The sequence below is a fragment of the Oncorhynchus masou genome, chromosome 15, assembly GCF_036934945.1.
Source record: "Oncorhynchus masou masou isolate Uvic2021 chromosome 15, UVic_Omas_1.1, whole genome shotgun sequence".
In the NCBI taxonomy this organism is placed as follows: domain Eukaryota; kingdom Metazoa; phylum Chordata; class Actinopteri; order Salmoniformes; family Salmonidae; genus Oncorhynchus; species Oncorhynchus masou.
This window is the reverse complement of record NC_088226.1, coordinates 43,923,525-44,067,703: the sequence shown is the minus strand read 5'-3', so window position 1 is coordinate 44,067,703 and position 144,179 is coordinate 43,923,525. Positions and strand designations below refer to the sequence as shown.

General features: G+C 41.6%; 1 protein-coding gene across 1 annotated transcript; it reads right to left on the bottom strand.

The window, feature by feature from the left end:
- Positions 1 to 33,388: 33,388 nt before the first annotated feature.
- On the bottom strand, positions 33,389 to 142,567 carry LOC135556280 (BMP/retinoic acid-inducible neural-specific protein 3-like). Its single transcript, XM_064989354.1, has 8 exons — positions 142,021 to 142,567; positions 141,261 to 141,592; positions 86,556 to 86,746; positions 86,172 to 86,356; positions 74,588 to 74,693; positions 73,966 to 74,202; positions 62,959 to 63,181; positions 33,389 to 35,236 (listed from the first exon to the last, which is right to left on the bottom strand). The coding sequence occupies exons 2-8, from the start codon at positions 141,536 to 141,538 to the stop codon at positions 34,120 to 34,122; spliced, it is 2,337 nt and encodes a 778-aa protein (XP_064845426.1). The 5' UTR covers positions 141,539 to 141,592; positions 142,021 to 142,567; the 3' UTR covers positions 33,389 to 34,119.
- Between the last annotated feature and the right edge of the window lie 1,612 nt (positions 142,568 to 144,179).

The window sequence follows — 144,179 nt, the reverse complement described above, 5'->3', positions numbered from 1 at the left end:
CTAGCTAATATTTATAATAAGAAAATGTTTTGTTTGGCTATAGTTATGCTAACCTGTTTTGAATCTCTTTAGCTTTGCTTGCTAGCTTGCTGGCTGGCTACAGCGGTTAGCTGGCTAGTTAGCCCCAGTAGTTAACTTTTCATATCAAGTTGTTGATGTGATATAATATTTTGCCTATTCCACCATTTGCAAAATGAATACTGCATTTGAATATAGTGCGGGAAAAGGAAATCCGGACACGAGGTGGACAAGGTGGACACATTTAAATGCAATTGTAGACGCATGACATGTTCCATGTACAGAACTCCATGATCAGAATTCAAATACTGCATTAAACTGTCAAGTCTAGACATGGCCTCTCTCCCAGGCAAAGATAGTCATCTGGGATTCCTGTGTCGACGGGATCATTCACACCTCCATTTCAGTGACCCATTCCCAAGCGCAGCCAGCATCAAGAAAAATAGGACAGATGATTGCATGAGATTGCAGCCCGCCTTCCTTAAATGGTTTGGAAGAAATGGCTCCCAACAATTTCAATTTTTCATTGACAGCCAAGTTCACGTCATCCCCGGCGGCAATACAGAGAAAGCAGTCCGTGATAGAAAGAGAGGTTTTAGAAAGGGAGATTTTTTTGTCTCAGTGCTCTGTGAGTGTTTTGAGTCATTTATCGAGTGGATGCCTCAGTATGTCGTTCACATTTATAATTGATCACTGATCAAGGACAAACCAAAAAACGAAAATGTGGATACCGAAGGCATATTCCACTGTTACGGAATGTTTGCTTTTCCAAGTATAAACAACTCAGACTGTGAAATGAATAATATCTGGATACAAAACACCAATTCAGCTGCACGTACATTCAAATTCAACATTCAATATGGTTTGCATTCCATTGCGAATTTTCCTCATGGGCACATAACTAACTGCCTTTGAAATGCTCAGTGTTTCACCAGCATATTTTATACCATTCATTTTATGTTTCTCATTCTGGTCAAACATTATTACAAGTCATTCGCCCTGGCATTATATAATGGCAGTAGAAATGAATGACATTTATACAGCATGCTATGAGGAGCATTTATAGCAACCTCTTGATGGTAGTCCTGTACTGTGATGTTTGATAGAGGGTATACCAGAGACCTGTGGTACAATACTTTGAGCAAGACAAATTTAAATTAATAAGATGAATTTAGTAACCTCACAGAAGTGAACTTTGCCAGACTGACGTTAACTTATTAACAAAACAACAAACAATTGTAGGCATACAGTAGTAGAAAGGGGGGGAAAAGGGGAGGATGAAGAATAAGCATTGTTGTTTTATATCTCAAACACATTACCATAAACATGTAATTATTAAAATAGAGACACTGAAGGCAATTTACCATTCCAACTATCATTTGCATTGTGTCAAATTATTATAAATCACTAAATGCTTACTGCTATGACACAAGAGGCACTAGATATAGTCCTATGGGATCCAATTACTATACAGATGTAGCATCTTCATTTGAGCAAGTATGCTATAGCAGGAAAATAATACTGCAGCAACAGGAAATATTAATTATTATGTGGATTAATTAATGGAAAGTTTGGTAGGGTTTGATACATTGTACATTAGAGAAAATAAAGTCTAACATTTCATTGTAGAAATTACAAACTCCAGAAGCCTTTTAAAACATCAAATACACTATGTTTCACGTTTCCAAATTAAGAACCTACACCTGTATACAAAATATAATGAAACATGTCATTTTACTCCCCTTCGTTAAGCAATGCTTTGAGAACTACATCCTCAGGAAGACCATAGTATATCACAGATGTTTTCACTGTGATTAAGATTCATAAATATTACAGAATCTCTATGGTAACCAGCACATTTCCTTCATGATGAGCCACCTGATCAATGGGATCCCATTTACTAGGACAACAACTAGACTACTAAACAACTTACTCACGGTACATGTGCTGGCTGCAGTGAATGTGTTTGTGTGTATGTCATTGAGTGTCAAATTGCTGTCAGCGCTATTTTTTCCAGTTCCTAAGGTCGAGCTGGCATGAAAATAGTTATTTTTTATAAAGTGTATGACCAGCAATCACTCAGTGACCCATCTGGGACAGGAAGAGACCTTACTGGAAGTATTTATTGTTTGGAAGATGGATGGGGTGTCTCTCTAAATGTATGGGAGCTCACGAGCATGGGAGGAAAAATCATATAATATAATGTGTTTATCCTCAGGCAATCCTGACAAATCATATATATTGCCATCCTGACAATAGGTTGATTTATTTACACATAACCATCATCTACTGTACATGCAGTTTAGCCTGGTGATATAGCTTTCTGAGATAATTTACTAATGGTAGTAGTCAGAGGTGGGACCAAGTCATTGTTTTACAAGTCACAACTAAGTCCCAGGTCAAGACAGGCAAGTCCGTGTCAAGTCCTAACTTTGATTTTCGAGTCCTAAACAAGTCATAATGTGCTCTTCACTAAATGTAATACCATTTCATATTTTTTAACAATAGTAATAGTTCATATATTACATTTACTCAAATCATGAATGAATTTAAAAATGTATTTATTACTTTCCAAATAAAGTTTATATTGCCATGGAAATACATGGGTAGCCATAAGAAAGACCCCGATTGGGGCGCAATCGGGCGATGTATGCCTGTACACAATCTCCCAACTTTCACACACACACACACACACACACACACACACACACACACACACACACACACACACACACACACACACACACACACACACACACACACACACACACTGTGTGTGTGTGGTTACAGTAGGCTAACATATGACAAATGCTTTAGGAACAGCAGTAACATCAGGCAGGATTTAGGCCACCAATAGCCTAACCAGTTGTAGCTCAATCTTGGGTGCAATGATCACGTTCCTTCACTGACTGACTGTGTGGAGGCTCATTGATTTAATGTTACATTAGCCAACATGCTACACTAGCAAAGTTGTGAATGATATAGCTGTCGGCTATATTAGCCACAACTTACCATTCTTTGTGCAGCTACAAATGGCGAACAAAGCTGGAAGTTGTTGCGCCTCCGTCTGTCATTTTCTTCCCGCATGTTTTGCAAGTTGCAATTGTTTTTTTGTTAATACAGTGTAGTCTTTATATCCAAAAATAATACTTTTGGGTATCATCTTTCCAAGCGCTCCATCTGAATTCACCAGCCGACCTTCTCTCTGCACTGCCATGCACAACTTTTTCTCAGCTGGCACATTTTGATTGGCTGCTGTCCGATTCAAACTGTAATCCGTTAAATGAAGAGTTGATGTGCTGCACACTTTTTTTAATAGCATCACTTTTAATATTTGGGTTTGAGTCAAAAGGTTAAAGTCAAAGTCGAGTTGCAAGTCATCATATTTGTGACTCGAGTCCAAGTCACGTGTCTCGAGTCCACACCTCTGGTAGTAGTTGGTCTAAATCAGTTTACCAAGGTAAGGAAGAGTGTGACTTATCAACTGCACTGACTTCATATCCCTGGCAACTAAAACAACAAAAGCCCGGAGACATATTTGTCAAATAAACATTAACAGACATTTAAATTCACCCCAACATCCTCTAAATTACCAACAATAATGAATTGCCCTGATTCCTCCTGAGATCTCAGACAAGTAAAAAAAAATATGATCTGTTTACATCTCTGTTGTTTGTGTTTGCTCTGCTCATTATATACATGCTAGAACTAAATAGTTTTATTTGGTACATATTCCCATGAATGTGAATTGTATCAGTACCCCATAATGACAAAGCAAAACATATTGCACATGTATAAATAAATAAAACACTGAAATATCACATTTACATAAGTATTCAGACACTTTGGCAGCAATAACAGCCTCAAGTCTTCTTGGGTATGATGCTACAACCTTGGCACACCCCTATTTGGGGAGTTTCTCCCATTTTTCTCTGTAGATCCTCTCAAGTTCTGTCAGGTTGGATGGGAAGCGTTGCTGCACAGCTATTTTCAGGTGTCTCCAGAGATGTTTGATCGAGGTCAACTCAGGGCTCTGGCTGGGCCACTCAAGGACATTCTGCGACTTTGCCCGAAGCCACTCCTGCGTTGTCTTGGCTGTGTGCTTACGGTTGTTGTCCTTTTGGAAGATGAACCTTCGCCCCAGTCTGAGGTTGTGAGCGTTATGGGGCACGTTTTAATCAAGAATCTCTATGTACTCTATTCATCTTTCCCTCGATCCTGACGAGTTGCCCAGTCCCTGCCGCTGTAACCCATCCCCAGCATGATGCTGCCAACTCCATTCTTCACTGTAGGGGTGGTGCCAGGTTTCCTCCAGATGTGATACTTGGCATTCAGGCAATAGAGTTCAATCTTGGTTTCATCAGACTAGCTATTCTTGTTTCTCATGGTCTGCAAGTCCTTTAGGTGCCTTTTGGCAAACTCCCAGCAGGCTGTCACTTGCCTTTTAATGAGAAATAGCTTCCATCTGGCCAATCTACCATTAAGGCCTGATTGGTGAAGTGCTGCAGACATGGTTGTCTTTCTGGAAGGCTTTCCTATCTACACAGAGGAACTATGGATCTCTGTCAGAGCGACTATTGGGTTCTTGGTCACCTTCCTGACAAAGGGCCTTCACCCTCAATTGCTCAGTTTGGCCGGGCAGCCAGCTCTAGGAAGAGTCTTGGTGGTTCCAAACTTCTTCCATTCAAGAATACCACTGTGTTCTTGGGGATCTTCAATTCTGCAGACATTTTTTGGTACCCTTCTCCAGATCTGTACCTCGACACAATCCTGTAATGGTGCTCTACAGAGAATTATTTCGACCTCAAGGCTTGGTTTTTGCTATGACATGCACTGTCATCTGTGGGACCTTATATAGGCAGGTGTGTGTCTTTCCAAATCATGTGCAATCAATTGAATTTATCACAGGTGTACTCCAATCAAGTTGTAGAAACATCTCAAGGATGATGGAAACAGGATGCAATGGAAACAGGATGCACCTGAACTCAATTTTGAGTCTCAAAGCAAAGGCATTTCTGTTTTTTATTTTTAATAAATGTCCCTACATTTCTAAAAACCTGTTTTCACTTTGTCATTATGAGGTATTATGTGTAAGGACCGACGCAGGGAGATGAGAAGCAACTACCGGGAGTGAACATTTAATGTATAATAGACAAGAAACAAACAAGTACAGCATCCTGACACGAGGAACAAACTGAGGAGCAGACCGATATAGAGGGGCAATGAACAAAGTAATGGTGTCCAGGTGAGTCCAGTATTGCGCAGATGCCCGTAATGATGGGCCCCTTGGCGCCCTCGAGCACCAGAGAGGGGGAATAGGAGCAGGTGTGACAATTCTGTGTAGATTGATAAGGAACAACAATATTCAATCAATTTTAGAATAAGGCTGTAATGTAACAAAATGTGGAAAAGGGGAAGGGGTCTGAATACTTTCCGAATGCATATGTATATAATGTTTCCCAGCATGCTCTATTTCAGGCAGATTTTCAGAATTGTTTGTTTTACTGTAAGAACTGTGTTTTTGCAAGTACATTGATTAGTTGCTTAATTTTATGGTACACAAAGATAAATAACAGTTTTGGAAACTATTCCAATATGTTGGATTTATTTCACCCATTACTGAGATGGTTGTTCCAGTTTAGATGATTGATGTAGTCTCAGTATTCAATCTCCCTACCCTGGCAGTCATACTGAAAGCAGGTTTGGGGGGAAGAATAATTCCACATCACTTCATAAACCAGCATAATTTGCAGCCCTGATGTGGCCTGTAAACCAGGAGATACCTAACACCACTGTGTTAGTGTATAATTAGACCCTCAAAGAAAGACCTTACGATATATTTAATGTATTGCGATTACATTTTAACTACTAATAAGGTTGGTGGAACCATTCATATAGGGTTCTAGAAAGTGGTAAACATGGTTGAAGTGTATAATTGTAATACATACGGTACATGCAGACACAGCATCATTCAAATAATGGCGTTTGATATGACTGAAAAAATAATGTCTCAGAGATTCGTACCTGCACCGCATCTTTATTTGCCAAGGAAGAGTACATGATCAGCGAATGTATTCAATGTACAGGCTACAATGTGGGAATCTCATGTGTGGTATTAACTACAGTACATGTATATAGGACTTGCATTCCTTGGCACAATAAAGTTATTACATTCTACTCTATCCATATGAAACAGTGTACCTTACGCCCCTCTCTTCGCCCCTACCTGGGCTTGAACCAGGGACCCTCTGCACACATTGACAACAGCCACCCTCGAAGCATTGCTACACATCGCTCAAAAGCCTTGGCTTTTACAGAGCAAGGGGAACAACTACTTCAAGATCTCAGAGCGAGTTACGTCACCAATATAAACGCTAACACGTACCCGTTAGCACGTACCCCGCTAACTAGCTATTTCACAACGGTTACACATAGGCTTCATTAATGTCACTCAGACTTGAAGTTGATACAACAACTATGATAGCTGAGGTTCATAGAGAGGTTCTGAACTAATATTCATACCAACAGTTTTAGGGTCCATACACAAATCGGCTACATACTGTAGCTAGCTACATACACATCCATAGGCATACAGTTATTTTTATCCTCCACTACACAATAAGCAAGTAAATATTTAGCTATATTACTACCGCTGCATTGCAAGGCAAGCTTACACAATTGTAAATGCTTTAGCTAGCTAGATTCTTTACATCCACTGTTTCACAAGACGACAGCCTGGTTTGCAGGTTTTCTCTAGAGTCCATAAAACATGAAACAACATGAATTACAAATTCATTCTCCCAACACTAGCTAGCTGGCTAATGTTAGCTAGTCAGATAACTTGCTAAAAAGCGATTTTTTGTATATTAACTTTATGATGAAAAAATATGCACAAACGTTTGTCTCTACATTAACTAACATATTCCTCTCAATTGTACATTTTGTCAGCCATCTTCACCCAGGGACGGGTGGCTCGCGTCACTATTGATCATATAAAAACATTGGGACCCAAATGCATAATGAATGCTCTAACTCCCCCTTGTTGTGGTCTGAAGCAATGAAGCCGTGACGCTGGGTACCTCTAAGTCCCGCGATGCAAGCTTGCAACTTTTAAAAGGAGGAACCACTGTACAGTGCAGTAAAACTGCATAAATGATGCTCTCCACTTTCTTCTGGACCGAGTTTTGAAATCAGTGGAATTCGAGTATGAGAGCTAAGGAGATGGAGAAAACACCTGTCTCCGGATTACATCTTCAAACTAAGGGCAACCATGGCATCCGACAGGAGCCATGTCCATCCATGCTACATTTTCAGATATTACACGTTTCTAATTTTGAAAGAATGTGGCTTTATTTCAAGTTAATGTGTATTGTTACTGTGGTTTGTCCTTTAAAAGTTGCAGCATACTGTGGCGCAGCTTGCATGTTGCCTCAGAATTCTATGGCACGTTATTTAAGTGTGAACCACTGGTACCATTAACTTTGGGCTGCAATCCCGTTAGCGGGATGATATGACAACAGCCAGTGAAAGTACAGGTCACCAAATTCAAAACAACACAAATCTCATAATTACCATTCCTCAAACATACATGTATCTTATACCGTTTTAAATGTAGTCTTGTTGTTAATCCCACCACAGTATCCAATTTCAAATAGGATTTACGGCGAAAGGACCACAAACGATTATGTTAGGTCACCACCAAGCCACAGAAAAAGACACATTTTCCCAGCCAAAGAGAGGAGTCACAAAAAGCACAAATATAGATAAAAGGAATCACTAACCTTTGATGATCTTCATCAAATGACACTCAGGACTTCATGTTACACAATACATGTATTTTTTGTTTGATAAAGTTCATATTTATATAAAACAATCAGCGTTTACATTGGCACATTTACTAGTTCTAAAAACATCCAGTGATTTTGCATAGCCACATCAATTCAACAGAAATACTCATTTTAAATGTAGATGATAATACAAGTTATACACACTGAATTATAGATATACCTATCCTTAATGCAACCGCTGTGTCAGATTTTAAAAAAACTTTGTGGAAAATGCAAACTATACAATAATCTGAGACGGCGCTCAGAACAATCAAGTCAAAATAGCGGCCATGTTGTAGTCAACATAAACCATAAATGACATGCTAAATATTCCCTTACCTTTGATGATCTTCATCAGAATGCACTCCAAGGAATCCCAGGTCCATAATAAATGCTTGATTTGTTTGATAATGTCCTTTATTTATGTCCAATTAGCTACTTTTGTTAGCGCGTTTGGTATACATATCCAAACGCTCGTTCTGGTCAGCGTTACGTCGGACAAAAAAAATTAAAAAGTTATATTACAGGTCGAAGAATCATTTCAAACTAAGTACAGAATCAATCATTAGGTTGTTTTTTTATCATTAATCTTCAATAAAGTTCCAACCGGAGTATTCCTTTGTGTCTTCAGGAGCCATGGAACGCAGGTCGCTATCATGTGAAATGCGCATGACCAGAAAATGGATGACTGCCAGACACCTGAATCATTCTGCTATCATTCAGTCCCACAACTCAGTAGAAGCCTCATTCAAATTTCTATAGACGGTTGACATCTAGTGGAAGCCCTAGGAAGTGCAACATCATTAATATCTCAAGGGGATTTCAATGGGAACTGAGTTGAGTACATGCCAACCTCAGATTTCTCACTTCCTGTTTTGATTTCTCCTCAGGTTTTTGCCTGCCATATGAGTTATGTTCTACTCACAGACATCATTCAAACAGTTTTAGAAACTTCAGAGTGTTTTCTATCCAATACTAATACTAATATGCATATATTATATATATTTGCAGCTGAGACTGAGGAGCAGGCTGTTTACTTTGGGCACCTTATTCATCCAAGCTACTCAATACTGCCCCTCAGCCATAAGAAGTTAATGCTAGTTAGTGCTAGTCTGACCACCGGAGGGCATCTTTGAGAAGCATTTGATAGCCTTCAATAGTGACTGTACTAGAGAATGCCACCACTCTCTAACTGGTTTACCAAGATGGCGTAGCAGTCAGACGTCTTGTCGTGTCCCTTTGTATATATTGTTTTGTTTTTTCAAAACATATTTTTCTTCGCATATCTTTTAAAACATTTTGCTAAACATTTTGCTAAACCGCAACTTCTAAATACTCTCCTGCAACCCGCCTCACCCAATGTAGCGTGGATCGGCTTTTTTTCTAAAGTATTTATATTTACTTCGGATCCGGAACCCCTCAACCGAAGCTAGCCAGCTAACTACCAGCTATCAGTCAGCAAACCATTGCTAGCGGTCTTCAGCTAACCGGTTATCAGCTAACCTTTAGCGCGGAAAGCTCTCGCCAGTTCGAACAACGCGACTCTAACCAGAGCATAACGGACCTATTATTAATTTTTATTTTATTTTATCCCCGGATTCCCACCGCAAACGGAACATTTTCAGCTGGATCTTCACAACTAGCTAACTAGCTAACTGCAACCCCGGATGATTACTCCTGGCTAGCGTTTCCATCCATTTAGCTTGAAGCTAGCCCGGCCAGAGCTCCTGTGCTACCACCGAAGCATACTCCTGGGCTACAATATCCACGACCGGTCTATCGATGTCACCGCATGAAGAGGCATAAACAGACTCAACCTATTGCGACGTCCCCCAAAGGCTAACTTTCTAGCCCTTGCTATCTCCTTGCTTGCTAATTCGGCCTGCAAACTGCTAGCTTGTTTAGCCCCGGTCCACTAACTGCTATCTTGTTCAGCCCCGGCCTACTAACTGTTAGCTTGTTAGCACAGGCCTGCTAACCTTCTGAATCGCCGCGTCCCAACCACTCACCGGACCCATATTCACTTTCAATCACTTTTCGATTTTTAATTTGATTATACCTTCCGGTAACCTGCCTCACCCAATGTGATGCGTAATCGCAATTATTTTTAATTTTTAGAACACATTCAAGAACCTCCAGAAGCGAACCAGCTAACTAGCTACAAGCTATTTAGTCATTGTTAGCCACCGCTAACGGCCTTTACCTTCTGCGCAGCCAGCCAGTTTTCTTAACCTGGATAATACTCGCCAGTCTAGCTTCCCTGCTCCACCCACCCCTGGACACTGATCACTTGGCTACATAGCTGATGTACGCTGGACTGTCCATTAATCACGGTGCTCCATTCTGCTTGTTTATGTTTTATCTGTCGGCCCCAACCGCACTCAGGCTCTGTGTGTAGTTAATCCGACCCTCCCTGCCTGGTCAACGCCATTTTACCTGTTGTTGTCTCACCTACTGTTTTAGCTACTGTTTTAACTAGCTCTCCCAATTCAACACCTGTGATTACTGTATGCCTCGCTGTATGTCTCTCTCAAATGTCAATATGCCGTGTATGCTGTTGTTCAGGTTAGTTATCATTGTTTTAGTTTATGGAGCCCCTAGTTCCACTCTTCATACCCCTGATACCTCCTTTGTCCCACCTCCCACACATGCGGTGACCTCACCCATTACAACCAGCATGTCCAGAGATACAACCTCTCTCATCATCACCCAGTGCCTGGGCTTACCTCCGCTGTACCCGCACCCCACCATACCCCTGTCTGCGCATTATGCCCTGAATATATTCTACCATGCCCAGAAATCTGCTCCTTTTATTCTCTGTCCCCAACGCTCTAGGCGACCAGTTTTGATAGCCTTTAGCCGCACCCTCATACTACTACTCCTCTGTTCCTCTGTGGAGGTAAACCCAGGCCCTGCATGTCCCCAGGCACCCTCATTTGTTGACTTCTGTGATCGAAAAAGCCTTGGATTCATGCACGTCAACATCAGAAGCCTCCTTCCCAAGTTTGTTTTACTCACTGCTTTAGCACACTCTGCTAACCCTGATGTCCTTGCCGTGTCTGAATCCTGGCTCAGGAAGGCCACCAAAAATTTGGAGATTTCCATACCCAACTATAACATTTTCCGTCAAGATAGAACTGCCAAAGGGGGAGGAGTTGCAGTCTACTGCAGAGATAGCCTGCAAAGTAATGTCATACTTTCCAGGTCCATACCCAAACAGTTCGAACTACTAATTTTGAAAATTACTCTCTCCAGAAATAAGTCTCTCACTGTTGCCGCCTGCTACTGACCCCCCTCAGCTCCCAGCTGTGCCCTGGACACCATTTGTGAATTGATCGCCCCCCATCTAGCTTCAGAGTTTGTTCTGTTAGGTGACCTAAACTGGGATATGCTTAACACCCCGGCAGTCCTACAATCTAAGCTAGGTGCCCTCAATCTCACACAAATCATCAAGGAACCCACCAGGTACAACCCTAAATCTGTAAACAAGGGCACCCTCATAGACATCATCCTGACCAACTGGCCCTCCAAATACACCTCCGCTGTCTTCAACCAGGATCTCAGCGATCACTGCCTCATTGCCTGTATCCGCTACGGAGCCGCAGTCAAACGACCACCCCTCATCACTGTCAATTCCAAAAAGTTATGTGACACTGTGAAGTCCATGGAGAACAAAAGCACCTCCTCCCAGCTGCCCACTGCACTGAGGCTAGGTAACACGGTCACCACCGATAAATCCATGATTATCGAAAACTTCAACAAGCATTTTTCAACGGCTGGCCATGCCTTCCGCCTGGCTACTCCAACCTCAGCCAACAGCTCCGCCCCCCCGCAGCTACTCGCCCAAGCCTCTCCAGGTTCTCCTTTACCCAAATCCAGATAGCAGATGTTCTGAAAGAGCTGCAAAACCTGGACCCGTACAAATCACCTGGGATTGACAATCTGGACCCTCTATTTCTGAAACTATCCGCCGCCATTGACGCAACCCCTATTACCAGCCTGTTCAACCTCTCTTTCATATCGTCTGAGATCCCCAAGGATTGGAAAGCTGCCGCAGTCATCCCCCTGTTCAAAGTGGGAGACACCCTGGACCCAAATTGCTACAGACCGATATCCATCCTGCCCTGCCTATCTAAGGTCTTTGAAAGCCAAGTCAACAAGCAGGTCACTGACCATCTCGAATCCCACCGTACCTTCTCCGCTGTGCAATCTGGTTTCCGAGCCGGTCACGGGTGCACCTCAGCCACGCTCAAGGTATTAAACGATATCATAACCGCCATCGATAAAAGACAGTACTGTGCAGTCGTCTTCATCGACCTTGCCAAGGCTTTCGACTCTGTCAATCACCATATTCTTGTCGGCAGACTCAGTAGCCTCGGTTTTTCTGATGACTGCCTTGCCTGGTTCACCAACTACTTTGCAGACAGAGTTCAGTGTGTCAAATCGGAGGGCATGCTGTCCGGTCCTCTGGCAGTCTCTATGGGAGTGCCACAGGGTTCAATTCTTGGGCCGACTGTTTTCTCTGTAAATATCAATGATGTTGCTCTTGCTGCGGGCGATTCCCTGATCCACCTCTATGCAGACGACACCATTCTATATACTTCCGGCCCGTCCTTGGACACTGTGCTATCTAACCTCCAAACAAGCTTCAATGCCATACAACACTCCTTCCGTGGCCTCCAACTGCTCTTAAACGCTAGTAAAACCAAATGCATGCTTTTCAACCGTTCGCTGCCTGCACCCGACCTTCGTTGCCTGGTTCCGACCTTGAATATGTGGACATCTATAAGTACCTAGGTGTCTGGCTAGTCTGTAAACTCTCTTTCCAGACTCATATCAAACATCTCCAATCGAAAATCAAATCTAGAGTCGGCTTCCTATTCCGCAACAAAGCCTCCTTCACTCACGCTGCCAAACTTACCCTAGTAAAACTGACTATCCTACCGATCCTCGACTTCGGCGATGTCATCTACAAAATTGCTTCCAACACTCTACTCAGCAAACTGGATGCAGTTTATCACAGTGCCATCCGTTTTGTCACTAAAGCACCTTATACCACCCACCACTGCGACCTGTATGCTCTAGTCGGCTGGCCCTCGCTACATATTCGTCGCCAGACCCACTGGCTCCAGGTCATCTACAAGTCCATGCTAGGTAAAGCTCTGCCTTATCTCAGTTCATTGGTCACGATGGCAACACCCACCCTTGGCACGCGCTCCAGCAGGTGTATCTCACTGATCATCCCTAAAGCCAACACCTCATTTGGCCGCCTTTCGTTCCAGTTCTCTGCTGCCTGTGACTGGAACGAATTGCAAAAATCGCTGAAGTTGGAGACTTTTATCTCCCTCACCAAATTCAAACATCTGCTATCTGAGCAGCTAACCGATCGCTGCAGCTGTACATAGCCTATCGGTAAATAGCCCACCCAATTTTACCTACCTCATCCCCATACTGTTTTTATTTATTTACTTTTCTGATCTTTTGCACACCAATATCTCTACCTGTACATGACGATCTGATCATTTATCACTCCAGTGTTAATCTGCAAAATTGTAAATATACGCCTACCTCCTCATGCCTTTTGCACACAATGTATATAGACTCCCTTTTTTTCTACTGTGTTATTGACTTGTTAATTGTTTACTCCATGTGTAACTCTGTGTTGTCTGTTTACACTGCTATGCTTTATCTTGGCCAGGTCGCAGTTGCAAATGAGAACTTGTTCTCAACTAGCCTACCTGGTTAAAAAAAGGTGAAATAAAATAAAAAATAAATAAAAATGCAGGCACACGGGAGACCGGGTTCAATTCCCCGACGGGGAGGAAGGAGTAGGCTGTCCTTGTAAATAATAATTTGTTCTTAACTGATTCCATGTGTGTTATTTCATAGTTGTGATGTCTTCACGATTATTCAACAAAGAGAAACCCTGGAATGAGTAGGTGTATCCAAACGTTTGACTGATACTTGCTTAATTCATTTGATTAATATTATGGTGTTTCTGTTCCCCCCAAAAATGAAAAACCTGGGTTTCTGTTAGGATGGAACAGAAAATATGGAGCTGTCCAACATCACGGTCGGGAGTACAGTACTGGGCTATTTAACTACGCCTACAGTAGACCAAATATGACGTAACTCTTAACTCTCAATAATTACATTTTGAGGATTGGAGGATTCTAAATTAAAACCACCTCATGGAATCAGTACAGTTTTGGAAACTTTAGAGTGTTTTCTATCCTAAGCTGTCAATTATATGCATATTCTATTTTCTGGTCCTGAAAAATATCCAGTTTCCTTTGGGAACGTTATTTCTCCCCCAAAAAAATGACCCCAAGATTCAACACGTTAACTTCTTATGAATGCAGGGGCAGTATTGAGTAGCCTGGATGACAGGTGCCCATATCAAACGGCCTGCTCCTCAGTCATAGTTGCTAATATTTGCATATTATTATTAGTATTGGATAGACACTCTGAAGTTTATAAAACTGTTTGTATGATGTCTGTGAGTATAACAGAACTCATATTGGGAGGCAAAATCCTGAATTGAAATCAAAACTTGTATGTATTCACCAGAGTCCAATGGAATCCCTTTGAGATATGAAATGTTGCACTGCCTAGGGGTTCCACTAGATGTCAACCATCAATTGAAGTAATAATGAGGCGTCTATGTTGTTGTGGGAGTGAATGAGAGCAGAATATATCAGATGTCCATCAAGCAGCCATTTTGTGATCCCACTTTTTCCTCATGGTAGTCACTTGCGTTCCATTGCTCACGAAGACAAGAAGGAGTACTCCGGGTTGGAACTCTATTGAAGCTATATGTTTAAAATGTCCTAATGATTGATTCTGTACTTAGTTTGAAATGTTTCCTCGACCGGTAATATCACTTTTTAAAGTTTTTGTCCGATATAATGCTGACCAGAATTAACGTTTGGATATGTTTTCCAAACGCTCTAACAAAAGAAGGTATTTGGACATAAATAACGGACATTTTCGAACAAAACAGACATTTATTGTGGACCTGGGATTCCTGGAGTGCTTTCTGATGTAGGAATATTTATCATGTAATTTCTTGTTTATGTTGACGCCATCTTTGCGGCTGTGGTGTTTTTAAAATGAGGTCTGTTTCAGATTATTGCATGCATTTCTTTTTCCGTAAAGTTTTTTTGAAATCTGACACAGCGGATGCATTAATGAGAGGTATCACTTGATGTTTTTCGAACTGGTGAATCTAACGTGCCAGTGTAAACTCAGATTTTTTAAATATGAATATGAACTTTATCAAACAAAACATGCATAACATAATCGTTTGTAGTGCTTTCGCTGAAAAGCCTATTTGAAATCAGATACTTTGGTGGGATTAACAACAAAAAAAGATTTGAAATGATCTAAGACACATGTATGTTTTAGGAATTGTAATTATGAGATTTCTGTGGGTTGAATTTTGGCGCCCTCTATTTCCACTGGTAGTTGTCATACCAATCCCGGTATCGGGATTGCAGCCATAACAGGTTTTAACACAGTGTCCAAAGAAGGGCCAGAAGTATACAGAATGGTTTCATCTGCGTAGAGGTGGATCACAGACTCACCAGCAGCAAGAGCGACATCATTGATGTATACAGAGAAGAGAGTCGGTCCAAGAATTGAACCCTGTGGCATCCCAATAGAGACTGCCAGAGGTCCGGACAGCAGACCCTCCGATTTGACACACTGAACTCTATCAGAGGAGTAGTTGGTGAACCAGGCGAGGCAATTATTTGAGAAACCAAGGCTGTCGAGTCTGCCGATGAGGATGTGGTGATTGACAGAGTCGAAAGCCTTGGCCAGATCAATGAATACGGCTGCACAGTAATGTTTCTTATCGATGGCGGTTAAGATATCGTTTAGGACCTTGGATGATAGGCATGCATAGGAACAGAGAGGTTTCAAAAGAAGAGGAATTTCCTGATTGGATTTTCCTCAGGTTTTCGCCTGCAATAATAGTTCTGTTATACTCACAGACAATCTTTTGACAGTTTTGGAAACATTAGAGCGTTTTCTATCTTAATCTGACAATTATATGCATATTCTAGTTTCTGGGGCTGAGAAATAGGCAGTTTCAAATGGGTATGTTATTTAGCCAAATCCTGCCCCCTACACGCAAAATGTTAAATAAATAAGACCTACACCACTTTTAACAGCACATTACTCAACACTAGTGAGACTCATGTCACATATGGTAGGCCTACAGTATATCGAAAAATTTGACGTGACTCTCCTCCAATAATTACATTTAGAGGATTGGAGGATATTTCTGTAATTCAGTAATATTTATTACCATAGTAATTCGTTATGTATCCATAACTAAATAAACATTGGCATTTTGAAAGAGTATTTTATCATTATTTCAGCATAGATGCCATTATAGTTACGTTGTTTAAGTTTGAACGTGCAGACTGGCACTAAGAACAGAACAGCGGGAACGTTTCCTTAGTCAGCTCCATTATTAGTGGAATGCCCCTTAAAGTGTTGCCAGTGTGTGTCCCGTGCTCCCTGCACTCGTGCCTTGAACCTTGCTTGCTTTCAGTGGATACAGCTGGACTGCAAGGCAATCCCACTGTGCGCCACTCGGGAGCCATATCGTCCTGCTAATAACAGGGTTAATAATATATCTGTGAGAATATCCAACAGGCTTTTATATAATTCTAAATGAGTAATAATAATAATAATAATTGTTTTCAAATAACATAAAATGAGCAGGAAAAAGGCTATTCTTGAACATGGGGTGAGACATTGTTACTAATTTGTAAATAAAGCCAGTTTGTTATTTAGAATGACTTATTTCTTTTTTTAGAGGGAGAGTAACCAAAAACCGTCAATCATTTCATGGATCCCCCAGTCGAGGGCAGCTTGGGTATTGAACCAGCATCTGTAGCAACACAACTTGCACTGCTATGCAGTGTTTTAGACCATCCCGTGACCGGTCGGGAGTGGTCTACAGTATTACAGTAAGAGTAAAATAAAATAAATAAATAAAATAATAAAAACCTTAGTGTAACAACAGTTTTAGTAAACTGAAGTCATGCACAATTATCAGTTTCTATTTAGGTTTATGTCACCCATTCATTGTCATTAGAGACACAGTAGGACCCAAAAGCATAATCAGTGCTCTAACTCCGCCTTGCGCTGGACTGGAGCAAAGAAGTGGTAACGCAGGGTATCGTACTAAACCACAAATTACCTCTATGTCCCGCAGCATAATCACAAAACTTTTAGTGGAGCAACCACTGTAGCTAGCTAGCTAACGTTAGCTGGCTGGCTCGCTAGCTAATGTTACAAGTATAATTTTACTATTCACAAGCTAGCCAATGTTAGCCAGTTAGTTTGGGTGCTGGACTGCCGTTATGAGTTCAAAACATTCGGATCAACCCTACTCATCTGCCAGAGTGTCCAGTGTGCACTCTTCATGCTCTGAGAGCAAAATCTCTGAATTTCCAAACAGACAATCGGACAGCACAGTTGCAGTCACCAACACTCTGGATAACATAACAGCCTAACCAGCTCTTCTAGGGTGAGTAATGTTCAGTGAGCTATTCTCCTTTGTGTCTGGAAGTAGCTAGAAAGTTGCTTGGGTGCTTGACTGCTGTTAGTACAGAAGGCTCGGATCAACCCTTAAATAGATGGGTGGGGCTAAAGCTTAAGAGGGTGTGAACTATGGTGAATGGATGTAGACAAAGATGGGCTCTCGATTGGTAGTACCAACACATTCAAAGGCAAGTTTACAAGTTTATCCACATTTAAAGCAGAATTAGTTCCTCAACTGTAGTGTATGATTGTAAGGGTTTTCCTCTGTTGAAGGAGAAGCCGACCAAAATGCAGCGTGGTGGTTATTCATGTTCTTTAATAAAGGAACTCGACATGAAATAACTAACAAAACAATAAATGCGCGAACAAAAACCGAAAACAGCCCTATCTGGTGCAAAACACAGAGACAGGAACAATCACCCACACACACACACAGTGAAACCCAGGCTACCTAAATATGGTTCCCAATCAGAGACAATGACTAACACCTGCCTCTGATTGAGAACCATATCAGGCCAGAAATAGAAATAGACAAACAAGACATCCAACATAGAATGCCCACTCAGATCACACCCTGACCAACCAAAACATAGAAACATACAAAGCAAACTATGGTCAGGGTGTGACAATGATATACAATGTTATAGCTCTCAGTCTCTACTTTTATCCAATGTAAAAAACACAATATCAAATTTTGTAGTGTATGATAAGACCGATTTGAGCTGTTCGGTCACAATTCGCAAGAAGCTGAATGTACGTATCTCACCCGAGCGAACAAAACAGCGCCTGTCTCTACATATCTCTCTAGATGCAGCTCCTGCTTTCTTTGCAAGTTGCGGTAAATCTTTGTATTTCTAAGTCAATAGTTGTTTAGTGGTCAGAAAATGTCGGAAACATTAACTTGCCTGACCATGCTGTAGGTCATGTAACAGTCTGTTACATGTAATATGCTTTGTGCATTAAACTGGACAGAGGTTGCTATCCGGTTTTGTGATAAAACAAAGATCTGGTTGAATTTATTCTGCCACTGTGTCTAATTGTCTAAAGCATATGAATTAACAGATCACAAGGCATATGAATTAACAGGTTATAGAGCAAACTATGCAATTATCACAACACATAGGTTGTAATATGGCTTTTTTGGAGGGGGAGGGGGTGTCACACCCTGACCATAGTTTACTTTGTATGTTTCTATGTTTTGGTTGGTCAGGGTGTGATCTGAGTGGGCATTCTATGTTGGATGTCTTGTTTGTCTATTTCTATGTCTAGCCTGATATGGTTCTCAATCAGAGGCAGGTGTTAGTCATTGTCTCTGATTGGGAACCCTATTTAGATAGCCTGGGTTTCACTGTGTGTTTGTGGGTGATTGTTCCTGTCTCTGTGTTTTGCATTAGATAGGGCTGTTTTCACACGTTTGTTATTTTATCGTGTATAGTTTCTTTATTAAAATAAAATGATTAACAACCACGCTGCATTTTGGTCCACTCCTCCTTCCCACAACGAAAAGCCGTGACGGGGCTTGGCTTCCCAAGTGATTTTACCCACGCATCGCTACGGTCCTCCCTGTAAACCTGTGCTTCTTCTCATCCCCTTCTACCTACTCCTTCTCTCTAACTAACGCCTTACACTCCTTCTCCACTTGTTCACCTCTAACTACTTTCCTCCAACCTTCCCTTCATCCCCTTTATCTCCATTTTCTTACTACCTCCTCCCCCTCCACCCCTCTCTCCCTCTTCCAGCCTTGTTAAACAGAGAACCACATTAGTCTAACTGGGGCCCCCTCTGGGGATAGCAGTCCTGTCAGCCCCAAGGTTTAGTTAATCACTCAGCCAACCTCCACGTCCTACGTACAGCTCGGCTCGCTGCTATGTCCCCCGACGCTAATAGAGAGACAACCGTAGGGAGGAGAGGGGGGAAGAGGGGGAGTGTTTGTTAGGAATGCAGGTATTTCATTAAATGGTCCATTTCAAATCAAAGGATAATTTGTCTCTGTCTTGAAGGCTGGGATTCTGAGAGGATGGATAGGCCTAGGTTATTGGACTGCAGATTTGCAGTGGCTCAGCAATGCTAAAAGGGTGGAATGTTGACTTTTTACATTTGTGATGTGATAAATACTGTTTTTAGACACCAAAATAGGTTTGGATTTAGTCATTTTGAAATGGATTTCGCTGACTCAATACAGTTAAAATTTCACCTCCATTTTATATTTGTTGTTTATGCTGTTAAGTTCCAGAGTTGATCAACACGTTTCAACACTGACCCCAAAAGCTACTAAAACAAAAAGAGTTGGATGCGTTCTCATCACAATATATCTATATTTTTTATGACTATACAGGTTTCCTAACTTGACATCTTTTATTCTTCAGTACCTCTCTAATTAAGGCTCTACAGTACAAATGTGTTCTTTATCAATTAATAAAAACATGGGACAGGATCAACTAATGCCGTCTTTGTTGCCGTTCCCTCTGGCAGAAACCTCCATAGGTGTCTCCAGTTCTGACCGAGCCAACCTGTCCCCAGTGTTTATCCCACTGTATCATTAGGCAGCGACTCAGCTCCCTGTTCTAAAATGTCATATATCCACAGTAATGAACAGCTTGGGAGACTAGAGTAGACACTATTCCCAAATTTCACTGCTGTACTACTCCCATTAATCTAAACGCTCCAACTTTGCTGCTCCAGTCCCTCTCCTCATTAGCCGTGGCAGGTATCAGGATGCACATAATGAGGATGTGCCCTAAATCAGGTGGTTGAGGGAGAGAAAGAAAGAGGGAAAGAGATCCATGAGTGAAAACCTATCCTAAATGAGGAAACACCCTGGAGAAACACCCTGGAGAAAGAGGGCTAGGGGTTAGATACTACAGGGGTGCAAGTGACAAGCATCCAGATTTTTATTCTGTTTGGCAAACCGTAGCAACCCCTTCCAGCGCACCGTGCCAATCACACAGAAATACAGGAGTCCCTGAAAAAAATGACAATTTTGAGTGGGGACAAATGAGAGGGTGTTTGTGAATGCCAATAACTCTCAGAAGCTCTGCGAGGCACCCGCTCTACCCACTTCTCTAATTTTTACCTCGCTGAGAAGCATTGTTATACAAAATAAACAATTATTTCTCCTTTATGTTGAGCTTCCTTTCCAGTGCCTCAGTGAGGGAGAGTGAGTTTCTACTCTCAAACTATTATTCCACTGCTGCTCATTGAATTAGAGTATGTCCTGTGGTTAATATTACAGAACACCTCTCCTCCCGGTCTTTGTCACAATTAAGGCAATCTCATCCCAGCTCCTCATGTGTCTGAGCACTTCATACACTTCACAGCGAGGGATTTCTGAGAGCCCGGCCTACGGAAATGCTTTCACAAATAGATGCACAAACAAGTCATAACACTGTTATGGTAGCTCAGTCTCTACATGTTGCCCCTGCATTAGTTTTCCATGTTAAGTTGAACTGGGGTGTCTGCCTTAATTGCATCTTGCCCTGAAGTGGCGTTTGAGTTGATTTACTAGAACTACGAGTTAAAATTAGAGTAAAAAATGTATTGGAGTTTACAGTGACATGTTGGTGCTGGGTTATTAAGTTTGGGCTATGGATATTTGACCCAGCCAGGGGGTTAATTCTTCCGCCATTAGCCCGTTAAGTCCACCAGAATATTCAAGTATTCAAGTTCTAGCTAGTGCGACTGAGAGACTGACGAGTGGGAAAAAGCAAATGTTATTTCGACAGACTAAGGGTGTTTTGGCAGGCGTAACTAGGTTGGGCAAGAGGGTGCACTGTGATGTTGAGAAAAAGGTGGACAAGGGAGAGGGAAAGAAAAGGAAGCACATGTCTGGAGAAAAAACAGAGATCATGTTTTTGTCTCACCCATAGTGTTTCCTGGAGTAATGTAATGTATTTCACCTTCCTGTTTTCACTGTCCCATTTAAATACTGCTCCAGCCATGCAACTACTACTAAGATTTGACACCACTTTGAAATTTGTACTGAGGGGAAAGCAACACAGTATTCACGACACCATGGTACAGGTGGGCCCTGGCATGGGTTCATCACTGTAACAAACAGTAGTAGAGCTTTTCACAAGGAAATAACACACAATAGCAATTACCCCATAAAAAATAAAATAATTGTGTTTTAACAGTAACTTTAGAACCAAACAACATTGATAGAAGTAGTGCCTGGACCTGGATGTTCTTACTACTTAACACACATATTATGGACATGATTTTTTTTATCTTTCAAGAAAAGGCACCAATCAATGTTAGTAATTGGAGAGCTAATGGAAAGTAGATTCCTTTGAAATGCCACTCCTAAACGATGTCAAACGAGTGTCAAATGAGGTAAGGAACATAAATCAGAATTCCCCTCATCTCTGCTTCATTATCAAATGCATCTCATGTATTTCAGAGCTATACACATCTGACAATTTGGAGAAAAGCCTTGCCTTTTCTAATCCAGTGGAAATGTTGATTGATTGAACGTTGGATGAGTTGCAGAGTTGAGCCAAGTGAAAGTTCAATTTGCATTTGGCAGACCAATTTTTATGGGCTCCCTTTTCACAATTGCACCCTTAGGATGTTAATGTAACTTTCAGACAGAATTACCCCTTTATGTGTTCTGATCCCTGCACTCCATTAATTTAGTTGTATTGCCAGTAAATTAGTTTCACTTAGCCCCCCTGGCAGAGAAACCTAAAGAGTATAAATATAATTTATGCACCTAAACATTTGTACTCAAAATATCCCCTTCCCGAAAAGACATGCTTCTGGCAAACACTTGTGGCAAACCTTTGGCCAATTTGCCACACATTTGCATCAAGCTCATATTTTTAAATGCAAACAATTCTGGGAAACCTGTGGCAAACATTCTGTTTGTTCCAAACTTAGTATGAATATGCAAATTAGATCAGGTTTTGGGCTACTGTGTGTTAAACCAAATTTAAATGTATCTACATAAACCAAATCGCATAACTTTAAATGAACTTACTTCACAGAGAAAAAAATGTGTCACGCCCTGGTTGTAATATATTGTGTTTGTCTTCATTTATTTGGTCAGGCCAGGGTGTGACATGGGTTTATTGTGGTGTGTTTTGTCTTGGGGTTTTGTGGGGTGTTGGGTGTGTGGCTTAGTGGGGTTATCTAGCAAAGTCTATGGCTGTCTGGAGTGGTTCTCAATCAGAGGCAGGTGTTTATCGTTGTCTCTGATTGGGAACCATATTTAGGCAGCCATATTCTTTGAGTATTTCATGGGTGATTGTTCATGTCTCTGTGTAGTTTCACCAGATAGGCTCGGTCAATTTGGATTTTCTTTTTTCTTGTTTTGGAAGAGAAGAGAACGAGCGCCATTCTCCTTGCGGAGATGGTGCTAAATACATCAACAAGGTCGGTCACTGGGATTGGGCTGGCCAACACGATTCGTTTTGCTTGGAAGGAAAAGGAGTTGGAGCCTTTAGGACGGGAATCTTTTGGAAGTATAATATTGATGGGGATTCTAAAGCTGACGGTGAAGGACGTGTTTTGTTTCCAAGGCAACTCGTTGGAGGGAGCATACGACGTGGAGCTATATACAGAAGAAAAACACGATGATATCCTGAGAAGGGCAAGAGCAGTGGGAGGTGAGAGGCCGATGTGCCACTACGAAATAACAAGCCTGGCGAAGAATAACTTTAGGGTTGCAACTGTCAACATTTACAACCCTTACGTTAAGGACGAAGAGGTGAGGGCTTTTCTGGGGAGATACATGGATAACGTCTCCTCAGCTAGGCACCTCAAAGACTCCCTTGGGTTTTGGAATGGGAGGAGAGGCTTCCAGGCCCTCCTCAGGGAGGACCCAAAGGGACATGGTGGCTACCTCCATCCTCCTGCTATGTTCTCCCTTGGGGCTGACAGGGGGACGTTGTTTTATGCACGTCAGCCCCCATTTTGCAGGCGCTGTATGGCCTACTGACACATTTTCACCTCGTGCAGCATGAGAAAATGCAGATTTTGTGGATCTGAGGATCACGAGGCGAGGGATTGTGACAAGGCTAAGACATGCCATGGGTGTGGCTCGTCAGCACACCTGTGGCGGGGGTGCCCGGCCCGTCAGAGGTCATATGCGTCTGCAGCTGGGGGGGGGGGGCAGGAGTGGGGGATGGGGGAAGAAGAGGAGGTGTGTGGGCACAGGGAGGTAAAAGTGGAAGATTCTTTTGTGATAATGCAGGGGAGGGTTATAGGGGCGGATGTCACGATAAGGGATTGTAAATTTAGATTAGTGGTGGTGTATGGGCCACAGGTGGTGGCAGACAGGAGGGAGATGGTGGACTGTCTGACGCCCCTGTGTGTCACAAATAGGAAATTAGTGATAGGGGGGGATTTTAATACAGATTTAGGAAGAGGGGGATAGCAGTGCAGGCGCCATTGCCAGGCTAATGGCTTGCCATGGTCTGGTAGATGGTGGTCTGCACACTACTCCGAAAATGGACGGTCCTACATGACGTAACTCCAGGGGGGTTGAGCGGAGGCTCGACTATGTTTTTGTACCCTGGGTAATTTGTCTGGGCGGCTGTTGTCTGTTTTCTTTTCGGATCACGACGGGGTGCTCCTGCAGGTGGGGTCGCCAGTCTGCCTCTTTGGTAGGGGGTACTGGAAGCTAGATCGGGATGTGCTGGAGGAGCAGGCTTTTGTTGACGGGTTTTATGGTTTCTTTTGGAGGCTTGAGGGCCTCAGGTCCATGTGCGAGGGGGTGTTAGAGTGGTGGGAATTAGTTAAGGTGAGGATTAGGGCTTTTATAATAGGGTATTGCAAGAGGAAAAAAAGGGAGGAGAGGAGGGAGGTGGATCGTATCCAAAGGTTAATTGAACTTGAATACGAGGCAGGCAACCTCGGCGGGTCGTTTGACTGGGAGAGATCCGCAACCCTAAAGGCGCAGTTCAGGGAGTTGCAGGAGCGGAAGGCTCGAGCTTTCCTGGAGCGTGCGCATAGTGGCTTTCTAGAACATAATGAAACTTGTTCTGCTATGTTCTTTAAGTTGGTTAGGGCCAGACAGAGTAGGAAGGTAATGCATAGCGTTAGGGAAGAAAATGGTAGTATAGTTAGAGAACCAGAGGATATGGTCAGGGTGACAACTGATCATTTCCAAGGTTTATTTAAGGAAAGGGAAATAGATGTAGAGCAGGGAAATGTGTTTTTAGAACACTTGTCCAGGCGGCTGCCGGAGGACATTAGAGAAGTGATGGAGGCCCAGATCTCACTAGAAGAGGTTGAGAGCGCTCTTAGGAGGATGGGAAAAGGGAAGGTGCCTGGGATGGATGGGCTGCCAGCTGAGTTTTATCTCAAGTTTTGGGGTATACTTGGACCAGTGGTCCTCGAAGTCTTGAAGGCCATCCTTGAGACGGGGGTCCCGGGGGGATCAATGGCTGTTGGTGTGCTGTCACTTTTATATAAGAAGGGGGAAGTAACAGACCTTGGCAACTGGCGGCCGTTGACCATGCTGTGTGTAGATTACAAGCTACTTGCAAAGGTTTTAGCAGACCGGTTGCGCACAACCCTTCCCTACGTCGTTCATGAGGATCAGACGTGCGGGTAGAGGGCCGCTCTATTAGATGGAACCTACAGTTAATCAGGGACTCCATCGCTTGGGTTGAAGATAGAGGACTGCCTTTTATGGTAGCAGCGCTAGATCAGGCGAAAGCCTTCGATCGCGTGAATAGATCCTTTTTATTCAGTGTTAGGTCGATTAGGATTTGGGGGGAAGTTTATAGGATGGATTCGTACATTATATGTCGGAACGGGGTGCCGAGTTAGTGTAAATAGTCACTTGGGTGACGTTTTTGACCTCTCGTCTGGGGTCAGGCAGGGGTGTCCACTCTCGGCTCTTCTCTTCGTTCTGTACATGGAGCCTCTGGGGGCTGCCATTAGGGCAGACACAGGGGTGGAAGGTTTGCTGATCCCTGGAAGTGGTGGGCTGCGTGTTAAGATGACACTTCCTTGCAGTTGTGCAAGGACTCGTGCCTGACAAGGTCCCTTGCCATCTTTGGGGATTTCACCCGAGCGTCGGGAGCAGTTCTGAACCATGCAAAGTCTTCCGTCAAGTTTTTCGGAAGATGACGCGGTAGAACGGATGTGCCTGGGGGGTTATCTCTCTGTGAGGGGGCCCTGAGGATTCTCGGGGTCCATTTTGAGACCTCCGGCTCAGCGACGCTAAACTGGAACATGCGTATCGCAGTGGTACAGAGGAAGCTAGCAATGTGGAAAGCTAGGAATTTGTCTTTTATGGGCAAAGTCCTGGTCCTAAAGGTGGATGTGTTGCCGTCTCTTTTGTATTTGGCATACATCTACCCATTGCCGGCTTGTCTGAGGAGGCCTCTAGTGAGGCTTGTGTTTCAGTTGTGTGGAGTGGCAGGTGCGAGTGGGTCGCCAGGGCACGCATGATCTGTCCCATCGGGGAGGGAGGTAGGGGGGTACCACATTTCCCCCTCAAGCTGGACACAATTTTTGTTTCTTTCTTGTTAACGGAGCTTGCTCAGCCGGTGATACACCCGTCCGGTTACCTCCTGCGGGTATTTTTCTCGTATCAGGCGAGAAGCATAATGGTGTGGTCTAACACGGGTCCTCGGGCGGAGCAGCTGCCGTGGCACTTTGGTCATGCGGCAAAGTGGCTGCGTGCGCACCCTGAAGTTGAAGTTGCCCGAGTAGGTTTAGATCATAGACACCTGTACGAGGAGGTCAGAAAGGCAGGGAGTCCGGCGCCTGTAGTGGGCATCTCGGAAGTGGTCTGGGAGGGAGTGCAGGTGCGGGGTCTGGACAACAGGCTCAAGGACCTGAATTGGTTGAGCCTTCATAAGTGTTTGCCGGTACGTTCCATCTTGTACCGGTATAGTTTGGTGCAATCCCCCACCTGTCCAAGATCCTCTTGTGGCAGGGAGGAGACTGTGCGCCATGTCTTTTGGGACTGTGCCTTTGCCGGAGTAGTATGGGGTAGGGCACGGGTGTTGTTAGGTTTGGTAAAGGGGAATTTTGTATTGACGTGGGCCAGGTTAGAGAGGGGTGTAGGGAGAGCGAGAGGGACGGATAGGGACAGGTTTCTGCTCTGGCTTCTCATGAGTCTCTTTAAACGGGGGCTGTGTGAAGCAAGGCAGAACATGGTGAAGACAGGGAGAGATTGGGGGGTGGAAGGGATAGTGAGGAGAGTGGAAGGAGATTTGAGGGGGAGGATGAAGAGGGAGGAGAGGAAGTGGGGGCAGCATGCTGCTCGGGAGAGGTGGAAGGGGGGTTTAGGGCTGGGTGTCATTTAGATTTGTAAGAGGATAGATTAGGGACGGGGAGATAGGGAAAGGTATTTTGTAGGGTGACGGGGAGGGAAGATGCTCCCCTAAGGTTTTGTTTGGGGTTTATGTTTAGTTTAATTAGTTTAATTAAAAATACCATTATTTGAGTATGTATGTAATTTATGAGTTGTAAAGAATGAATGGTATTGAAGGTAATAAATTATTTTTTATAAAAAAGTATAGGTTTTCACGGTCCGTTTGTTGTTTTTGTATTGTTTCTTCGTTCTTCGTCATTTAAACATGTATCAAAGATACCACGCTGCATTTTGGTCCGACTCTCCTTCACCAGACGAGAACCGTTACAAAATGAAGTATACTAAATGTAGAAATATATTGTGTTCAATGTTTAATAGATAAACATAGATGCAATACAACATCTGCAAAGACCGGAAATTTCCCAAATTGTTTATTTAATATTTTCTTGTAGCTAAAACATTTACAAGAGAGAAATCTGAATACTATGGGGATGTTGACCTTAGAATGTTTAATGGAACAACTACAGAATTATTTACATAAACTAAGTGATAACTGAGCAAAGCCTTTTATCTGCAAAAAGTCTGTTTGCTGGAAACATCTATGGTGGGATATTGTTTTATGCAGATTTTAGAATTTTCACTTGAAAATCTGTCATGAATTGGATGGAAATCTTGCTAATCTCTTGGAGTGTGCAGTCATGCGTAACAGATTTTGGAATGCTGTTCCATTCATTCAAGGTTTACAAAATACCATTATCTCCCTATGCCTATCCACTATTTAAACTCACAGGCTGTAAGTATTTGAAGGACTTTCTTTTCTCATTGAAGCTGGTTTGGAATGTCTTCCTGCCGATATTGTAGACTGGTGATGGGAGGACCACTGGCAGAAGTATTAAAGTGATGTCACCTTCTGTGTCTAGAGAGAATAATCCTTAGTGAATAACATGATTGTTTCAGGCAAAAAATACATTATCATCTGAGGCACCACCAGCAGGGTCATATCAAACTATACCTGCACTTCAAAGAGAAGATATTGGGACTGTTTCTCTCTGGGCTGGCGAAGCAAAGTTTTTTGTTCTTGAAGACCGCGATCCAGTTATTAGTTTCAGCAGTCCGGGTTTAAAATGTAGAAGTCTTGTGCAATCTGTAGTTAAGCAGACAATTATTATTTATTTACATTTTATTTTACTTTGTTTTTTTAACAAACAAAAAAATACATTGACCTAAATAGACAACTTAACATTTACATACATATCACACTTGCTCAGATCCACGTTCCCACCGTAATCACACCCAATGCTGTTTCTAATGCTTGCGAGACTACAAATTGTGTTATGTTGTAGACAGAGAAACAATTACCTTTCCATTGCAGTTAAAGCTGACTAACACCTAACTCTTGAAGTCCTCCTGATTTTAGAGTCTGTAATGTCTCTTTTTATATTGTCAGCACAATGCGTCAATAATGAAGGGGGCTGTGCTTTTACTGGTTGGCACTCCTCTGAGTCTTTCTCACTCTCACACCCACAGCCCCTGAGCGCCGCCCCTCTTCTATTACAATGGTTAGATTTTCAAATCCAAACAATGAGAGGTCTCAACCCCGAGGAAAAATCAAACACTTGAGAGAACCAATCAAAACCCGTTGCACAATTTATTTGCAAATATTGCTTTAACAAACAGTCTCCTTGCCAAACCAGTGTATTCACAGTTCTCCCTGCTCTGTGGGTCACGTCAGCCAGTCTTGTGAATCACAGCAAATAGAATCATATTCAAGTCTAATGTTTTTGTGAAATATGTAACTCACAACACCTGGAGTATCCAGCAGATGTGCATAACAAATAACAATCTCTTTTTTTTAAATACACAACAAATCTTTCAACATGTACCTGGCTACGTCACTCCTGCTCAAGCTTGGGGTGTCCCTTGGTGTGTCCCTTGGTGTGTCCACAATCCTGTGTGTTACGAGGACCTCCCCCCATGTATAAAAAAAGTGGCATTTACAGAACAATGACTGCGTGTAAGGCTTTTATGTTCTTCTTTAACTTCAGGCTATAGTCGAGTTGTCCAAAAGCAACAGCGTTTCCTGGTCCATCTCTTCCCCTTCAAAAGAAAGGGTAAAATTGAGTACCTAATCAGTTGCACAACTTCCGCATTTAACCCAAACGATCTCAATCAGAGAGGTGTGGAGGGCTGACTTAATCGACACCACGTCTTTGACACATCGGGGAGCAGTTGTTTTTGGGGGTTATCTGCCTTGCTTAAGGGCAGAATGGCAGATTTTCCCACCTTGTTGGCTTGGGGATTCGAACCAGTGACCTATCAGTTTTTGGCCCAACGCTCTTAACCGCTAGGCTTAACCGCTAGGGGGGAGATTTTAAGGGATAGTTTCACCCACATTTCTAAATTAAATACTTTGAAGGAAGGGTTGATAAGCCAGATCATATGGTTGAACAAAGGCAAGGGACTGAGGGAAGAGCAAAATGAATAGAGGCGGCAGTAGCTTCAAGGTTAGAAAGGCATGCCGATATTCTAACCCCTGAGCAGCTTGCTGGAAAATCTGCAGGACGTGAGCCAGTGGGTTACCAGCTACAATATGTCTATAAACTACCTACTGCTGTTGTGCCCTTGAGCAAGGCACTTTACCCCTAAGTGCACATGAGCTGCCTGTGATGTGTATGTTGTGTGTCAGGTTGGTGACTGTGACAGAATATTTGTACAAATGAACAATATAGCAAGCAACCCGCAAAACACCAGTCTCAACGTCAACAGTGAAGAGGTGACTGAGATTCTGGCCTTCTAGGCAGAGTTCCTCTGTCCAGTGTCTGTTCTTTTGCCAATCTTAATATTGTATTTTTATTGGCCAGTCTGAGATATGTCTTTTTCTCTGCAACTCTGCCTAGGAGGCCAGCATCCCGGAGTCACCTCTTCACTGATGATGTTGAGATTGGTGTTTTGGGGGTACTATTTAATGAAGCTGCCAGTTGAGGACTTGTGAGGCGTCTGTTTCTCAAACTAGACACTCTAATGTACTTGTCCTCTTGCTCATTGGCCTTGACCTAGGCATTTAAGTACAGAAATAAAGTAATGTTAGAAACTAACTTGGCTACATCAAACATAAGGTCAAGTCTAACGTTAGCTAGCTTACAGAATTTGCATCTATCCTCCACAACCTATCAAGTCTGACTAAAGCTGCCACTGTCAAAAAACATTTAAAACCAGTACAGTAATGCTGCCGAACTCAATGAATCCCCATGCAAGTTGAGATTAGCCTGCTACATAGCTTGGTTAAATGAACCCAGATGGAGAATAAGTAAAATCTAGATATGGTAACGTAGCAAGCTAACCAGTTAATTTAGCTAACGAGTGAAACAGTGTCCGATACAGTCCAGAAGAAGTGTCAGACTAAACTAGCTAAGTTAGCTAGCTACCATTACAGACACTGACATAGTTAGCTAGCCAAATGTCAACAAAAAAACATACAATTAGCTAGTTAGATTCCTTGTAAACATTTCAGTAAGCTAGCGTCACGAGCATGGTCATGCATTTACTTACCCTATCAATCTTGAAGATGATATAATGTAAACTCACCCATTCCGTACAAATGTGCGTGACCGCGACATTCAAACGAGGCTACAAAGAAAACTAATGGGACTGTAGTGACTGTGTTGACTTCAAAATCGGGGGTGTGAACTAGGTTTCTATTCAAGCGTTGATCGACATGGTAATGGCTCTATAGTATTGGAGAAAAGTTGAAAAAACTGACTCTCCGTTACATCTTGACGTGTCATGTCGTAACGTACAGCACGCATAAAGCAACTATTTCCGTCTTACAATCTCTCTCCACCATGTGTAGCACTTCTCTCATTGTTTAAAAACAAGAAATGGACAGTGACGGGGGTAAGGGGGGATACCTAGTCATTTGTTTTTGTCATCATTGCATGCAATCATCATTCTCAAAGCCGCTGTTTACTTCTAAGGTCACTTTAGCACCGCCCTAAAAACTTGATTCAAATTCGACACAAACCTTCAAATAGGTATGTAATGACACATTATATAAACTCTTTCTATTGTTTTATTTACATTTTAGAGGCGATAAGGTGGACAGATCGAGTGAAAAAGCAATTTTCCCCCATGACATCTGTCCTTCTCACTATCATGCATTAGTTTCTCTTCCCCATCCGCCATTTTTTTAAAGACCTGACGGGGCTCATTGCCTGCTTGAATTATGCAGAAACGGGCAGTGTTTAGGTCACGTAATTTAATTTGTCGGAAAGGGGTGAAATTGTGCTTTACAATGGTATTGACATTACAGTTGATCTGGAAGTATTACATTTTTGGGGCGCTAAAATAAGGGCAATTGGACCAAGGCGATGTACGAGTTTACATTACTCATTTATCACTCAAAAAAGTGTTATGAGTGAGTGCACCACAAACATATTTTCAGGGTGTTGATGCATCATCCTCCCAATACAGCCTCTTCAACATCACGGGTAGGGAAAGGGTATCCATCTGCAAAAGGGAAGTTTTGCTCTGATGTCAAATCAACTCATATTGTTGCTAGCTACCTGCATCAACCTACCTTAGCTGTTGTGCTAACTAACATGCTACTGAACCGTGACACTAGCATATTTGTATTAAAAGACAGCAACATATTCACATAAAAATTGTGTTTAGGCAAATCATTAGTTAGATAGCAGAAATATGATAGCTAATGTTAGCTAACTAAGCACTAGCCAGTCAGTCAGTGGAGCTGACAGATTGAAACTGGTATCAACAAAATGTGTTTCACGCTATCCCATAAAACATGACATTGCTAACTAGGCATAATTTAGCTAATACAATTTAAACGTTTATTTGGAAGTTTAATTCATAAATTAGACACTCACCGGACAACTTTGGTAGGTAGCTAGGTTTCCATTTTCGAACAGATGTTTCCAATTGCCTTGATTGATCATCAATGGTTACTGGCCTTAAAACTTGTTGCCACAAATTTAAATTGAATCATGAGAGAATTGTCTGCAAGAAAAAAACTCTGGCAAACTGTTTTCCCACTAGTGTCAATGCATATTATTGCTGCCAAGTGTTTGCTGCAGATTCAACACTAGTGGCAAACTTTTGGTTATCTTTTGTGGCACACTATTTATTTTGCAGCAACAAATTTATTTTTGTAAAAGGAGTCAGATGTGTTAAAGCATTACAGTAGCTCTTCGGCAGGAGGTTTGGCCACCCTGGTTTTCTATTTATTATTTCCCTCCGTATTATTCCTTGCATGTGTCTGAGCTACTGCTGTAGAATGTGTGTCTCATTGCCTACAGTTGTCATTCTGAGTGATGGAGCAAGAGCTCAGCTAGGGTTGGTAGATTTAAACCAGGATATAAACACTTGACTCCCATCAGGCCCGCTGTTGGGATAACCAAAAGCTTTCTCTCTCTGAGGCCTCTCAGCTGAATACCTTTATTCCAGGACCCAGAGTAAAACATACAAGTCTACAGATTACAAGAGACGACCAGCTAGTGAGAAAAACACCTGAGATAATGAGCTTTGATACGCTGCCTGTCTCTCTTCCTCCAGCCGCCATCCATCAATGGAAATGGAAGAGACAGAGAGAAGGCCAAAGCTGGGTTATTTTCAGTTTGCCACTGGAAACTAGATTTCACAGACCTGGCTGACCTTTGGTGAAGCAATTTTCTGCGCAGGGTAGCCTGCTGCTGCCCTGCCAACTATGCAAACCACTGGAATGAGTGATGGGATTTATTTAGGGATAGCCATGTCTCACTAATAGCCAAACATAACATATACCTGCACCCACCTACATGTAATTGAAACAAACACAATTAATAGTCATTCAACTCACATTTCAAGTGTATCCATGCCACTTTTGTTTTACTGTTATCTCATCAGACATTCCAATTAAGCTCAGTGTTTTCTTTTTCTGAACTGGATTTGCACCTAACATTCCTTAGATTCATACCTCGTGCTCCCCATCATTCTGAAAAGGTACTAAATATTGACAGCCAGAATGAAGAGAATAAAGTATATCAATAACTAATAAATTGCCCCCACTCTGGCCATCATAACTTATAGAAAACTTTTCAAGCTGCCTGTCTTAGTATTTTACACTTTTTTCTCACACAATGCATTGGCTGGATTGTTTTCAAGGATATCCAAGGGTTAAAGTCATTAGTCTAAGAACAAGTCACCTGGTGTTTAATGGCAAACACTGGAGCAAGTGGTGCTCTAGGGTTTGTTGTGACTTTAATGTATTATACTTTTGTCTGGCAATGTAGCCTTGTCTAAATCTTTTACACAGATTAATTGTAAAGATTCACATAAGGCAACATTTCATGGAATATCTGTCCTGGTCCTAAAATATGGGATAAGAAATCCTCTCGATGCACTAAATGAATGAATGGAACATCTTAATGATATTTTCTGTGGTTTGCATGAAGCTTGTCCTCCTTAGAGAGGAGATTAAGATTTAAATATAATCTTAACTGACACACTTCCATTTAACACTGTCATTTAGTGAATTGGTACTAATTGATAGGATCTGGGACGAACTAACAGTACTAGTATGTCTAATTTTGTTCGATTTGCATCAAATATGATATCATCTAGATTAATGAACTAAAGATCAAATATGAGATGGATTTAAGTAATATATTATGTCTGAGAAAATTAGACACGAGATGGAGTATCTACACTATTTACAGACAGGACATAAAAATGACTTTTATTTAGTGAATTAACAAATTCAGAATGTTATACAGCATATGGACATTGCTTAGTAACTGTTCACAAACAACTGCATTATAAAAAATAAAATTACATGTAACATGACATACGAGCCATTGCATTTCTGGTGTTTTATTTCTGTACGACTGAAGTACTGTTCTAACTCCAATTTGTGGGAATTTAAACACATGAAAAAAAACAGTTGATTTCCATATTGACTCATGAAGCTCTGAACGTGGGGTGGGGTAGGATTAAACTGAAGAGTGAGAGTATAAAAACATGGGTTGTGTTTAATAACAAAGTGAAGGACCTAAAGCCATGCTGGTGTCAAACCAAACACACTGTCGAGATAACACTTCATCATCAGCAAAAGCATCACATTGTAAGTGATTGAGATCTGTGCATTTTAAGGATGTCAGGACATGGGCAACATATCAGTGATGATACATCTTTTGATATCGATAATGGTCAGTAAGTCAGAGTTTTATTGTTATTATGTAAAAAGGCAAAGTGAACAAGGTGAAGCCCCCTTATGTGTCTATGACACAACACATTTCCAGAAAGTTATAATTTTACATGAATCCAAATGCATATCTCTTGAGATCATAACCAAAATGTCCCTCAGTGCCTTCCAAAATTGCTCTTAACTGTAATCAGGTCAGTGTGATAGCAGCACACGCATCTGCATATCTGGACACTGGCACCTTATTAACTACATAATTTGGTTGTTTCGTATTCCATGGAGTTAGGCTGTTTGGCAGAGAAAGCCTGCAACGCTGTCTGTATTCGGACAACATCTGTGGTAGATAATTTGAGGCGGTGGCGCAGGAGACAGGAGAACAGGTCCAGGAGCTGAGGTCCGGGAGGGGACAGTCTGTTGACCCGGTCCCTGATCTCCAGCAGCTGCAGCAGGGCGGAGTCCTGCGATCCCTGAGTGTACGGGTAGTCCAGCTGCAGAATCAGGTCCTGGATCGCTTCCGGGTCAAAATGCATACTATAGCCGAACACCTGGATGCTATTTATTTTCATGTAGCCCAGGTTCTTACCGGGCTCCAGAAACTCGAAAGGTTCGTAGTACACCGAGCCGTTCCCTTGGGGCAATGGAGCCCTGATCCTGCTCCGCAGGTAGAAGTGAACAGTCTCAAAAAATGTTTTCCACTTGTTACCCAAAGTCAATGTCCAGTTGTAACAGTCCAGGGGAATGTTTAGTTTAGTCCTCTCCCAATCAGGATAGCTGTTCTGGTCTATGGGCATGCTCCAGCTCTCAGAGTGACTTCCCCCGAAGGGGTTGATGTAGACAGACAGCACTGGTTCCAGGGAGCTGTTCCTAGTTAGGCAGATCTGCAGGGTCATCCCCAGGAGCATGTGGACGTGGTTGGACTTGTACTTGTTGCTCTTCAATGTCAACAGCATCCTCTTCCTCCACGACGGGTCAAACCAGTTGTTGAGTCGGACGTCGTTGCTGACGAAGATCCCATGGATGCTAATACGGCTGTCTTTCTTCTGCAGCAGGTATCTCAGCTCCAGGTCCTGCAGGTCTGTCTCGAAGCTGATGTAGTGGTCTGTGGAGTCTGGGACCTCATTGCGGCAGACCCCTTGGCTGAGCATGTACCCGGGGTTGCAGCTGGCACAGCGGGAGCGGTTGTCATAGGAGCAGGAGGCGCAGAAAGAGCCATCGCCCACAGTGCAAGGGATGACACCCTGGCAGGACGGATGGTCATAGGGGCAAGAGCAGCTCCTTGTCTCCTCCAGGTAGGAACCTATGTAGTTGTTCTCACTGCAGTACATGATGGACAGGATGTAGTTCAGCCAGTAGCTGAAGGACCTGCAAAACACACTCAAACACAAATACAGATCACCTTCCAGACAGTATATTATTATTTTATTTTTAGGGAAATGCACTTAGTATGGCCATACACTCTATAGTGCACTTTGCAGTTCTGGAAATACTATCTGCACTATGATATCAGGTTTACTAGAATAACCACATATTCCCCAATAAATAGTTTTAATCTCCCATAGGTTCATGTCATCCTATAGCTGTATTTTCCTGAAGAAAAATACATTTCTAGATTGTAGAAAATAGGATGTATGCAATAGTCATGCCCCTTTAAAAAATGCAGGATTAAGGGCAGAGAAAACCCTTGGTTTACTGAGGAACTTAGTAAAACCATAAGGGAATGAAATGCAATGTGGGCTAAAGCAAGAGGGTCTGGTTCGGCGAATGATTGGATGGCTTTTCAGCGTCTTCAAAATATGGGTGTGACTATGATCCAAAAATTGAAAGCAGATCACTACCTGAAATCTACTTCGGATAATTTCAATAATCCATCCAAATTTTGGCAAGTAGTGAAAGGTTTGTAGTGCAAAAAGATACAAAGCTTCCCAAATAATTGTTGGTAGACACACAGATTGTAACTGAGAGAACCTCTATTCTGAAAACCTTAAATCAACATTTTCTAGAAAAGGTCAATGGTATAACTGAGCCACGTATGAATTTACCTGACACCCCTGTGCACTCCTTCACCAGGTTCTCCTTTTCATCCTTCTCTGTTTCAGAAGTGTGTAAAGCCCCACAAGAAATTGATAGAAAAAAAATTCCCTGGCCCTGATGATCTCGACCCCCGTTTCCTACACCTAGCTGCAGACATCATTTTTCCCCCTTAACATGTATCTTTAACCTTACACTTGATATTAAGGAAATCCCCAAGTTATGGCATCTGCTTTTGTACTGCCTCTCCTGAAAGGTGGAGATCCTTCGTAATTTACCATATCGAAATTGTCAGCACTGTCAAAGGTACTGGAGTTCTTAGTTAGTAGGCAGCGGAAAACAACATCTTAAATGGAATGCAATCAGGTCTGGCAACAGCACTGTTTCAGCAACATTGAATGTTTTAAATGACATCCACTGTGCTCTTGACAAGAAGTTACATTGTGTGTCTGTCTTTATTGATTGTCAAAGGCATTTGACACCGTGGACCATCTTGTGTTAGTGCAAAGGATAAAATGTTGTGGAATTACAGGTTATGTTCTAGATTGGCTTATAAATTACCAATTATAAATTATAAATTATTATCAAATCGTACACAATGTGTAATGGTGGATGGTTGAAAATCTGAGTACATAGTGGTGTGCTTGGGTGTTATGCAAGGTTCTATTTTGGGCCCAATGTTATTCATTTTGTATATCAACAACATTGGGGATCATATTGAAACAGCAGATTTTCAATTTTATGCAGATGATACTGTTGTTTATTCAAGTAGTAGGAGTTTATTTTTAGCTTTTGAAAATGCCCAAAGAGCATTTAACATCATACAACAGAATGTATGATTTGAAGCTGGTTCTGAATTTGGGTAAAACAAAATGCATGGTATTTTCAAATGCCGGGCATGTTACTAATCATGTCATTGCTACATTGGCTGGACATACTATAGAGCAAGTCAAAGTGTAAAAATAATTAGGTGTGTGGGTTGATGACAAGCTGAGCTTCATTGTTTATGTGGAGAACTTGATAAGGAAGCTCAAGCTGAGAATAGGTTTTTATTATTGGCATGAGGCTTGTTTTTTTGGAGGCCAGGAAGGAGCTGGTACGATGTACATTACTACTGGCGGTATCAGATTTTAGTGATGTTATTTATACAGTTCAAGCCGGAAGTTTACATACACCTTAGCTAACTACATTTAAACTCAGTTTTCACAATTTCTGACATTTCATCCAAGTAAAAATTTGCTGTTTTAGGTCAGTTACGATCACCACTTTATTTTAAGAATGTGAAATGTCAGAAAAATACCAGAGAGAATTCTTTATTTCAGCTTTTATTCCTTTCATCACATTCCCAGTGGGTCAGAAGTTTACATACACAGAATTAGTATTTGGTAGCATTGCCTTTAAATTGTTTAACCTGTTGAGTGTAGGGGGCAGTATTTAGATTTTTTTGGGATGAAAAACGTACCCATTTGAAACTGCCTATTTCTCAGGCCCAGAAACTAGAATATGCATATACTTGTCAGATTGCGATAGAAAACACTCTAAAGTTTCTAAAACTGTCAAAATATTGTCTGTGAGTATAACAGAACTGATATTGTAGACGAAAACCTGAGTAAAATCAAACCAGGAAGTGCTGCTTTTCCTGATAGCTCTCTGTTCCATTGGATGCCTTGCCTCCATTTAAAGGGATATCAACCCGATTCCTTTTCCTATGGCTTCCTCAAGGTGTCAACAGTCTTTAGACATAGTTTTAGGCTTTTATTTTGAAAAATGAGCGAGAAAGATACATTGCGTCAGTGGATAGCTGGGTGTTCGCATGAGTTTTGCATGCGCAACAGAGTGGTGCAGCCATTGTCTCTCCCTCTCCTATTGAAAAAGCGATTGTCCCGGTTGATATATTATCGATTATATATTTTAAAAACAACCTGAGGATTGATTATAAAACACTTTTGACATGTTTCTGTGGACATTACGGATACTATTTGGAATTTTCATCTGCGATGTCGTGACCGGTCGAGCCTGTGGATTTCTAAACATATAACGCACCAAACAAATGGAGGTATTTTGGGTATAAAAATAATCGTTATGGAACAAAAGGAACATTTATTGTGTAACTTGGAGTCTCGTGAGTGAAAACATCCGAAGATCATGAAAGGTAAGCAATTCATGTTATTGCTTTTCTGATTTTCGTGACCAAGCTACTTTGATGCTAGGTGTTCATAATGTTTTGTCTAGTGATTGATAAACTCACACAAACGCTTGGATTGCTTTCGCTGTAAAGCATATTTTCACAATCTGACACGACAGGTGGATTAACAAAGAGTTATGCTGTGTTATGCTATATTGCATTTGTGATTTCATGAAAATTAAAAATGTTTAGTAATTTTATTTGAATTTGGCGCACTACAATTCAGCGGGTGTTGATGTAAATGATCCCGCTAATGGGATGGGGTACGTCAGGAAGTTAACATGGGTCAAATGTTTCAGGTAGCCTTCCACAAGCTTCCTAAAATAAGTTAGGTGAATTGTTACCCATTCCTCCTGACAGAGCTGGTGTACGGGTATTCCTGAGTAAGGTTTGTAGGCCTCCTTGCTCGCACACGCATTTTCAGTTCCACCCACAAATTGTCAATATGATTGAGGTCTGGGTTTTGTGAAGGCCACTCCAATACCTTGACTTTGTTGTCCTAGAACCATTTTGCCACAACTTTGTAAGTATGCTTTGGGTCATTGTCCATTTGGAAACCCATTTGCGACCAAGCTTTAACTTCCTGACTGATGTCTTGAGATGTTGATTCAATATATCCACAGAATTTTCCAGCCTCATGATGCCATCTATTTTGTGAAGTGCACAAGTCCCTCCTGCAGCAAACCACCCCACAACATGATGCTGCCACCCCTGTGCTTCACTGTTGGGATGGTGTTCTTCGGCTGGCAATCCTCTCCCTCCAAACATGACGATGGTCATTATGGCCAAACAGTTCGATTTTTGTTTCCTCAGACCAGAGGACATTTCTCCAAAAAGTACGATCTTTGTCCCATTGTGCAGTTGCTTACCGTAGTCTGGCTTATTTATGGCGGTGTTGGAGCAGTGGCTTCTTCCTTGCTGAGTGACCTTTCAGCTTATGTCGATATAGGTCTCGTTTTACTGTGGATATAGATACTTTTGTACCTGTTTCCTCCAGCATCTACACATTTGCTGTTGTTCTAGGATTGATTTGTACTTTTCGCATCAAAGTATGTTCATCTCTAGGAGACAGAACGCATCTCCTTCCTGAGCGGTTTGATAGCTTCGTGGTCCCATGAGGTTTATACTAGCATACTATTGTTTGTACAGATGAACGTGGTACCTTCAGGCATTTGGAAAGTGCTCCCAAGGATATTGGCTGATTTCTTTTGATTTTCCCATGATGTCAAGCAAAGAAGCACTGAGTTTGAAGGTAGGCCTTGAAATACATCCACAGGTACACCTCCAATTGACTCAAATCATGTCAATTAGCCTATCAGAAACTCCTAAAACCATGACGTAATTTTCTGGAATTTTCCAAGATGTTTAAAGGCACAGTCAACTAAGTGTATGTAAACTTCTGACACACTGGAATTGTGATTCAGTGAATTATAAGTGAAATAATAAGTCTGTAAACAATTGTTGGAAATATTACTTGTGTCATGCATAAGTAGATGTCCTAACCGACTTTTCAAAACTATAGTTTGTTAATTAACAAGAAATTTGTGGAGTTTTCATGACTCCAACCTTAGTGCATGTAAACGTCCGACTTCAACTGTAATTGTAATTGGTTTACTGTATTTGTGTCTGTAGTTTTGTTTAAAGTGGCATTAGTGTATGTAAGTTGTTTTGTCTGAAACGTTGTTCCCACTGCTGCTCCTGTCTCTCTTGAAAAATAGATGTTCTCAATGACAAAAACCTGTATTAATAAAGGTTAAATAAACATTTTTTTTTTATAGAAATCCAAATGATGAAATAGCACATATATACAGTGGCTTGTGAAAGTATTCACCTCCCTTGGCATTATTTTCTATTTTGTTGTCTTACAACCTGGAATTAACTTTTTATGGCTGCAGGGGCAGTATTGAGTCACTTGGATGAAAAGGTGCCCATTGAAAACAGCCAGCTCCTCAGTCCCAGATACTAACATATGCATATTATTATTAGTAGTATTGGATAGAAAACACTCTGACGTTTCTAAAACGGTTTGAATTATGTCTGTGAGTATAAAAGATATCATATTGCATGCAAAAACCTGAGAAATTCCACTTCCTGTTTGTATTTTTTCTGGGGGTGGCAGATTTTCAACCAAGCTCTCCTTGAAATTACAGCAAGATATGGATGAGTTTTCACTTCCTACGCCTTACACTAGATGTCAACAGTCAATAAAACTTTGTCTGATGACTCTAATGTGAAGGGGGGCCGAATGAGACAGGAAATAGTCACCACTGCCACGAGTTGACCATGCTTTCACTATGCGCGTTCACAGGGGAAGGGTTGCTTTTTCCGTAAACTTTTTTTAAAGTCTGACACAGCGGTTGCATTAAGGAGAGGTATATCTATAATTCCATGTGTATAACTTGTATTATCATCTACATGTATGATGAGTATTTCTGTTGAAACGATGTGGCTATGCAAAATCACTTTAATGTTTTTGGAACTAGTGAATCTAATAGGCCAATGTAAACTCAGATTTTTTATATAAATATGAACTTTATCAAACAAAACATGCATGTATTGTGTAACATGAAGTCCTATGAGTGTCATCAGATGAAGATAGTTCCAGGTTAGTGATTAATTTTCTCTATTTCTGCTTTTTGTGAAATCTATATTTCGCTGGAAAATGGCTGTGCTTATTGTGGTTTGGTGGAGAACTAACATAATCGTTTGTAGTGCTTTTGCTGAAAAGCATACTTGAAATTGGACACTTTGGTGGGATTAACAACTAGAATAGCTTTAAAATGGTATGAGACACATGTATGTTTGAGGAATGTTAATTATGAGATTGTTGATGTTTTGAAAATGACGCGCTACACTTTGACTGGCTGTTGTCAAATCGCTCCCGTTAACGGGATTGCAGCCATAAGAAGTTAAAGTAGATTTTTGGGGCCACCTTTTGCAGCAACTACAGCTGCAGGTCTCTTGCGGTATGTCTCTATAAGCTTGGCACATCTAGCCACTGGGATTTTTGCCCATTCTTCAGGGCAAAACTGCTCCAGTTCATTCAAGTTGGATGGGTTCTGCTGGTGTACAGCAATCTTTAAGTCATACTACAGATTCTCAATTGGATTGAGGTCTGGGCTTTGACTAGGTCATTCAATACGTTTAAATGTTTTCCCTTAAACCACTCAAGTATGGCTTTAGCAGCATGATTAGGGTTAGTGTCCTGCTGGAAGGTGAACCTCGGTTCCAGTCTCAAATCTCTGCAAGACAAACAGGTTTCCCTCAATAATTTTCCTGTATTTAGCGCCATCCATCATTCCTTCAATTCTGACCAAGAAAAACATCCCCATAGCATGATTCTGCCACCACCATGCTTCACTGTGGGGATGGTGTTCAAGGTGATGGGCTTGTGCCAGACATAGCATTTTCCTTGATTATCAAAATGCTAAATTTCAGTCTCATCTGACCAGAGTACCTTCTTCCATATGTTTGGGGAGTCCCACATGCCTTTTTGCGAACACCAAACGTGTTTGCTTATTTTCTTCTTTAAGCAATGTTTTTTTTCTGGTTACTCTTCTGTAAAGCCCAGCTCTGTGGAGTGTACAGCTTAAAGTCCTATGGACAGATACTCCCATCTCCGCTGTGGAGCTTTGCAGCTCCTTCCGGTTTATCTTTGTTGCCGCTCTGATAAATGACCTCCTTGCCTGGTCCATGAGTTTTGGTGGACAGCCCTCTCTTGGAAGGTTTGTTGTGGAGCCATATTCTTTACATTTTTTTATATTGGAATTAATGGGAGTCTCTGTGGGATGTTCAAAGTTTCTGATATTTCTTTATAACCCAATCCTGTTCTGTACTTCTCCACAACTTTTACCCTGACCTGTTTGGAGAGCTCCTTGGTCTTCATGGTGCCACTTGCTTGGTGATGGCCCTTGTTTAGTGGTGTTGCTGACTCTGGGGCCTTTCAGAACTGGTGTACTGTATATATACTGAGATCATACGACAGATCATGTGACACTTAAATTGCATCCAGGTGAACTAATTATGTGACTTCTGAAGGTAATTGGTTGCACCAGATCTTATTTTGGGGCTTCATAGCAAAGGGGGTGAATACATATGCACACACCACTTTTCAGTTTTACATTCTTTAGACATTTTTGAAATAAGGTGATTTTTTAAAATTTCACTTCACCAATTTTAACTTTTTTCTGTATGTCCATTACATGAAATAAAAATAAAAATAAATTTAAATTACAAGTTGTAATGCAACAAAATAAGAAAATGCAAAGGGGGATGAATACTTTTGCAAGACACTGTAGTTATGTAGTAACCAAAAAAGTGTTAAACAAATCAAAATATATATTTTATATTTGAGATTCTTCAAAGTAGCCACCCTTCAGCTTGATGACAGCTTTGCACACTCTTGGCATTCTTTCAACCAGCTTCATGTGGTGGTCACCTGGAATGCATTTAAATTATTAACAGGTGTACCTTTTGTTAAAATTTAATTTGTGGAATTTCTTTCTTTCTAAATGCATTTGAGCCAGTCAGTTGTGTTGTGACAAAGTAGGGGTGGTATACAGAAGCTAGCCCTATTTTGTAAAATACCAAGTCCATATTATGGCAAGAACAGCTCAAATAAGCAAAGAGAATCAACAGTCCATCATTACTTTGAAAGTTTTGATGTCTTCACTATTATTTTGACAATGTAGAAAATAGTAAAAATAAAGAAAAACCCTTGAATGAGTAGGTGTGTCCAAACTTTTTACTGGTACTGCATATGTGCACACAGCAACAGAGTATGATGAATTGAGGACAACTCATGAAAATATGTTAGAGTGGAAAAGTAGAAAATAAAAAAAAATATTTTAAAGTTCAGCTTCATATAGCCCCATTGAGACCGTGTTTGTGCCTCAACCTAGGTTGGGCAAAACTAAACATGGCGGTGATCGCTTTAGCAATCTCATTAGAATAAAGACCTCCTCCACTCCTGCCATTATTGAAAGAGATTGTGATGCCTCACATCTCAAAGTAGGGCTACTTAATAATGTGTTAAAGTTAAATATTTCTAAAGAATATTTTTTGAATTTCCCGCGCCACCTTTTCAGCTGAATGGGAGGGGGTGTCCCCTTTGGGGGACTCCTAGCCATAATTAATGTTAGATCCCTCACTTCCAAGGCAGTTATAGTCAATGAACTAATAATCACTGATCATAATCTTGATGTGAATAGCCTGACTGAAACATGGCTTAAGCCTGATGAATGTATTATGTTAAATGAGGCCTCACCTCCTGGTTACACTAGTGACCATATCCCCCACGTATCCCGCAAAGGTGGAGGTGTTGCTAACATTTACGATAGCAAATTTCAATTTACAAAACAAAACAACGTGTTCGTCTTTTGAGCTTCTAGTCATGAAATCTATGCAGCCTATCAATCACTTTATATAGCTACTGTTTACAGGCCTCCTGGGCCATATACAGCGTTCCTCATTGAGTTCCCTGAATTCCTTTCGGACCCTGTCCTATTCATAGCAGATAATATTCTAATTTTTGGTGACTTTAATATTCACATGGAAAGTCCACAGACCCACTGCCAAAGGCTTTCGGAGCCATCATCGACTCAGTGGATTTTGTCCAACATGTCTAAGGACCTACTCACTGCCAAGGTCATACTCTGGACCTAGTTTTGTCCCATGGAATAAATGTTGTGGATCTTAATGTTTTTCCTCGTAATCCTGGACTATCGGACCACCATTTTATTACGTTTGCAATCGCAACAAATAATCTGCCCAGACCCCAACCAAGGAACATCGAAAGTCGTGCTATAAATTCTCAGACAACCCAAAGATTCCTCGATGCCCTTCCAGACTCCCTCTGCCTACCCAAGGATGTCAGAGGACAAAAATCAGTTAACCACCTACCCGAGGAACTCAATTTAACCTTGCGCAATACCCTAGATGCAGTTGCACCCCTAAAAACTAAAAACATTTGTCATCAGAAACTAGCTCCCTGGTATACAGAAAATAAAACATTTTTCTTCGCTAAAAATGTTTTGGTACTGGGCCTGGTGTTGTCACCCACATGGGTAGTGTTGCCAAGAGAGATGAGGTGAGAGAGGAGGTGGGTGGCAACTGAAGAGGTGTTACATGTAGCTGTCGGTCTGTCAGCGCTTTACACAAACACCTAATGCCAGAGACCGGAAATGTTACTTTGTCTCTGCTCTGTCACACAATTCTCTGTGACTAACTGGATTTACTTTATAAATTGCCTCCATGAAACAATATGGGGGAAAACAACAATAGGTTGAGAAAAAAACCTAGAATGGGAATGGAAGGGGCAGGAAGCAGCTTGTATTGTTATACTGAAACCCATTCAGACAAATCTGTCAGACTTGAACAAGATCACTTCTGTGTTACAGCCACAATAGCAGTAGTACTAGGAGACCTAGTTTTCTGTGACAGTATTTTCACAGCTTATGAGAATCAAATGGCCATGCCACAACCCTTTTATTTATTTATAGAGTATCAATCTAACTACCGTTTTCACTTCATGTATGAAGAAAATACATTCTCCATAAACTAGGACAAGTAAACAGGACACACCATTAAAATAAAGGCTTTCGCAGTATATCTAATATATGAAATAGTTTCCTATTTATTAATCAGTTCTCTATGATTGTTAACAAAGAAATACGTGCTGATTTTGCCAAGTGAAACCATTTCTAAAACACATTTAGAAGAAAATGAAGAGAAAAAATTACAAGCACAGCAGTTTTACCCGACAATCGGGTTGGTGAAATTGGAGCAGCTATCCAATGTTCTGATTGATTGCCTTTGAACTATTTTGAACATAAGAAACAGAAAACACCAGTGCAGAACTGTCAAAGCAATATGCAGAGTACTGTACATAATTGATCTCCCCTCACCTATTAACAGTGTGTAGGTCTGAACATGAACATGGGGACATGAGGCAGCCATTTTCGACTGGGACATTCACAAAACACCAGAGTGTATTCAGGCACAAAGGGGATACTCAAGTGGATTTCTTAGATAGCCTGGATGTTTTACTTTCAGGTCACTTAGCATACAATCTTATCCAGGGCAACTTTCAGGAGCAATTAGGCTTATGTACCTTGCTCAAGGGCACATCAACAGATTTTTCACAAGTTGAACAATTGTCCATTTCTTTTAATTACAAATAATACACACCTCTAAGTGGGATGAACTTAAATTAATCTTGGTCCTTCGCGATTTCATATTTTTCCCCCAGTTAAAATCCTTGTATTATTGCACTTCTTGTAAATATAGAAAATAATTAATAAATAAAAAACAGATAATACTAATAGCTAGCATAGACTAATGGATTTAGAACCATAAAATACAATACCTGAGGTCCCACTGCAGACAATACATAATATACAACTAGTCATACATATTATACATGATACAGTATATACACATTCATACTTTTTTGTTCATATCCTCAAACTCACAAATAACTATGTAGAGAGTTTTTTTTATGTTATTCACTCATAGTTTTTGTGTAGTCCTACACCTGTAGGTGCCTGACCTTGAATATCTACAGTCACTCAATAGCCAAAGATGTGGAGCTCATTACATGTGATGTGAAAGGCTGCCATATCTTTTACTTTTTTCAGTAGTGCCTTGGGTGGTGAACATAATTTCCTCTAATTTAAGGATAGAGAAAACGTCTCTCACCCATCGTGAATGGGAGGTTGGGGAAGCAGATTTCTATTAAAAAGGATGAGTCTAACAGAGGCTAACAGAGATGTGAATGTGAACACTATCATGTCTGATAGATTATTTGTGACATTGTTCCCTGGGGTTAGTCCAAATATGACGGTGTATGGGTTGTGGTCAATTGGTCGAACGCAGATGCTGCATAAAGTGTTGAAAATGGGCAACAGAAAAGGGGATAAAGATGGACAATCCCCAAACATATGATGTCATAGCGGGAGCCCAATAGCACTTAATAAAAAAAAGACACGTTAGACATGATTACGTAGACATACTGACCAGCTCAAATAGACAAAAGCATGCTATATGGCAGACCAATCCAAGCTCATCTTGGATTGGTCATTTCTGCCCAAAAAACTATTCTGATTTTAAAAAGTTAACGTTCAAGCGGCTCTCCTGTGAAGTAGTGACCCATGACATATGCCTAGTTTCCTGAATCGGGTCACATATGGAATCATGTGATAACCCAAAAAGTGTTAAATGACAATATATTTGAGATTCTTCAAAGTAGCCACCATTTTCTTTAATGACAGCTTTGCCACACTTGGCATCCTCTCAACCAGCTTCACCTGGAATGTTTTTCCAACAGTCATGAAGGAGTTCCCACATATGCTGAGCACTTGGCCGCTTTTCCTTCACTCTGTGGTCCAAATCATCCCAAACCATCTCAACTGGGTAAGCCTCATCTAATAATTTTAAAATATTTTTTTATCTTAAATTTGTCTTTCAGCATCAAATATGCAAAGAGGAAGAACAGTCCATCATTACATGAAGGTCAGTCAATCTAGAAAATTTCAAGAACTTTTAAAGTTTCTTCAAGTGCAGTCGCAGAAACCATCAAGCGCTATGATGAAACTGACTCTTATGAGGGCCGCCACAGAAAAGGAAGAGTTACCTCTGCTGCAGAGGATAAGTTACCAGCCTCGGAAATTGCAGCCCAAATATAAGTAACAGATACGTCTCAACATCAACTTTTCAGAGGAGACTGTGTGAATCAGGCCTTCATAGTCAAATTGCTGCAAAGAAACCACCAATAATAAGAAGAGACTTGCTAGGGCCAAGAAACACAAGCAATGGACATTAGACTGGTGAAAATCTGTCCTTTGATGAGTCGAAATTTGAGATTTGAAGACACCCTGGAAAAAATGTATTGGGGCTGAGATACCAGAAGACATGTGGCAATATTTCAGGATTTAGGATGGAAAAATGAACCCAGAATTGGACCGTATTTTTATGTATTGTGTATTAAAACTGCATATGTCCACTTTCTGGAGGACTGAGTTTTGAAATCAGTGGAATTCGAGTCTGATAGCTAAGGAGATGGAGAAAACACCTTTCTTACATCTTCAAACTAAGGGCAACCATGGCACCGACAGGAGACGCGTCCTACCATGAATGATGTATGTGGGTAAGATAGTCTAGCGAGATACATTTTCAGATATGACATGTTTCTAATTTTGAAAGAGCCATTTGCTTGGCTAGCTATAGCCTAATGTTAGCTAGCTAACATTAAACCTGGTTGGTTAGCTTCCTGCAGATTCATGCACAGTAGTAACATCATGAGTTGTGATTATGGTTCATTGTTTACCTAGCTAGCTAGCTAGCTAATGTTAGCTGACTGGCTCGCTAGCTAATGTTACATGTATGACATTATTCATATCTCAGAACCATTTGCTTAGCAAGCTATAGCTTAATGTTAGCTAGCTCACATTGAACCTGGTTGGATAGCTACCTGCAGATTCTTGCAGGGTAGTAAAGTCATAAATGGGGTTTATGCTTCAATGTTTAGCTAGCTAGCTACATGTCTTAAAAAAGACTCCACTATGCAAATGTTTGTAAATTCAGTCTGGCCATCTACCCCGATTTCAGAGCACTCTTATCTGAGTGTGCCAGAGAGCGCAGAATAACTGATGAATTTAAGAACGCTCAACACCCGTTGAATATGGCCGGTGTCAGTAAACATATATTAAATTGTTGCCAGCAGCACAGTGTGGCAACCCTCCCACTCTGTCTGCCGAATTCTTTCTCTTTGCTCTTCTTTTCCTTAAAATACATTTTGGCATATAGCACTTTGTTGCATTATGAAGGACTAATATTAGTGTCGTTGAGCTTACTAGTATGTGTTTGGAGGAAAATGTGGAGTTAATGTTTGAGAACTGTAGGTGTAGGTGCTTTGTTTATAACTTTTGTTACAGCTTTTGAGTTGTAATATTTGGTAGGCCCAGTGTTGGTTGCCTTTGTTTATTTGGTAAACTTGCCACTGCGGTGGATAGATTGTGTGCTGCGTTGGAGATGGAACATTGGTTAGTTTCCAGGCCCCTGCCCAGCCTGGAAACTCTTGCTCTACTCACTGTTGGGACATTGGTCTGAGGTGAGTACAATTGGCTGTGTACCTCAGTGGGAGATTTTTGTAGGGTAGTGACACTTGCTACCCGGAGCTATAGCCTTTCTATTTTCCCTGTTCGGCGTAGTGACATGTTTCACTTTGAAATACGTTGGGCATGGTTATTTTGTTTGTTATTTTTGTGTGGTGTCCGTGGCAGTTGTCTCGGGGGCACATCCATGACTTGGGGGTATCTGCCAGCGTGCTGGTTTTTGTTTTTATTGTCAGCGGGCTACAGTGTGTAACTATCCACCGCGGAAGGGTAGCCTAGTGGTTACAGCGTTGGACTAGTAACCGAAAGGTTGCAAGTTCGAATCCCCGAGCTGACAAGGTACAAATCACCCTTTCTGACCCTGAACAGGCAGTTAACCCACTGTTCCTAGGCCGTCATTAAAAATAAGAATTTGTTCTTAACTGACTTGCCTAGTAAAATAACGGTAAAATAAATAAAAAATTAAAATACGCACAAAGACTAGGGTTGAGTTATTGTAAGTTTAGGGAAGCTCCATATATGTAACTCCTCTCTTCTGTGGTGCCCAGTGTGATTGTCATTTCTCTTGTGGTCTGGTGCTCTCCGCAGAGGGCAAGTGCAAGATTTTTTTGGTATTTCTTGTGACTATGGCATCTTATGTAGACGAGTTCATTCGCTTTCAATCAGAGGAACTGTTAGACTTATGTACTAAAGAACAGCTGTTGAATATTGCGGAACACTACTAGGTTGAAATTAGTGATAAATGGCAAAAAAAATTATATTAGGTTGATATTGAAGGCCAATCTGATGGAGTGGTATTCTTGAAGTTATCACTGGGGCAGCCTCTGCTGAGGACTCGCCGTCTCACCATTTCATTACAATGGCTGCTCCATCTGTAAGCCCTAGTAGTCTTCTTTTTGAACAGCAGTAAGAAGCTGCTTCTGTTACAGCTAGAGCATGATTGTGAGAAGCTAGAGCATGATAGGGTAAAGTATGAAAAGGAAATGGAATTTAAACAGGATTGAAGTGTGCTAAAATCAAGCTGCAACAAGAGCGGTCAGAGTTGGTTAGGGAAGGAACAATCTCAGGGTGAGAGTTTGCTCTGGGAAGGTGACAAATTTACTTAGGGGTCGCTCCTCTTTCGGTCGTGCTCCGGTAACATTTGATATTGTTGGAAACTTACGGTTGTTGCCTAAATTTACATTATTTTCGTTGTTTGAGCCGGTTGCTGATGCTAGGAGTTGGCCTGATTCTGACCACAATTTAAATGTTGCAGTGTGTTGCTGCTAAAGCGCAGGAAGGATATTCAGCTCTAGGTGTAGCCGACAGTGTCAGCTATGATAAGGTTAAAATTGCTGTGTTACAGATTTACGAATTGGTTCCTGAGGCTTACCGCCAACAATTTACAACTTAAAAAAGGATGATCTTCACAGTTTAATCGCTGGTGTTCCGCCTCTGCAGTTATGACTTCCAAGGGCTGTGTGATTGGATTATGCTAGAGCAATTTAAGGACAAAATCACTGATCATGTAGCCACATACATTAACGAACAAAAAGTAAAGACTGTTGCTGATGCTGCGGTTTTGGCAGACGAGTATGTTTTGACTCAAGTGTCTTTGCAGAGCCCAGTATTCGGAGTGAGTGGAGGTGTTTAGAGAGATTTGGGCCTGGCTCACCGAGACACTCTGGTTCACGGACAAAGTTTCATTCAACTCGGGTTGAGCCTGACTTCCGTGGTAAAGCTGACTTTGGTCAAGAGTGTCACTGTCAAGGTTCAGGTCATTGGGGAAAATGAATGTCTGGTTCTCAGCGCTAGGGGTAAATGCAGTACTTGCGCTTATGTTTAATCTAAGCCTACGGTGTTAGTAGCACCTGTTCCACATCAGTTTACTCCTGACACATTGTCTCGTGCCGAGGGGCATGTGAAGGTCCATATTGATCCAGACTATTTACCTTTCATTACGGATGGTTTGTGTCTATGTTAGGGAGTAAGGACCTAGTGCCAGTGAAGATCCTGAGAGACACAGGTGCCTCTGAATCATTTGAGTCTGTTACCCTTCTTTGCTGAGCCTGATTCGGGGAGTAGTGTTCTAATTAAGGGAATAGGTTTGAATACTGTCAGTTCCATTGCATAAACTGATGTTGGATTGTGGACTGGTGACAGGTGAGGTTGTTGTAGGGGTGCGTTCATCGTTGCCTATTGAGGGTATCGACGTTATCCTTGGGAGTAACTTGGCTGGTGAGCCTGTCTGCCTGTCGTGTTCCCATCTCTAGGGGTGTCCGCTAAGCCGTCATTTGTAGGGATTCCTGATGAGAGTGGCACAGTTTTCTCAGATGTGATCTCTGCGTGTGCAGTGACGCATTCTGAGCCATGGCAACCTAGTCACTACGGCGGCTAACGAGAATGGCAAAGAAATCTGTCACTACCTTCCCTGTTATCCCATTATCTGTACCCCAGAGCAATGGGCTGACCCCACATTAGACGAGTTGCGTGACATAATTGTGCCTGTGGAACAGTTGGGAGATGTCGCCCATGGCTATTTTCTCTAAGTGGATGTCCTGATGAGGAAGACAGTGTCTCATGGTAATTGCTTTGTGGGGGAGGCTATTAGTCAGGTTGTTGTACCAGTTAAGCTTTGTGAGTTGGTGTTGACAACTTCCCACAACAACGTTGCTGGACATATGGGTGGGAGGAAGCCTGACAATGGCATATTAAGACATTTCTGTTGGCCTAGGTTAAAGAGGGACATTTCTGAGTTCATTAACTGGTCACACCTTTCAATTATTTGGTAAACCTAATCAAGCTATTAAGTCGGTACCACTGTTTCCTTTTCCTGTACTCAGCCAACCTTTGAGTATCTGATTATTGACTGTGTTGGTTCTCTGCCTCGTTCTACAAAGGGTATTAGTTACCTGTTCTCTGTGATGTGTTAGACCACTAGGTTTCCTTCTGCCTATCCTTTCCGGTCTATCACCACTAAGTATGTGCTAAAAGTTTTGACTCAGTTGATCTCACTGTTTGGAATCCCTATGGTCATTCAGAGTGATCAAGAATCTAATTTCACCTCATCTGTTTGGCCAGGTTCTTCAACAGCTCCATATTAAAAACAATTTGTCTAGCGCCTATCAAGCGCTAGACAAATCTGTTCTCCAGGATGACTGGAAGTCTCCGGAGCCACCTCAGTCCCTGTTATCTTATGTGTGTGATTTCCGGTGACGCCTGTACGCCATTGGTGAAATGGCTAAAGAGAAGATATCTTCACAGGAAAGGATGAAGGGCATATTTGATTGGCGAACTGAGCCTCGTCACTTTAGTCCAGGTGACCAGGTTCTTGCTCTGCTGTCAATTGTTGGTTCTCCTTTTCAAGCAAAGTTTCAAGGTCCATATACGGTTGTGTGCACTAAGCAAAACTATCTAGTTGCCACTCCAGAACGGAGAAAAGCACACCATCTGTGCCATGTAAATCTGTTAAAACCATATTATGCACGTTCCTGAGGCCGAACAGTGGGAGTCTACAGAGGATGGTAAAACCTGTTCTTTTGGCCGATACCGTTATTTCGCAGGGTTCTTGTCATGCCAGGTCCGTGCATGGGGAGGAATATGTTCCTGGTCCCGATGATTGCATACTGCAGAGTAGATTGAAAAATTCAGAGACGCTGGATATTTTAGACAGCCTTCTCGCTTATCTACCTGTTGATGGGCGGGAAGAGATGGTCGGTCTGATTCTGAGATTTCCTCATTTGTTTGCTGATACACCTACATGTACAAACTTAATAGAACACGATATTGACGTTGGAGATGCTGAGCCCATTTGGTTCTATATAGTTTCTTCAGAGAAACTGAGTTGTCTGTATGTTGAGGCCAGGTACATGCTGAAGAGTGATATACCAGAGCCTCCTTTCTCCAGTTGGGCTCCTCCATGTATCTTGGTCAGTAAACCGGATGGGACTGATAATGTTGTTGCTGACGCGCTCTCGTGCGCCCTGTTCCTGAATGTCCATGTGACTGACCAGTTATTTTGTTTGGTATTGTCCTGTTCTATCACTTCTGTCTGTTCCCTTCTGGTCTCATTTTCTTCTTTCCTCTTAAAGGTTGCTTCCTGTGTGCAAAGGTTGCTGAGGTCTGGGGAGGATGAGGTTGGCTGGGGAAAGTGGATGTGTGAACACGTACCCCCCCCCTCGTGGATTTAGGATGCAGGCTGGGTCATTTGGGATGCAGGGGGGGTCTTCTATTAGGATACAGGGTAGTATTTTGTTAGTGTGACTGGTATGGTGTTCCGGGGTCCTTGTTGGTCCCTGGTTTTATGGGGGGATGATGACCCTCCCACTCTGTCTGCTGACTTTCTCTTTGCTCTTGTTTTCCTTAATAGGATGTCAGTGGGCGGAGCCGGGAGGGTCGTCAGCGAATTGGGACACACTTGGACTCGGGTGTGTCCCGGGATAAATACACCGCTTCCCCATTCGGGAGACTCTCTCAATGCAGACACGGATAGATTTTGGTTGTGGCACTTTTGTGGCCGTTTTGGTTGATTACTTTGGCACCTTTCAACACCCCTCATTATCACATTTATGCACGCATACACTCACTTACTCTACGAATTACTGACTACACACATCATTGTTAATTGTATTTAATAGTTTACTTTAGTTAACAAATATATTTTATTCCTTATCTCTACGCTGTCACCCTTTTGTTACGAACTTCGAGCCAGTTCGTGACAAGAGTTAGTCACCAACGATAACATGAAAACAGCATAACCAGTTCTGCTAGGGCGAGTGGGGTGTTTTCTCATTGTGTCTTCAAGTAGCTAGCAAGCTATCCAACATTAGCCAGTTAGCTTGGGTGCTTGACTGCCGTTGTGATGTCAGACAGTGCGGCTCAACCCTACTCATCTGCCAGGACGTCCGGTGTTCGCTCTGAACACGAAACGCTCTGAATTTACGAATGGACAATCTGATAGCACAGTTGCAGTCACCAATGCTCTGGAAAATATAACAGCCTAACCAGCTCTGCTACGGCGAGTAATGTTCATTGAGCTGTTCTCCCTCACTTAGATGTCTGGAAGTAGCTAGCTTGGGTGCTTGACTGCTATTGTTAGTACATTCAAAAGTGAGTTTACAAGTTTATCAACTTCTAAAGCAAGATATTTTTCCCATACAATTGCAGTGTATGATATACCATTGTGTAGCTCTGAGTCTCTACTTTTATCCAATGTAAAAAACTAAATTTCTAATTTTGCTACAGAAGACCGATTTGAGCAGGTCGGTCACATATGTATTTTGATGTCTTCACTATTCTACAATGTAGAAAATAGTAAAACAAAGAAAAACCCCTGAATTAGTACATTGGTTCTTTCTGTTGTTACGAGCTTATGCCACAACCGTTAGTGGTAGATGGTGGCATTCTGTCATTGCACCACACTACTCACGATGCTGTTCTATCGGTATTCTAATCTGTGGCATTTAATGGAGACGTTATGAGTCAGTCTCTCCTCTGGCACCAGAGTCCTGCATCAGGCAACAACAAAAACTGTTGGTGGTCATGGAGTTGAGCAAACTTGGGTAAATACAATGAGGCAATGTCACTTGACATGTGGACTGAAGATTTTTGAAATAGGCACGGTGGGCTTTTGGTTTCTCTCCCTCTAAAAACAGAAATAAATAATTCTAAATAACAAACTGGCTTTATTGAAAATGATTTATTTATTTAAAATGTTCAATAGCCTTTTTCCCTTTATTAATATCTCCAATATTACTTTTTAAACAAGCCATACAAAGTTGGTTTCAGAAAAAAGGAACTTGTCTGTCGGCCCTGCATTAAAATACATTTTTTTAAGTGAATTGTGATAAATAACAATATAGCAGCTTCATTTAAGAAACAAAACATTGACATCTGTGCCATATAGATTGCAACATAGTTGGGAAGAGCTTTTCGATGTACCGATTCCATGGCACAGGCTTTATGAATTGACACGCAATTTTCCACTTATTATAACCTACTGCAGGCTTAAAACCTATGGGTTTAACCCTCCTGTTGGGTTCGTTTCATGTTAATTAATTCTGTGTTCCCAGTCCTAAATGACCGCTCCATTATAGCTGATTATAAATCCATAATACATATCACCTAATGTTGTTTTAGAAATGTTTATCAACTGAAGTTCTTGTGTACGTTACAAGTTTTGAACTTGTATTTGGTATTTATGGGCTGCAGGCCTCATTGACTTGAGCTCATATAACTCGTTTTGAGTAAAAAAAGCACAATTTATGGAATATGACAAATAGTCAGATTAAACATATTGTGCTCTTTATCAGACTACTTTGTGTCAAAGTTTAACAAGGACTTTTGTTTTGAAACCATTTCATAAAAAAAAAATATATATATATATATTGACTAGATATTGTCATCAACCCGGGATATGGTGTATCTCGTTGGCCCTGGGGTCAGTCACCCTGATCACATTTTCAGCCGACATCTGACCTCTTCTCTCAGGTAGGGATGAAGACCAGGACCAATTCCCATTCTTTGACTGGAATGTAACAACCTCAGCAGGGCCCTCTTCCTCATCACTGGATTGTTCCACATTGGTTGTCTCTTGGTCTGGATCATATTCTGTGTTGTCTTCAACTTCTGACACTTCCTCCTCTAATGCATCTTCACTGTCAGTTTCCTGGCCTTTCTCCTCATCACCAAATATATGATCAAGAGCCTCACATACAGTATATCGTTTGGTTATTGTGCTGCCATAGAATGAATTGTGAGCAAGGCCTCAAAAAAGCTTTATATACCAGAGCTGTGACAAAAGTTCTATATATTATTGAAACAATGTTGTGATTGTTTGTGAGAATGCCAACAAGTGTGGTTCCTGTGGGGGAAAGATTATATTGGGGAAAGGTTCCTGTGGGAGTTGCCATGGAAGCCAAGAAGGGGAGTGAGGTGTGAATGTATGTGCTCAAACACACATGCATGTGATGATCTGGGAGGGGATGCCAACAGGTGTGGTTCCCGTGGGGGAAAGGTTCTATTGGGGAAAGGTTCCCGTGGGGGTTGCCATGGAAGCCAAGAAGGGGAGTGAAGTGTGTGTGTGTTTGCTCAAACATGCATGTGAGGGTCTGGGAGAGGAAGTGTGTCCTTCCGATGAATGGACATGTGCCTGAACAAAATTTTATACACCAATTGTAGTCTCACCCATCCATTTCTAATGACCGGTCATTTTTGACCGGGAACACCACAGGTGTATAAAAGTTAAATAAAACACCCCAAATTTTATGAAAATCATCAAAATGTATTTTGTGTGTTCAGATGCCCTATGTGGACAAAGTCATGGAACATTATGACAATCCGATTAAATGGACTACATTTTTCAGAGAGAACTTGTAAATCGGCCAATTCGACCGGAACACAGCAGGAGGGTTAACCTTCTGAATGAATTATTATATTGAAGATAGAAGCCGCCTCTTAATGAGATCCCGAGAGCCGATCTGTTATCCAACGATTATTATTGTTATACTGTAATTAACCATGCATTATTATTTAAAAGCCCCTTAGATATTCTCACATACCAGATTTGCCGTTACAAAAAATGCTCCTGTTGTGTGTTCAGTTATTTGTAACCATAAAGAATGTAAACAAGCATTATGTGCATTTTTTTTTAGATGCTGTGTTTTTATTTACAGTAATGATGGACACCTGGAGGCATTTTGAAAACATGTTACAAACAGTTTTTTTCCCACGAGTGTACTGTAGCAGGTGTGGCACAATGTTTACATGATGGGCTATTAGCAGGACAATAGACTCTTTATACATTGATTTATTTACAGAATTATAATTCAATAGCCCGGTGTGATATTCCCTCAAACGTGCAATGTATATGTATATTTCAACTACCAATTAGTTGCACTTCCCCCCAGCTCAATGACCACGGTAAAACCTTGCGGAGATGATCAATGTATTTGTTGCATTATTGTATCGTCAATTTCTCAAGTTAAAACATCTTGATGGCCATCACCAGTTCATCTTTGCTTGTAGGCTTGGCAGAGTTACAGATTAATGTTTTCAGTTGATGCCAAACAAGTTTGATCGGGTTTAAAATCAGGAGACCTACATGTAGAGATTAAAAAATAATTTTAGATATACTGTAGGTCTACCGTAGGCGAAATGAGTCGCACTAGTGTTGAGACTAGTCAGTTTACCCTAACATTTCCGTTGCTCTTCTGACAGCAGAACTTAATGAACTGCTCACCAGGCACAGCAAAGGCTGTCTAGACATTTATGCTGTTCCGCTATTCCAAGGATGTGTAACCAAAGAGATATACGAGAGGACACAGAATACCAACTAGGATGGATCCAGAAGCAACTGTGGCTTACCAGTGAACCTTTGGGTGTTCATCATTAATACTGTGTCTCAGAAGTTTCTGTCCATGACTGATGCAACCCGAAAAAGCATTAAAGACCAAGTTAATGAGTTATTGAGGTCAATGAGAAAGTCTGGCCTGCTCTCCCTTAGGTAAAGAATTAGGCACTTTCCCATGTTTACTACAGTATTTACTGTAGGCTATGTGTACTTGTCAGACTGCACAGTAGCCTAATAAACACATACATTTTGAAATATTTTTTTTTACCATGGTAGATGCTGTGTTTTTGGTTGATGGCCAACATTAAAAACTGTCAAATGCTTTTGTGAATTCAACCGCTTTATTTTTTAATTATTTAAGGCTCCTTTCTCTTCTCTGTGCTGGAGTGAAAGCAACAAATGAAAGCAACAAATTGTTGCTTACTGGAACACCCAAAGTCATTCAATTGTTATAATAGGATTTGAAGCAATAGCCTACCTGCGTATTTCAGCACAGTTTCATGCTGCTTATCAAGACCAACGGGACTGTTCTTGATAAATCAATGTTAGGATTATTCTGCTCTTCAATCTCAGTCACTTAGTAGCCTACTCCGGACCGGTCACGTTGTACAGAACCAACTTTTGAAAGCCAGTCACCGCTTCCCCCCACCATAACAAAACTTGTCTCTTTCTTATGTCAACAGTGAAGAGGCGACTCCGGGATGCTGGCCTTCTAGGCAGAGTTGCAAAGGAAAAGCCATATCAAACTGGCCAATAAAAAGAAAAGATTAAGATGGTCAAAAGAACACAGACGCAGATGAACTCTGCTTAGAAGGCCAGTATCCCGGAGTTGCCTCCTCACTCTAATAGACACTCTAATATACTTGTTTTCTTGATCAGTTGTGTACTGGGGCCTCCCACTCTTTCTATTCTGGTTAGAGACAGTTTTGCGCTGTTCTGTGAAGGGAGTAGTACACAGCGTTGTATGAGATCTTCAGTTTCTTGGCAATTTCTCGCATGGAATAGCCTTCATTTCTCAGAACAAGAGTAGACTGACAAGTTTCAGAATAAAGTTATTTGTTTTGAGCCTGTAATTAAACCCACAAATGCTGATGCTCCAGATACACAACTAGTCTAAATGCCAGTTTTATTGCTTCTTTAAAATCAGAACAACGGTTTTCAGCTGTGCTAACATAATTGTAAAAGTTTTTTTAATGAACAATTAGCATTTTAAAATGATAAACTTGGATTAGCTAACACAACGTGCCATTGTAACTCAGGAGTGATGGTTGCTGAAAATGGGCCTCTGTACGCCTATGTAGATATTCTATTACAAATCAGACGTTTCTAGCTCCAATAGTCATTTACAACATTAACAATGTCTACACTGTACTTCTCATCAATTTGATGTTATTTTAATGGACCAAAAATGAGCTCTTATTTCAAAAACAAGGACATTTCTAAATGACCCCAAACTTTTGAACAGTAGTGTATACCGAATATTTATTTGAAAATACTGTCTTTAAAATATTTCCAACGATATGTATTTGAAGTAATTGTAAACACATGCCAATACTTTACAAATTGTATTTTGAAAAACATTCCAATATTCAACTACTTTTCTTTCAAATTAAGCTCATCTTAATACTTGTTTTCAAATGTATTGAAAAGTAATTGAAATATCTGAAATAGTATTTGAACCCAGGTCGTTGTGTGTGTATATGTATCTGTCAGCCACCTCATTGAGTGCTGGGGAAATGTGAACATGAACAATGAGGAATCAGCAACAGAAGAATATATTTCCATTTTCAGATCAGGAAGAAAGATCCTTTTGCTTGCAAAGACATCAAAGGTTTGGACAAATACTCATTCAAGGGCTTTTCTTTACTTTACTATTTTCTACATTTTAGAATAATAGTGAAGACATCAAAACTATGAAATAACACATATGGAAACATGTAGTAACCAAAAGTATTTTGCCTTGACACCTTTCACACTCTTGTTATTCTCTCAACCAGCTTCACCTGGAATACTTTTCCAACAGTCTTGAAGGAGTTCCCACATATGCTGGGCACTTGTTGGCCTCTTTTCCTATACTCCGCAGTCCAACTCATCCCAAACCATCTCAATTGGGTTGAGGCCAGGCCATCTGATGCAGCACTCCATTACTCTCCTTCTTGGTCAAATAGCCCTTACACAGCCTGGGTGTGTGTTGGGTCATTGTCCTGTTGGAAAACAAATGATAGTCCCACTAAGTGCAAACCAGATGGGATGGCGTATCGCTGCAGAATGCTGTGGTAGCCATTCTGGTTAACCTTAACTTGAATTCTAAATATATCACCAACAGTGTCACAAGCAAAGCACCACCACATCATCACACCTCATGAACCATGCATCACGGTGGGAACCACACATACAGAGATAATCAGTTCACCTGCTCTGCATTTCACAAAGACATGGCGGTTGGAACCAAAAATCTCACATTTGGACTCAGACCAAAGGACAGATTTCAGTCTAATTCAAATCAAAGGAAAAAGGAAACTGCACACTGCTCTTGATAGTATCAAGAGCAGTGCACGGTTTCCTTTTTCCTTCATCTTGTTCATCTGTTGCCATGCACCTGCAAAAATGATTGCTCAGATGTGCAAGTGCCTTTTTGAATTTTGAAGTTTAAATCAAATCAAATTGTATTAGTCACATGCCCCGAATACAACTGCTGTAGACCGTACAGTAAAATGCTTACTTACTAGCCCCTAACCAACCATGCAGTTTAAAACCCCCCAGCTAAGAATTAGAAATACAAGTAACAAGTATTTAAAGAGCAGCATTAAAATAACAATAGCGAGACTATATAAAAGGGGTAGCGGTATGGAGTCAATGTGCGGGGGTACTGGCTAGTTGAGGTAATATGTACATGTAGGTAGAGTGACTACGCATAGATGGTAACAGAGTAGCAGTGGTGTAAAAGAGAGGAGGGGCAATAGGTTTTGTCGTGCCCTCTTCACAACTGTCTTGTGTGCTTGGATCATGTTAGTTTGTTGGTGATATGGACACCAAGAAACTTGAAGCTCTCAACCTGCTCCAATGCAGCCGTCAATGAGAATGGGAGTGTGCTTGGTCCTGTTTTTTTCCTGTAGTCCACAATCACCTTTGTCTTGATCACGTTGAGGGAGAAGTTGTTATCCTGGCACCACATGGCCAGTTCTCTGACCTATAGGCTGTCTCGTTGTTGTCGGTGATCAGGCTGTTGTGACACTGTTGCCCAACTGAGGGGCCACTGTGTTGAGGATCAGCGTGGCGGATGTGTTGTTACCTACCCTTACCACCTGGGGGCGGCCCATCAGGAAGTCCAGGATCCAGTTGCGGAGGGAGGTGTTTAGTCCAAGGGTCTTTAGCTTATTGATGAGCTTTGAGGGTACTATGGTGTTGAACGCTGAGCTGTAGTCAATGAATAGCATTCTCACATAGGTGTTCCTTTTGTCCAGGTGGGAAAGGGCAGTGTGGAGTGCAATAGAGATTGTATCATCTGTGGATCTAATGTATATTGCTTGTGTCTGTTGGCCCTAGCAAGTCCATTATTATTTTTTGTGTCCTTTAGTAGTGGTTTCTTTGCAGCAATCGACCATGAATGCCTGATTCACGCAGTCTCCTCTGAACAGTTGATGTTGAGATGTGTCTGTTACTTGAACTCTGTGAAGCATTCATTTGGGCTGCAATCTGAGGTGCAGTTAATTCTAATGAATTTATCCTCTGCAGCAGAGGTAACTCTGCGACTTCCTTTCCTGTGGTGGTCCTCATGAGAGCTAGTTTCATCATAATGTTTGATGGTTTTTGTGACTGCACTGTCAGAATAAATCAAATGTATTCATAAAGTCCTTCTAACATCCGCTGATGTCACAAAGTGCTGTACAGAATCCCAGCCTAAAACCCTAAACAGTAAGCAATGCAGGTGTAGAACCTTTCAAAGTTCTTGAAATGTTCCGTATGTTTCATATCGTAAAGTAATGATGGATTGTCGTTTCTCTTTGCTTATTTGAACTGTTCCTTCCTTAATATGGACTTGGTATTTTACAAAATAAGGGTATCTTACCTTGTCACAACACAACTGGCTCAAAGGCATTAAGGGAAGAAATTTCACAAATTAACTTTTAACAAGGTCCACCTGTTAATTTAAATGCATTCCAGATGACCACCTCATGAAGCTGGTTGAGAGAACGCCAAGAGTGTGCAAAGCTGTCATCAAGGCAAAGGGTTGCTACTTTGAAGAAACTCAAATATAAAATATATTTGGATTTGTTTAACAATTTTTTGGTTACTACATGATAACAAATGTGTTATTTCATAGTTATGATGTCTTCACTATTCACTATAAACCCTGGAGTGAGTAGGTGTCAACTTTTTGACTGGTACTGTATAATTTAGCTACTCTACCTGCTACATTCATGATGAGAAAACTAACTAGCTAGATAGCCAAGTTGCTAGTTAGCTAACTAACTCGCTAGATAGCCAAGTTGCTAGTTAGCTAACTAACTCGCTAGATAGCCAAGTTGCTAGTTAGCTAACTAACTAGCTAGATAGCCAAGTTGCTAGTTAGCTAACTAGCAAGATAGCTAGCCAAGTTGCTAGTTAGCTAACTAACTAGCTAGCTAGCTAGCATGTTGCTAGTTAGCTAACTAACTAGCTAGATAGCCAAGTTGCTAGTTAGCTAACTAACTAGCTAGCTAGCCAAGTTGCTAGTTAGATAGCTAAGCTAGTTAGCTAGCTAAGTTAGTTAGCTAGACAGCTTATATTAACCAGTAATACAAAATATGCCTAAACATTTTAAAACTTTAGCTGTCACCTTGAGGCTTGATAGGGGGTAAAATATAATCTCTAATTCTTTACTAGCTAGATGACCAATTAGCTTTTATTCCTCTATGAATCTTGCTAGCCCTACTGACTGCCGGCTAAACCAACATTCTTGATTCTAGTTACTAAGATAAATAAAACAACTCAAATTAGCTACTCAATTTAGCATTAACTTCTTTGAAGTATTTTCTGAACAGCTTCTCAAGTCTGTGTTTCTCCAGTTGTCAACCATACATCATTTACACACTCATTTGTGGCACCCAGATTCAAAAATTACAGTTGGGAACTCTGAAAATAAGTGATTGTTGTTGCTAGGCTACCAGTTGCAGCGCTTTTAAGCTTGCGAATTGCAGGTGCCTTTAAAAGTATAGCTTGTGTCTGAAAGAATTATATGGATTTAATATTTGTCAAATTATTGAGCATATTCTCAAAACTCAAATAAGCATCAGAAATTGTCCTAATTGAGCATATCAAAATGTATATCAAGATCCGGATATGGACCTCAGTGAAGAGCCTATGCATTGTATGTGCTGAGAAAATATACTATGTAGGCCTACAGTCAGTATATACAGAAATCCAGAAGGAATTCAAAAGTGATTTGTGCATTAAAGAAAAATATGGGTTTAATATTTGTCAAATTATTGAGTATGTGGTGAAAACTCAGTAATGCCTCTGAAATCCTCTTTATTTTCAGCATATCAACATTTGCATATGGACAGCCAAGGGAAGCATATTTCGAATCAATATAGTTTAATATCTTGAATGTGCTGAGAAAACACAGATATGCAATGTATACCGTCAGTATTTGTCAACATGAGAGAAAATAGGTTGTCACATATTTCAGGATATTGAATGAGTCCATATCCAGCCATAGGAAATGTCCATGTGTGATATTCAGAGTAATCCCAATAGCATACATGTCTAAAAGGCACATCTGGATTCTGAAATTCTCAGGACATAGTGCATATCCAAAAATATGCATTGGAAATGGTCTGTATTCTTTAGAATATCAAAAATGTGCCATGTAAAGATATCCCCTGATTATGGACCCTTTTTGCCCAGTGCTTGTGTCTCCCCTGTTTGGTTTGCTCCATGTTTGTTTTTACACCATACCGTAAGTTTGTGGGGTTTTTATTTTCCTTTAATTTGTCTATTAATTAAGGGAATCTAGTGGGCATCCATGATGGGTGTTAAGACGCTTCTCGATTTCGCTTGGCCAGCACCCCCATGGTTCCCTTTCAGAACCCCTTTTAAAACCTCACCTGTTTCCTTTTGGTTGTCAGTGGCTCATTTGTTAGTTCCATTTTTCTGTTGGGTGACTATTTTTTGTTTCTTGTTGGGGAATGTAACACCCAGTACACCACCATTTTACTATTTCCTTTTGCAATACATCCTATTTTACTATGATGTCTTACGACGGCCTTGAAACTCCATTTGTCACATTTCTACTGATTGCACTAAAAATAAATACTTTCCCAATGATAGATTGTATTTTTTTCAGATCTCCTTACAGTACTTTCTGTATGTCCATCTGAACAGACATTATGACTGAACATTCACTCCTCACAGGGACTGTTTACCATTTATCATAACATGTTCTCACCTCTTTCTCAGCACAATGACTGTCAGCTGTGTCCGACACCTCTTGCTGAGGGTGAAGAGTTTGTCAACGATCCGTCTGGATTTGGCGATAAGCTGTCTGCTGCTGAGATCTAGCTGTCTGTAGCGCTGATGGACGGCAGGCTCCGTTTTCCAGAAGTACTGGATGGCAGATGTGTTGAGGGCGTAGAATGTCGGTAGTCTCCGTACAAAGTTCTGGAACTCCTCTGCAAGGCAGACAGGTGTGAAGAGGTTTAATGCTCCATTGCAGTTCTGCTCCGCTTAGTACTTTATATGATTCTGTTAATTTTTGGCTCATAGTCAAACGGATCACTTTAGGGAGATGGCACATGGGAATTGGTTTGCTGGGCCACCGTGGGGGAAACTGGAAGAGATACTATTTGACACATATGATAAATGGGGAGAGGCTGAACTAAATGTGGGTTTGTGTATGAAATGTCCTAGCAGATCAAGCTCATCTCTGTGTGTGGAGGCCAAACAGAAACTGAAAATGTTACCTTGCTTCAGGGTATCCGGTTTAATGAGTGAATAGGGGCAAAACTGGAATTAACCAAAATATTTTCAGAGCTATCAATAGCCATTGAATAAATCCAACCTAATCTAATAAGTGACTGTGATATTTACAATTAACAGTGGTGTGTATTTCTATCTGATTACAATAGGCATTTGTTCTCAGATTAGCCATTTTGTAATACACTACATGGCCATAAGTATGTGGACTCTCCTTGTTGAAAATTTCATTCCAAAATCATGGGCATTAATATGGAGTTGGTCCCCCTTTTGCTGCAGCCTCTACTCTTCAGGGAAGCCTTCCACTAGATATTGGAACATTGCTATGGGATCTTGCTTTATTTTAGCCACAAGAGCATTAGTGAGGTAGGGCACTGATGTTGGGTGATTAGGCCTGGCTCGTAGTCGGCATTCCAATTTATCCCAAAGGTGTTCGATGGGGTTAAGGTCAGGCCAGTCAAGTTCTTCCACACCGATATTGACAAACCATTTATGTATGGACCTCGCTTTGTCTTGGAAACAGGAAAGGGCTTTACCCAAACTGTTGCGACAAAGTTGGAAGCACAGAATCATCTAGAATGTCATTGCATGCTGTAGAGTTAAGATTTCCCTTTACTGGAACTAAAAGGCACAGCCCCTACTGCTCAGCCATGGAAACCCCTTTCATGAAACTCCTGACAAACAGTTATTGTGCAAAACGCTTCATATGGGGATGGTTTCTGTTTTTTGAAAGTTACATATCTTGAAAACTTGATTGTTGACAAGGAAAACCTTTCAGGACCATGTCAAAATTGGACGAATGAAACAAATACGAAAATATTGTTTTGGGGTGGAATTTTCCTTTAAAGTTGTTGTACTAGTCCACTTGTAGTCCTGATTGTTGCAAAATTTGTTAAAGATATGTGAATCGTTTCAGGAAACTAGGCGTATGTTGCACGTCACTATTTCACAGGAGAGGCATTTGAACGTAAACATATCATTTTTTCAAAATGCATTTTTGGGGTGAAATGCCTTCTGGAACATGTGAACATTCATGTGCCTTAATAACAATAAATGGTTAAATTACAAGCCTAGTAGGTTGGAATAAGGATGAATAAGGTGCCCAGAGTAAACTAGAGTAAACTACCTGCTACTCAGGCCCAAAAGCTAGAACATGCATATATTTGGTTAGAAAACACTGACGTTTCTAAAACTGTTTGATTGATGTCTGTGAGTATAACAGAACTCATAAGGCAGGCAAAAACCTGAGAAAAAAATCCAACCAGGAAGTGGGAAATCTGAGGTTTGTAGTTTTTTAAATCATTGCCTATCCAATATACAGGGTCTATGGGGTCATTTTGCACTTCCCAAGGCTTCCACTAGATGTCAACAGTCTTTAGAACCTTGTTTCAGGCTTCTACTGTGAAAGGGGAGAGAATAAGAACTGTTTGAGTCAGGTGTCTGGCAGAATGCCATGAGCTCAGTCAGGCGCACGACCGTGAGAGCTAGCTGCGTTCCTTTTCACTTCTAAAGACAAAGGAATTGTCCGGTTGAAACATTATTGAAAACATCCTCAAGATTGATTCTATACATGTTTCTACGAACTGTAAATATTACTTTTTGACTTTGTCTTAACTAAGTGATTGCGCATTGAGCATTTGGATTACTGGGCTAAACGCGAGAAACAAAAAGGGGGTATTTGGACATAAAATATGGACTTTTTCGAACAAAACAAACATTTATTGTGGAACTGGGATTCCGGGGAGTGCATTCCGATGAAGATCAAAGGTAAGTGAATATTTATAACGCTATTTCTAGTTTTGTGACACCTCTCCTTCTTTGGAAAATGGCTGTATGTTTTTCTGGGAGATCTTTGTGGGCTATACTCAGCCTTGTTTCAGGATGGTAAGTTGGTGGTTGAAGACATCCCTCTAGTGATGTGGGGGCTGTGCTTTGGTAAAGTGGGTGGGGTTATATCCTTCCTGTTTGGCCCTGTCTGGGGGTGTCCTCGGATGGGGCCACAGTGTCTCCTGACCCCTCCTGTCTCAGCCTCCAGTATTTATGCTGCAGTAGTTTATATGTCGGGGGGCTAGGCTCAGTTTGTTATATCTGGAGTTCTTCTCCTGTCCTATTCGGTGTCCTGTGTGAATCTAAGTGTGCGTTCTCCAATTCTCTCCTTCTCTCTTTCTTTCTCTCTCTCGGGGGACCTGAGCCCTAGGACCATGCCCCAGGACTACCTGACATGATGACTCCTTGCTGTCCCCAGTCCACCTGGCCGTGCTGCTGCTCCAGTTTCAACTGTTCTGCCTTATTATTATTCGACCATGCTGGTAATTTATGAACATTTGAACATCTTGGCCATGTTCTTTTATAATCTCCACCCGGCACAGCCAGAAGAGAACTGGCCACCCCACATAGCCTGGTTCCTCCTTAGGTTTCTTCCTAGGTTTTGGCCTTTCTAGGGAGTTTTTCCTAGCCACCATGCTTCTACACCTGCATTGCTTGCTGTTTGGGGTTTTAGGCTGGGTTTCTGTACAGCACTTTGAGATATCAGCTGATGTACGAAGGGCTATATAAATAAATTTGTTTTGATTTGATAATCGCAAGGTGTGCTTTCGCCGTAAATCCTTTTTGAAATCTGACACAGTGGTTGCGTTAGGAGAAGTTTATCTATAATTCCATGCATAACACTTGTATCTTATCAATGTTTATTATGACTATTTCTGTAATTTGATGTGGCTCTCTGCACTTTCACCGGATGTTTGAGATAATGCATTTCTGAACATAAGACCAATTTCAAATGAGGTTTTTGGACATAAAGATGAACTTTATCGAACAAAACACACTTATTGTCTAAAATGGAGTCCTGTGAGTGCCATCCAGTGAACATCAAAGGTTAGTGATTAATTTTAACGCTATTTCGGAGTTTTGTGACACCTCTCCTTCTTTGGAAAATGTCTCTCTGTTTCTCTGTGACTTGGCGCTGACCTAACATAATCGCAAGGTGTGCTTTCGTCGTAAAGCCTTTTTGAAATCAGACACTGTGGCTGGATTAACGAGAAGTTTATCTTTAAAATGGTGTATAATACATTTAATTATGAGATTTTTGTTGTTTTGAATTTGGCGCCCTGCAATTTCACTGGCTGTGGTTGAGGTGGGACGCGTCCCACATATCCTAGAGAAGTTAGCCACAGAAAAAGTTAAGAACCTTCCCGCTAGCCATGATTGGCTGAGATAATGGAAGGGCTAGACATGCCAAGAGATGAGTTTGGATTGGTCTGACATGTAGCTTCTGTCTAGAACATGAGCTGCTCAGTATGTGTAGGTAATCCTTTCTAACAACTATTTTTTAAGGATATCACGAAAAACTGCAAATGTGTTGATAATGCTCTCCAATTTCTAGAAGACGATTATGCCATGCTTACTCTCTCTGTCTCTGAAAATGAGTCAGACGATGAGGAAATCCCTGATTTAAGTAAAAACATTTTCATTGAACCAGACATTGTGGAGTCTTCTGGAACAGCGATGGACAGTGTTGTTGTCACATAGGAAGTGAAATTGGTGGAACCGTAGTATGATAGCTAAGGAGATTAAGAAAATTCTGAAGTTTTATTGCAAATATGCAGAGGAAGTTGAAAAGAGAACACACAGAAGGCTGATGTATAAAACACCTGAATCTGGATTACATCTTCAAACTAAGGGGGAGCATGACATCTGTGACAGAGACGTAGACGTGCTCATCCATGTATACTGTAAGAGTCTAGCTAGCAACATTTTCAGATATTATACGTTTCTCTATTTAGTCAGAAAGTTGTTTATTGGCTAGCTACATGTCTAAATAAAAGAATCCACTATACAAGTAACCATTTACAGCTTCTGTATCCTGTGCATGTGACAAATAAACATAGATTTTATTTTAAATAGTGTGTGTTTACCAGACAGTGTGATGTGATGTGAAGAACATGACTTGCACCAAAGTCAAATTAGGATATAACGTTAGGCCAAAGAGACAGTGTCCAAGTTCATCAAACCTCCAGTAGAATACCTGTTACTGTAATTTAATTATGCCAATGTGCTTTCATCAATTGAAAGCCCTTAATCTATTTTATGAGAATTTCTAAGATTTCTTCTTTGCATAAAATAGACGCAGACCAGTCTTTCAATAATAGGTAATAGAATTTATTCTCGGAGCGCGCTCCCACTTAATCACGTGCAGCAGTTTATATACAGATCATGACGTCATTTCATTGCTTTAACAGAATCCCCTCCTCTCGACCGGGACAAAGTGAGGTGAAAAGTTCATTCTAACTTAGTAACACACTCCCAGATAACTTTTGACCCCCCAACATTATCGATCACCACTGAACTGACAGTTTTAATTAACAGAAAATCTAGGAATGCACTCACTGCCTTATCTAAAAACCCCAGAGCTAAGTTTCTGTAGGGTCAACCATAGGCCAACGACCTTATCTCTTTTCACAGTCCACAACACATTTGTTTTATTCCTAGTTGGGATGGTGTTCATTAACTTTTTATTACTCCTTGTCCGTGTCACACAATCCCTTCTTAAGAACTCATATTGTTAATCACTTATAAAACAGAATATAAGTTTACTTAGTTACAATTCTATTTAAAATGGGGATATTGTTTATTCATTATTCCATAATAAATCCAACAATACCCTACTTTTATTTTGTCACACTCACAACCGTAAGCTATTTTCTGTAATTATCTCACCATTCACTTGTAAATAATGATCTTGTGAGTTTATTTCCGTGTAATAATGAATTACAAAATTACCTCAAGTTGTGAGCTACAATATGATAATTATTTGAGCTGGCTAGCCAGAAAACATAACACTAGTTAGCTATCCAACCAGCTACAAACAAACTAAGACATTGTTTAGATAGTTACTTTTATTTGCCGGATTTCTAGATTGACATACAGTTGAAGTCGGAAGTTCACACAAAGTAGTCTTAATGACTCCAACCTAAGTCTTTCAACCACTCCACAAATGTCTTGTTAAAACCTCTTGAAGCTAGGGGGCACTATTTTTATGTTTGGAAAAATAACGTTCCCAAAGTAAACGGCCTATTTCTCAGGACTAGATGCTAGAATATGCATGTAATCGACAGATTAGGATAGAAAACACTCTAAAGTTTCCAAAACTGTCAAAATATTGTCTGTGAGTATAACAGAACTGATATTGCAGGCGAAACCCTGAGGAAAATCAAACCAGGAAGTGGCTTCTATTTTGAAAACTCCATGTTCCCTAGCCTGCCTTTGCTCCATTTAAAGGGATATCAACCAGATTACTTTTCCTATCGCTTCCTCAAGATGTCAACAGTCTTCAGACATAGTTTCAGGCTTTTATTTTGAAAAATGAGCGAGAAAGATAACATCGTGTCATTGTATGGCTGGGTGCCAGCAGCGTTTTGCTTGGCGCAACAGAGTTTGGGCAGCTATTGCCTTTCCCTATCCTACTGAAAAAGAAGGTTGCGGTTGATATATTATCGATTATATACTTTAAAAACAGGAAATGAGCAGGATTTTTGAGGCTCTGTTTTCCATTGTCTCCTTATATGGCTGTGAATGCGAGAGGAGTAAGTCTGCCCTTTCTGTCGTTTCCCCAAGGTGTCTGCAGCATTGTGACGTATTTGTAGGCATATCATTGGAAGATTGACCATAAGAGACCACATTTACCAGGTGTCCGCCCGGTGTCCTGCGCCGAAATTGGTGCGCAAAAGTCAGCTGCAAGTATTTTTCCACAGAATTCAGAGGAGAATGCAGGCTTCCACGAACGATATATCAATGAAGAGATATGTGAAAAAACACCTTGAGGATTGATTCCAAACAACGTTTGCCATGTTTGGGTCGATATTATGGAGTTAATTCGGAAAAGGTTTGACGTTGTAGGTGACTGAATTTTCGGTTCGTTTCGGTAGCCAAATGTGATGTACAAAACGGAACGATTTCTCCTACACACAGACGCTTTCAGGAAAAACTGCGCATTTGGTATGTAACTGAGAGTCTCCTCATTGAAAACATCCGAAGCTCTTCAAAGGTAAATGATTTTATTTATTTGGTTATCTGGTTTTTGTGAAAATGTTGCGTGCTAAATGCTACTCAAAATGCTAAGCTAGCTTAGCATACTCTTACACAAATTAGTGAATTGCTATGGTTCAAAAGCATATTTTGAAAATCTGAGATGACAGTGTTGTTAAGAAAAGGCTAAGCTTGAGAGCAGGCGCATTATTTTCATTTTATTTGCGATTTTCAGAAATCGTTAATGTTGCGTTATGCTAATGAGCCTGAGACTTTAGTCACGATCCCGGATCCGGGATGGGGAGATTCAAGAGGTTAAAGTGTACTGTTAGCTAGCTATTGTTAGCTGGCTGACTCGCTTGCAAGCAAACGTTACATATATGATCTTATTATTCGTATCTTAGAGCCATTTGCTTGGCTAATTATAGCCTAATGTTAGCTAGCTAACATTGAACCTGGTTGATTAGCGACCCACAAATTCATCGAGGGTGGTAACGTCATGAGTTGGAATTATGGTTCATTGTTTACCTAGCTAGCTAGCTACACGTCTTAACAAAATACTCACTATGCAAGTCACCATTTCGGGTGAGGTCATAAATTCAGTCTGGCCATCTACTCCTATTTCAGAGCACTCGTCTGTGTGTGTGCCAGAATAACTGATTAATTTACAAACACCCATTGACAAAAACAACTTAATACAACTGTTTCCGGCAGCACAGTTACAGTCACCAATGCTCTGGATAACGTAACAGCCTAACGAGCTCTGCTAAGGCGACTAAAATAGTCAGTGGGGTGTTCTCATTTGTGTCTAGAAGTAGCAAGCAAGCTAGCCAATGTTAGCCAGTTAGCTTGGGTGCTTGACTGCTTTTGTGAGATCAGAACGTTAGAATCAACCCTAATTATTTACTAGAGCGTCAAGTGCACTCTAACACTGAGAAATGCTCTGATTTTACTAACGGACAATCTGACAGCATAGTTGCAGTCACCAACGCTCTGGATAACGTAGCAGCCTAACCAGCTCTACTAGGGCGAATAATGTTCAGTGAGCTGTTTCCTCTTTCTGTCTGGAAATAGCTAGCAAATTGGCTTGGGTGCTTGACTGCTGTTAGTACAGAAAACTCGGATCAACATGTAAAGAGATAGGTGGGGCTAAAGCTGAAGAGTGTGTGAATGTTGCTGAATGGGTGTAGACAAAGGGTTCTCCGTTAGAAGTACCAAAACATTCAATGGCCATTTTCTCAAAAGTGAGTTTACAAGTTTATCGACTTTCAAAGCAGAATTACTTACCCATTGTTCCTCATGTAGTGGATGATATACATTTTTTTTTAGCTCTGAGTCTCTACTTTTATCCAATGTAAAAAAAACAATTGAACATTTCACTATATAAGACCGATTTGAGCCTGTCGGTCACATATACTAAATACATTTTTAAACGGATGGGTTTATTGCTGTATACATTTTGGAACACCAGACTGATAATGTAATGCAGCGTGTCATTTGTGTTTACACTTTTTCATAACAACAACGACAAGTTTGATGTCAGACGACAATAGAATGTTAACTTCTTAAGGTATAGGAGGCAGCATTTTCACTTTTGGATAAAAAGCGTGCCCAATTTCAACTTCCTGCTACCCATGCCAGGAATATAACATATGCATATCATTAGTAGATTTGGATAGAAAACACTGTAAAACCCAGAGGACTAACCGTTCAGAATGTTTTTGTTTGGTCTCTGTCTGTTCACTAAGTTCTCATTGGCAAATTATATTTTTAGGAACCTGTTTTCAGTTTCTACCACTTCCACTGGATGTCACCAGTCTTTGGAATTGAGGTTATTCATTTGTGCAATGAAGAAGTAGGCCATCTAGGAACTGGGTAACACTGTTGAGAGTTGCACAAGACGTGAAAAGTAGCATGGTTTGTTGTCTTCCTGTATTGAACACAGATAGACCCGTCTACAATTTGATCGATTATTAACGTTTAAAAATACCTAAAGTTGTATTACAAAAGTAGTTTGAAATATTTTGGCAAAGTTTATAGGCAACCTTTGAAATATTTTGTAGTGACGTTGCGTTTTTTGGAAGATGTTTTTTTCTGGATCAAACTCGTCAAATAAATGGACATTTGGATATATATGGACGGAATTAATCGAACAAAAGGACCAATTGTGATGTTTATGGGACATATTGGAGTGCCAACAAAAGAAGCTCGTCAAAGGTAATGCATGTTTTATATTTTATTTCTGGTTTTGTGTAGCGCCTGCAGGGTTGAAATATGCTACCCACTTTGTTTACTATTGGTCTATCATCACTTTCGCCAAAAAGCCTTTTAAAAATCTGACATGTTGGCTGGATTCACAACGAGTGTATCCTTAATTGAGTATCTTACATGTCTGATTTAATGAAAGTTCGATTTTTATATATATATTTTTTTTGCCGTGCTGCATTTTACGTTTTTTTCCCAAGTGGGACGCAACTGTTCCCTATACCATAAGAAGTTAATGATGTAACTGCAACAACTGTCTACAGACAAGTCGATAGACGTAGTATGAACAAGCCTTTGGTCTTGAAATCTTTGGTTGTTTTGTACACTACTGTACTCACTCTGTTTAGCACATGGCCTCACATGGGAATCTTTAAAGAGATGGGTGGGGCTAAAGCTTAAAAGGTTGTGAATGATGCTGAAAGGGTGTTGTCAAAGAAGAGCTCTCCAGTAGGTGTACCAAAACATTCCAGGGACATTTTCTCAAAAGTTTACCAACTTCCAAAGCAGAATTGCTTTCCCATTGTTCTTCAACTGTACTGTATGTACATTTAAAAAAATACTTTTTCAAATTTTTCGACATAAGACTGTATCGAGTCAGTCGGTCACATATGTACGCCCTCTGGTGGGTATGGTCATCACAAAACAAATTAATCCTACTTTTTGACCAGAATAAGGGCAATGTATCTATTTGATAACCATTCCGTACAACTGGAATAGCGTATTTTCTCATTTACCAAGGGAAATCCACGGTGGTAATTTCCCCTACATGTTGTATAAATGGAAAACTCATGTTTGTGCAGCCTCAATTGTTTCGATTCCAATTTATTGAATCCATTAATTACAATGTGTCTTTAAAAAGTATAGTAATTTGGTATCAAGACCGGGGGGGGGGGAATTATCCCTACACTCGCCATATTTGAAATGTGTAAATAAATCAAGTCAATCATGATTAGTTATCTAATGAAAATGTAGTATAATTAAGATATTTCCAATGGCACACACATTGATTTGCCATTTCAGATGAAACGTTGGAATGAAGTATAGGCCTACTACTCCTATAGTATTATAAATATTTTCCATTTATCAGCCTTATGTTTTCCGATGCTCTTGATAAGTCATTATTTCATTGGGGCGGATATTGAAAACCTAGACAACGAAGGTTACATATTTCTGGTGTCAATGTTAGATCAGCTAAAATCACTGGATTATTCTTGTGGGGTTTTCATAGCTTGATTGCAATCTTATATTAGCACGCAGGTGCATGTAATCTCCCATTTAGTATTGTTTTAAGAAATCAAGCGCTAACACAATGCTCCAATGCAAAGTTCTGCGTCTTTGTTGTGATCCACCCTTACAGTATAATGCTGTCAACATTAATGTTGTGGATTCAGTCCCACATATGGGCCATATTAATGAAATGTGTTTACTGACACAAAGCAGACACTCTAGACTCATCAATATTGACCTAACATTTAATTTGAATAATTAATCCTTAAAGTACATATTGAGTGTACAAAACATTAGGAAAACCTGATCTTTCAATTACATAGAATGACCAGTTGAAAGCTATAATCCCATATTGATGTCACTTGTTAAATCCACTTCAGCCAGTGTAGATTATGGAGATGAGACAGGTTAAAGAAGGATTATTAAACCAGGACAATTGAGATTTGGATTATGTATTTGTGATATTCAGAGGGTGAATGGGCACGACAAAAGATTGAAGTGCCTTAAAAATGGGTATGGTAGTAGGTGCCTGGCACACCAGTTGAGTGTGTCATGAACTGCAACGTTGCTGTTTTTTTTTACACTCAACAGTTTCCTGTGTGTATCAAGAATGGGCCACTACCCAAAGGACATCCAGCCAACATGATACAACTGTGAGAAGCATTGGCGTCAACATGGGCCAGCATCCCTGTGAAACGCTTTTGACACATTGTAAAGTCCATGCCCCCATATATTGAGGTTGTTCTGAGGGCAAAAGGGGTGCAACTCAATATTAGGAAGCTGGTTCTATTATTTTGAACACTCAGTGTAGACATGAACCCATATATCTTGTCAGATGTCACATTCATCTGTGTTGTGTAATGTTCTGTGGCCTACCTACAGTACTTGGCTCTGTGTGCAAGTATCTTTAATGTTACAAACTCTTTCTATACTCTGAGTGTATCGTCAATCTCATGCACCCTACCTGACTCCTCAAAGTCCTGGTTGGCTATGTTCCAGGTGTCCCTGATGTGCATTAGGCTGGCCTCCATGGCCCTCAGGTCCACATCGGGGCAGTTACACTGGGGGAAGCCTGGGCTGCAGCGGCACCAACAGTCATTGTCCCGGCACACAAACTGACCCTCCTCATTACAGCCAATGTAGTTCAGAGCCGCCTGGACAAACCTAGCCCTCAGGTACTCTGGTAGGATGGTCTGGAGACCTGGCAGAGGAGAGGATATGGTACTGTTTAAACAGTATTTTACAATACTGGGTAAACTACAAAACAAATTACTGTAATATTAACTAGACTCAAATACTGTAGTAACTATAGCATATTGCATTTCTACAGTAAGTTTATATAGGACAGAATGAGGCACTTTCTAGTCACTTTATAGATACATTTCCACTGGCTTGTTCATACATGTCTATCAATCCCTGTGATTCACTTTGGAATCCAGTGGTTTGGTTTCCAATGCCAGACTGAAACACATATTGAAGCTAAATTCCTTCTGACACTCTGGTGCCTCGTCTAATGCTTGGCAGAAAATAGAAACTGTGACAATTCCATCAGAATGTCTGGGTGTGTTAAATTCTGGATGGCCGACCTTGCAGATTAATCTTGTTTTCAGGGCTCTGAACCAGAACAGAGCTGACTGAGTCCAGGTTGTCATAGTTACTGCATCCAAGAGGGCCTGTCCTTGTTTCGGTCACCTAAAGAGAAAGACAGAGGCACATGGCAATAATCCACTGCACTGTGAGAGAGAGCCACTAAAGTCATTAAAAATGCAGGGATGCAGAGTTGAATGTCATGTGGAATGAGATGAACAACTAATAGTACACTCACTTTCTCCCATCTGCCCTTCCACAGGACTAAATATATTACACCTTATTTAGACACAATTACATGTTCACATCTACAGACATTACAAGTAGTCTATATAGGCTATTTCAGTTATTTGATGTATGACGCAACACCAAGGATGTGCGTTTTGACATTTAGTATAGTCTGTTATATGAAAACTCAGAGGCCACGTGAGATTATATCCAAAAAGTATGGTACACGAAAAAGCTTAAAGGTGCAGAGTAGGTTTGTTTGTCTACTCAGAGAACGTGAAGACATACAGTAGCAATGCAACCCAAAAGTCCTGTCATCTGACACAGGGGAGATGATGTGGATTCCCCCCCCCCCCCAAAAAAAAAAAAAAATTCGGAGACAAAGGGAAGAAAGAAAAGCAATCACTAGATTCACGCTGACAAACCTGGAAGACAGGATCTCTTTTCTCTGAGTGGGTGGTTAGATTGTGAACAATCACAGCTCAATCATCATTGACAAAAGGCTGATTTAAATCTCCCGTATATCAAGGTTCCTCTGCCATTCTCCCAAGACAAACTGGCAGCCTGCAGGCTTATCCACCTCCCTCCCTGTCACTTAAAAATTGTTCTCCCCTTCCACCACAGTGGCTCCTTAAAAGTAACTACATTGCCAGTGTAGATTAATGAGTACCTGTAATTATACTGTACATCCAGCAGAAAGGACACACTTTTCCTTTCCGTCTGTGGGCAGAACAGTCGGATTTCTTTGACACCTACTTTAAGGTCACTGGGAAAAAACATAGGGAAGGGTGAGACACGAGAAAGAAAAAGAAAATAAACTGAACTGTGTCAAAAGTTCTCTATCCTTCAAAGCATTGAGACACCAGAACCATGACCAACCTTATCAATGACATAAGTAGCAGTTATTCATTATATGAAAATCACAAGATGTTCATAAAATATTTCACTCAACATTGAGTGGGTGAGAGAAAGAGTGTGTGAGAAAGAGAGAACGAGACAAAGCGAGGGTGGGAGAAAGTGGGGAAAAAGAACCAGAACTTTAGCAGGCCCATCGCCAGCATTTCCATTCTTTTTTTTTATTGATGCTTCGACACAGTTCATTAAAACCCCAGATGTGTCTACAGGGATGGGCAGATTAATTTCTAACACAGACAGATGTCCGACTTAAAGGGAAAATTGACCAAATACAAATCTAAAGCTGGGTTTTCAATGCATAGCAATGAGACCATCTGCAACAAGGACCCAGCGGAGCAGAGCATGTGCACACTTAGTCGTTTCTATAAGAAATTGATTTAGAAAAAAATACTCTAAACGGTGATTTGTATATTTCAGTATGGACAGTAACTTACGGAGGATTTGGGCGCTGTCACTAACTGGGAAATTGCCTGAATACAAATTGAAACATTTAAATGAGATGGATTGGAGATGGGGAGAGTGGGTGGAGAGAGGGAGGATTATATTAATATGCCAAAATCGAGTGCAATTAAATCACGCTGACTATCAGACATTCTAATTGTAGCTGTTTGATTGCTCTTAAAGGATTTTCTGGAATAATTTGTTTGTGTTGCTTGGTTATGTGATTAGGAGGGGACAGGGCCGGCCCCAGGTATGAGCGACATAAGTGGTCATTTGGGGGCTGGCTGGCAAAAAAATGAAAAAAAAAAACTACTTACTGTTGAGAATTAGAATAGTAGAATACACAAGGTACAATTTCAAAATGTGGTTGTGCATCAACAGTTGTCAATTAGCCCATGTCAACATATTTTTTTTTAGATTGGTAAATTAATCTAGCCAGCTATCTGAACTTGTAGTAATCATGGCCGAATTACCAAGCGGGCACGAAGGGCATGAACCCTGTGGAGGCACCCATTGATTTTGTTAGTCACGCTAAGTAAGATATCAAATTAACATCGCATAAGTCATGGCAAAATGTGTAGAATTTCAGGAAATTAGCTGTAAAACTGCACATTTCTCTCCACCTCAAGGCAAAAGGAGTAGAATTATATGAAATTAGTTATACAATTGCTAAACTTTCTCTCCACCCTATGAAAAAAGTAAAATAGCAGAAAACTTGCTTTAAAATAGTAAGTTATACAACATTATATGTACGCCCCATGTAAAAAAGTTTTTTACATTGCAGCAGATTAACTTTTACTTACTCTGGAGAGGGGAAAATAATCAAGAGTAGAGCCATTAAAATGTTTTTCCCATGAGCTGGAGGGGTCCCCAACCAAATCTCTCTTAGGGCCCTCAAAAGGCTAAGGCCGGCCCTGGGAGGGGATGCGTCTAGTATACATCATCAAACAGTACTATTAGTTAGCACCAGCATTCTTTCACTCACTCCTCATGAAGCATGCATTCTTCCTCTGATTCGGGCAAGGATGTTTTAAAATGCCTCAGCCAAAGAATCTCTCACGGTGGACTTGTTTAAAGGTATAACTAGCGGTTAGTGTTTGGGAATAGCTAATGGTTTTAAGGGAGGACAGCAAAAGTGCTCAAAAGTAGTGCAGTAACAACCCTTTCATATTTTAATATGCATGGTGCATTGCCTCAAGTGTCTTGGAAGCTCAATTATTTTCTAAATGGAAGCGTTAATATTATTATAATACCACTAAGGCAGAGGCATTGAAAATGAAAGAATCATGCCTTTTGTTAATTCAACCAATGGATAATTCCACAAAAGCAGGATAAAATGCCACTAAATGTGCCAGAGATTGTCATATATTCGAATAACAATGGGTATTAACCTGTTGAAACTCTAGGGGCGCTATATCATTTTTGGATAAAAAGACGTGCCCGTTTTAAGCGCAATATTTTGTCACAAAAAGATGCTCGACTATGCATATAATTGGTAGCTTTGGAAAGAAAACACTCTGACGTTTCCAGAACTGCAAAGATATTTCTGTGCGTGCCCTAGAACGTGAGCTACAGGCAAAACCAAGATGAAACGGCATCCAGGAAATGAGCAGGATTTTTGAGGCTCCGTTTTCCATTGTCTCCTTATATGGCTGTGAATGCGAGAGGAATGAGTCTGCCCTTTCTGTCGTTTCCCCAAGGTGTCTGCAGCATTGTGACGTATTTGTAGGCATATCATTGGAAGATTGACCATAAGAGACCACATTTACCAGGTGTCTGCCCGGTGTCCTGCGCCGAAATTGGTGCGCAAACCTCAGCTGCAAGTATTTTTCCATGGAATTCAGAGAAGAAAGCAGGCTTCCACGAAAGATATATCAATGAAGAGATATGTGAAAAAACACCTTGAGGATTGATTCCAAACAACGTTTGCCATGTTTCGGTCGATATTATGGAGTTAATTCGGAAAAAGTTTGACGTTGTTGGTGACTGAATTTTCGGTTCATTTCGGTAACCAAATGTGATGTACAAAACTGAATGCTTTCAGGAAAAACTGAACATTTGCTATGTAACTGAGAGTCTCCTCATTGAAAACATCCGAAGCTCTTCAAAGGTAAATGATTTTATTTATTTGGTTATCTGGTTTTTGTGAAAATGTTGCGTGCTAAATGCTACTCAAAATGCTAAGCTAGCTTAGCATACTCTTACACAAATTAGTGAATAGCGATGGTTCAAAAGCATATTTTGAAAATCTGAGATGACAGTGTTGTTAAGAAAAGGCTAAGCTTTAGAGCAGACACATATTTTCATTTTTCATTTTATTTCCATTTAATCAGAGAAATCGTTAACAGTTACACCACTAATGAGCTATGAGGCTATAACTGTATACAGGTTTTTTTTCATAGCCAAAGCGTGAACAAAACGGAGCGATTTGTCCTACACAAATAATATTTTTTTGAAAAACTGAACATTTGCTATCTAACTGAGAGTCTCCTCATTGAAAACATCTGAAGTTCTTCAAAGGTAAATGTAAAATGATTTTATTTGAATTATTTTCTTGTTTTTGTGAAAATGTTGCTGGCTGAATTCTAGGCTTATAGCTATGTTAGCAATCAATACTCTTACACAAATGCTTGTTTAGCTATGGTTGAAAAGCATATTTTGAAAATCTGAGATGACAGTGTTGTTAACAAAAGTCTAAGCTTGAGAGCAAATATATTTATTTCATTTCATTTGCGATTTTCATGAATAGTTAACGTTGCGTTATGCTAATGAGCTTGAGGCTATAAATAGAATCCCGGATCCGGGATTGCGCGACGCAACAGGTTAAGAGGCCTGTACTCCAACCTGTTTCGAAAAATATGGAATGCCAGTAATGTTTCATAAGGAATGGCGATTCTTTGGAAATTTCCAAAGAATCGGACCATTTTTTATCACCGGGGCATAGCCTTAGACAATGCTGCATATCCCCATTTACATCCTAGATGTGTTTATGATTGTTGAGACATTCTTTGAGGATTCCGGCCAGATGTTTTAAAACCACTTTTTTCCTGGCTTACACTATCATCGCTAGCAGAGCTGACGTTAGCTAGCTACCTTAACAAGCTAAGGTTAGCCTACTTCATTGCAACGTGGATTTGGCTTTGAAACATGATAACATTTAGAAGGAAAATTAGAAGGAAAACGTTTTGTCATGATTGTGATGTCGCCAGATTGACTTTAGATGCAGTAAAAATGTAGCCAGCTAACCAAGATTGAGGCGACCACGGAATTTTTGCAAGCTAATATTAGCATTGCTAGCTATTTTTTATTTTTTATTTTACTAGGCAAGTCAGTTAAGAACAAATTCTAATTTTCAATGACGGCCTAGGAACAGTGGGTTAACTGCCTGTTCAGGGGCAGAACGACAGATTTGTACCTTGTCAGCTCGGGGATGTCACGCCCTGATCGAAGTATGTTGTGTTTGTCTTCTTTTATTTGGTCAGGCCAGGGTGTGACATGGGTTTATTGTGGTGTGTTTTGTCTTGGGGTTTTGATAGGTATTGGGTTTGTGGTTTAGTGGGGTATCTAGCATAGTCTATGGCTGTCTGGAGTGGTTCTCAATCAGAGGCAGGTGTTATTCGTTGTCTCTGTTTGGGAACCATATTTAGGCAGCCATATTCTTTGAGTGTTTCGTGGGTGATTGTTCCTGTCTCTGTGTTTATTGTCACCAGATAGGCTGTATAGGTTTTCACACATTTATTGTTTTGTTTAGTTATTTCATGTCGAGTTAATTTATTAAAGAACATGAATAACCACCACACTGCATTTTGGTCCGCTTCTCTTCCACCAGACGAAAGCTGTTGCAGGGGATTTGAACTTGCAACCTTTCGGTGACAAGTCCAACGCTCTAACCACTAGGCTACACTGCTACTTGGCTACCCTTTACTAGTAACAGTAATGGAGTGATTGAGCGGTGCTCTTCCCTTCTCCCAGAGCTGAATGATTCAGGTGCTCTGACCAGACAATGTTGCAGAGAGTAAACCGAGTTGGTTAAAGTTAAAGTTTACTCACAGCTTGCAATTGAGAAGCTTGACTGACGACCTAGACAGAGGTTTAACGGTAAGCGAAGCTGGCTACAGCTCATACCTTTATCTAAATTTGTAAAGTTCCCCAAGATTCTATGACCTTGATAGAAAATAACAAAGTTACTCTTGTTTTTGCATCCAAGGGTACCTTTTTATTGAGGGGGAGGACATCGAGACCTTGATACTGTCATGACGTTGCCCTCTTTGGGTACAGCGATCACCATCCCCCGCTCTCTGCTTCTACAACCAGACTGCTGTGGTCAGAGAGAGGTCGTAAATTCCTGCCTCATGGCCACACAGCATAAGAGACAGAGTGAACATTCATAGAAAACAAAGGAATTTCTTCCACCTCACAGAACTTGAGGTCCGAACAAATTTCATGTTCCGGAGAAGGTATAAAAGATCGGTGAAGAATCCAGCTACAAACTGGTCTGTTTGTTACAACTTGGGAAAGCTTATGGGAGACAGTGTGGCCATATTATCATAACGCTGTTTATATAATAGCCTCATATATTAGGTTTACATCTAATTATTGTATAAGATGAAAGAGTATGATACTGTTTGTAAAATTGTGTAATGTGATTTTGGACTGTTTAATGAAGGAAACTCCAATTCCCTTTTGAGTTGAACTTAATCAGAGGACCGCCCCTGAGCCTAGTTAGGGTCAGGCATCCTGGGACAGCCCCTTTTCTGAAATTCCAAATAAAAACCCAACTCAGTCGGACCATGTTTCTTTCAATCACGGGAGTACAAAGATTGCAGACCATTGCTGAATCCTTTAACCATACCACGTGGTTAAACTCTTAGACTATCGATACAGGCAGAATAAGAACAATCTTTGATATGAATTGCGAGTCTGCAGCTAGGAATTCGGTATCATTGAACACGAAGAACGACAACCACCGAAAACATCCATTCAACAACAACATGAATGAATGTCACTCTGAACTATCCCCAGAGAGAGAGAGAGAGAGAGAGAGAGAAACTTCTTAGCTGACCCCCACTCCCCGTTTTGTCCACCAAGCCGTGATGCCGGTTTAGCCCACTAGGGCACATTCCCTTATCATTTCTTGTAACTATATTTACTTATTTACTATATTTACTTTACTTTGTGTTTTGTTTATGCATTTCTGTGAATTACTTAGTAAGTAATAAATAAATGATTTAAATGACTGGGTTCATGCAGATAACCAACAATTTACGACGTTTGGAATGAGACTAACGTGAGATAAAGTAAATAATTCATTAATCAGAAGACTATGGATTAGATATGAAAATATCTGAAAAGTTATTTTAGGAAATTATAACTTTGTAATCTGAATATTTACCTTGGTGCCCCGACTTCCTAGTTAATTACAGTTACATGATTAATCAGTTTGATCGCGTAATACGAATTACAGAGTCTTCAATTCAATGATAGTAAAGACACAACGATACTGTAAGGTTCTGACATTTTTGTCAAAAATCGGTCAGGAACATATCTTTAGATGGTTCTTCATATGTCTGTGAAGTTAGATTTTTGAAAAAGTAAAGTGAAAAAAAGGAAAAACTAGTAAATTTGATCTGCATAAATCCATTTGAACCCATTGGCTCTATACAGTTCTATCTGAAATTGAATCACAAGCCTTAACAAATTCAGACAGGCCAATCAGACCATCTCTTTGCCATCTGCCGCTAAGTATGGTCTTGGCCATGTGTGGACAACCCCAGTCCCCGGAGTCCTGATTGGTGTCACTTTTGTCCCAGCACCAGCTTACACACCTGACACCAATAATCAACTAATCATGATCTTCAGTTTAGAAGGCAATTAGTTTAATCAGCTGTGTTTGCTAGGGATGGGGGGTATGTTACAATCTGTCCCCGAGGAGTGTAGCTGCCGATCCCTGGTCTGAGCTAGTCGAGCCAACAAGCAAAATCTTAAAGTACAAAAAATCTTCAAGTAAATAATGTTGTCCCATCATTCAGTGATGACAGTAATTTGTCTGATGATTATAATACCTTTCTTTATGTATTTGATGATGTGTTCTGACTATCTTGGCAAACTAGTGTTATTCTATCATTTACATATTGAAATAGTTACAGTTTTTCCATCAAATCCGTTCTACATCGTGAACTGCTGCTACTGTCATTTTTCACTATATTTATCTTGCGTTCCAAAGCTTAAACCATAACAAGTTATCTTAATTCTCCTACAAATGAACCATAACAGGACATGAATGACTAAACACCACATCCTAGCAGACCAGAAGATTGGGTGAAAAACACTCCTCTATCCTTTCTCACATCGATGGATAGTTGTTTTTCAAGCTAATTGTAATAAACCTCAGTAGAAATTGACCAGAGTTGTAAATCAAACTTAAACCACCTGATTTATGTCCACCTGGTGCTTTCAGTGTTTCCTGTTTGTGTTCCGTGCTCACTGGTAGGTTAAAGAACGATTTATTACGGACAGCGTGAGACACCTTAACTCATACCCAAAATGGCTGACAAATGGGGCAAGCTCTCGAAGAAATTATTGAAATGGAACCGATGATTCGTCTCTCATGCGTAATTGTAGAGGCACCGCTTCCCCTCCTCATCTATTTCATTTTCCCATTCCCTTTCTTTTTTACCCGGCGTGTTACACTTCCAAAAAGTTTTGGGACAATGGAGAATAAGAGCTCCTCCCAGCTGCCCACTGCACTGAGGAAACACTGGCACCACTGATAAATCTACGATAATTTCAGTAAGCATTTTTTTTACGGCTGGCCATGTTACCCCTACCCTTACGGTTGGCCATGCTACCCCTCTTACGGCCACCGGGCTACACCTCCCCTGGCCAACAGCTCTGTACCCCCTGCAGAAATTTGCCCAAGCCCCCCCTCCCCCCCGGTTATCCTTCACCCAAATCCAGACAACTGATTTTCTGAAAGAGCAGCAAAATCCGTATCCCTACAAATCAGCTGGGCTGGACAATCTGGACCCTCTCTCTCTAAATATATACATATTTGTTTAATTAACCTGGGATAGGGGGCAGCATTTTCACTTTTGGATGAAATGCATGCCCCGAGTAAACTGCCTCCTACTCAGTCCCAGATGCTAATATATGCATATTATTAGTATTATTGGATAGAAAACACTCTGAAGTTTCAAAAACTGTTTGAATGATGTCTTGTCTGTGAGTATATAGAACTCATATGGCAGGCGAAAACCTAAGAAAAATCCAACCAGGAAGTGAGAAATCTGAGGTTTGTAGTTTTTCAAAGCTTGGCCTACCGAATACACAGTGTCTATGGAGTCAAGTTGCACTTCCTAAGGCTTCCACTAGATGTCAACCATCTTTGAAACTTGTTTTAGGCTTCTGCTATAAAGGGGGGAGGGGAATGGGAGCTGAATGAGTCATGGGTCTTGCAGAGTGTCAGACTCGTGACACGCGGTCCAGACAGAGTTAGCTCTCGTTCCAGTGCTTTTCTACAGACAATGGAATGCGTTTGACATGTTTCTAGCGGAACGCCTGCGCAAGAAAAGTAAAAAAAAATCTTAAGAAGCCAAGTTAACAAACAGATCACCGACCATTTCGAATCCCACCGTACCTTCTCCACTATGCAATCTGGTTTCCGAGCTGGTCATGGGTGCAACTCTGCCACACTCAAGGTCCTAAACAATATCATAACCGCCATTGATAAAAGACAGTACTGTGCAGCCATCTTCATCGACCTGGCCAAGGCCTTCAACTCTGTCAATCACTGCATTCTTTTCGGCAGACTCAATAGCCTTAGTTTATCAAATGACTGCCTCGCCTGGTTCACCAACTACTTCTCAGATAGAGTTCAGTGTGTCAAATCGGAGGGCCTGTCCGGACCTCTGGCAATCTCTATGGAGATGCCACAGGGTTGAATTCTTGGGCTGACTATTTTCTCTGTATATATCAATGACGTCGCTCTTGCTGCTGGTGATTCTCTAGTAAAACTAAATGCATGTCCTTCAACCGATTGCTGCCCGCACACGCCCACCCGACTAGCATCACTACTCTGGACGGATCTGACTGTTCTGATATGTGGACAACTACAAATACCTAGGTGTCTGGTTAGACTGTAAACTCTCCTCCAGACTCACATTAAGCATCTCCAATTCAAAATTGAATTTGGCAACAAAGCCTCCTTCACTCATTCTGCCAAACGTACCCTCATAAAACTGACTATCCTACCGATCCTTGACTTCAGCGATGTCATTTACAAAACAGCATCTATCACTTTACTCCGCAAATTGGATTTAGTCTATTACAGTACCATCTGTTTTGTCACTTACGACCCATATACTACCGACCACTGCGACCTGTATGCTCTTGTTGGCTGGCCCTCGCTACATATTCGTCAAACCCACTGGCTCCAGGTCATCTAGGTAAAGCCCTGCCTTATCTCAGCTCACTGGTCACCATAGCAACACCCACCCGTAGCACATGCTCCAGCAGGTATATTTCACTGGTCAATCTCAAAGCCAACACCTCATTTGGCCGCCTTTCCTTCCAGTTCTCTGACGCCATTGACTGGAACAAATCGTAAAAATCACTGAAGTTGGAGACATATCTCCCTCTCTAACTTTAAGCATCAGCAGTCAGAGCAGCTTACCGATCATTGTACCTATACACAGCCCCTCTGTAAGTAGCACACCCAACTACCTCATCCCCATATTGTTATTTTTTCGTTGTACTTTTGCACCCCAGCATCTCTACTTGCATGTCACCATCTGCACATCTATCACTCCATTGTTAATGCTAAATTGTAATTATTTTGCCTCTATGGGCTATTTGTTGCCTTACCTCCTTAATCTTACTACGTTTGCACACACTGTACATAGACTTTTCTATTTTGTTACTGACTGTACATTTGTTTATCCCATGTGGAACTCTGTGTTGTTGTTTTTGTCGCACTGTTTTGCTTTATCTTGGCCAGGTCGCAGTTATAAATGAGAACGTGTTCTCAACTGGCCTACCTGGTTAAATAAAGGTGCAATTAAATTAAATTCAGTAGCAAAGGGTTTTCTCCTCTTGAATCTCTAAAAGCCATTGTCCGGTGCTCTCTCTGAGAAGCTTTTGTCTTGAAATCCGTCTTCATCTTAGTGAGGTAGAAATCCATGGCCTGAATTAAAGCCTGCTGATGCTGTGAATATTTCACATCAGTCACCTGAAACTGCCTCCCAACAAATGCAACTATGATGACTTCTGCTCCATTCATCTTAATCAGAGGATTTTAGCAACACTTTGTCCACGAGGACACTTCCAACGCAGCCATGGTGTGTCCTTTTGCCAATTCAATTGAATGACTATGCCTTATCTGTCTGTGGTTGCCCATGATGGGATAGCACTGGGATGAGTCAATGAAAAATGGAAGGACGCTTACAGAACAGCAAGTGAGTTTTTAATTAATCTCAGATAATGTTAGGAATCAACACTCAGCTGTATAATTTTGTTAGGGACGACCATCACAGTGTTTCCCAAAGCCTCATTATGAGCAAAATAGTCCAGCAGTGTAGTTTTATACAATTACTTAAAGAAACTTAAATTAGCTGGGATGGCTTACCAGCTCGTCCAAAACTACCATTTGGGAAACACCGCTCTAATACAAGGTGCCTGTGCTAGGGAAATTCCTCATTGATAATCCTGTCATTGTCACAGGTACATGTAAATATACCACAGGCTCACATGGAAACTGCCAAACGTCCTGCTGTGCAAAGGGCAAACTCAGCCGATCAGACTCATTATTCAGTAATGATGATGGTCCCAGCTAGAGAGCTCTGGGAATGAAAGACGGGATGAATTGATGATATTTAAATCAAACACACATCCTGCTATTTATGAAACTTTCATCCTGGCGCCAACAGACACAACTACAGCACACATCACAGATGGAACTACAAAGCAAAACTGCGAGGTTTATTCTAACCATTGTATGGTTACCTTGATGGCTGTGGATGCTATTTGGATGTGGTGTAGCTTGCGCAAGGTGCCTTCCCTGTCGATGAAGTAGGATGCAGCCAGCTGGTGGAGTGCCTCCAGAGTCACGGCCGTACCGTTGGCCTCGCTCGCCTCCACTGTCCTACTCAACCTCCGCTTGTCCACAAAGATCATTAATGACTCCTCCCCTAAACACAAACAAGGGCACAGAACGGTGCAGAATATGCACTGAGAACTGGGCCGGGAATAGTCCACATCCAACACGACACCTATACAGCACAGAGAGAATGTGTTTCTGAACCTGAGAATCAGCAGCATAAAGATTGAGTGGAAAGAAATAGGCCTTCCAATCATTCCAGCAATAAATAAAAGGTTTATTATTCTTACCCCCCAGGGTGGCTGAGAGTAGAAAGTGTGTTCCGTACTTCCTGATGATGCTGTCTGTGATAGAGCTGAGGCTGGGCCGTCTGCCCAGGTGCCTTATGGTCTGAAGGAACTCGGGGTCCAGAGGCAGAGCCAGACCATTGTTATCCTGTCTCTCTAGAGCCAGACTGTTCACCTTCCAGCGGCCAAACTCCCTGCAATGTCACACACAAACATTAGTACGCACACACACACACACAAACAAGCTCACAGGCAGGGATACACACACACACACTGGCAGGGCACACTCCATTAGCAAACACCCTCTATCATAGTCATAGTGAAGAGAGGGAAAACGGGCTCAAGAGCATGTTACAGCCAGACCCAGCCCACACCCCCAGTGCCCTCTGCCAAAATGAAGTGGACCGTCTAAAGGTCTGCAGAGGCCCTGGCACCGCCCCAGAATGAGGCCAATGTCTATCTGTGCTCTGAGTATTGAAGGAAGACTACAACATAGGATTATACTGTTCCAATTGCGGAGTGGACAGAACGACACAGCTTGGGCTGCATTAGAAGACTCATATTCAGATTCAGGCCATGCTGGGTGGAAAATATCATGTCTGCACAGCAACTCCGGTGGCATTTGGATCTTTATGTGCCATTTCCTAAAAGATGAATGGTACCATGCTGTTTTCAATGTGTTCTGATAATTACTCTGTGCCTATCGTGAAAACACTGTCCTTCCCCAACACTTTTTACACAATGGTGCAATCTCGGTTGTGTAGAGTGACTTGTGATGCCCTGCGGCTGGACTGGTTGGTAATCACTGGGGAAGACATTCTGTTCAAAGGGCGCAAGCACACACACACACACACACACTGTGCTGATGAGCTGCTCTCAAGGGTCCTCTGTAGAGGCTAAGACCCTCTGATGAGGATAAAGGGTCTTGATATCCATGCTGGCAGAGCAGGGTTCCAACGGTCTTTATCTAGATTACCATGTGGCTCAAATAGCCCATAATAACCAGGGTTTAGTGGTCAAGCGTGTTATGGAAAGAAGAAAGCAGAATTGTAAAGCTGTCAGACATGAGTGCTGCTGAGGTGTGTTATTCCATTATTAGCAGTCCATGTTGCGAGTGTTCCACCACAGCAAGGATACTATATCTATACCTCACATTTCTATGTGAATTTGGTCAGGTCGCCCAAAAAGTTACATATTGCAGATTTAACACCAGGGGGATTGCAATTGACACCACATGTAGTGAATAAACAAAGTGTTAAATTAATCATTTTGGAATCAACGCTGTGTGGTGTTGTTACTCAACTGCGTTGAGTTAATTTCCATTAACTCTGAGTAAAAAAAACGTGGAAGGGGCCTTGTTCACATTTTCCCAGAATGCTTTGTTGCAGGTTGATTTATAGAAATGTATTTTAATATTTGTGTTTCTGTAATTAACATTGATTGATTATTTGAACTAAACTAATCCAATCTGTAATTGCACCTGTTACTGAGATGGTTGTTACAATTTAGACGGTTTAGGTAGTCTTTTTTGTCAAGTCCTTCACAATAGCAGTCATTTTGAATACAGGTTGTGGGTGATAAAATATTCAAATTGTTGGATATCCTTACTCTGGCTGGATTCCGATAGGAATTACTAATCACTTCACAAACCATATTATTGTGACTTGGAGATCTGATGTGGCCCATGAGCCAAGAGTTTCAGACCATAATGTTGAGGATAACTAGGCCATAACTAAAGTCATTATGAAATGTACAGAGTATACAAAACGTTAAGAACAGTTCCTCCCATGACATAGACTGACCAGGTGAAAGTTATGATCTCATATTGATGTCACTTGTTAAATCCACTTCAATTAGAGTATATGATGGGGAGGAGACAGGTTAAAGAAGAATTGAGACAATTGAGACATGGATTGTATATTGTCGTGGAAATTCTAATCAATAATGAGGAGAGACAAGGTCAATCACCAATCAGGATATTACTTTATTCAAACCTTATAAGGGAGCATAGAGCAATTTGCTTCCACAATATTGAGGCTGGTCGACTCAACACTCCCAAGTGTTGTAGCGAGCAGCACTGATACAAATAATAAAACATAGATTTTATATTAAAGATACACCATCTTGGTCTACATGACAAACAACAGATGCATGGAATGGGTCAAATGGTGAGACTTGATATATGAGAAAGGAGTGTCCCCCAGCCAGATAGCATTTGTTATGAAGACTGTTCTTATTGTACAGAGTTTGGCCCCTAAGACAAGGCTCTGATCTCGTCCCTTGTACTTCACAGTACAGAGACACCAACTCATTCTATGGCATAAATCAAATGTAAAGTCCCGAGGGGAGTGAGTCTCTGGGTCATACACTAGGTATAGGATGACATACAATTGTCCATCAGAGATGACATACAATTGTTCCAGACACGACCCCACACATCTTGTTACGCCTTACCTTCCCCAAGGCCAAAGGAGGGAGTGACTGGCACACAAACATTGTGGACACAGGTAATTGGTTCCCCATTAATCCCCATTCCTTCACATGGTTTAAAATACGTAAAGACACATTCACATATGAAGACAATGTTTTCTCCTGTCCTCTTCTCTATCTGATATTCTGCATAGCACCAGGGACATGTGATAGGCAAGTTTGACTTCTCCCCTCTCTGAACCCCAGGTGACTGAGACCCATATGAGGGAAGAAGTGCAACTCCACTGACAATTCCTTCAACCTCATGGCTTGGTTTTTGCTCTGACAACTGTGGAACCTTACATAGACAGGTGTGTGCCTTTCCATATCATGGCCAATCAATTCGTTTTACCCCAAGTTTTAGAAACATCTCAAGGATGATCAATGGAAACAGGTTGCACCTGAGCTCAATTTAGAGTCTCATAGCAAAGGGTCTGAATACTTAAATAAGGTGATTCTGATTTTATTGGGAATACATTTTCAGAAATATCTAAAATCCTGTTCATGCGTTCTCATTATGGGGTATTGTGTGTAGATTGATAAGGAAAACATTTTAAAACATTTTAGAATAAGGCTATAATGTACAAAATGTGGGAAAAGTGAAGGGGTCTGAATACTTTCAAAATATACTGTGTAGTCATTGTCACGACTCCGACCGAAGGACGCTTCCCTTCCCGTTCGGGTGGCGCTCGGCGGTCGTCGTTGCCGGCCTACTAGCTGCCACTGATTATTTCCTCCCCCTCCTTATGTGTTTATTGAGTGCACCTGTTTTGAGTTAGGTAATATAGTAGTGAGGCTTTATTAGTCAGCCGGCCCGCCTGGTTCCTTGTGCGGGATTAATTATTGTGACCTTCTGTTTGGTGTACTTGTGTGCACGTCTATGGGTTTCGTGTTTTTCCCATTTCGTGGTTTTTCCTGGACAGTTTAAGTCCCCCTGTTTGGGGCGTTTGTTTGTTCATTACGCCATGTGTTTTCGTGGGGTTGGCTTATGTTCGCTGTTTCTTTGTGCATTAAAATAGCACTCCCCTGAACTCTCTGCTTCCTGCGCCTGACTTCTCACCCACTACACTCAGATCGTTCCAGTCATAAGGGTTTACTTTTAATTCAAACACATTCACTTAGGAAGTCACTTGGTAAAGGCTTCAGGAATAGAATGTATTGAATGCAACAACCATGTCTCTGTCACATACAAACACAGTCATGGGTGGGTATCTCTCACATTCACTTGAAAGGCATATTGGAAAATATGCAAATAAAGCTTTACAAACTGCAATATTAAAACACTGAGTGTAAAAGTTCTGATCTCATATGTGCTGTGTAGACACGCATGCTGATGTGATGTTACACACTGCCATTGCAGATATGCACGCATATATACACTCGCGCACACACACAGCAACACTAATTTATTTCTGGAGAGAACACCCACAGGAGTCCGTGCTAACTGTCAATCAAAATATCACCAATGAGAATTTCCACAGAGGAAAAAACAAGTGAAAAAATAAAGTAGCCAACGGGAATCAGTTCATTAGGGCCTGTTTCCTGACAGATTTTTCTATAACGAGGTGCCATTAATGGTACTCCTTCCACTAAGCTGAGGGGGAGAAAGGGAGGGAGGGAGAGGGAACAAGGGAATAAATGAGCGAGGGAGTGGAGGAGAGCTTAACCATAATCGACACAAAGCTTCTGGGGATTTCTGATGGACAGTTATGGATTCAGCTGCAGGTTAGCAAGGACACACACACACACACATACTGGTGGGTTAGCTGGGAAATTCCACCACTGGCCCCTGGCAGTATGTGAGCGACAGGGGTTCCTACTAGTGTGTGTGTGTGAGTGTCAGACCTAGGTTCAAATACATGTGTATTTAGTAATAGTTATTGAAAATACTTATTTGAGTATTTTCAAATACATAGCCCAAAACAATTTATTTTATTTGAATATTTGAATGGTTATTTGTAAAAACCAAATAGTCTAGCAAAAATACTTTCAAAAACTCTCCTGGGGTACTATTTGAAACCCTTTCAAACATATTTTCCCAAAACATATTTCAAATAGCCTCAAATACTCTGCTCTCAAAGTTGGACTACAAATAAAATATGTATTTAAACTCTATAAGTACATGGTTGCTTCTTTTGCTAATTTTGAAGTTGACACATCCTCTAAAAAAAAGAGGATACTGGTGATGAAGAGGAGGAAGGTCTGCAACCTGTAAGTTCCATTGACCTTGATAAAGTTCACTTTTCACAGCATGAACGTTGCTATACTCACACAATACTGCTCACCATTAAAGATTGCTTTCAGTCTGTGTATAACCTTATGAAAGCCGTTTCCAAAGACGTTAACATTGTCTCCCACTAACGCAAGTCAACATTTGCACAGGATCGCCTTGAAGGAGAGAATTGTCTGTAACCAGCCACTGTCACAAGGTAGAATTATCAACTGAAAATGTTGACACACTGCCTGTCACCAAGCTATCCATGCATAAAAAGTATATCCTCACTGATGCTGTGGACATCCTAACCCCTATGATGTTGCCACAGATTGTGTGAGCAAGGATCCAACATCATCATTGCCAACATCATCATTCCTATGCAGAGGACTGACTAAACACCAATTGCTCTAACAGGTACAATGAAAAGCTTGTCAAAAGAAGCTGTTGATAAGCGCCTGACTGTTTATGAGCAGAAGAACCATTACCAGATTGCCTCAGTCTTGGATCCACAATTTAAACTGCCATGGTGCAATGCCACTGAGAAGGCTGTCCTTACTGCAGATATCATCAATCTTGCCACAAAGTTCACTAGCACAACACAGGATGATCCCCCACCAAAAGCAAAGTAAAAGTTGGCCTTCTCGGCAGAGTTGCAGAGAAAAGGCCATATCTCTGTCCAGAGTCTGTGTTCTTTTGCCCATCGTAATCTTTTCTTTTATTTGGCTTTTTCTTTGCAACTCTGCATTGGAGGCCAGCATCCTGTAGTCACCTATTCACTGTTGACATTGAGACTGGTGTTTTGAAGGGTACTATTTAATGAAGCTGCCAGTTGAGGACTTGTGAGGCATCTGTTTCCCAAACGAGACACTCTAATATACCTGTCCTCTTGATCAGTTGTGCACCGGGGCCTCCCACTCCTCTTTCTATTCTGGTTAGAACCAGTTTGTGCTGTTCTGTGAAGGGAGTAGTACACAGCGTTGTACGAGATCTTCAGTTTTTTGGCAAATTCTCGCATGGAATAGCTTTCATTTCTCAAAATAAGAATAGACTGACGAGTTTCAGAAGAAAGTGCTTTCTTTGAGTCTGTAATCAAACCCACAAAAGCTGATGCTCCAGATACTCAACTAGTCTAAATGCCAGTTTTATTGCTTCTTTAATCAGGACAACAGTTTTCAGCTGTTCTAACATAATTGCAAAATAGTTTTCTAATGATCAATTAGCCCTTTAAAATTATAAACTTGGATTAGCTAACACAACGTGCCATTGTAACACAGGAGTGATGGTCGCTGATAATGGGCCTCTGTACGCCTATGTAGATATTCCATTACAAATCAAACATTTCCAGCTCCAATAGTCATTTACAACATTAACAATGTCTAAACTGTATTTCTCATCAATTTGATGTTATTATTAATGGACCAAAAATGTGCTTTTCTTTCAAAAACAAGGACATTTCTAAGTCATCCCAAACTTTTGAACGGTAGTGTATACCAAATATTTATTTGAAAATACTGTCTTTAAAATATTTCCAACGATATGTATTTGAAGTAATTGTAAATACATGCCAATACTTTACAAATTGTATTTTGAAAAACATTCCAATATTCAACTACTTTTCTTTCAAATTAAGCTTATCTTATTAATTGTTTTCAAATGTATTGAAAAGTTGTGCTGGGGAAATGTGAAATCAGAGTGGAGGAACCAGCTACAGGGATCTTAGGACACAGACTCTCTCCCTCTCTGACACAGTATAGCTTATACTGTACAATCTGTGCTCTTTTACAAGTTGATATTATTTTACTACTACTGTGCTGTGTGTTCAATATAATTTGACACTGATCCCTCTGAATGTTCAACGTGCACAACGTGGAATCAGCAACAGAAGAATAGTTTACCATTTTCAGATCAGGAAGAAAGATCCTTTTGCTTGCAAAGACTTCAAAGTCGTCATACCTGAAGTCAAAGTGAAGAGCCAAAAGAGAGAAAGAGATGAGATGAAGAGATGAAAAGGGGAGAGAGAGACGAAAGGGAGAGATATGAGAGAAAGATCAATACGAAAGCAAGAGAGAGACAAAAGAGAGGGAGACAAAAGATAGTGAGGAGAGAGAGGAAAGCAAGAAAGACGACAGAGAGAGACGAAAGAGGGGGATGAGAGAGACACGAAAGACAGAGACACTAAAGAGAAAAGAGATGAAAGAGAGTGACGAGAGAGAGCGAAATATGAGAGTGGGAGAAGAGAGAGCGACGAGAGAGGGAGAGAGGAAAGAGAGAGATGATAGAGTAACGGAAATGAAAGAGCGAGGGAGACGAGAGATGGAGAATTGAAAGAGAGAGAGACAAAGAGAGACAAGGGATACAGAGATGAAAGATATGAGAGAGAGGGACAAAGATGAAGGAGCTGGAGAGAGACGAAAGAGAGATGTAGTATTGGAATGGTTAACAGCTTTGATAATAACAAAAGCAATGATCCCATGAGTGAACATGATACCAACAACATCAAAAGATCTTACCCTTACAAACACTTACAAAAGAGAAAGACAAAAGAGAGACTAGAGAGACGAAAGAGAGAGAAACAAATGAGAAAGAGAGATGAAAAGTGAGCATGAAAGTGAGCAAGGGAGAGTGACGAAAGAGAGTGAGACAAGAGAGACGAAAGAGAGAGAGAGACTAAAGTGGGATACAGAGATGAAAGAGAGAAGTATGGGAATGGTTAACAGCTATGATGCCAATGGAATCAATCATCCCATGAGTGAACATCCCCTCAACTACATCAAAAGGACATTAAACACCAATTTGAAAGACTGTTTCCGACCGTTCCGAGGCTGTTTCCGACCGTTCTACGATAGTTGCCGGGAGCTGACGCTGTAGTAGTCCATGTGGAGTCAAACAGCATTAGGAGGACAGCTCGGGAAAGTCTGAAAAAGTATTTTAAATAACTAATTCCAGCACTGAAAGATTCCAAAAAGTGGCTAATTATTTCAGGTTCGGTACCATTGTTGGGCTGCGAATGTGAAAGATTCAGCAAGCTACTTGCAAAACACACCTGGCTAAAACATTACTGTAGCTCTTTTGGAATCATTTTTACAGATAATTTTGACACCTTTTGTAAACAAAAGATGAATGACGAAGTCCATCCAAATCATCTTGGCTCCTGGACTTCTGTCCACGCACTTCAAGGCTACGTTGAGACATTGACTTATCAATGACCCAAGCCCAGCTCAGATAAGCCCTACCATTGTGTCTCTGCTACTGAAAATGTACATTGCCCCAGGGGTGTTGGCAGACACAACGTAAATAACTTAATTTATGTCCCTCTAACTGCCCTAAATGCCTCTATTGGTCCTACAGCTATTGTATGCAGTAAGCATGTGCCTATGAACCATAGTTATACCGTTAGAACTGCGGCTGTGTGCCCTAGTAGGAAGTCCAGTGTGTGCAGCTCACCCTGCAATATCAGCTCAAAGATAAATAACATTGGCATGTCTACTTCTGATAAGCTTCCCAGTAAAGTTTAAAAAAAAACTAAGCAGTATCCCAGAAAAATAAAAAAATAGCCCACATAAACAAATGTAGCCTAAGAAACAAGGTTCATGAAATCAATAAACTCCTTGAAACAGATTACATTCATATTCTGACTATCTCTGAAACTCACTTAGAAAATACCTTTGATTATACAGTGGTAGCAAAACATGGTTATAACATTTACAGAAAATAAAGAAATGCCGATGGGGACTGTGTCAGTCTATATTCAGACCCAGATTCCTGTAAAACTTTGAGAAGATTTCATGTTAAATACTGTTTAAGTGATATGGCTACAGGTTAATCTGCCTCACCTAAAGCCCATTCTTATGGAAGCTCCTATAGACCACCAAGTGCTAACAGTCAGCATCTAGTTAATATGTGTGAAATGCTTGATAATGTATGTGGTATTAACAGAGAGGTATATTTTCTGGGTAATTTCAATATAGACTGTCCACTCACGAAAAAGCTTCGTTTTGGACTGGTAAGTTCTTCTCATGCTAATGCAATTGTTTGAAATTAATAATATAAATTATTATTTGTGATTTTTTTTTTCAGAAGCAATATATAATATATATAAATATATATAATATATAAAATTCAAAAAGGCACTCGCACATCTGAGCAATCTAATTTGCAGATGCATTATATAAAAATGTAATGTAATGAAATGTGAGATGCGTGTGTCTGCCGCCCCATCCCAACCCACATGAAATAGCCTATTTGAGGCTGTTGAGAGGAGGGCAGGCCCACAACAATGGCCAAAGTGAAATGGAGACAGTAGATACAGCTGGTCTGTTGTAATATAATAAAGACAGTAGATCTATTTGGTCTGTCATGATATAATAGAGACAGTAGATCTAGCTGAAATGTCATACTATAACAGAGACAGTAGATCTAGAAGGTCTATAATAATATATTCAACCTTATGTTCCCTGTACTCTATATATATCTGTTTATTATACCTGTTGATACAGGGCTCATATGTGAAACTATTCTAACTGAACATTCTCTTTCACAGAGACACTGACTCCGAATGTCAGCCCCCAGGGCCAAGGTGTCCATCCCCCACTGAAGCTGGTTCATCCAGCTCCTGCCACAAGTGGTGTTCATCTGCCAAAAATTTATTTCTGCAGGCATGGATGTGCCTCAGGGCCAAAAGGGCACAGCATGGAGGCGTCGCTGTGTCCTTTGCAAAATTAAGTCCCCTATCAACTACGCCACATGTTTGGTGACCCTCTGCTTTACAGCAGAAATAGACTGCTATAGCACCTGCCATCATCAGCACAATATTGTGTAGAGCTTTGTCAAAGTGGGTGGGGTTATATCCTTGCTGTTTGGCCCTGTCCGGGGGTCTCATCGGATGGGGCACAGTGTCTACTGACCCCTCCTGTCTCAGCCTCCAGTATTTATGCTGCGGTAGTTTTTCGGGGGGCTAGGGTCAGTTTGTTATATCTGGAGTACTTCTTCTGTCTTATCCGGTGTTCTGTGTGAATTTAAGTATGCTCTCTCTAATTCTCTTTTTCTCTCTCTCTTTTTCTCTCTCTCCCTGAGCCCTAGGACCATGTGTCCACCTGGCCTTGCTGCTGTTCCAGTTTCAACTGTTCTGCCTGTGGCTATGGAACCCTAAACTGTTCATATTTACTCTAGAGGTGCTGTCCTGTTGCATCCTCTACAACTACTGTGATTATTATTATTTGACCCTGCTGGTCATCTATGAACGTTTGAAAATCTCGGCCATGTTCTATTATAATCTCCACCCGGCATAGCCAGAAGAGGACTGGCCACCCCTCATAGCCTGGTTCCTCTCTAGGTTTCTTCCTAGGTTTAGGCCTTTCTATGGAGTTTTTCCTAGCCACAGTGCTTCTACACCAGTATTGCTTGCTGTTTGGGGTTTTAGGCTGGGTTTCTGTACAGCACTTTGAGATATTAGCTGATGTACGAAGGGCTATATAAATACATTTGATTTGATAGAGGACTGAGTGTCTTCCAAATATTGAAAGTGTGTAAATAGTTACCCATGTTATTTTGTAAATGTATATTTTTTTCTTCATGTTCTTTTCTCCATTTTTGATGTGTGTGTGTTAGAATACCATTTTGGCATTTTGTATATAGTTATTTGTTTCAAAATGTATCCCTTCACCAATTTGACCACCTGGGTACATTTGGGCTACTTGTGTGGGACACCTAGGTGATAAATGTCATGTAGCACGCTCATTTTGGAAGTTTTATTTCTGAAACTTTGCACAAGTACTGTTGCCCTCTTATATTTTTCACTGAAATTTTCCCCATCATCCTATCTGAATGTTTGTTTCATCTTGTTCATTTTAAATATGATGATACAACAATAAAAATAAAAAATGCATGTTTTTTTTCAATGTATTATCTAAACCAGATCTATTGTGTTATATTCTCCTACATTCAATTCACATTTACACAAACTTCAGAGGGTTCTGGGCCAGAGCTACAGGCAGTTAGATTTGCGTATGTCTTCAGGCGGAAATTTAAAAAAGTAGGGGGGTAGCTCTAAGAGGTTTTAAGGCAAGTTCTCTCTAGTTACGAGGCAAGGTCTGGATTTTACTCAGATCCAATTTAGACAACTAACTTCACATTTCATCTTTATAAAAACGTTATCTTTGATCTGGACATTTTCCTCACAAAAACTTCAGGTACATATTGTGAAAACTTGTCAAGTTACAATGTTTTTGTTATAATATCATCATTTAAATGTTAATAACATAACAAAAACTACATTCATTTTCATATTCCATCTACTGTCATTACTACCATTTTGGCTGGCGAAACATATTGTCCCAAAGTCCATTTATTGCATGTCACTGTTCTGAGGTAGGTTCCCCATAGGCCCATCATACATTCCATTCCTCCAAACTGAGAGGACAAAGGCTTTTGTCTGCTGCCTTAAGATTTACAATGGGGGTGAGATGTCATAAAACCGCCGACCTCCATACTTCTCGATCTCCCCCCTCTGGTGGGTGTGCGATATGTTTCTTGTAGGAGTGTGGTCCATGGTAACCTGACCCGAACAAGCCAGTCATGACATATCACTACTAATGCTACAGAAATGTGCTTTATGGCAGTGTCGAGATCCATCGGATGTAGTGATCACAATATAAAATCAGCAAAAAAATAAACGTCCTCTCACTGTCAACTACGTTAATTTTCAGAAAACTAAACATGTGTAAATATTTGTATGAACATAAGAAGATTCAACAACTGAAACATAAACTGAACATGTTCCACAGACATGTGACTAACAGAAATGGAATAATGTGTTCATGAACACGGGGAGGGGGGGGGTCAAAAACAGTCCCTATCTGGCTTGGCCACCAGCTGCATGAAGTACTGCAGTGCATCTCCTCCTCATGGACTGCACCAGATTTACCAGTTTTTGCTGTGAGATGATACCCAACTCTTCCACCAAGGCACCTGCAAGTTCCCGGACGTGGCCATAGCCCTCACCCGCCGATACAACAGGTCCCAGATGTGCTCAATGGGATTGGGATCCGGTCTCTTCGCTGGCCATGGCAGAACACTGATATTCCTGTCTTGCAGGAAATCACGCACAAGTCGAGCAGTATGGCTGGTGGCATTGTCATGCTGGAGGGCCATGTCAGGATGAGCCTGCAGGAAGAGTACCACATGAGGGAGGAGGATGTCTTCCTATAACACTTCCTGTAACACACAGCGTTGAGATTGCCTGCAATGTCAACAAGCTCAGTCCGATTATGCTGTAACACACTGCACGGATCAGCTGTATGTCCTGTCTCCCTGTAGCGCTGTCTTAGGCCCTGTCTTCGGCTTCTTAGGTGCCCTGGCCACATCTGCAGTCCTCATGCCTCCTTGCAGCATGCCTAAGGCACGTTCATGCAAATGAGCAGGGACCCTGGGCATCTTTCTTTTTGTGTTTTTCAGAGTCAGTAGAAAGGCCTCTTTAGTATCCTAAGTATTCAAAGTTTGGATTTTTATGACTTATCTTTGAAAGACAGGGTCTTGAAAAGGGGACGTTTCTTTTTTTTCTGAGTTTCGTAGCCATATCTAGGAAAACCAAAGTTTCTAAGGCTGGGCCTAATATAGTGTATGAGCACATACATGTGGTAAATAATATTTGCTGGTCTGTGGTATGTAATAATATTTGCTGGTCTGTGGTATGTAATGAGCAGTGGTGTAAAAGTTGTTAAGAAAGTGTCGTACTTTGAACAATGTTTCATTTTTAATTAACCGAAAATTAGAAATTTTCATCTGTATAAAGGCAGAGGCAATATTTTAACAAAGGATGAGCCTTTCATAGTAATCTACTAGAGAAACAATTTAGGTTAAGGTTTAAGTATAATTTATGTATGAGTGAAGCTTTCCGTGAGAGGTTCAAGGTTTTAATATTGAATCATTTCAATCCCCCAAACTCATATTCAATATTTAAATAGGCACGTTTAATTTTGTCTAGCTTAGCGTTCTAAATTAAATTTGATATTTTTTGCTCATATGATTTAAGAAAAAGAGTTGTCTGGAGTAAGCAGTGCAATAAGTAAAAAACTAAACTGTGATAGGACTAAAGAGTTAATCAGAGTGATTTTTTTAATCAAAAGAAAGGTATCTACCGCTCCATGGTTGCAGGATCTTGTAAATGTTTGCAAACTTTGTATTGAAATTTGCTGTGGTAAGATACTTTATATCTTTCGGGATATGAAAACCAAGTATGTCTACGTCACTATTAGCCAATTTATTGGTAAGCTACAGGGTATTGTAAAAGTTGTCTCATTTAACGATCCAATACGTAATATGGTACAGTCCAGAGAGGCTGGAGAAGTGATCGAGATCTTCAATGAGACTTTGCAGGGATCCAGTTTGCAGACTGAAGAGGAAATTTGAAAGTCTTCGGCATACATTGACACTTTTATTTGGAAGCCCTGGATTATTTTTATTTGGAAGCCCTCCTTGATTATTTATTATTTTACACCCAGGGATGAGGTAACATAGAATATTACTGCATCCATGCTGTAAATTTACAGCGGGGATGCAGTAATAGGTTTTACAGCAAGGAAAATCATGATGTAAACTATATTACAGCATCACTGCTGTAAAGCAAAATTACAGTATTAAACTAGCAAATGTGGTACCAGTATAATGCTGTACATTTACAGGGAAATACCTACTGTAATATACAATTATTTTACAGTACTAAGCAGCATTGCAGGTTGTCTTTTAAGACAGCTCCCTGAAATGTATTATTGTAAAAAACAAAAAAAACAATACGTGTACAAATATATATATATTTATTCAAATTCATGACATGAATTGCACTTTATCCACAAAGAACAAGATTTGACAAGAGCAACACTACTCCAGATAGTAGGCGAGAGAGAGAGACAGAGAGAGATACAGTGATATCAACCTTGACAAATGCTGGCCAATAATGTACTTCACCAAACATAAACCAAGACATCAGAATAGGTCATTCTTGTAAATACAGGATTATGTAAGAACAAAAAATCTAAACAGATCAATGAAAAATAGGAAAACAACAGTTGAACGGGGAGAAATTTGTACAAAAAACTATAACATGAACTGCTTGCCTGCCTGTCTTTGAGAGAGAGATTGAGCGAGAAATGGGCTGAGAGAGAAGGATGGATAGAGAGGAGCAAGCAGGGCTAGACTGGAGCCAGAGAAGCACGCTACCTACCGCAAGTCAACACAGGCTCCGGGATGGCGCAAGCAGATCATTTAAATCAGTTGAGGCATTGAAAAAATAACATTAAGAAATATCATTGCAATGTAACTAACAAATGCTAAATGTAAGTGCTGGATCAGTGAACGTTCAATACTTGCCTCTGTATCAGCTCCAAGGTTGCAGAGGCCGACTCCTGGTATTCTATGTTAAAAGCATAGAAAGTGCTGAAGAGCACAGAGAGGGCAGCAGCAAAGTTGGACTCACTGTCCACAACACAGACCACTCTCCCCTCGATCGACACCATCCATTTTGTGGAACCCAAATAGAGCATACCATAATTCACAAAAGTAAGGGTGTTAGTGTACACTTACTAGACATCTCTAGGTACCACAACACTATAGATAGTATATTCTGTTCCACCTTAAATCAAATAAATGTATTACCAAGCATGATCAGCCTTGGTGTGTCTGGCAAAGGAATTTGTGATTTGACATCAACTCGAGTCGCAGTGACCTAAAATTACAAAACATGTAAAAAAATATTCAATTAATGTATAATAGTACAGTATAAACACCATTAATCATATAAAATGTATCAGTATAAAAACACTTCCTTACGTCTACCAAGAGGAACAGAGATTCGTCCTTCTCTTTGAAGTGGGTCATCAACAAAAGAATGGCAGCAGTGGCTGTTAGATCGTCATTGCCTTTTATGTAACCGTCGATTTCATTCAGCAGGCACTGGATCTCTCTTCTCAACTTTTGGCTTTTAAAAAAGTTGACAATTCTCTTACCCTTGTTCAGGAGAGCTTGAGTCAAGTGACTGTCAATCAAGATTATTGAAGTGGTTGCAGAGCAATAACTTGGTGAAAAGAATGTGTCCTATCCATTTTAATTTTCTTTCAAAAAAGCACAAAGAAAAACAACTCTGTTAGGCTATGAGCTGCACTCCATATCATCACAAGAGGACAAACAATTTACAGAAACATTTGTATATTTCTGTACATTTCTGTATTTTTGTAATTTCCATCCCTTTTATTGCATATGCCTCGCTACCTCATAGCATAAACCATTTATTTTGAGGGCAAACAAACAAACTATTTACAGAACCTTTTTAACCTTGTGTGTGTGTGTACACTCTTAGGAAAAAGGGTTCAGAAAGGGTTCTTTGGTTGTCCCTAAAGGAGAACCTTTTTTGGTTCCAAGCAGAACCCCTTTGGGTTCCATGTAGAACCCTCTGTGGAAAGGGAGGAACCAAAAGGGTTATACATGTACCCGGAATCAAAAAGGGATCTTCAAAGGGTTCTCTTATGGGGACAGCCAAATAACCATTTTAGGTTCAATATACAATTTTTTTCATAACAATTACATATATATGTTACATTTATCAATCAAGATATCACCTCTTTGGTTGAAGGACTGAAGCAATCCCCGGTACTATATCAAATGGTATTCTATGTCCCCCGGCTGAACATTCAAGGTCGTTAATATTCTCGACTCCAATACTTGCCCTCAGATGCTCTGACAAAGATCTCACCATCTCTGTCTCCATCTCGAGTAATTGGTGTTTAATTGCATTTTGAAGACTCTCCATGCCTACACTGGTTTAAGGTGAACACACTGAGAGATGCAGGGAACAATAGAGAAACCTAACACTTTATAAACGGATAGTCTTAGTAATTATTAACCACTATCTTCATTAACACACACATAATGAATCAGAGAATCTGGCATAAAATGAACCCCCAGATCGACCAGTGACACAGACTGATACACCCCAACAATTAAATGAACCTGTGATTCTTTGACCAGAATCAGTGAGATCTTTCCAAATGCGTATCCGTCATAATTTTCTCCCATTACAACATGACCTTCAGTGTATGTTTTAACTTTGAATACAATTTTAGACACCTTTGCAGTGCTTTGCTTTGTGAATGTAGAGCTCCCTGAATGGCGTTGTTATACACTGCTCAAAAAAATAAAGAGAACACTAAAATAACACTTCCTAGATCTGAATGAATGAAATATTCTAATGAAATACTTTTTTCTTTACATAGTTGAATGTGCTGACAACAAAATCACACAAAAATGATCAATGGAAATCAAATTTATCAACCCATGGGTGGTCTGGATTTGGAATCACACTCAAAATTAAAATGGAAAACCACACTACAGGCTGATCCAACTTTGATGTAATGTCCTTGAAACAAGTCAAAATGAGGCTCAGTAGTGTGTTTGGCCTCCACGTGCCTGTATGACCTCCCTACAACGCCTGGGCATGCTCCTGATGAGGTGGCGGATGGTCTCCTGAGGGATCTCCTACCAGACCTGGACTAAAGCATCCGCCAACTCCTGGGCAGTCTGTGGTGCAACGTGGCGTTGGTGGATGGAGTGAGACATGATGTCCCAGATGTGCTCAATTGGATTCAGGTCTGGGGATCGGGCGGGCCAGTCCATAGCATCAACGCCTTCGTCTTGCAGGAACTGCTGACACACTCCAACCACATGAGGTCTAGCATTGTCTTGCATTAGGAGGAACGCAGGGCCAACCGCACCAGCATATGGTCTCACAAGGGGTCTGAGGATCTCATCTCGGTACCTAATGGCAGTCAGGCTACCTCTGGCGAGCACATGGAGGGCTGTGCGGCCCCCCAAAGAAATGCCACCCCACACCATGACCGACCCACCACCAAACCGGTCATGCTGGAGGATGTTGCAGGCAGCAGAACGTTCTCCACAGCGTCTCCAGACACTGTCACATCTGTCACATGTGCTCAGTGTGAACCTGTTTTCATCTGTGAAGAGCACAGGGCGCCAGTGGCAAATTTGCCAATCTTGGTGTTCTCTGGCAAATGCCAAATGTCCTGCACGGTGTTGGGCTGCAAGCACAACCCCCACCTGTGGACGTCGGGCCCTCATACCACCCTCATGGAGTCTGTTTCTGACCATTTGAGCAGACACATGCACATTTGTGGCCTGCTGGAGGTCATTTTGTAGGGCTCTGGCAGTGCTCCTCCTTGCACAAAGGCGGAGGTAGCGGTCCTGCTGCTGGATTGTTGCCCTCCTACGGCTTCCTCCACGTCTCCTGATGTACTGGCCCGACTCCTGGTAGCGCCTCCATGCTCTGGACACTACGCTGACAGACACAGCAAACCTTCTTGCCACAGCTCGCATTGATGTACCATCCTGGATGAGCTGCACTGAAAGCACCGCCAGCATTCAAAAGTGACCAAAACATCAGCCAGGAAGCATAGGAACTGAGCAGTGGTCTGTGGTCACCACCTGCAGAACCACTCCTTTATTGGGGGTGTCTTACTAATTGCCTATAATTTCCACCTGTTGTCTATTCCATTTGAACAACAGCATGTGAAATGTATTGTCAATCAGTGTTGCTTCCTAAGTGGACAGTTTGATTTCATAGAAGTGTGATTGACTTGGAGTTATATTGTGTTGTTTAAGTGTTCCCTTTATTTATTTGAGCAGTGTATGATTGCTCCGCAAATTAATTAATGACACCAACAACTTCAATGCTATGTGGAAACAATTGGCTGCTGCTTAATTAAGTAAGATTGGAGTAACTGGTGGCTCTCAGACAAGTTTTCTGGCACACTCCTTGAAGAAGGAGTGCTTGCTCTCAAACCTCAGTGTCCACAAACAAATGAGTCACCCAAATTGCAGAATGAGATCGGGGTAATTTAACAAGAAGTGATGCTTTGGTGCAAGGGCACTCTACCCCACAAGCAAAACAGTAGTTTGTCATATTTATGTTTTTTTGCATGAGTAAAAAATGCTTTAATATTTAGAAAACAGAAATTGCTGGATTTACACCTGTACATTCCCAATAAAGCTTCAGCTGAAGTCGTAAGTTTACATACACTTAGGTTGGAGTCATTAAAACGTGTTATTCAACAACTCCACAAATTGCTTGTTAACAAACTATAGTTTTGGCAAGTCGGTTAGGACATCTACTTTGTGCAAGTACTTTTTCCAACAATTGTTTACAGACAGATTATTTCACTTATAATTCAATGTATCACAATATCAGTGGGTCAGAAGTTTACATACACTAAGTTGACTGTGCCTTTAAACAGCTTGGAAAATTACAGGAAATTATGACATGGCTTTAGAAGCTTCGGATAGGCTAAATGACATCATTTGAGTCGATTGGAGGTGGACCTGTGGATGTATTTCAAGGACAACCTTCAACCTCAGTGGCTCTTTGCTTGACATCATGGGAAAATCAAAAGAAATCAGACAAGACCTCAGAAAAAAAATTGTAGACCTCCACAAGTCTGGTCAATCCTTGGGAGCAATTTACAAAAGCCTAAAGGTATCACGTTCATCTGTACAAACTATAGTATGCAAGTATAAACACCATGGGACCACGCAGCCATCATACCGCTCAGAAAGGAGACGTGTTCTGTCTCCTAAAGATGAACGTTCTTTGGTGCAAAAAGTGCTAATAAATCGGCAGACTGCTGTTTGCAACTGCACAAGGGGACAAATATCATACCTTTGGAGAAATGTCCTCTGGTTTGATAAAATAAAATAGAACTGTTTGACCATAATGACCATTGTTATGTTTGGAGGAAAAAGGGGGAGGCTTAAAAGATGAAGACCCCCATCTCAACCGTAAAGGACGGGGGTGGCAGCATCATTTTGTGGGGATGCTTTGCTGTAAGGAAGGACTGGTGCATTTCACAAAATAGGTGGCTCATTGAGAAAGGAAAATTACGTGGATATATTGAAGCAACATCTCAAGTTAAAGCTTGGTCGCAAATGGGTCTTCCAAATGGACAATGACCCCAAGCATACTTACCAAGTGGCAAATGGCTTAAGGACATCAATGTCAAGGTATTGGAGTGGCCATGACAAAGCCCTGACGTTAATCCTCTAGAAAATTTGTGGGCAGAACTGAAAAAGTGTGTGCGAGCAAGAAGGCCTACAAACCTGACTCAGTTACACCAGCTCTGTCAGGAGGAATGGGTAACAATTCACCCAATTTATTGTGGGAAGCTTGTGGAAGGCTACCTGAAACGTTTGACCCAAGTTAAACAATTTAACAGCAAGGCTACCAAATACTAATTGAGTATATGTAAACTTCTGACCCACTGTGATTGTGAAGAAAGCTGAAATAAATCATTCTCTCTACTATTATTCTGACATGTCACATTCTTAAAATAAAGTGATGATCCTAACTGACCTAAGACAGGGAATTTTTAAATGTCAGGAATTGAGAAAAACGGAGCTTAAATGTATTTGGCTATGGTGTATGTAAATTTCCAACTTCAACTGTACTTCCAGATACCAGCCAGCCTGCAATATGAAAATTACACCAAAGCACCAAATTTCATGCACACACCAAAAGAGCTATCAAGCTATAGTTACCATGCAACTCATGCCAACCACACAATCTAAAAATAATAATTATAGACTAAGTCTAAATAAAATATCAGTCTGAGCCTGATGTTTCAGAAATCATTAATTTAACATTATCTAATTTATGTTTGGATAAGGATCACTTCTGAAAGATTAGCAAAAACATGAGGAAAATTCAACTCATGTGGGAAAATGCCACGACCCTGAATAATGCTAGCAAGCTAACAACACAATCTGCAGAAAACTAAAAAGTTAACTTTTATCCTTTTATCCTGCAGGGTAAAATATCAGTCTGTGCCTGTTGCTGCTGAAATAATTCGTTTAATGGACTAATAAGAATAACAAAAGCATAGGGGGAATATTCCACTACACTTTTGCTGAATCACACAAACCCCTGAGACTGAATAGAGCTAACGTTAAGCAGAGATATTTAGAGAAAGGTGTCCAATGGAGTTTGCCATCTCTGAGCTATAGCCAACGTTAGCAAGCAACATTCCCCTTTCATCTGAGTTCCATTCCTCTCATTCCAACTACAGAATCACCCAGAAACTATACATCCCAAGGCAAAATGTCAGTCCGTGCCTGCTGACAAACTAAAGGTGTATTATAATATCACTGATTATTTTACCAGCAAGAAAGATCAACGCAACAGACCAACATGTCAGCTTGGCTATACTGTTAGCTAACACAATCCAAACAAGCTAACGTCAGCTAGCTAGTTAGTAGCTTAGTTAAGAAAACCGGTAGAAGGGATATAGAAGTATATAGTATATAGAATTAGTACATACCTAGCAACTCATCAAAAATATTTAGGCAACTTTTCCAGGTTAATACAAGTCTGTTCTTAGGCAGTGGTTGTAGATAGGTTCGAGTCGCGTCTGGGTCATTGTTAGCATTTTAACTTTCCCAAACCTTTCCTAATTATCCTAACCTGCTGCGTTAACTCTCGAAAGGTTCTAAGAAAAGCAACCTCTGCTAGTCAAAACCGGCAGACCTGCCCTGAGAACAGTCTTGGTTTCAACTATGAAATTACTGCTCTCTCTCTCTCTCTCTCTCACACACACATACACGTTTGGCGCCGCCAACTACAGCACTGTTCGGCTACTACTGTAAAGGCAGAAAATTTGAGTAATTTTTAGAGGTTTACAATTACAGTTAATAACAGTATTTTTCAGTATTTTAACCATAATGCAGTGAAATCTACAGCATTAATCCCGTATAACATATTTAAGGTATTTTGCTGTGCATTCTACAGTGTTTTACTGTTGAAATTACAGAAAATTATTACAGTGTAGATATGCAGTGGGTTGAGAAAGTATTCACCCCTTGGCATTTACAACCTGTAATTAAAATAGATTTTGGGGAGGTATGTATCATTTGATTTATACAACATGCCCACCACTTTGAAGGTGTAAAAAACCTTTTATTGTGAAACAAACAAGGAATAAGGCAAAAAAACTGAAAACTTGAGTGTTCATAACTATTCACCCCCCCCCCCCCCCCCAAAGTCAATACTTTGTAGAGCCACGTTTTGCAACAATTACAGATGCAAGTCTCTTGGGGTTTGTCCCTATAAGCGTGGCACATCTAGCTACAGGGATATTTGCCTATTCTTCAAGGCAAAACTGCTCCAGCTCCTTCAAGTTGGATGGGTTCCACTGGTGTACAGCAATCTTTAAGTCATACCACAGATTCTCAATTGGATTGAGGTCTGGGCTTTGACTAGGCCATTCCAATACATTTAAATGTTTCCCCCACTCGAGTGTTTATTCAGCAGTATACTTAAGGTGAACCGTCCCAGTCTCAAATCTCTGAAAGATTGAAACAGGTTTCCCTCAACAATTTCCCTATATTTATCGCCATCTATCATTCCTTCAATTCTGACCAGTTTCCCAGTCCCTGCTGATGAAAAACATCCCCACAGCATGATGCTGCCACCACCATGCTTCACTGATGATATTCTCAGGGTGATGAGAGGTGTTGAGTTTCCGCTAGACATGCCGTTTTCCTTGATGGCCAAAATATCAGTTTTAGTCTCATCTAACCAGACTACCTTCTTCCATATGTTTGGAGAGTCTCCCACATGCTTTGGAGAATCTACCACATCCCACATGCAGCTCCTTGAGGGTTATCGTTGGTGTCTTTGTTGCCTCTCTGATTAATGCCCTCCTTGCCTGGTCCGTGAGTTTTGGTGAGCGGCCCTCTCTTGGCAGGTTTGTTGTGTTGCCAAATTCTTTCATTTTTTAATAATGGATTTATTTAATGGTGCTCCGAGGAATGTTCAAAGTTTCTGATCTGTACTTATCCACAACTTTGTCCCTGACCTGTTTGGAGAGCTCATTCGTCTTCATGGTGCCACTTGCTTAGTGGTGTTGCAGACTCTGGGGCCTTTCAGAACAGGTGTATATATACTGAGATCATGTGACACTTACATTGCACACAGGTTAGCTTTATTGAACTAATTATTTGACTTCTGAAGGTAATTGGTTGCACCAGATCTTATTTACCAGAAATATCATATAATTCCAAATGGCGTAGCAGTGCAGACGTGGTGGTGTGTTGGCCTCTCGTTTACTTTTTATATTTTTGTCTTTTTTGTATATATTCCAATTTATTTTTCAATATCTTTTTCCATTTTAAAATTAAATATACCTTCCAGTAACCTGCCTCACTCAATGTTACACGGATCCGCTATGTTTTTAGACCCTATAGCCAGAACTTTCATCACAAGGTATCCAACTAATTAGCTATTTACTAGCTATTTAGTCATTGTTAGCCACTGCTAGAGGCCTTTACCCTCAGGCACCAGCCATTTTTTAGCCTGGATAATACCTGCCAGCCTTGGACAGTTTTTCTCCAATACAACGCCAGATTCCTGCCGTAAACCCTGGACAATTGATCAACACAGCTAGGTAGCTGCCACTGAGTGACTCAGCCCCGAAGCTAGCCCTGAGCCAGGTGCATCTCCTGGCTAGCAAACGAAATTACTACAACGACAATACCTCTTTCGCTATCTGGCCCGGTCCCTTCGTCGACACGGTGCCCCGTCGTACCACCATGACTAGTCCGCAGACGTAATTCCATCAGCTGTGCCTTCAACCGGCCTTTGCCGGACGATGGAGCATATGCTTCTCCTTACCCCGGACTGCTAACTTTAAACGCTCTATCTCCCGCGTGCTTGCATAGTAATGAATACCTAGCGGCTTCCCTGTTTCATCTACTGCTTTACACTTGACCCTATTATCACTTGGCATAGCTGATAGCTGATGCCTGCTGGATACATAGCTGATGCCTGCTGGACTGTTCATTTATCACAGTATTCCACTTTGTTTACCTTTGTTTATCTGTCGGCCCTAGCCCCTAACTCAGGCCCTGTGTGTAGTTAACCGACCCTCTCTGCCCATTCATCACCATTTTCCCTGTTGTTGTTGTCTTAGCTGATTAGCTGTTGTTGTCTTACCCGTTGTTGACTTAGCAAGCTCTCCCAATCAACACCTGTGATTGCTTTATGCCTCGATTTATGTCTCTCTCAAATGCCAATTTGCCTTGTATACTGTTGTTTATTATCATTGTTTAGTTTACCGCGGAGCCCCGAGTCTCACTGTACATGCCTTAAATATCTCCTTTGTCCCACCTCCCACACATGCGGTGACCCTACCCAGTTTAACGGCGGCAGGGTAGCCTAGTGGTTAGAGCGTTGGACTAGTAACCGAAAGGTTGCAAGTTCAAACCCCCGAGCTGACAAGGTACAAATCTGTCGTTCTGCCCCTGAACAGGCAGTTAACCCACTGTTCCTAGGCCATCATTGAAAATAAGAATTTGTTCTTAACCTCTTACACTTATGGTGGCGCTATTTCATTTTTGGAAGAAAAACGTTCCCATTTTAAACAAGATATTTTGTCACAAAAAGATGCTTGACTATGCATATAATTGCTACTGTTCGAAAGAAAACACTCTGACGTGTCCAGAAATACAAATATCTTCTCTGTGCGTGCCCTTTAACGTGAGCTTCAGGCAAAACCAAGATGACTTGGCATCCAGGAAATGACAAGGATTTTTGAGGCTCTGTCTTTCATGATCTCCTTATATGGCTGTGAACGCAAGAGGAATGAGTCTGCCCTTTCTGTCGTTTCCCCAAGGTGTCTGCAGCATTGTGACGTATTTGTAGGCAGATCGTTGGAAGATTGACCATAAGAGACCACATTTACCACGTGTCCGCCCGGTGTCCTGCGCCGAAATTGGTGCGCAAAAAGTCACCTGCCAGTATTTTTCCATGGGGCACAGAGAGAAGCAAGCTTCCACGAACTGCATGTCAATGAAGAGATATGTGAAAAAACACCTTGAGGATTGATTCCAAACAACGTTTGCCATGTTTCGGTCGATATTATGTAGTTAATCCGGAAAAAGTTTCACGTTGTAGGTGACTGCATTTTCGGTTCGTTTCGGTAGCCAGGCGCAATGTAGAAAACGGAACGATTTCTCCTACACACAGACGCTTTCAGGAAACACTGCGCATCTGGTATGTGGCTGGGAGTCTCCTCATTGAAAACATCAGAAGCTCTTCAAAGGTAAATGATTTTATTTATTTGGTTATCTGGCTTTTGTGAAAATGTTGCGTGCTACATGCTACACAAAATGCTATGCTAGCTTTGCATACTCTTACACAAATTAGTCAATTTCTATGGTTCAAAAGCATATTTTGAAAATCTGAGATGACAGTGTTGTTAAGAAAAGGCTAAGCTTGAGAGCAAACGCATTATTTTAATTTTATTTGCGATTTTCAGAAATCGTTAACGTTGCGTTATGCTAATGAGCCTGAGGCTTAGTCACAATCCCGGATCCGGGATGGGGAGTTTCAAGAGGTTAACTGACTTGCCTAGTAAAATAAAGGTAAAATAAAAAAATAAAAAAATAAAAAATAACCAGCGTGTCCAGATATGCAATCTCTCTTATCACCATTCAGTGCCTGGGCTTACCTCCACTGTACTCGCACCCCACCATACCCCTGTCTGCACAATGCCCTGAATCTATTCTACCATGCCCAGAAATCTGCTCCTATTAATCTCTGTCCTCAACGCACGAGAAGACCAGTCTTGCTAGCCTATAGACGTACCCTCATCCTATTCCTCCACTGTTCCTCAGGTGATATGGAGGCTAACCCAGGCCATGCTTGTCCCCAGGCCCTCTCTTTTGTTGACTTCTGTAATTGAAAAAGCCTTGGTTTCATGCATATTAACATCAGAAGCCTCATCCCAAAGTTTGTTTTACTCACTGCTTTAGCACACTCCGTCAACCCTGATGTCCTTGCCGTGTCTGAATCCTGGCTTAGGAAGGCCACCACAAATTCTGAGATTTCCATACCCAAGTACAACATTCCCCATCAAGATAGAACTGCCAAAGGGGGAGGAGTTGCAATCTACTGTCATACCTTCCAGGTCTATGCCCAAACAGTTCGAGCTTCTAATAAAATAAAAAAGTTTCTCCAGAAATAAGTCTCTCACTGTTGCCTCCTGCTGTAGACCCCCCTCAGCTCCCAGCTGTGCCCTGGACACCATACGTGAATTGATTGCCCCCCCATCTATCTTCAGAGTTCATTCTGTTAGGTAACCTAAGTTAACACCCCAGCAGTCCTACAATCTAAGCTAGATGTCCTCAATATCACACCAATTATCAAGGAAACCACCAGGTAACACCCTAAATCCGTAAACATGGGCACCCTCATAGATATTATCCTGACCAACTTGCCCTCCAAATACACCTCTGCTGTTTTCAATCGGGATCTCAGCGATCACTGCCTCTTTGCCTGCATCCACTATGGGTCCGCGGTCAAATGACCACCCCTCATCACTGTCAAACGCTCCCTAAAAATTTTATTTCTAATTGACCTGGCCCAGGTATCATGGAAGGATTTTGACCTTATCCCGTCAGTCGAGGATGCCTGGTCGTTTTTTAAAAGTAATTTCCTCACCATCTTAAATAAATGTAGAACTAAGAACAGATATAGCCCTTGGTTCACTCCAGACCTGACTGTCCTTGACCAGCACAAAAAAACATCCTCTGGCGGACTGCAATAGCATTGAATAGTCCCTGCGATACGCAACTGTTCAGGGAAGTCAGGAACCAATACACACAGTCAGTCAGGAAGGCAAAGGTTAGCTTTTTCAAGCAGAAATTGGCATCCTGTAGCTCTAACTCCAAAAAGATTTGGGACACTGTAAATTCCATGGAAAACAAGAACACCTCCTCCCAGCTGCCAATTGCACTGAGGCTAGGTGACCCGGTCATCACCGATAAATCAATGATAATCAAACATTTCAATAAGCATTTTTCTACGGCTGGCCATGCTTTCCTCCTGGCTACCCCAAACCCAGCCAACAGCTTCGCACCCCTCGCAGCTACTTGCCTGAGCCTCCCCAGCTTCTCCTTCACCCAAATCCAAATCGCAGATGTTCTGAAAGAGCTGCAAAACCTGGACCCGTACAAATCAGCTGGGCTAGACAATCTAGACCATTTCTTTCTAAAATTATCCGCCGGCATTGTTGCAACCCCTATTACCAGTCTGTTCAACCTCTCGTTGGTTTCGTCTGAGATCCCCAAAGATTGGAAAGCTGCCACGGTCATCCCCCTCTTCAAAGGGGGAGAGACTGTAGACCTTCGACTCTGTCAATCACCATATTCTTTTCGGCAGACTCAATAGCCTTTGTTTCTCAAATGACTGCCTCGCCTGGTTCACCAACTACATCGCAGACAGAGTTCAATGTGTAAAATCGGAGAGCCTGTTGTCCGGACCTCTGGCAGTCTCTATGGGGGTAGCCCAAGGTTCAATTCTCGGGCAGACACTTTTCTCTCTATATATCAACGATGTCACTCTTGCTGCGGGTGATTCCCTGATCCAACTCTACGCAGACGACACCATTCTGTGTACATCTGTCCCTTCTTCGGACACTGTGTTAACAAACCTCCAAACGAGCTTCAATGCAATACAACACTCCTTCGGTGACCTCCAACTGCTCTTAAATGCTAGCAAAACCAAATGCATGCTTTTCTACAGTTCACTGCCCACACCCGCCTGACTAGCATCCCTACTCTGGACGGTTCTGACCTAGAATATGTGGACAACTACGAATACCTAGGTGTCTGGCAACACTCTAAACTCTCCTTCCAGACTCATATCAAACATCTCCAATCCAAAATCAAATCTAGAATCAGCTTTCAAATCCGCAACAAAGCCTCCTTCACTCATGACGCCAAACTTAACCTTGTAAAACTGACTATCCTACTGATCCTCAACTTCGCAATGTCATCTACAAAATAGCTTCCATTACTCCTCTCAGCAAATTGGATGTAGTCTATCACAGTGCCATCCGTTTTGCTACCAAAGTGCCTTATACCACCCACCACTGCGACCTGTATGCTCTAGTCGGCTGGCCCTCGCTACATATTTGTCACCAGAACCACTGGCTCCAGGTCATCTATAAATCTATGCTAGCTAAATCACAGCCTTATCTCAGTTCACGATAACAACACCCACCCGTAGCACGCGCTCCAGCAGGTATATCTCACTGGTCATCCCCAAAGCCAACACCTCCTTTGGCCACCTTTCCTTCCAGTTCTCTGCTGACAGTGACTGCAACGAATTGCAAAAATCACTGAAGATGAATACTTACATTTCCCTCACTAATTTTAAACATCACATATCTGAGCAGCTAACCGATCGATGCAGCTGTACATAGTCCATCTGTAAATAGCCCATCCAATCTACCTATCCCCATATTGTTTTTATTTACTTAGCTGCTCCACACCATCATCATCATCATCATAATCATCTGCTCATCTATCACTCCAGTATTAATCTGCTCAATTGTAATTACTTTGCTACTATGGCCTATTTATTGCATTACCTCCTCAAGCCATTTGCACACACTGTATATATACTTTTTTTCTATTGTGTTATTGACTGTACGCTTGTTTATTCCATGTGTAACTCTGTGTTGTTTTCTGTCGCACTGCTTTGCTTTATCTTGGCCAGGTTGCAGTTGTAAATGAGAACTTGTTCTCAACTAGCCTCTAGTGACTCCCAAACCCGCATGCGGGAGCGTAATCATCGCCTGAAACTAATTAACATAATGCAACGGACATAAATATCCCTAGAAAATTTGGCTCAGAAATCGCCCGGAAATTGCGGTCACTACAACCCCGAAAAATATTCCATATTAGCTCCATAATATCGACAGAAACATGGCAAACGTTCCATCCTCAAGGTGTTTTTCTAATATCTATTCCATAATATATTCGTTGGGACAATTCGTTTTTCTATAGGACCGATTTGAGTCATTTTTACCTCTGTATTTTACGCGAGAATCTCTCTCGGAGCCACCATGTGACCACTTACGCAATGTGGCCGCCTATGGCTATTCTTCAACAGAAATGCGTAAAACTACGTCACAATGCTGTAGACACCTTGGGGAATACGTAGAAAGCGTAAGCTCGTTGATGGTACATTCACAGCCAAATAGGGAGTCATTGGAACGCAGCGCTTTCAAAACCTGGGGCACTTCCGGATTGGATTTTTCTCAGGCTTTTGCCTGCAACATCAGTTCTGTTATACTCACAGACAATATCTTTACAGTTTTGGAAACGTTAGTGTTTTCTATCGAAACTGTCAATTATATTCATATTCTAGCATCTTTTCCTGACAAAATATCACATTTAAACTACAAAAATTAATAATTTAAATACTGCCCCCTAGCACCAAGAGGACAGCTGACCTGGTTAAATAAAGGTGAAATAAATAAAATAAAAACATTTAGGGGCTTCATAGCAAAGAGGGTGAATAAATATGCCCGGACCACTTTTCCATTTTTAATTTTTTTAATTTTTTTATAATAAGTAATTTTTTTCGTTTCACTTCACCAATTTGGACTATTTTGTGTAATGTCCATGTCACGGACGTTGTCGTAGAAATGACCGGACCAAGGTGCAGCGTTGGGAGCGTACATTTTCCTTTATTTATATAAATGTTGCCAACAAAACAAGAAACAAAGAAATGACCGTGAAGCTTAGTAGGGCTGTAGTGCCACTAACAAAGTCTACCCATAAAATACAAAGGAAAAAAAGCTGCCTAAGTATGATTCCCAATCAGAGACAACGATAAACAGCTGTCCCTGATTGAGAACCATACACGGCCAAAACATAGAAACCAAAAATGTAGAAATCAAGAAACTAGAATGCCTACCCTAGTGACACCCTGGCCTACCCAAAATAGACAATAAAAGCCTCTCTATGGCCAGGGTTTGACAGTATCCCCCCCCCCCCCCCACCATCCCTTAAGGCGGCGGCTCTGGTGCGGGACATTGACCCTCATCCACCTCTGCCCCCCCACCACTTTGGTGGAGGCCCTCGTTGCCGGCCCAGGACTGGGGACCCTTGCCACCGGCCCCGGACTGGGGAACCTCGCTGCCGGCCCCAGACTGGGGACCGTCGCTGGAGACCCGGACTGGCCCGTGGAGCAGGCACAGGATTAACCAGGCTGGGGAGACCTACTGGAGGCCTGGTCCTTGGAGGAGGCACAGGATGAACCGGGCTGTGGGGGAGCCCTGGAGATCTGGTGCGTATCATTGGCACCACTCTTCTAGGCTGAATGCCCACTTTAGCCTGGCACCTCCAGAGCGCAGGCACAGGTCGAACCGGGCTGTGGGACAGCACTGAAGATCTGGTGCTTAGACCTTGCACCGCTCCTCTTGGCTCAGTACCCACTTTAGCCCGGCACTTGCGGAGCGCAGGCATAGGACGAACCGAGCTGTCACAGAGCACTGGAGACACAGTGTGCAGAGCCGGATCAAGACTCACCGGGCTGTGGAGGCACACTGGAGCTCTGGAGCGTGGAGCTGGCACAAGACGTGCAGGGCTGGGGAGGCGCACAGGAGGCCTGGTGCGTGGGGCTGGCAAAGTCTTCACCAGACGGCTAGCACGCACCTCAGGACGAGTATAGAAAGCTGACTCAGGTGACATTCAACTGAGGACACGCTCCATAGGGCGAATGTCATGCCTCATGCACCAATACAACAGCTCTCTCCTAACTCTCTCCTCCAAATTACCTTAACTATTTAGAAGTCTTATGGCTTGGTGATAGAAGTTGTTCAGGAACATGTTGGTGTCAAAATGAATGCACTGGTACCACTTGCCACGAGGAAGCAGAGAGAACAGTCTATGGCTTGGGTGGCTGGAGTCAACAATTTGGTTGGCAGGGAGCTCGGCACCAGTGATGTAGTAGGCTGTCCGCACCACTCTCTGTAGTGCCATGTGATCGAGGGCGGTGCAGTGATGCAGCCAGTCAAGATGCTCTCAATTGTACAGATGTAGACATTTTTGAGGACTTTGAAGGCCAATGCCAATCCTTTTCAACCTCCTGAGGGGTAAAAGGCGCTGTCCCGCCTTCTCCTCGACTGTGCATGTATTTGGACCATTTTAAGTATACTGCATCCCAGTCAATGTGGATGGGGGTGTGATCTCCTTGGTCTTACTGACGTTGAGGGAGAGCTTGTTGTTCCGTCACCACACTGCCAAGTCACTGACTTTCTCCCTGTAGGCTGTCACATATTTGCCCGTGAGGCCCCGTGATGAGGGTCAGTGTGGCAGAGGTGATATTTCCTACCCTCACCATCTAGGGTGGCCAGTCAAGAAGTCCAGGATCCAGTTTCAGAGGTAGGTGTTCAGTCCCAGGGTCCTAAGCTTGGTGATGAGCTTGGAGGGGACAAAGATGTTGAGCTAAGTTTTTCCTCTTATCTTGGTACATTCAGCATCGTTAACACCCTTTTTAGCTTTAGCCCCACCCATCTCTTTAAGGATTCACATGTGAGGCTATGTACTAAACAACCAAAAATGTCAAAACTAAATGCTGGTTTAATCTACAGGTGTGTTCGTAATTTAATCTGGAGTGCCAGAGTGCTCTGGGCGTTCATAAACTCAGAGTGTTTCGCTCTTAAAGTGCACATTGGATGCTCTGGCTGAAAAATAAGGTTGATCCAAGCGTTCTGACCTAACAGCAACAGTCAAGCACCCAGGCTAACTAGCTAACGTTGGCTAGCTTGCTAGCTACTTCCAGACACAAATGAGAGAACAGCTCACTGTAACCATTTTACTCACCCTAGCAGAGCTGGTTAGGCTGTTTTTATGTTATCCAGAGTGTTGGTGACCATCAACTGTGCTGCTTGCAACAATTTAATCATGATCCCCCCCCAACGTTTACTGACACCGGCTATATTCAACAAGAGTGCTCTGAAAGGGGAGTAGAATTTTTTTACCAGCTACTTCTATTGATAGTTGGCGCAGTGACATCATAAACATTCTATTGAAATAGTTACTTGCATAGTGGAGTATTTTGTTTAGACATGTAGCTAGCTCGCTCGCTTAAACAATTAACCATAATCCCAACTCATAACATTACTACCCTGCATGAATCTGCTGGTAGCTAACCAACCAGGTTTAATGTTAGCTAGCTAAAATGAGGCTATAACTAGCAATGCAAATGGCTCTGAGATACAAATAATATTACTACACAGCTTATAAACATCACGTTAGCTAGCTAGCTAACAGTGGATGCATCTCGCTCTTGGATGACATGGTTGCCCTTAGTTTGAAGATGTAAGGAACCTTTTGTGTGTTCGCTTTTCGACTCCGTCTGCATATTTGCAATCAAAACAGCAGAACTCTCTCCATCTCCTTAGCAATAATACTCTAATTCCACTGATTTCAAAACTAGGTCCTACAGAAAGTGGAGAGCAACACTTATGCAGTACTACTACGTGATATATTATTTTTAAAAGCCGTGTTCGAAACGATTACCTACACCTGCTGACCAGTTCATATTATAGACAGAAGCGTGCTCCATGGCAGACCAATCCAAACTCATCTCTCTGCATGTCCAGCCTACTCATTCTCTCTGCCAATCATGGCTTGCGTAACGGTTGCTGGCTTTTTCCATGGCTAAACCAACTTGGCTCGTAATTTAACAACTTTTTTCATAATTACAGATGGCATACAAGTTTGTTAATAAGGCACTCCTGTGAAGTGATGCGCGACATATGTCTAGTTTCCTGAAATGAGTCACAAATATCAGTGTTGTAAAGGGAAGGCCTACTTAAACATGGGTGGGATAAAATGCACTTTTCCCACCCATGTTCTACACAGGAAACCCAACTCTGATCCCCCACTCCACCAACTGGTTCCCCGACCAACCACATCAGATCTCTTCACATCAAAAAAGGGTTACTCACAACCAGGTTGTTATCTTGGAGTCTCTAAAGAGTTGGTTGTTCATGTACAACATATTCAATACAAGGCGTACTTGGAAATGTGCCCTGTGGTGTTTTATAATAGGGTACAGTACCCTTACCAAAAAAGTCAGTTGTGGCAAACCTTTGGCCAATTTGCTGCCACTTGTGAACTTCTGGCAAACAATTCTGGGAAACGTGTGGCAACAATCTGTTTGCTGCACACTCAGTATGAATATACATATTAGATCAGGTTTTTGGTAACTGTGTGTAGAACAACATTGAAATGTATCTACATAAACCAACTCACAACTTTAAATTAACTTACTTCACAGAGAAACATACTAAATGTAGTAAATACACCAAACAACATGTACTCAATGTCTTTAACATATATAAATAAATCCAATATAATTTGAAATCATCAGCATTGTAATGAAGAAAATTGCAAAGACGGGATTTTTCCCAACTAAATTGTTTAATATTTTAATGCAGCTAGAATATTTACATGTGATAAATGTGAACATTATGGGGATGTTGACCTTAGGATGTTAGGGATAACTACATGCTTATGTGAGATACTTGTCATTAGTGTCTTCTTTTGGACTATATTGTTGACAGTTGCCAGTTGTCCCTTCTCAGCTAGGGCTCAGTCACTTGGGGCCCAGAGAGGGGAGAGGTCAGGCTTGTCTTTTACATGTCTGGTAATATGCAAAATTTCAGAAAGGGAGAAGTCAGAATTTAACATTGTCTTCATATGTGAATGTATCTGTTAAACCATGTGAAGGGCTCCACAATGTCTGTACACCAGTCACTCCCTCCTTTTCCCATTGGGGGGAGGAGTATGGCAGTGTCTGGAACCATTGTATTACCCCTCTGATTTTGACATTATCTTTCATTATATATGACCTACAGGCTCACTCCCCTCAGTGAGCTTGTCCAGGAGGGAGTGTATTTGAAATGGGAGTATCTAGAATTGACAATTGATATTTACCATTGGATGAGGTAATGGGTTGGTACTATGAAGTACCAAGAATGAGATTAGAACCTCATCTAAGAGACCAAACTGAACGATAATTTATAGCTACTGCTATCTGGCTATGGGATACTCCTTTCTCAAGTAAAAGGCCCTTTGTGAAGTTCCTGAGATCTGTGGTTCGTCATGTGAGTTTAGAGGGGTGTATCTGGGCTACAAAAGATACTTGTATTCTTTTGTAAGCACTGTCAGAATTAATTTATTAGCACTGAATTGTTCTGAGTCAAATGGCTATGGTGAAGCTCATATGAATTAAAGATGAAGTTTAAGTATAACTCTGACCGGTGTGTGGACCGGTAGCTAACTTTAGCTTGGTTCCTAGCTAGAACCAAAACAACCAGCCTGAAAACAATGACCAGTAGAAACTGCATTAATTTTCAATATTCTTAGCAATGATTTAGGAATTCTTGTGAGTAAGTATTAGCTAAGTTGCCACTAGTTGTTCGCTTATTGAAATTGAACTTCAGTTTATGAAAATAAGTAGCTAACCAGCTACTTAATCCTGTTGCCCAAAGCTAACGTTATAAGTAGCCATGCTCAACCGGCATGGGTCATGTGTTGTGAAGCTAGCCACAATAAAGATTAGGCACAATAGTGGAATTTGCAGTTTGCCTTTAAAATAAAAGTATGTCATTGACAGGGATGCAAATGAATACAAATAGTATAATGAAGGCTAACTGCAACATTCACTATTGTGGCTAATCCTTATTGTGGCTAGCTTCACAGATGGGTCCAACCACCATTAATCAAATAAGAACTGTCTTATAAATTAGGCTTATGTTAGATGATGACACCTAGCTATAGGGTTAGCTAGCTAACTATAGCTACTGAAACAGATTGTCGTTTTGCTATGTTTTTGGCGAAGAACATTGTTTGCATCCTTGAGCTAGCTAGCTTTTTTTATGACCAGCACTGTAGGTGCGCAAAACAACTTTACCAACATCACAGCATACGTATCGATGAATCGGTGTAACATATGAAATACGAGTGAAAGTGTAATCAATGTGTAATAACTATGTAAAATGTATGAATGTGTTAAATTATCATGTGACGTGCAGTCATATTCAGATCCTGATTGGTCTTCAGGCTTATTTGACACCTATCTTTTTTGACACGCAAAGACCCAAAAGGCGTACCATAAAAATCCTGATTGAGAATGAAATGACTGAAGAAATTAACAACGAAACAGCACATCAAGTAAGTGAAATAAATAGTTTTTGATTATGCTTTACTGGTAATGCGGACATACGTAAAATGTCAACAAAATAATTTTGGGGTTTGTGTGGTGTGTGTGTATGTGTAACCTTTATTTAACTATGCAAGTCAGTTAAGAACAAATTCTTATTTACAATGACGGCCTGCCCAGGCCAAACCCAGACGACGCTGGGCCAATTGTGCGCCGCCTTATGGGACTCCCAATCACGGCCGAATGTGATAGAGCCTGGATTCGAACCTGGGACTGTAGTGACACCTTTTGCACTGGGGATGAATTGCCTTAGAACGCTGCATCCATGTGTGTGTGTGTTAACTATTTAACTGTACTAGAATGCCTAAAAGGCCGCTAAAAATTTAAATATCGGTTATTGGTATCGTTTTTTTTGGCAAGGAAAATATTGGATATTGGTATCGGCCAAAAAATGCCATATCGGTGCATCACTAGTCACAGCTCTCCCTGCGCTGTGAGTCACGTGGGTGGTGTCAGCCAGGCTAGTTGATCACAGAAAACAGATTAAGATTTAAATCTCATGTTTTTGTTTTAAAAAAAGAACACACCATGCCTGTGGATACTCCTGGACAATCTCGACTGTCTTGGCCCCATTCTGTCTTGTCTGGATCGGAATCTCCTTCATGTACTGTGCAACCTGGTTTGCCAGCCAGATGTTGTTCAGCCACTTGGTCATCTGGGCTGCCCTCACTCACATTTGACCACTGTGAGCACAAAGTATTCAATTAATCATAAATTCCTTCTAACAATCCGTTTTCAAAAAAACACAGCAAAAATTTCAATATGTACCTGGCAAGACCCGGCTACTGTTCGAGATTGGTGTGTCCACAAAATATATGTATTTACGTTTGTGTCCTGAGGAACTCCCACCGTGTATAAAAAAAGGCTTTTAGTTCTCTTTTACCTTCAGGCTATAGTCGAATCGTCCAAAAGCAAGAGTGTTTCCTGGTCCATCTCTTCTGCTGAAATATAATGGGTTAAAAGGGAAGGGGGTACCTAATCAGCTGCACAACTGAATGCATTAAACCGAAATGTGTGGCAGACCAATCAGAGGTGCAGCGGGCTGCCTTAAATCGACATCCACGTCTTCCGTGTCCAGGGAGCAGTTGTTGTTGGGGGTTAGCTGCCTTGCTCAAGGGTAGAATGGCATATTTTTCCACAATCAGTATATGGCCAAAAGCTATTAAGTTAAAACCTCTTGATGCTATGGGGGCGCTATTTCATTTTTGGATAAAAAGACGTGCCCGTTTTAAGCGCAATATTTTGTCACAAAAAGATGCTCGACTATGCATACAATTGATAGCTTTGGAAAGAAAACACTCTGACGTTTCCAGAACTGCAAAGATATTCTCTGTGGGTGCCCTAGAATGGTAGCTACAGGCAAAACCAAGATGAAACGGCATCCAGGAAACCAGCAGGATTTTTGAGGCTCCGTTTTCCATTGTCTCCTTATATGGCTGTGAATGCGAGAGGAATGAGCCTGCCCTTTCTGTCGTTTCCCCAAGGTGTCTGCAGCATTGTGACGTATTTGTAGGCATATCATTGCAAGATTGACCATAAGAGACTACATTTTCCAGGTGTCCGCCCGGTGTCCTCTGTCGAAATTGGTGCGTCTTTTTCAGCTGCTGGTATTTTTCCATGCGATTCTGAGGGGAAAGCAGGCTTCCACGAACTGCATATCAATGAAGAGGTATTTGAAAAAACACCTTGAGGATTGATTCCAAACAACGTTTGCCATGTTTCGGTCGATATTATGGAGTTAATTCGGAAAAAGTTTGACGTTTTGGTGACTGAATTTTCGGTTAGTTTCGGTAGCCAAATGTGATGTACAAAACGGAGCGATTTCTCCTACACAAAGATTCTTTCAGGAAAAACTAAACATTTGCTATGTAACTGAGAGTCTCCTCATTGAAAACATCCGAAGCTCTTCAAAGGTAAATGATTTTATTTATTTGGTTATCTGGTTTTTGTGAAAATGTTGCGTGCTAAATGCTACTCAAAATGCTAAGCTAGCTTAGCATACTCTTACACATATTAGTGATTTGCTATGGTTCAAAAGCATATTTTGAAAATCTGAGATGACAGTGTTGTTAATTTAAGAAAAGGCTAAGCTTTAGAGCAGGCGCATTATTTTCATTTTATTTGCGATTTTCAGAAATCGTTAACGTTGCGTTATGCTAATGAGCCTGAGGCTTTATTCACGATCCCGGATCCGGGATGGGGAGTATCAAGAGGGTAAGTGCTAGATTTAACCGCTAGGGGGAGATTGTAAGGGATCATTTCACCCACATTTCTAGATTAAATACTTTGAGGGAAATGTTAATAAGCCAGGTCAATTGGTTGAAAAATGCAAGGGATTGAGGAAGGAGCAAAATTAATAGGGGTAGCCAAAGCTTTGAGGTTAGAAAGGCAGTCCCCTTTTCAAACGCCTGAGATGCCTGCGGGGAAATCTGCAGGCAGTGATCATCAGCCAGAGTTACCAACTACAATATCTCGACACTACCTGCTGATGTTGTGCCCTTGAGCAAGGCAGTTTACCCCCAAGTGCTTATGAGCTGCTCCCAGCATGTGATATGTGTGTTGTGTGTCAGGTTGGTCACTGTGAAATAATATTTGTGCAAATGACCAATAAAGCAAGTATGGTAAATGGCCAGACTATCTAGGGTTGCTGTGCATGTAATGTATCTAGTCCCAAAGGGGCTGCAAGGTTCTAAGAGGCTCTGTTGAAGTTAAGTATTTTAAGTTTCCATTAAGGTTGTACTATTGGTTACCGATAACAATGTGGAAGATGTAGATGCTGTTTTACACAGGGTCAATGAAAATATGTTTCCCCCTTCTGTCTCCACTCTCAAATTAATGTTTCAGTTTTACTTAACCTCAAACTTTGGAAACAAAGAGGCCAGGTTCGACTCATTCAATGTATCTTTGAAAAGCTGTCCATTCATTGGCCTTGACCTCTGCATTAACTTCTTGATACTTACCCATCCCGTATCCGGGATCGTGAATACAGCCTCAGGCTCATTACCATAACGCACAGTTAACGATTTCTGAAAATTGCAAATGAAATGAAATAAATATGCCTGCTCTCAAGCTTAGCCTTTTCTTAACAACACTGTCATCTCAGATTTTCAAAATATGCTTTTGAACCATAGCAAATCCCTAAATTTTATCAGCATATCGATTGCGCCACCAGGGGCGGAAAAACCTTGGATCACTGTTACTCTAACTTCCGCGACGCATATAAGGCCCTGCCCCGCCCCCCTTTCGGAAAGCTTAGCATTTAGCGTAGCATTTAGCGTAGCATTTAGCACGCAACATTTTCACAAAAACCAGAAAACCAAATAAATAAAATCTTTTACCTTTGAAGAACTTCGGATGTTTTCAATGAGGAGACTCTCAGTTACATAGCAAATGTTCAGTTTTTCCTGAAAGAATCTTTGTGTAGGAGAAATCGCTCCGTTTTGTACATCACATTTGGCTACCGAAACGAAACGAAAATTCAGTCCATAATGTCGACCGAAACATGGCAAACGTTGTTTAGAATCAATCCTCAAGGTGTTTTTTCACATATCTCTTCATTGATATGCCGTTCGTGGAAGCCTGCTTTCGTCTCAGAATCCCATGGAAAAATACCAGCAGCTGAAAATGACGCAACAATTTCGACGGAGGACACCGGGCGGACACCTGGCAAATGTAGTCTCTTATGGTCAATCTTCCAATGATATGCCTACAAATACGTCACAATGCTGCAGACACCTTGGGGAAACGACAGACAGGGCAGGCTCATTCCTGTCGCATTCACAGCCATATAAGGAGACAATGACAAACACAGCCTCAAAAATCCTGCTCAATTCCTGGTTGCAGGTTCATCTTGGTTTTGCCTGTAGCTCCTGTTCTGGGGCACTCACAGACAATATCATTGCAGTTCTGGAAACCTCAGAGTGTTTTCTTTCCAAAGCTATCAATTATATGCATAGTCAAGCATCTTCTTATGACAAAATATTGCGCTTAAAACGGGCATGTCTTTTTATCCAAAAAATGAAATAGTGCCCCCATAGATTTAACAGGTTAAGTACATAAATAAATTAATGTTAGAAACATAGCTAGCTAAACTAACTTGGCTACATCAAATTTAATGTAAACTAACGTTAGCCAGCTAACAGAATTTGCATCCATCCTCCTCAACTTCACAGCTGCCACTGTCAGAAACCATTGAAAACCAGTACAGTAACTCTAACTAACTCAATCAATCACCATGCAAGCATGATATAAGCCTGACAAATAGCTTGGTTAAATTAACCCATATGGAGAATAAGTCAACTCTAGCTATGGTAACATAGCTAGCAAGCCAGCTAGCTTAGCTTGGTAACATAGCTATCGAGTGAACTCTGACATAGTTAGCTAGCTAGCCAAATGTCTTCAAAAACTGTACATTTGTTATATTCTGCCACACCACTTCAGTAAACTTGCACGAGCATGGTCATGAGGCTAACCTTAGCTAGCTAGCTAACTTTAACACAGCCAGAGCATTAGCACAGGAAATGGCTCATTAGTTAACTATCTAACGCTCAAGCTAACATAAGCTAGCAACCTAATTATGATGGGACAACCTATTTAACCTGAATAAAATTCATAATTAGTAACATTTTTTACTTACCGTTTTCAGTCAGCCAAAACACCATTTGTCTGTTGAAATAACGTTAGCCATTTTCCACTCCTCAGTCACACTAACTAGAACTAGAATAGCATTCTGGTGGACTCCACACACGGGTGGCGGGAGAATTAACCCACTGGCTGGGTCAAATATCCATAGCCCAACCTTTCTGTATTTACAGAAAACAACCCAACTATTGACCCAATGCCTGTACCTCAGCAAGTCGGTCATCCAAACAATCTAAAACATTTTTTTGTGTAACTTACATCTCGCAGCCATGTATGCAAAAAGCCTTGACCAGTCTGGTGCACACATATTTCTCTGTCCTCAGTTTGATTGAAGGCCTCAATCTGTATTTTTGCCTTTTAACTAGAAAGAGAGAAGGCTAGGGCTGATTTCAAGGTTTTACTGCTAACCTACAAAGCATTACATGGGCATGCTCCTACTGTCACACCCTGACCATAGTTTACTTTTTATGTTTCTATGTTTGGTTGGTCAGGGTGTGATTTGAGTGGGCATTCTATATTGGATGTCTTGTTTGTCTATTTCTATGTCTGGCCTGATATGGTTCTCAATCAGAGGCAGGTGTTAGTCATTGTCTCTGATTGGGAACCATATTTAGGTAGCCTGGGTTTCACTGTGTGTTTGTGGGTGATTGTTCCTGTCTCTGTGTTTTGCACCAGATAGGGCTGTTTTCGGTTTTCTGTACATTTGTTATTTTGTTAATTTGATTGTGTATAGTTTTCCTTTTTAAATAAAATTAATCACAAATACGCTGCAGTTTGGTCCGCTCCTCCTTCCCACAACGAAAGCCGTGACACAATCACCCACCACAACAGGACCAAGCGGCGTGGTAACAGGCAAAAGCAACAGCAGGAGCAACATAAAGAGGAATGGACATGGGAGGACGAATTGTTTGGAGAAGGACCCTGGGATCAGCCTGGAGAATATCGCCGCCCCAAAGAAGAACTGGAGGCGGCAAGAGCTGAGAGGCGCTGGTATGAGGAGAAGCGGCAGCAGGAGCAACAATATCGGGACTACACTACTTGTGAGGAAATAGACAGGTGGGCGGTTGACCCAGGGAGAGTGCCGGAGCCCGCCTGTGATTCACTGGAGCAGTGCAAAGAGGGTTATAGGAGAATGGAGATGGCGAAGCAAGCACGGCGGCGCGGAAGGAAGCCCGAGAGTCAGCCCCAAAAATGTCTTGGGGGGAGCCTCACAGGGAGTAGGGCTACGCCAGGTAGGAGACCTGCGCAAACTTCCTGTGCATACTGGGGGGCTAAAGAGACCGGGCAGGCACCGTGTTATGCTGTGGAGCGCACGGTGTCTCCAGTGCAGGTGCATAGCCCGGTTCGGTACATACCAGCTCCTCGTATTGGCCGGGCTAGAGTGGGCATCGAGCCAGGTAAGGTTGGGCAGGCTCGGTGCTCAAGAGCTCCAGTGCGCCTGCACGGTCCGGTCTATCCAGTGCTACCTCCACACATCAGTCCTTAGGTGGCAGCTCTCCACACCAGGCTTCCTGTGCGTGTCCTCGGCCCAGTACCACCAGTGTCAGCACCACGCATCAGGCCTACAGTGCGCCTCGCCTCTCCACTGCTACCGGAGCCTTTCTTCTTTCCTGCGCTGTCGGAGTCTCCCGCCTGTTCAGCGCTGCCCGAGCCTTCCTCCTCTCCTGCACTGCCGGAGCATCTCGCCTCTCCAGCGCTGCCGGAGCCTTTCTCCTCTCCTGCGCTGCCCGGAGTCTCCCGCCTGTTCAGCGCAGCCAGAGCCTTCCTCCTCTACAGCGCTGCTGGAGTCTCCCGCCTGTTCAGCGCAGCCAGAGCCTTCCTCCTCTCCTGCGCTGCTGGAGTCTCCCGCCTGTTTAGCACTGTCAGAGCCTTCCGCCTCTACAGCGTTGCCGGAGTCTCCTGCCTGTTTAGCGCAGCCAGAGCTGCCAGCCTGCATGGAGCAGCCAGAGCTGCCAGTCTGCATGGAGCAGCCAGAGCTGCCAGTCTGCATGGAGCTGTCAGTCTGCAAGGAGCTGCCAGTCTGCAGGGAGCTGCCAGTCTGCAGGGAGCTGCCAGTCTGCAAGGAGCTGCCAGTCTGCAAGGAGCTGCCAGAGCTGCCAGTCTGCAAGGAGCTGCCAGAGCTGCCAGTCTGCTTGGAGCAGCCAGAGCCGCCAGTCAGCATGGAGCAGCCAGAGCCGCCAGTCAGCATGAAGCAGCCAGAGCCGCCAGTCATTATGGAGCAGCCAGAGCTGTCAGTCTGCCAGATCCGCCAGTCAGCCAGACTCTTCCAGATCCGCCAGTCAGCCAGACTCTTCCAGATCCGCCAGTCAGCCAGACTCTTCCAGATCCGCCAGTCAGCCAGACTCTTCCAGATCCGCCAGTCAGCCAGACTCTTCCAGATCAGTCAGCCAGACTCTTCCAGATCCGCCAGTCAGCCAGACTCTTCCAGATCCGCCAGTCAGCCAGACTCTTCCAGATCCGCCAGTCAGCCAGACTCTTCCAGATCCGCCAGTCTGCCAGACGCTTCCAGATCCGCCAGTCAGCCAGACTCTTCCAGATCCGCCAGTCTGCCAGACGCTTCCAGATCCGCCAGTCTGCCAGACGCTTCCAGATCCGCCAGTCTGCCAGACGCTTCCAGATCCGCCAGTCTGCCAGACGCTTCCAGATCCGCCAGTCTGCCAGACGCTTCCAGATCCGCCAGTCTGCCAGACTCTTCCAGATCCGCCAGTCTGCCAGACTCTTCCAGATCCGCCAGTCTGCCAGACTCTTCCAGATCCGCCAGTCTGCCAGACTCTTCCAGATCCGCCAGTCTGCCAGACTCTTCCAGATCCGCCAGTCAGCCAGACTCTTCCAGATCCGCCAGTCAGCCAGGATCTGCCAGAGCCTTCCTCCTCTAATGTGCTGCCGGAATCTCCCGCCTGTCCGGCGCTGCTGCCGGAGTCTGAAGAGCCCCTCTGTCCCGAGCTGCCCCTCTGTCCCGAGCTGCCCCTCTGTCCCGAGCTGCCCCTCTGTCCCGTGTTATTAAGTAGGATTGCCGTGGCTAGGAGGTCACGGAAGAGGACAAGGTGGGGGAAGACTACGGTGAAGTGGGGGCCACGTCCAGCACCAGAGCCGCCACCGCGGACAGATGCCCACCCAGACCCTCCCCGATAGGTTCAGGTTTTGCAGCGGGGGGGGGGGTGGTACTGTCATGCCCTGGCCATAGTTTACTTTGTATGTTTCTATGTTTTAGTTGGTCAGGGTGTGATCTGAGTGGGCATTCTATGTTGGATGTCAAGTTTGTCTATTTCTGTGTTTGGCATGATATGGTTCTCAATCAGGGGCAGGTGTTAGTCATTGTGATTGTTCCTGTCTCTGTGTTTTGCACCAGATAGGGCTGTTTTCGGTTTTCGCACGTTTGTTATTTTGTTAGTTTGATCGTGTATAGTTTTCCTTATTAAATAAAATGAATCACAACTACGCTGCATTTTGGTCCGCTTCTCCTTCCCACAACGAAAGCCGTGACACCTACCTATTTCTCCGATTTGGTCCTGCCGTACATACAGGCCGGTGTAGTGCCTCCCCCGCAATCAAACCACCATAAAAATGAAAATGAAATGCAGCCTAACGTGATCATTGACTGCTGCCTTGAAGGACACAAATTTTAAAAAGCTTTCTGCTACTAAGATCAGTGAAATGTAGGCTAAACTGACAATGGAGTGAAGAGCAGAAATCTCAACGCAAATGGGGGGGAGAATTCTGACGGGGGAGATTTTTGGCACAACACCGGCCCTGGACATTCTGCCACCCTAGGCAAGACAAAAATCACTTTTATATAACATATTTAAAATATATTTTAATATTCCTGTAGAACTCTAAAACAATGTAAGATCATTTGAGCTTTGGAAACCAGTGCTTTCATAAATGCGTTGTGGGCCTCATTCAACTAGAGCAGTGTAAAATAAGCTTTATGTCAATGACCCAGCCTTAACAAATATAATTTATTTACATATCGAATTTGATTGTCCAGCATCAGCATTTATTAATTTTGTCTAACCTAGAGTGGCATATTTCCTCTGCTCTGGTGCTGCATTGCAGTCAGCGATAGCTCTCGGTAGCTGTCTATGGTCCTTAAATCAAATCATCTGAGTCTGCTTGGACACCAGCCTGATCTCCAGCTCCTTCCACCTCTGGAAACTATCTAGGTGGTCATGCGACTTATCATGCGAACTGAGGAGGTGTCACTGATTCTTCAAATCCCTGGTTCTATCCCTGACCAGCGCAGATTTGCACTGGTGTGACAAAAGTTTGCAGCAAAAAAATAGATGGCTGCATCGTTTTTCTTCGAATAGACAAGCCTTGGTCTCCCCACTCTCTCCCCGTTCGCCATCCTCCTATTGTAGTGAGCAAACAAAAACTTTCACTGCCCTTCATCTCTTGGGAAATTCCCCTCCTTATCCTGATGTGGCTCAGCCTACACTAACATATCCCGTAAAGAGACATTCATATATTTTGGCCACTCCCCGGGATTTTTTATGTTTTCTGTCTGGGAGTTGGATTTAGCAGCAGCAGCACCACCACTGTCATCGGGGACGGGGAGCGATGAATCTCAGTCTGGGTCCAAGATAGTAGGGTCTTCGCCGGCATTGTTTTAAAGTGTGGTTAGGCCTGGTGACCACCTGGTCAGCCAGAGAGCTGTCATCATCGGTGGAAGTGCATGGCTAGGACTCCTCCGGTTTGCCCTCTTCGCTGCTAGAATCAGCGAACGAACGGGGGCTTGTCTTTCTCGGCAAATTAATGGCCTGTCCTAGGAGGCTTGTCATTCTCCAGACAGGCTGATGGACATTGCTGCAAGCTGATACATTTCCCCAGCGAATTTATTGGGTTTAGAGATTGTGCCTCTTTACTCATAGTTTTTTAAACAATTCGCTTCCTGATCATTTTTGTCTCTTAGACATGGTTGCAAATTATTTCAAATCTCCATAGATTACTTTTAGCTAAAATTGTATCAACTAGTAGTAGACAGCTAACGTTAACAGGCTAGGTTAGGCTACTGCCTTAATCACTAATCGTCTTTGTCACACACAAAAAAATACAATCATTTATTTGTCAGATTCATTTTTGTTTCACAATTGGATAATTGTTTCACAATTGGATAATCCCACTAAACACACACATCACCATAGCTACCAAGGACAGTGAAGTGAACTGTGGTAGAAGCGGGAATGGAGTGGGGGTGGTCGGACTGCAGCAACTCTATGAGCTGGTAACTGGGGTGCCGCGGGTGGTGTAGACGATCAGGGGCGCCGGAGGGCGGCAGCCAATTGTCAAAATTCTACCTCAAATTTAGGGGCCGCCGTAGGCGACGGCCTAATCTAACCTAATGGGAGGGCAGGCCCTGCGTACATACCTTACACTACAGACACAAGACGCAGGCCTCCTAATTGTCCCTTTAATTTCAAAGCAAAAAGCTGGAGGCAGGGCTTTCTCCTATAGAGCAACATTTTTATGGAATGGTCTGCCTATCCACGTGAGAGACGCAGACTCGGTCTCAACCTTTAAGTCTTTATTGAAGACTTATCTCTTCAGTATATCCTATGATTGAGTATAGTCTGGCCCAGGGGTGTGAAGAGGAACGGAAAGGCACTGGAGAGACGAACCACCCTTGCTGTCTCTGCCAGGCCAGTTCCCCTCTCTTCATCGGGATTCTCTGCCTGTAATCCTATTACAAGTCACTGGCTTACTGGTGCTCTTCCATCCCGTCCCTAGGAAGGGTGCATCACTTGAGTGGGTTGAGTCACCGACATGATCTTCCTGTCCGGGTTTGGCTTCTCGGGTTTGTGCCTTGGGGAAGATCTTTGTTGCCTATACTCAGCTTTGTCTCAGGGTAGTAAGTTGGTTGTTGAAGATATCTCTCTAGTGGTATGGTGGCTGTGGTTGACAAAGTGGGTGGGGTTATATCCTGACTGGTTAGCCCTGTCTGGTGGTATCGTCGGGAGGGGCCACAGTTTCTCCCGACCCCTCCTGTCTCAGCCTTCAGTATTTATGCTGCAATAGTTTGTGTCGGGAGGCTAGAGTCAGTATGTTATATCTGGAGTATTTCTCTTGTCTTATCCGGTGTCCTGTGTGAATTTAAGTATGCTCCATCTAATTCTCTCTCCCTCTTCCTCCCCTCCCAGAGGACCTGAGCCCTGGGACCATCACCCAGGACTACCTGGCCTGATGACTCCTTGCTGTCCCCAGACCACCTGGTTGTGCTGCTGCTCCAGTTTCAACTGTTCTGCCTATGGAAACCTCCTGATCTGTTCACCGGATGTGCTACCTTGTCCCGGACCTGCTGTTTTCAACTCTCTCTCTCTCTACCACACCTGCTGTCGAACTCGGAATGCTTAGCTATGAAAAGCCAACTGACATTTACTCCTGAGGTGCTGACCTGTTGCACCCTCTACATCCACTGTGATTATTATTATTATTTGTCCCTGCTGGTCAGCTATGAACATCTTGGCCATGTACTGTTATAATCTCAACCCGGCACAGCCAGAATAGGACTGGCCACCACTCAGAGTCTGGTTCCTATTTAGGTATATTCCTAGGTTCCTGCCTTTCTAGGGAATTTTTCCTAGCCATCGTGCTTCTACATCTGCATTGCTTGCTGTTTGGGCTTTTAGGCTAAGTTTCTGTGTAGCACTTTGTGACATTTGCTGATATAAAAAGGGCTTTATAAATACATTTGATTGATTGATTGATTGATTTATACGGAACAGCACATGATCAAGATGAACTAGGTACTAGTTTAAAGCAATGAAAGACCTAATTGTTACAAAGAATGAATGTACTGTATCGGCTACATTTCTGGACCAGAGTGCCATCAACACTCCTCACTCAGCTGTCCTTGAGAATGAAAGCTCTGTCACCACCGACACAAAGCACAGGATCTGGAATAAACGCTACCACGGACCTCTTCTCCACAAACAAACACACACACAGGCAATGGCTGTGGACATGGCAGCGGAGACACCACCACGGACCTCTGCCCCATATAACTTCCCCCAATCACGCACTTGTCAGGAACAATAAGCCCTGTGCTCTATGAGCTCCCTGTCACGACTCCCCGAGCTACAGGGAAACGCTACTGTGACTGTCCTGAGGCAGAGAAGAGGTCATGCTCCGCAGTACATCATGAGTCTACATATTAACCATTTGAAGTAGTAAATGTTATGTGACTGGAAAATGGATGTGTGACTATGTTTGGTGATTTTAAGGAGTCTGAAAATGATGTCCCTCTTGAAAGACAATATAGTATTATATTATATAGGCAATGAGGAGTGGCTGTTGCCGTAGAAGGACATCCCTAATAAAAAAACAAAAGTTGTTTTCACATGTCGAGCTTAAATTTAAAACAGTGAAAAAAATAGTTCACCTGTTAGCACCACGTTTTCACATGCAAGGAGAATAACATGTTTTCCCCTCATTTGAATTGCAGTTTCACATGTGAAAATCACATTTGCCATTTTACATGTCAAAAAACTGTGGAATTGCAGATGTACATTTCCACATGTGATTTTCACATATGAATGTCAAATAATGTTATTCTCCTCACATGTGCGAAGATGGTGTTAATATGTTTCAGAAACAATGTTTCCACCGGTAGATTTAGGGTAACCACATCTAAAAAGTCCAAATGCGAGATAAGGGAAAAATTTTGCGGGACATTCACAGAACAGTGCAATGAATACATTTTGTGGGTCAGGTTAATGGATCACATTCAAATGGAGACATACACTACATGGCCAAAATGTGGACACCCCTTCAAATTAGTGGATTCGCCTACTTTAGCCACAACCATTGCTGACAGGTGTATGAAATCAAGCACACAGCCATGCAATCTCCACAGACAAACATTGACAGTAGAATGGCCCATCCTGCCGCAGTGACTTTCACCTTGGCACCATCATAGGATGCCAAATTTCCAACAAGTCAGTTCGTCAAATTTCTGCCCGGCTAGAGATGCCCCGGTCAACGGTAAGTGCTGTTATTGTGAAGTGGAAGTGTCTTGGAGCAACAACGGCTCAGAAGAGAAATGGTAGGCCACACAAGCTCACAGAACGAGACAATCGAGTGCTGAAGAGCCTAGCACATAAAAACGAGAGTTCATAACTGTCTCGGGAAGCAATATCAGTGATCGACCTCACTAATGCTCTTGTGGCTGAAAGGAAGCAAGTCCCCACAGCAATGTTGCAACATCTAGCGGAAATCCTTCCCAGAAGAGTGGGCTGTTAAGCATCCAACTCCATATAAATGCCCATGATTTTGGAATGAGCTGTGCGATGAGCAGGTGACCACATACTTTTGTAGTATGAAGGTCACTGCCTGTTAAAGGGGCAATACTTAGTTTCTACATAATATATATTTTAACTTATACATTTTGTATTTGTATTTATTATGGATCCCCATTAGCCAAGACAGCAGCTACTCTTATGGGGGTCCAGCAAAATTAAGGCAGTTTATACAATTTTAAAAACATTACAATACATTCAGACTATGTGCCCTCAGGCCCCGACTCCACCACTACCACATATATACAGTACAAAATCCATGTGTATGTGTGTGTATAGTGCGTATGCTATCATGTGTGTGTGTATGCACCTATGTTTGTGTTGCTTTACAGTCTCCGCTGTTCAATAAGATGTTTTTTTTAATCTGTTTTTGAAATCTTATTTTTACTGCTAGCGCATGAGTTACTTGATGTGGAACAGAGTTCCATGTAGTCCTGGCTCTATTTAGTACTGTGCACCTTCTATAGTCTGTTCAGGACACGGGGACTGTAAAGAGACCTTTTGTGTGGTATGCATGGGTGTCCGAGCTGTATGCCAGTAGTTCAGACAGTTCAACATGTCAACACTTCTCATGAATACAAGCAGTGATGAAGTCAATCTCTCCTCCACTTTCAGCCCAGAGATTGACATGCATATTGCTATAACACATACGTTTTGCCAGCAGCAGATTATGATCGATAATGTCAAAGGCTAACAAAACAGCCCACACAATCTTTTTATCATCAATTTCTCTCAGCTAATCATCAGTCATTTGTGTAAGTGCTGTGCTTGTTGAATGTCCTTCTCTATAAGCATGCTGAAAGTTTGTTGTCAATTTGTTTACTGTAAAATAGCATTGTATCTGGTCAAACACAATTTTTTACAAAAGTTTACTAAGGGTTGGTAACAGGCTGATTGGTCGGCTTTTTGAGCCAGTAAAGGGGGCTTTACTATTCTTAGGTATTGGAATTACTTTTGCTTCCCTCCAAGCCTGTGGGCACACACCTTCTAGTAGGCTTAAATTGAAGATGTGGCAAATAGGAGGGCAATATTGTCCGCTATTATGCTCTGTAATTTTCCATCCAAGTTGTCAGACCCCGGTGGCTTGTCATTGTTCATTGACAACAATAATTTTTCACCTCTTCCACATTAACATTACAGAATTTAAAATTACAATGCTTGTCAATCGTACTTTGGTCAGATATACTTGCATGTGTAGAGTCAGAATTTGTTGCTGGCATGTCTGCTAATCCTGCCAATGAAAAAATCATTAAAATAGTTGGCAATATCAGTTGGTTTTGTGATGAATGAGCCATCTGTTTCAATGAATGATGGAGCTGAGTTAGCCTTTTATCCCGGAATTTCATTGAAGGTGCTCCAAAGCTTTTTACAATCATTCTTCATTTCATTTATCTTGGTTTCATAGTTTAGTTTCTTCTTCTTTTTATTCAGTTTAGTCACATGATTTCTCAATTTGCAATAAGTTTGCAATCGGTTATGCAGCCAGACTTATTTGCCATTCCTTTTGCCTCATCTCTCTCAACCTTACAAGTTTTCAATTCCTCATCAAGACATGGGGATTTAACAGTTTTACAGTAATTTTCTTTTTAATGAGTGCAGGCTTACAGTGGCTTGAGAAAGTATTCACCCACCTTGGGATTTTTACTATTTTGTTGCCTTAAATTAAAATAGATATTTGGGGAGGGAGTTTGTATCATGTGATTTACACAACATGCATACCACTTTGAAGATGAAAAATATGTTTTATTGTGAAACAAACAAGAAATCAGACAAAAAACAGAACTTGAGCGTGCATAACTTTTCGCCACCCAAAGTCAATACTTTGTAGAGCCACCTATTGCAGCAATTACAGCTGCAAGTCTCTTGGGGCATGTCTCTATAAGCTTGGCATATCTAGCCTTTGGATTTTTGCCCATTCTTCAAGGCAAAACTGCTCCAGCTCCTTCAAGTTGGATGGAATCCACTGGTGTACAGCAATCTTTAAGTCATACTACAGATTCTCAATTGGATTGAGGTCTGGGCTTTGACTAGATCATTCCAAGACATTTAAATGTTCCCCTTAAACCACTTGAGTGTTGCTTTAGTAGTATGCTTAGGGTCATTGTCCTGCTGGAAGGTGAACCTCCGTCCCAGTTTCAAATCTTTGCAAGACTGAAACAGGTTTCCCTCAAGAATTTCTCTGTATTTAGTGCCATCCATCATTCCTTCAATTCTGACCATGAAAAACATCCCCATAGCATGATGATGCCACCACCATGCCTCACTGTGGGAATGGTGTTCTCAGGGTGATGAGAGTTGTTGGGTTTGCGCCAGACATTGCCAAAAAGCTCAGAGTACCTTCTTCCATATGTTTGGTGAGTCTCTCACATGCCCACATCTCCCACAAACACAAAATCTGTTTGCTTATTTCTTTCTTAAAACCTCTTACACCTATGGTGGCGCTATTTCATTTTTGGCAGAAAAACGTTCCCGTTTTAAACAAGATATTTTGTCACAAAAAGATGCTCGACTATGCATATAATTGCTACTGTTCGAAAGAAAACACTCTGACGTGTCCAGAAATACAAATATCTTCTCTGTGCGTGCCCTTTAACGTGAGCTTCAGGCAAAACCAAGATGACTTGGCATCCAGGAAATGACAAGGATTTTTGAGGCTCTGTCTTTCATGATCTCCTTATATGGCTGTGAACGCAAGAGGAATGAGTCTGCCCTTTCTGTCGTTTCCCCAAGGTGTCTGCAGCATTGTGACGTATTTGTAGGCAGATCATTGGAAGATTGACCATAAGAGACCACATTTACCACGTGTCCGCCCGGTGTCCTGCGCCGAAATTGGTGCGCAAAAGTCACCTGCCAGTATTTTTCCATGGGGCACAGAGAGAGAAGCAAGCTTCCACGAACTGCATGTCAATGAAGAGATATGTGAAAAAACACCTTGACGATTGATTCCAAACAACGTTTGCCATGTTTCGGTCGATATTATGTAGTTAATCCGGAAAAAGTTTCACGTTGTAGGTGACTGCATTTTCGGTTCGTTTCGGTAGCCAGGCGCAATGTAGAAAACGGAACGATTTCTCCTACACACAGACGCTTTCAGGAAACACTGCGCATCTGGTATGTGGCTGGGAGTCTCCTCATTGAAAACATCAGAAGCTCTTCAAAGGTAAATGATTTTATTTATTTGGTTATCTGGCTTTTGTGAAAATGTTGCGTGCTACATGCTACACAAAATGCTATGCTAGCTTTGCATACTCTTACACAAATTAGTCAATTTCTATGGTTCAAAAGCATATTTTGAAAATCTGAGATGACAGTGTTGTTAAGAAAAGGCTAAGCTTGAGAGCAAACGCATTATTTTAATTTTATTTGCGATTTTCAGAAATCGTTAACGTTGCGTTATGCTAATGAGCCTGAGGCTTAGTCACAATCCCGGATCCGGGATGGGGAGTTTCAAGAGGTTATTAAGTAATGTCTTTTTCTGGCCACTCTTCCGCAAAGCCCAGCTCTGTGGAGTGTACGGTTTAAAGTTGTCTTATGGACAGACACTCCCATCTCCGCTGTGAAGCTTTGCAGCTCCTTCAGGGTTATTGTTGGTGTCTTTGTTGCCTCTCTGATTAATACCCTCCTTGCCTGGTCTGTGAGTTTTGTTGTCACTTGGTCCTCTCTTGGCAGGTTTGTTGTGGTGCAATATTCTTTCAATTTTTTATAATGGATTTAATCATGCTCTGTGGGATGCTCAACATTTCTGATATGTATTTTTAAGCCAACCCTGATCTGTAATTCTCCACAACTTTGTCCCCGTCCTGGTTGGAAAGCTCCTTGGTCTTCATGGTGCCGCTTGCTTGGTGGTGCCCCTTGCTTAATGGTGTTGCAGACACTGGGGCCTTTCAGAACAGGTGTATATTTTCACTGAGATCATGTGACACTTAAATAAAGTCCACCTGTGTGCAATCTAACAAATATGTGACTTCTGAAGGTAATTGGTTGCACCAGATCTTAATTAGGAGCTTCATAGCAAAGGCAGTGAATACATATGCACGCACCACTTTTCCAGTTTTTTTTCCACTTCACCAATTTGGACTTCTTTGTGTATGTCCATTACATGAAAAATCTATTTAAATTACAGGTTGTAATGCAACAAAATAGGAAAAACCCCAAGGGGGATGAATACCTTTGCAAGGCACTGTATTAGCGACTGGAATAAGCAATTTCATAAACGTGTCAAGTGCAGTGCCTGTTTGCTCATTTTTACTCACAACAGACCAACAGATATTTTTTAGTAACATAGGAATCACTACAAAACTGTATGATCTCTTATTTACTATATTTGGCCTAGCCTTTGAAACTTTGGTTTTCCTAGATATGGCTACTATATTGTGATCACTACAGCCGATGTATCGGGATACTGCTTTCAAACTAATTTCTGCAGCATTAGTAAAGATGCGATCAATACATGTTGATGATTTCATTCCTGTGCTGTTTGTAACTACCCTGGTAGGTTGACTGATAACACGAACCAGGTTGCAGGTACTAATTACAGTTTGAAGCTTTTTCTTGAGTTGGCAGCTTGATGAAAGCCAATCAATATTTAAATCACCCAGAAAATATACCTCTATGTTGGTATCGCACACATTTTCAAGCATTTCACACATATACAGATACTGACTGTTAGAACATGGTGGTCTATAGCAGCTTCCCATCAGAATGGGAATTAGGTGAGGACGTTTAACCTGTAGCCATATTACTTCTAACTAATTAGAAGTAAGAAGTAAGTATTTGATATGAGATCCTCTCTAATCTTTACAGTAATGTGGTTCTGAATATAAACAGCAACACATCCACCATTGGCATATATATATTTTCTATAAATGTTATAACCTTGTATTGCCACCACTATATTGTCAAAGGTATTATCTAAGTGAGTTTCAGAGATAGTCAGAATATAGAATATGAATGTCATCTTTTACTAGCAAATTATTCATGAACCTTGTTTCTTAAGCTACATATATTAATGTGAGCTATTTTGAGCACTTTTCTTCTGGGATGCTTACTTGCTTTCATTGCTTTACTGGGAAGCTCCGCAGCAGTAGAAGTGCTCATGTTTTTTTTATGTTAGTGCAGGGTGAACTGCTCACAGTGGACTTCTTCCTAGGGCACACCGGCTTAGTGCTAACAGTATACATCTAGGCGCATGATTACTGCATACAATAGCTGTAGGATCAGTAAAAGCATTCAGTTAAAGGGAAATATATTAGGTTACTTAAATTGTGCCTACTGACGCCCCGGTGTAATGTACAATTGCTGAAGCATTATGACAACTCTGCAACACAATGGTAGGGATTAGCTGATAATAATATCAACCCATTGCTTCTTGAAGAAAAAATGTATAAAGGCCTCATGAGTTTAGTTCAACTTTCCTACCCCATCAGAACCCCAAATATAAGCTTGTTTTACTTCAATGTTTGTAAACAAAGTAAATGTAAACAACCAGCCTACAAACATGGTTAAAACTAAAAGGTTTATTTCATGTATGGTCAGTCCTTGCATCCAATAGCGTAGTCTATGGATTTGAGAGTGGTTGCATTTCTCCAGCCACATATCTTAGCTCCCTACTGAAACTGTGGTAAGAGTAATAGTGTAATAAAGTAATTGTGTTGTTAGATGGTGCAATCCTCTAGTGAGTGAGTTATGTTTGTGCCATTAATATCAAGTAAGATTTCTGAAGTCGATGACAAAATTCTTAGTATTTCAAACAAAATTAATGATATTGAAAGCAAAACGTAAAACCCAAAGTACTGATAGTGAAACAAAATAAAATAAAAATTTCCCCTCTCATAACTGGATACAAATGTTATTTTTTATATATATTTTTAACTTTTGTTATGATAATGCAATAGGAAAAATTATACTCTTTCCTGCAATTTTCCCTATCTTTGGTTATGTTACCCTGGTTTTGATTTCGATGACTTTTTTCCTTGTGCAAGTTTTGGCACATTCACTGCTGGTTTTCCTCTGAAGTTAAGCAGGGTTGGTCCTGGTCGGTCCTTGGATGGAAGACTAGATGTAGCGGGAAGTGTTAAATATAAACATTGAGAAAAAAATTCACTGTCTGATTTGTTTTATGAGACAAAAACGTGAAAAACAAATATGTGAAACTTCATTTGTGTCCGAAAACCACATGTCTAACTGGTGAAAATGACACAAGAACATATATTATCACGTGTCCAAAAACCACATTTTCTTTCACGTGACAGTTTTCATGTGTTTATTTTTGTAAAGGCGGTGGCATGCAGAGTTACATTTACCATTCATATCGCCATTACTATTTAGTGTATGATTCAATCTTGTAGGGGTTTATCAAGGCTGTGTGCCTCTTCCTAACAAACATGGTTGTGTATCTAATTAAACAGCAATTACTCCCTAATTACACGCAATCACTTCTTAGATCAACCAGAGTCAAGGTCATTTTCAGCTGAGACAATGGTCAGAATTAAAGTGTGGTGATATGTACACAAATGAAAGGAAATTAAATACAGTAGCTCTTGGTTAATTCTACCAATTGTGTACATTTGTATGGTATAGGAGTTGGCATGTTTTGGCCGACAGTCACAAAGCTAATCTGTCACAGCACCAAAGTAACCCCTGCTCTCGACAAATACCCACAGCTACTACACTATCCCTGGACTGGGTGAGAAATGTCATCAATAATATTCCATTCAAAGCTTTAGTCGATTCAGGGTGTCTTTGTCTCACATTATATAGGCTCAACCACAAACATAACACAACAATGTGGATACAAAAGACAGATAATAATATAATATGTAAAAGCACATATTACATAGTAATATGCAACTCCTATGGTTAATTCAGAGTCTGTACTACTTCTTATCTTAATTAAAATAACTATGTTTATGACATGAGAAGGGAGAGTTTATCCCCGATAAGGGATGAGAATTACTGAGGTGTTGCAATGCCAAGACACTATTCCTCTTTCACTTCCAGAGTAGGCAGTGTAGCAGAGGCACCAATGTTCTCTGCGCTAAGAGTCACCAGCAGGGGGGAGTAAGGCACTGAGACAGAGCGAGAGGGAGAGTTAACACTATCACATTCCTCTTGACTCCCTTTCCCTGGTCCCGACTTAAAAAGGTCACTGGAACACTGGAGAATATTCACGAGTGTGAGAGTGTAAGACAGAGGGTGTTGTGTTGGGGAAGGTACACAGCCAGAGAACGGGGAGGGAGACAGAAAGACAGACGGATAAATATACTGATCAGATAGACAGAGAGCAGAGTAACCAGTGCAGTGTTACATTCCCCATCTGTGCCTGGCCGTGTCACCTCAGCCGGCTGCCAAACGCCAGTGTGTGTCAATTAGGACCCTTCAGCTGGTATCATCCACTATGCTGTTCCAGCTATGCCATGCCCAACAACATCACACTCAACACTATTCATATGACCTGGCACACGCACACACAATTGCACCTGGGACACACCGCACAAACACTCACGAGCACGCCCTGCACCTGAATGGGAAAAAAACAACTACAAACTATGGGTATGGACAGGAGACAAAGCGACCAGCACTCACTACATCAAACAACCCCAGTATTCAACCCCTGACCTTGTCAGTAGTCAGAGCAGCACATGTTATTGATGAAGACCACTGGAAGTGAGCTACAATATATGAGGCTACTCTGTTAGACTTTGCAAACTGCCTCGCCCTTCCTATTATTTTGAAACTAGAGGTACATGCCAGCTTAGGTAGGTGCAAGGCTAAACCAATTTGTTTTGTAATACAAACAATCTCACATGCAGCAATTTCACCTTTACAGGTATCTCTAAAGCATAGTGTCAATTTTACACTGAACCTTGCTGCTCAACAAACTCTTGATGATCTCATACGTATATCACTTAACCTTGCAGCCATCTTTAATTAATTCCCTCAGCCAGACTCACCTGTATATCGTGTACTTGGTGGTGAATCCTTGCTGGTAGCGCTCCGTAAAGTCAGAAAACTCCTGGGAGTGATGAAAGGGCCCTTTGTCAGACAGGAGCCAGGCAAAGGGCCCCGTGGCATTGCTGGAGCCCCCTGCATCTGCAGCGGCCCCAACTCCAGTACGGCTGGCCCCCGCGGCCGCCGCCACTACCACCCAGCACTGGAGGAGGCTTAGAGTTGTACACTCCCATAGAACCATCAGAGCCGCCAGTCTAACAGTGATACACCGGCCACTCATGCTTCCCCCGCACCCGACGACTCTTCATTCTCCCCAAACTTTTCTCCCAGTGTCCTGGAGGAAAGAATGGAGACAGAAAGGATGGTTAGATGTTAGAGAGGGGGATGAGTGTGTGTTGGAATGAGAATAATATACAGAGGCTAACATGTTGTCACTGCGTGTGTGTTTGTGTGTGATCTTAGTGAAATACTGTAGGTTCAGGACCTTGTTATTTCTTGACCTTCTGCTTTACTGTAGTCTTCCTGACATGTTTCAATAATCAAGTAGGCTTTTAAAATGATGTCCTTTTAAGATGATCTCCTGAATTACCATGATGCAATTTAAATACTATAGTATAATGTGTACTGTAAATGTTCAATGGTTTCCCATCAATATACAGCCTACTTCATATAATTAGGTAAATAACAATTTCCACAAAGGTGTCAAATTGACTGCATTTAATAGGCTATTGTATTTTCATACATTAGTAAATTATTGTTTACCTGATTCTGCAAGCTGTGTTGTACTAAGCTGATCACTGAAGTTGTTACAATGTCTCCCTGGTAGACCAGAAGGTGAAGTTGTTATCAGCACAATGCACAGGAGACCAAACGAGAAAAAACAATTTTCACTGGGTCAGATGCGCATAAGCTATAAGGCCACGGAAAGTTGATGAATGAGCAAAGTGAGCGACATCCACCTGAATGGCTGGATCCCTCTCTCACCGAGTCAGTGGGTACCCTCGATGGTGTAAAATCCAAAGGAAGGAGAAGGCAATAGCGCACCGGACAGTCGAACAAGCGCGCGTCGCTCGTTCCAATGAAGGAAAACAAATGTCACCTTCTGCAGGTGAATCTGGTGTTTTTCCAGGGATAAAATAGGCTATTTATGATGTTCCATAGAATAAACAACGCATGCATGCACTAATAGCTGGTTGTTTTCCCCTCCTCGTCAAAAAAAGACAAATGATCTTCTTTTCTATTTGTTTTTAAATTTGATTGAAGAGACTCACTTGGAGCACTTGTGCACTCGAGTCAGTGCAATGCTTTCTTATACTCCCGTCAGTGTAGTGGCATGCATCTGAGTGATATTCGCTTGCTTGCTCTCTAGCACTATTAAAATGTCCAAGTTATTCCTAAACCGAGCCTCCTCCACTCCCCATTGGCTGAAGCGAGATAAGAGAGGCATGGTTTAGGTCTGGCTGTGTAACAGGATCGATGGTCAATGTGCTTACCCAGACAAAAATGTGAGTACCCAGAGAAAATGTGTATGTACATATATGCGGGGGAATTAAACATATATTTACATATATGTCCAGAATATATTGATTAAATGTATAAATTGAGCACATCATTGTATGTCAAAAAATAAAATATATATGTAAATTAAATACATTTTTTCACCACATGTATCATGCTGAATTGTTCAATCAAATCAAAGTCTATTTGTCACGTGCACCGAATACAACATGTGTAGACCTTACAGTGAAATGCTTACTTACAGGCTCTAACCAATGGTGCGGAAAAAAAGGTGTGTGTGTGTGTGTGTGTGTGTGTGTGTGTGTGTGTGTGTGTGTGTGTGTGTGTGTGTGTGTGTGTGTGTGTGTGTGTGTGTGTGTGTGTGTGTGTGTGTGTGTGTGTGTGTGTGTGTGTGGGGGTAAATAAAGAAATAAAACAACAGTAAAAAGACATTTTAAAAAAGAGTAGCAAGGCTATATACAGACACCTGTTAGTCAGGCTTATTGAGGTAGTATGTACATGTAGGTATCATTAAAGTGACTATGCATATATGATTAACAGAGAGTAGCAGAAGCGTAAAAACAGGGGTTGGCAGGTGGTGGGACACAATGCAGATAGTGGGAGCACTGGTTGGTCGGGCCATTTTCGGTAGTATGTACATGAATGTATAGTTAAAGTGACTATGCATGTAAGATAAACAGAGAGTAGCAGCAGCGTAAAAAAGGGGTTGGGGGTGGCACGCAATGCAAATAGTCCAGGTAACCATTTGGTTACCTGTTTAGGAGTCTTATGGCTTGGGGCTAAAAACTCTTTGTCCTAGACTTGACACTCCGGTACCACTTGCCATGTGGTAGTAGAGAGAACAGTCTATGGTTGGGGTGGCTGGGGTCTTTGACAATTTTTAGGGCCTTCCTCTGACATCGCCTGGTGTAGAAGTCCTGGATGGCAGGCAGCTTTACCGGAATGTGCGGTTCTATCCTGCCGGTGCAGCGTGTATCCCTCCCATTGTCTACTGAGAGAGCTATTCTTACATAAACACTTGTAATGCTTTTGCCGAAAAGCTGAATTGAAATCTGACACGCAAGGTGGATTAACAACAAGCTAAGCTGTGTTTTGCTATATTGCACTTGTGATTTTTGTAGTAATTTATTTTGAATTTGGCACGCTGCAATTCAGCGGGTGTTGATGAAAATGATCCCGCCAAGTTTTTTCGGGAGATAAAAGCTCTATAAACACTCTTTCGTGGTGTCCTGACTTCCTAGTTAATTACATTTACACCTCCAATTGACTCAAATTATGTCAAATTGCCTATCAGAAGCTTCTAAAGCCATGACATAATTTTCTGGAATTTTCAAAGCTGTTTAAAGGCACAGTCAACTTAGCTTATGTAAACTTCTGACCCACTGGAATTGTGATACAGTGAA

Bases quoted from the DNA above. Each gene is read 5' to 3' on its own strand.
- LOC135556280 (XM_064989354.1), bottom strand. From the start codon at position 141,538: ATGAGTGGCCGGTGTATCACTGTTAGACTGGCGGCTCTGATGGTTCTA. The intron at 86,357-86,555 runs GTAAGAATAATA...GTTTGTGTTTAG, and splicing joins ACTCTCAGCCACCCTGGGGG to GGGAGGAGTCATTAATGATC. The intron at 74,203-74,587 runs GTCGGCCATCCA...CTCCTCTGCCAG, and splicing joins AAACAAGATTAATCTGCAAG to GTCTCCAGACCATCCTACCA.